We start from the raw sequence: 123,172 nt of genomic DNA, 5'->3' as shown, positions 1-123,172 counted from the left end.
AGGTGAGTTCAAGCTGTTGCTTACTCTAATTCTTTCCACTGAATGAGAAATCTTGCCTCATTTCCTTTATTCAGTTATGAGTTAGATCGCATTGTATGTGGTATGCAATTCATTCTTATGAGTAGTATGAAATTTTGGAAATGAAGTTTAGCTGCATAGGCTGAGGAAATACATGATATGAGTTCATATTTGTTTCAGAAAACAGTAGTTTTGTTTCAGAAATTTTAAATTTGTGAACATTGCCAAAAATTTTAAGGTGCTGTTTGGTGTATCAAACTTGCTTTTGGTGGTTTGGTAGCAAATTTCCTGTAATTTTGATTCCTACCAGTAGTGTAAGACAGAGTGACAGCAAAGAGGATGCTGTCACTGATGGGAAGGGAGATGGCAGGGAGGCATGTTTATAAAAGAACTGGTAATGTTTCCTTAGGAAAACATGGGCTGTGGAGGGCACAAGGACTGGTCAGTGACTTCTCTTTGTAGTTGACCTACAACGTTGGGTAGAAAAAGAAACCACCTAAGTTCCTGGGGTTTTTTGTGTGGCATGTTTACTGGCTGTGTCTGCTGTCTAACATATTTCCCATGGTTCCTGCTCATCATTTCTCTTGCTCCAGTGTGAGACTCTGTCTCTTCCCAGCCTTGTTTCTTCCCATCATCTGTGTCTCAGCTGTTGGTACTTGCAAGGAAAGAAGTTAAATTCCTTTCTCCACCTTGGCCCTTAGCATATGGCTCCACTGCTCATGTGCCAGCCACACTTGCTAAACCACTAATTTGGAATAAAGCCAGCATGTGAACTAATTTCTTGTTCAGTCTTTGGGACTGTGATCGCTGCCACCCATGCTTTCTTGGGCCAGAAATCATGCTGTTTCTTCAACTCAGGATTTTCAGAAAGTTTAGTATAGAAATGATGAATTTAGTCATTAAAATTACACAGTTTCTGACAAAAGAATAGAATGAGGTATGGGAAACCCAGAAAAAAACATTTTTCCATCACAAAAACATTTTATGATAATTTGCAAGGCATCATAGCTGTTCTCTGAGGTACAGGTTTAATTTAATGTACTTGTATAAAGACTCTTAGATAGAAAATTTCTGTTGGTCTGAACGACTTGTGTTTGAGAACTTCTAAGTAAATACCATTGCAGGAGAAATGCTGCAAAAAACCGTATGGGTTACAGAAGTTTATATAGTTTTTCTTTTAATGTTTTCCTCATAAGCAAAATGCTTAAGAGAAATAATACAGCAAAAATGTTGTTAGTGGTGCTGCCAACTGTTCTATCTATTATTAAAAGCTAACAAATATTTCCCAAAATGTGCATAAAAGCAATGTGAAATCTTTCTATAGAAATAAAGATAGAATAAAATATTTTTGCACCTCACATAATAAGCAACATATATTTCAAAGCAGCAGGCAGAAAGAAATTATACTACCTGCTGTTAGGGCAACCTGCTGTTAGGTCAATTATGGAAAGTTCCCTCTTTCCCAGCTATGAATAACCTAATACAACCATGCTGCAATATTACTTGACAATTTTGTTAATTGATTGCTGTAAAAAGTGGCACCTTTTGAAACACAACTGATACATGACACAAAATCAAAAAGAAATCTGAATAATTCAGAAACTTTATGAAACACACTGTAAGAGACTATATTTTCTCATAGGAATTGATTTTCTGTTTTCTATTACATGTTTCTCAACTGTGATTGAGAAGCAAAATAGCTTCACTGTAAAACAGCACTGAACAAAGTTTGTTCTGGCTGAAACTTCTGCTATGTGAATCACTGAATCCACAGTCTACTTCTTGTCCAACCAAGCTGCACAGCTATTCTGGACAGCTATAGCATGAGATAATGACATATGGGACATGACACATCAGTGTCCTGTTTGTGCTCAAGGTTTTTCCTGTGTGACATCTTGGTTTGTTTACTGAGGTTTGAGGTTAAACTGAAGAAAACTGTGATTTCCTCCTTGTCTCTGATAATCCATTTATTTTTTAACTGCTCAAGGTCCTTTTTGAACTACTGTCAACTTGTACTCATTACTTTGAATGCAAATGAAGTCTCCCATGTGTGTTGGTGTTTATACAACCACAGAGGCTTGACTGAGCTGAGGAACTGTAGTGATGCCCTAATGGCCAAGTAGAGAAAATAAAGAATGGCATAATTGCTTCTTCAGATATTAATTCTGAATGGTTTCACATATAGCTACTTATGGGTTTGGCCAGCTCAGACCAGGGGCACAAAGATTGTGTGGGGCCTGGGATGACCACCAGTGGCACTGCAACTTCCAATAACCTGGTCTTGGTCATCCTGAAGCCTGTAGAGAGTGCACACAGGGCTTCAGGAAGCTCTTATGTAGCAGAAAACTTGCTTCAGAGTGAAAAAGGGTATGACTGCCATCAGTGACACCTCCTGTCCTGGATTGCCAGTAGCTAAACAGCTTGACAAATAGCGATCCACATGGTTTTCAGAGGTGATTGCTGGAAGTAGAAACAGAGTAGAGCTCGTGTAAGGCTGGCAAATACATACCGATGATACATTTTTGTTGTTTTTTAGTAAGAGACTCCAAAATGTAAGGAAACACTGTCATTCCATATAGGTGTGAGATTTTGGACCAAAAGCAAAGGAAGACTCTGACGTCACATGGAAAAATTAAATCCCTTTATGCTTACCTACTTTAATCTCTTCACAAACAAGAGATTTTAAATTTTTTTCTTGTTTAACAGAGCAAACCCAAGACCTCAGAGGAGATTAACTGCTCTTTCCATCTGCATTCCTAGGAGTGATAGTAGTGATGAACAGCAGAGAAAGGAAAAAAGAAAAAGAGTCATTTATAATATAGAAAAATGTTAACACCAAATAATAATAATGATACATAAATTTGCTAGCTGTAGATTCCAGTTGGAAATCAGAAGACAGATTCTCACCAGAAGGCTTCTGGAACAGCTATTCTATGAAAATTGCAAGGGATGAACAAAAATACTTTTAAGTAAAGAGCTTGGTCAGCTTCTGAATCAGCCTGAACTACACAGTTACCCACGACAGCACAGAACTGCCTCAATGACTCACTTGGCCCTGTCTTCTTTGCCTCAGTGAATAAGGATTTAGTAAAAAAATAAAAAAAGAAATTTTTACTTTAGGAAGGTAATGCATGACCTGTTTGATTGAGACAGTGATTAAAGATTAACACCTCAGATTTAACAGAAATTAACACCTCAAGTCCTTGCCAACCAGTATCTTGAGAAATTTCCCTTGGTTTACTGCAATTTAAATAAAAAGCATCTGTGTGATCAGGATTTGTAGGAGCACTGCTGGTGCTGCCATTGCATCAGTTCTAGGTCACGCTCTGCTTTGGTTGCTTGTGAATCATATTCCTGAACATGTGGATAGGAAAACCGTATTCCCTGCTTGCTTCACTTCCAGCTGTGCTTGTGAGGTTGGGAAGAATGACAAGAGATGTCATGCTGGGCCAGAAAATGTCTGTACAAAGTGCTTTTGACTAGCTAGAAGGAAAAGGGCATGGATAGAGTTGGTCAGAAAAAGCTTAATAAAACTTAGCTGGGTTTTGGTGTTTTTTTGCTGTTGGCTTTTTTAATTTTTTTTTTTTTTAAATGAATTAGTCAGATCCACGGAATTGAATAATTTTGCAGAGTATTTGCTTTCAGTGGTGTCCCAACACAGCCGTGTCAGCCAGACAATTTTCAGAACAAGGTTAGATGCCAACACATCATCTCCAAGACTTTTTCTTCAAGGCTTCTCCCCAGCTGACAAACAACCTGAACTCACTGAATCCTGGCTGACAGCCATACTGCTCCATGGCCTGCTGAGGTGACAAAATCCAGAGCTGGAGCAGCTTGCAGCCATGAACTTGATGCCAGATTTTGCACACTTGAGTGTGTGTCTTAATAACCAATCTGCTACTTGTTTTGCTGTTTTTCTGTCTAATGGGTCCCCACACCTGAAAGATGGCTCTGACCTGGTACAGAATGTGAGAGGTTTTGAAGTCCTAAAAATTCCCTGAAGGCAGGAAATTTTTTCCAGTGCAGTATTTCTGACATGACTCTCCCCTTCAGCACATCCAAAACTCATGCTGTTGTCCTTGCTTGCTTTGCCAAAATACTATTCCAACTCCTCATAAGAAAAAGATACATGAATTTTTGTTGGAACATACACAGAGAGTGGGCAAGGCAGCCTGGCTAAAAGGAGAACAGGCACATAGTGGAGGATGTAGTCTGCTCAGAAACTTTCATGTCAGAGAAGCTGCCTTGCAGGTCATTTCTATTTATATCTACTGAGAGCAGAAGGGAGAGAATTGTAGGAGCCCAAAGGCAATTATGGGTATTAAATTTCCTAGACGTGAGATATGACGACTGAGTGACTATAAGATGACTATATAATAGCTTAGTCCCTACACCTTTTGTTATTTTGAATGCAGGATGCAGCAGTTCATCACTGTTCATTGGAATCATTATTTCATTAGTGACAGAAAACTACTTTACTGTTATCCTAAGATGCTTGACCTGCCTATTTTATCATTTGCAGAGTTCCAGAGTAGCTGAAAAAATATTCTACCTTTCTGTCCACCTTTCATTTATCTAGGGGATACACAATGCATGATAAACACCAGTTGCTGATATATAACCTCAGAAAAAAGATCAGAGGGAAAATTTTTATATGTTTTAGCTGATGCATGAGGTATACTGCTAGGATGGGGTTTTGGATTTTTATACCGTAAAGGGGAAGAATGAGCAGATTTACTGCCCTGTAGCTTTTAACATTAAAAATGTTGCTCCACATTCTTTTCCACCCAAGGAAACCACCCAAGGATTCAGTGTTTATGTAGTTCATAGGCTACAATAAACTCTCACTTGTCTCTGTTCCTCATATAAAACTTGTAAAAAGATTGATGTGGCATGTACTTTGAGACTTTAAGCTGACATACAGAAAGAAGTACAGTAATATATTCCTTGCTTCCTCAAAATTCATTCTATTAATATGTATCTTCCAATAATTAGTGAGGAATCTGAAAAATAAAAATACTTGCTAACATATAGGCTTTTGTAAGCAAAGTACATGTTGGATGGAGTACAAGGGCAACAGCACCGCTGGGGCTGACCATCAATGGTTGGGATTCATCCCACCTTATTACCTGGTGTCACCTGATTACAGTAATTTCATGACCATAAAGCACACCGGACTATAAGGCGCACCCCCCGGGAGTCGGCAAAATTCGTGACTTTGTAGATCAGATAAGGCGCACCAGACTATAGGGTGCACGTTTTTTTTTGCAGCGAGGCTCCGCCCCCAGCTCCCCCATGCGGTTGCTGGCCGAGGCCCCGCCTCAACCTGGCAGCCATTGGCCCCCAGGCCCGCCTGTAACCGGGGGGGGCAGTGCCATGGGCCCCTGGGCCCACCTCCACCCGGCTGCCACGGCACTACCCGTTTCCTCCACGGCTCACACTTCCAGGGTGGCAAATGTCGCAACTTTGTACATCATATAAGGCGCACCGGACCATAAGGCGCACTTCCGGGTTCGGGGGAAAATTTTAGTCAAAAGGGTGCGCCTTGTAGTTGTGAAATTACTGTAGTTCTTTTCTGAAACTGATGGTTGTGATAAGAGACCAGGTCACAGTGGGAGTCCCAGGTTTTGTTTCTGTGTGAGTCAGTCTCCTTATCAGGCTGGTCTTACTGATTAATCTCAGGCTGTTGAGTTGGATTTCCTCCTGAGAGCTGTGGGGCTCCTGTACTATACATTGCGCTAGTAAAGAGGGCTGTAATAAAAGCCTGAGGAAATCCCTCTGTGAGGTATCAGGCAAAAAAATATGGCTTGTTGTCTACATGGAGAAATTGTCTGTGTTGTTCCTGTGGAAAAGTTAATCTGTATTTACTGAATCCTCTTAGACACTCCCATTGCTCTCTAAGAATGCCAGGAAGAACATGGAGCTATGCCCGCAGCTTTTCTGTTGCACAATTGTACATGATCTGAAAGCCCATGGGGCATGGTGGATTGCTAAACCAGAAGAATATGGGCAATGACTTCTGACTCTCAATTAAAGCACATCATTATTTCATCTTAAGGAACTGGTTGCCCTATCCCTCTTCTCCTTGGAGAGCAATGAAAAATATACTCTTGATCTCTTTCTAAATAGGCAAAATTAAAGCCAGATTTTGAAGTTCAAAACATAAGTTCTCATCTAGCTCTTTGTTGAGCAATTCTAACTGTGTTCTAGGGCATCATTATGAACCAACTTGCTGCCAGTGAATGTGACCATGTTATCAACACTAGACATTTCTGATGGGGTAACCAACAGAGAAATGCCTTAGCACAAATGCTGGGCCATGTTCAAAATGCCAACACTCATCACTGTCCCTGTGATTCCTCTGAAAACTATTCTACAGTTCCAAAGATAAGAGTAACTGTCAGGGTAACGAAGTTCAACAGCCCCACGGTTAGTTAGCACCCTGAAAGAGTTACAGAAAGATACCTTCCAAAGACAAGTGATTCTTCAGAGACAAACTGATTTACCAACAACTTGAAAACTATGTTTTTAACATATCTGGTATGTAGAGCTCTTGGAACTTTCCATGAAAAAGGAACCCCAGACAAAAACAAACATTAACTAAAAAAACACCATGTTTCTTTCTGGGGTGAGGATGAAATGACTTTTAGACACCACTAACATCCTGATAGAGTCAATTCAACCTCCCTAAAGTCAAATACATAGTTTGGTTTGGTTGAGCATATTAATTTTTAAACACTGACAGTCTTAAGCAACCCTACATAATCTTATGATAAAATCAGTTTGGTTTTTTTTTTCATATCTTCTTAAAAAACATGAAGAGAAAACTTAATGTAAAAATTTGCTATCAAGCTTTGCTATGGAGGAGTTGTTCATCAGGTAAATCTTATACATCTGCCTTTTGAGATATTTTGCTTTTTTCCAGTTTCTAAGTCCTAGCAGGAAGAACTCATATGAGAAAGCAACACTATGTCTGCATCACCTATAGTGCATATCCTACAGTGAGTGATGCTTTGCTAAGATTTGTTCTCTCATAAGTGATGGACTACTAAGAAACTGGGGACAAACAAGTTTCACCAAGGGAAGCAAATATGGAATGAGCAATTCCTTCTCTGACATCTCAAGATAATGTGGCTGTGGCATGTCCACATAGGGGAATTACTGATTTAGTTTAATGTAGACAGCTGCAAAAAAAAATTTGTTAGCACACTTGACATAAATTATTTGCAAGTTTTATAAAGGATGCTTAACTCTAGTCCTCAGAAGATTCATTTGCAAATTAAGGTGAAACAAAGAGTGAATTAGTAGTGAATGGGCTCAAGAGCTTACTGCCTGAAATAGTTAGTGCTGTTTTCAGGTCAGCAGAGGGTTGGCTGCTGTGTATATTAATGACCTGGTTTTTGTTATTCTGCCTCCTGAGTAGATGCAGGACTTTTGCCTTCCACTTCTCTTATGGGCTACAGGAAGGTATGAAAGGAGAATAGTAGAGACTGGAAGGTGTATGTTTTTAGTATTCCTTTATAGTAGTTGTGGCATCAGTATTGACTATGTGACCCTTCAGGACTGGTTTTGCACAGGTTCCCTAGATGGGGTCTGTCAGCCTCACCTGTAGATTTCAGTTCTCTTTGTTTTCTATTGTGACTCTTAAAAAGACAGGCTCAAATTCTGCTATTTCCCTTGATGGGCTTGTTGCCTGGGATGTGTCTCAGAAAACAGTTTCATTTTGACTCTGGAGCAGCTTTACCAAAAACAATTTTTCATCCTTTTGTGCTTTTATAAGTATTTCTAGTATCTGCTTTTGTAAACACAGTGGGGGAGGCAAACAATGGAGCCCAAAATAATAATACTAAAATATTCTCCCAGAATTTCCCTGGGTATTTTTTTTGTCATGGGACCCCAAGAGGAAGCAGCACAGGTTAGCTGGGTGACAAAGCAGAGTTGAAGACTCTAGGTTTGAGGGTGTACTGTGAACTCAGGTGCTGGTCACACCCACTCATACTGGACAAGGGAACGTGAATATTTCCTATCACAAGACCATGTTCACCTACTTGGTGGATTTTTCTGCATGTGCATGAAGAAGCAGCACCGAAGCAGAATGGGTGAGCAAGAGGTGTGCACCAGCGAGCAGCTCAGGCATAGACTGACTTGGAAGTCCAAGGGCAAGCATTTATTTCTGACAGCTAACAACATCTAAGACTTGAATGTTAGATAATTCCATTGAAAAAGTAGTCTCCCTGAGAAAACATGTGTCTAGTCAGCTTTCTCAGAGGTTATTATCTCTAAAATTCATGTTTTATTTAAAGTTTATTTACAGATGTTGTTCTTAAACAGTGCTTAAGCTTTCAAAAGTGTTTGCGCAGAGACCTCTCAGGATTGCAAAACCAGCTGTCCAGTAAAGGCTGTGATGGTCAAATCTTCAGAAACATGGAGTATTTATTGCTGTCACAGTTCTGAAAAACAGAAATAACAAAACTATTCAAAACTATTCAAAACTTGGAAGCTTTATGGATGTCCTTTTTATGGAAAGGAAATTTGATCAAAGCAACAAATTTTTTCATTAGGTGTTTTGTTCTATTGAATTGGATCATCTGTTAAACTTAAAATGCTTGCACACAAGGCACTAAAATTTCAGATCGATGAGAAATAGCATCTACACCACTAAAAAACAAAGATAAAACTTCCCCCTTCACATCCAGGTACCCTCTGACCGTCCACTCTTCTCTCCTTCTTTGAGATCTTTGAGTTTTATCTTTTGAGTTTTTCAGTTGGCCTTAACATTATGCTTTTCAAGTGTTAATAATATTAATGATTAATGTTTATTTTAATAATGTTAAATTCCCATCTGATACTTTTTTTTTAATATGAACACATGTTTTTTCTCTTATTATCCCTGCATGTAGTATTTTAATTTGTGTATTGAGTAATATTGTATTTTCAAATACCAGATGTTTCCTTAAACATGCAACAAGTTCCTGGATCATTCGGGTTTTGAAGCACCGGAAGAAACAACTTGCATTGTGAAAATAACAAAATTTTTTTCCATGCTAATTCAGTGCAGCCTGACCTAAAGTATCTTTCCAGGTATTTTTTTAGAAGTAAAGCTTTCTTCCAGAATCTTGTTTTGATGACATTTTAGTAGGTCTGTATGAAATAAGTTCTGTTCCAGCAGTGAAATACAAACTTGGCATTCCATGCACTTGTTTCCAGTAAAAAGGTAGTGAATGCCAATACCTGTAAGTTGATGAAAAGGATACACGCAGCATCTGAATGGTAAAGCTACTTTACAGGACATAGAATCTCATCAAACCACATTGACCTACATATTGCACATGGTGTCAACTATATATTAAAATTTAAGGAGGTATTTGTTCACTAAAAGTTAGAATGCAAAATTTTGTACTACAGGATGGGGTAGATCCTAAAAAGTGGTTCAAAAAGTGGTTAGACATGATTAAAAATTATCTTGAACAGTGTTTAGCAGGAGACCTTCGCTCTGGCTCAAAAATCTCAGCTGAAGGTCTTTGACGACTCTATCCTAATTTAATAGAGCAGTTGTACTTCTAGGGATGAAATAAAAGTGGATTGTTGTCAGCAATCTAACAAATTTTGTGTTGAGTTATTAAATTTCCAATAATAAATGCCAAACCAAGACTAAAAGGAAGAAAATTATGCAATTTTTCAATTATACAGGAAATATTAGATTATCAGTTCATTATCTATAGATTTTTTTTTGAGACCAGTTTTACAACCAAAAAGTGGGTAATCATCTGCAAAAACCAATTTTCTCTCTGTACTTGTTAAAAGGGGCGTGTTAGAGAGTAAAATGAACAGATTTTGAAGCAAGTAATTATAAAGTTATAATTAATTTTTCCTGACAAAGAGGTATCTTGATGCTAAGCTCAGAACCTGAGACTTGCAACGTGTGCACTGAAACTTTACCTTGCCCTCGTGTCTTGGACCTTTGCTCAGTTATGTACTGTCCCTTGATGCAAACTGTTCAGTCCACACAGTCTGATATGCACATAAATGCCATGGGATTTCTGACTTCATCTTAGGCATTACTCCCGGACATAATAAAACAGTTTTGAGATACACCTCCAGTTTCATTTGTTCCTTTCATTAAGGACTCTTGCATTTTTGCAAAGTTTCAGGCACGTTTTGAATGCTAAATAAAACTACCCATAAGGTTATTTCAGAAACTACCATAATTGCTGTTTTTCCAGTGATTTCTAGACTGGTTTACAATGCAACACTCACAGAACAATTTCAGAGAAGTTCTTGTAGCAGGAGCTGAGAAACAGCTTCATTTAGCTCCCATAAGGTAGAACCCAGTGTTACACTGAGCAGCGATGGTCTTCAACAAGCAGCTTCAGACTTTCCTAGGGCTCCTGGTCTTTTTCATGGTTACAGGGATTTTGCTGTGGAGTAGAGGCAATGCAACAGGAAATACTTCCCACAAGCACCAGCCACTGGTTTCTGTTGCAATGTAAGGGCCAAGATCAGGCAGCCCGGAGCTGGTTATCACTGGCAACTTCACAAGATGATGCTCCTCTGCCTGCAAGCTCAGTCTGTTCCCCTGCTGTGAGAGCAGCAAGGGCCTCCTAACTCTGGCTGCTGCAAGTGGATGGGCCAATCATGCAATATGGTGCAAATTAAAACCCCTGTCTCTAACCACGGCTCCTAAGTGGGCCACGGCCACCTCACACACAGGGGCAGTGGAGAGCACTTGGTGTTTGCTCAGGTCTTTCCAAAAACAGACGTTTGGTGGAGATTTTGTCAAAGTGAAGGAGAAGACATCACAAGCTGTGACATGCAGCACCATGGAAAACTTCCTGTGTTTCCCTTTTTCTCCTACTACATAATTTATGTTTTTTCATCTTTGATGCAGCCACTAAAAATAGAACAGCAAAATAAAATTTATAATCTCTGATCAGATTTATAAGGCCTGCAAACCTGAAGCTGGTGTTACTGCTATTCTCCCATGACATTTGGTTGGGCAACTTGATTTAATTACTGCTGGAGCTAGCAACTGTGCTGGCAGCAGCCCTGTCTTCCTCAAAAGCTTCCTCGGTCTCTGTTGAAATGGCTGCAGCCAATTTTTGGAATTTGGATTTGCTTCAGTAATCTCTGTGATTAATTTGTTGCACAATGATGCCTTTTGTCACAGATTTGTTAAAATGGTATTGACTGCTATTTGTCAACCTCACCCCAAAGAGACCAAGCAGATGTGGATTTTTGAAGGGTTAATATTTGGAATGTTTTGCCTCTTCCCCCAGTATACAATAGATTTATTCAGATACATTTAACATATTCAGCATCAAAACTTAGTCCTTTTTGGTTTTCCAGACTCTCTTGTCTAGAGCATTTTGACACCCTGTCAATCAGCTGAAATGAGCTTACTTCTCACTGTTAAGTTAATTATTTTCCATGCTGGTTAATTATTTTCCACGCAGAGGCTGAAGTGCCTTAACTATTTGTATTGTCACATAAAGAAATTACAAAATTGATGCTGTTCCATGAATATTTATACACAGAAGAGTAAGCTGCAGAATATCCTTTCTTTGGAAAAAAAGGATACCTCTGTCTGTAATGTAGTTATACACAATTGTCATTGAATCATCATTATACAATATGTGCTATTCAAGTTTTTGAGTGGGTGACACTTAGGACAAGAAAGGTTTCTATTTGACTTAAAATTAATTTAATACGTCTTCTACAAACAAAAACAAGAAAATAAAATTTTATTTGTTAAAAACTCCTGTAAACTTTAAATTTCTCCTTTTTGTTTTTTTTGGGTTTTTTTTTTTTTTTTTGTTTGAGAGAAAGCATTTACTTTCTTGCTAGTGTGACTGGAAATGGAAAATGAAAAGATTTGAACTTAAACACATGATTGCAGTATCTTTTCATTTTATGAAAAAAAAAAGGAAAAAAGTGAGGGCCCTACTGCCACTTGTGCTAATTATTAAAGCCACATTCACTGAAAAAAAAAATTGAAACCAAAACAATTTGATAATGTCAGTTTTTATGAGCGTTTTAAAATGATTGGGCAACCAGTATTCAATTTGCAACTTTCACATGCCAAAATTCTTGGATGTACAATAAGTAGTCTACTCAGCTGGACAGCTGCTTGAAATGCCACATTAATGGAATAAAGGAGATTTTTAATGTAGGCTCTAGGGCTTCGTTCTCACAGTTTCTGTTGCTTTTCTCTTTCCTCTGTGACCAAGAGAAATATTAGTGTAGAAATTCTCAAGCCTGCACTGATGGAACCTCATCAGATGACAACAGGCACGTGGAAGGAGCCTTGCAATGACCCTCAGCATGCTGTGAACTGCAGCAGTACTACAGACCAGCAGTAATGTACATGCTGTATCTTTGCAATTATTGCTAATGGGAAGTTGTACTGACAGCTCGTTCTTGTAACTCCACTGAAACAGAAAGCAGAGCAACAACATTTCAATAGGGATCAAGATCATTTCCGAAGCTATTCTGTAGCTATTTTTTGGAAAATACAGATTTTTGTCAGAAACTGTGCAAGGACCACTCCTTTCCGAGTACACTGGCAGTTAAAATAAATCTGACATAGACTGCTGAAGTGCTAGGAAATCAAGCCCACCATCCCATTAGAACTGAAAGACTAATCCTAATGTCAACATACATAACTATATATAGTATAAAAACTTAACAAATTATGGAAAATTAGATACTTTTACTAATTTTAAGCTTAGACATACTTTTCAACTCTTGATGCTTCTCAACACTCACAGACCTATTACAGAAAGGAGGAATGACCCACATCTGGAACCCTGCGGCCAGTACTGTACCTACACACATGGTGTGAACTGCCTTTCCCCATGGACAGTCAGGGTGTGTACAAACACCTCTGGCCAAACAAGCAGGGCTGAATTTAGTGGGAATGAGTGGGCAGTGACACCTTGGAGCTAGATGCTGCCAGTCCAAACAAAAAGCCCTGAAGGGCACCAAACATGGATTTCACCCCAACCAACAACGCCAGCCCTCTGAGCAGGGTCTGGCTTGGGGGCAGTGAGCCCAAAGTCCAGAATCAGATAATATGCTGAATTGGAAGAGACCCCCAAGGATTATCAAGCCCAACTCCTGGCATTACCAAATCCAACTCCTGACCCAGCACAGGACCATCCCAAACAGTCACACCATGTGCCTAAGGGCATTGTCCAAGTGCTTCTTGAGCTCTGTCAGGCTTGGTGCTGTGACCACCTGGGGAGCCTGTTCCAGTGCCCAACCACCCTCTGGGTGAAGAACCTTTGCCTGACACAACTCCACTGAGACAACTTCAGGCCACCCTTTCGTTCTGTCACTGGTCACCAGAGTGAAGAGATCAGTGCCTGCCTCTCCTCTTCCCTTCACGAGGAAGTTGTAAACTTGTAAAGTTGTAAACTGGGATGAGGTCTCCCCTCAGTCCCCTGTTCTCCCGGCGGAACAGACCGAGTCACCCCGAAGGAGTGGCAGAGTCCCCTGGGCGGGAGCTGCGCTGCACCCCCGGTGTGCGGGCACTCGGCTGGGGGGCTTCCGTCAGCATCTCTCAGACACTGCTGGAAGGAAGGGGAATACCTCCTCGGGAAGGGGCGAGGAACTGCTGACAGGACGGAGGGAAGCACCTTGAGAAGGAGACCAGCAGCCGGCAGCGCTCGGGGTGCAAACGCGCACCGGGGGCTGGCAGCGTGCCTCTGGCAGCACCGGGACTGGGAGCGGGATCGGGATCGGGACCGGGACCCCCGCCCTCGCGCACACCTGTGCCACCGCCGCCGGGCGGCTTCGGGAAAGCCGCGCCACCGCCTCCGCCCAGAGACCGGGCAGCGGAAACTTCCCCCTCGCTCCCGGGTAAACACGGCCCGGCACCCTCCCCCGGCCGCTATTTCGGAGCAGCGCGGTGTCCTCCGGCCCCGCACCGCCCCCTGCCCTGCCCTGCCCGCAGGCCCGCCCTCACCTGCAGGGAGGGCTCGGGAAGCGTGGGGGCGGCCGGGCCGGGCCGGGCCGGGCTGACCGAGAGGGGAGGCAGGGAAGGACGGGAAGATCCGTGTCCCTCCTGCACGCCGCTGTCCGCGGGGGAGCAGGGCCGCCGGTGTCCGCGCTGCGGGCGGGGCGGGGCGGGACCGCACCGCCGGGCTATTAATAGCCGTGTCCGGGCGGGCGGCGGCAGAGCCGCGGGGACCATGCAGGGGAACGGGCAGCAAGCGGGGAAGGGACACGAGGAGCACCTGGCCGGGGTAGGGGCGGCTGATGGCGGGCTGCCGGCGGCGGCTGTGCCCATGCTGCCGGCCATGGAGCTGGCCGAGGAGCCGGAGAAGCCTCCGGGCGGCAGGAGCAAGGATCCCAACACGTACAAAGTGCTGTCCCTGGTAAGGGCGGGCGCGGGGCCGGGCGGGCGGAGCGGGTGCCAGCTCGCCGCGGCAGCGTGGGGCGCGGCGCGGCTGGGGTCGGTGTCCCCAAGCTTCGGGACATGGGACACGAGCCCGTGGCGGGACCTTACAACCCTCTCGGCGCTGTGGCAAAAGGGTGACTGCACTCGGCAGCACGGGCTGCTCGGGATGCCCAGGGCAGCCGTGCTACGGGATCGCTCCGCTTCGGGAGTCAGCCTCGGGCAGGAGCGTGGCACTGCCTCACAGAGGGATTCCTAACTCTTGATTTGTTTTACTCTTTTGACGGTCCTCAGCGTAGAATCTTTTAAAACTTTTTGGTGGTGTCAATGGTTGCGTCGTCTTCCACCGTGTGGAAGCTGTTTGCTGTAGGGAGGGACACCAGGGAAGATAAACCAGGTCAAAACAGGAAAACATAGCTGGAAAAGATAAAGAGTTCAAGAGCCAAAAGGCCAGAGGAAGTGTGAAAACTTGCCTTTCTCTGAATTTGAGCTACCATGGGTTGAAAGTTTGTCTCCAAGTACTGCTGGGAGGCACTTTTGGCTCTTGTTCAGAAGCCCCATCAGCCAAAGCCATTGTTAGCAGGTAGGTCACTTTCCAGTTTTAGCCACATCGCTGTATTGTAATTATCCTCCCCATAGAGATGTGCAAATAAGATCTTCCAAACTGCCTGAAGTAATCATTATGAGGCTAAAATCATTGTCAAGGTGAAGGAATTGTGGTGTTCTTGGAAGGAGGCTTTAGTGGAACTGCAGCAGACTTCACTACTTCTCAGTGGAGAACTACATATGTAGTATTCTTTCAATACATTGAAGCCTAAGGGTCAAGGTGTCTACTTGAATTTACTAATGCCTTTGTAATCTGGTTACTGTTTCAAAGGAATCATGCACCCATACCACTGTGACTACAGGTTGGCCATACTTTCTGACATAGCAGGTAGTAAATTATGTTTCTAAGTTTGCTGGATGCTGTAAGAAAAATATGGAAATTCATGCAAAGATCTATGGTAGTTTCCATGCAGAAGCTTTTTTGGCAACTTTTCTGTTATGTCCCCTTAAATAAAGGTTGTGGTTAGTAGCTTATTTCTTTACTTTGTTGTCTTCTGGGGAGTTTAAGGTTGTGCCCTAAGAGCCACTGCAGTTGGATGGTGAAAACAGCTCAGCTCCTTTCAGGCTCAGAAATTAGATACTAGTAGTGGGAAACAGTCCTATCCTATTCAAAACCTAATGTTGTTGCCCTGAGCTTTTTAGGCTCTAATACAACAAAATTATTAGAGATACACAGCCACTTAGAGACCAGAGTTAGAGTTTGCAGATTCTTATTCTTCTGAATTAAGTTCTTAGTTCTCAATGAACAGCATTTGGAAAATGACACAAGTTTCCTCCTGTGCTGATTAAAGTGTCAGAGTGAAATATGTCATCTACACAGAAATAATTTGTCAATTCTAAATATTTATGGCCATGCATTATTTTTTTGAATGACTGCAAATATTGAGAAAATGTAGTACATTCACTGAGAACTTAGAAAAATTTCTAAATACTGCAGGTGATGCTGGATTGAGTGAAACAATGTAATTAACCTAAACATGTTAGAAAGTGGCAAACTGGATTTGGAAATGCAAGTTTGTTCTTTCTCAGAAGCCATTGTATTCATAAACTATTGATGATATCCAAATGTCTAAAGAAGTGACTAGACTTATCTGCTTGATGTTTGTAATTTTATGTGAAACTATTGGAGTGTCCAGATGTAGGTAAATCTCATCAGCTGCATTTATCCTAGCTGTATGTGCTCTTGCTTCCTTTATTTATGTAGATAAAAAAAACCCACAAACAACTTCTGGCAAGTGAGCTTTTGTTGAAATTTTCTAAAAGCTCATGAATGCATTTCTGCTGATTAGGGAATACAGTAATTTCATGATTATAAGCCGCACCATTTTGACTAAAATTTTGGTCTGAACCCGGAAGTGTGGCTTATAATCAGGTGCGACCAATATATGGATGAGGTTCAGAAATTTGCCAACCCGGAAGTGCGAGCCCGCACGGCCCTGAGCTGAACCCAAGCCCACATGGCCCCGGCGGGGGAAAAGCGGGGCCAATCCGAGCCTGCACGTCCCCAAGCCGAGCAAGTAAACTCTGCAATCCCGTGATTCTGTTACTAATCGGCAACTTTGTGAAAGTTGTGCAAGCATCCTCGCTGCGAACGAAAGTGCGGCTTATAATCAGGTGCGGCTTATATATGGACGAAGACCTAAACGTTGCCGACACCCGGACGTGCAGCTTATAACCGTGAAATTACTGTACTTGAATCACTCTTCTTATTTTTCTGGAAAGCTCAGACTGGACTGCATTCTCCTCTTCCTTCACATGTGCCTGCCACCTGCAGATGTTTGTACAGTTTATGAACACAACCTCAACATTCCTAGCTTTTATCCATGAGTCAATCTTACCCTATTACAGAGCAGCTGTTGCTGCTGCACAGGGAAGATCCTGCAAATGGTAGGACAGGCCCAGAGGTATTTACTAACCCATTGTGCTTCCCTAAGCACCTAAAGCACACCTTTGCATTTGCTAGTTTTCTCAGCTCAAACTTCTCTCCCTCAAAGCCCAGTGAACTCTGTCTGTCTGTAGTCTCCCCATGCTGTCGTGTGAGCGAGCAGTATGCTGCTGCCCAAGAGCAGCATAACCTTTGCTTATGTTTGAGATTTTTCTATCCCCACTTGCCAGGAACTTGGGCATTGCGTTTTGGTCTGATTCATTCATTCCATTAAATTAAATTTTTCCATGCCAGTCTAACAGCCAGTCTAACATTAAGAGAAATAAAAGTAATAATGTAAGAGAATGTTTCTTTTCAACAACTTCAGACTTTTTGTCGAAACTGGAAAACTCATTTAAACTGACAGTTTTGTTAGAAAAATTCTTAAGAAATTCTTGCAGCTTGAGAATTTCCAAGTAGAAAAAAATTACCAAAGCATTCCAGGTGTGGTCCTGACTGAGACATTGAAAGTGTATTAGTCTCATCTAAAGAGTAACTAAAGCATTTCAGAGTGCATAAATATAATGAACTGTGAAAACACTTAGAAAAAATGCTCTGGAATACACGTAATACTTCTGTAGTCTGTAAGTTCCATGCCCCCTTTTTTTTTTTTTATTTTCCATTAAGGCTGTCCAGTCTTTTTTATTTGTTTGGGGTTTTTTTTAAAGGCACATCCCAAAAACAAACCAACTGTCAACTTTGGGCAAGAGTTTGATTGCAAATCTCTTCAGGTCTCTTCTATCCTTATCATATCATAGAATGAATTTGGTCTGAAGAGATCTTTAAAGATCAGCCAGTTTCAACCTCTCTGTCATGGGCAGGGACATCTTCACTAGACCAAATTTCTTAAAGCCCATCTGATGTGGCCTGGGACACTTGTAGGGATGGGGTATCCACAGAGTCTCTGGGCAATCTTTTCAAGTGTCTTGCCACCCTTCAATAAATAATTTATTCTTAATATCAAATATAAATGTATAATCTTTCAGTTTAAAGAATCTCCCCTTGTCCTATCACTACAGACTCTGTAACAAGTGTATCTCCAGCTTTTTCATTGGTCCCTTCGGGAACTGGAAGGTGCTGTAAGATCTTCTCAGTGCTTTCTCCAGGTTGAATAGCCCCAGATCTCCACCTATCTTCACTGAAGAGGCGGTCTACGTCCCTTCTTATCTTTGCAGCCCTCCTCTGGACCTGCTTCAAGAAGTCTTAAGAGACTCAGCCTTCTCATGCTGAGGGCCACCAGAGTTGGATGCAGCACTCTAGCTGGAATCTCAGAAGGGCACAGTAGAGGAGCAGAATCCTCTCCCTTGACCTGCTGGTCACACTGCTTTAATACAGCCCAGGCTGCAGCTGGCACATTGACAGCCTGTGCCCAGCTTTTCATCTCCCAGCATGTCCTTCTCTGCAGGGCTGTTCTTAATGAGTCCTTCTCCCAGTCTGCACTCACCTTAGCAATTGCCCTTACCCAGGTGTAGCACCTTGCACTTGTTGAACTACATGAGGTTCTTGTGGTCCCACTTCTCAAACTTGTCCAGGTCCCTCTGGATGGCATCCCATTCTTCTCTTATGTCGATTCACTGCTCAGCTTTTGTCATCTGCAGACCAGCTGAGGGTGCTGGGTCACACTGAGCTTCTCATCCACTAACAGCCCCGAGTCTTTCACCTCAGGGCTGCTCTCAAGCCGTTCTTGCCCTGCCTGTGCTGGTACTGGGTTTTTCATGCAGGACCACACACTTGGCCTTTGCACAATCCCACCTCTCAAGCTTGCCCAGGCCCCTCTGGATGCCATCCCTTCCCTCCAGCCTGTTGACTGCACCACACAGTTTGGTGTCATTGGCAAACTTGCTGGGGGTGCCTTGATCCTGCTGCCTGTGTCACTGACAAAATGTCCAACAGTGCTGGTCCCTGTGCTGACCCTGAGGAAGGGCACTCCTCACTGCTTTCCACTGAGATGTTGAGCCCCTGAGCATAGTTCATGAGTGTGACTATCCAGCCCCATTCCATGTCTGCTGAGTGGTCCCTCTGTCAAATCCATGTCTCTCCAGTGTAACCAGGATGCCATGCAGAACATACCAAATGCTTTGCACAAGTCCATGATAGTTCCAGTTTCCATAGATGATTTCAGTTTCTATTCCCTCCTCCACCACCACTGTAATCCCATTTTAGAAGGCCACCAACTTTGTCAAATACAATTGGCCCTTAGTGAAGCCACATTAGCTACCACCTATCACCTTCTTATTTTCCATGTGCCTTAGCACAGTTTTCAGGAGCATCTGCTCCATGATTATATAAATCTGGTGTCAGTCATCCATTGGTTGCTATGTTAAGCTTTTATGAATCATAAACCCCCATTTATAATAAAGAAATGAGACTGTCTCTGCCCAAGGGAAAGTTTCTGTTGCCAGTTCATATCTGCCATTGTTGCAGTGAGCAGAGTCTAACTATAGAAAAAAAGATCTATTAAATGTCAAGATATTCTGTGAGTCCTGAAAGGCTTTTACCACTTCATTTGGAAATAACCCATAGCTGCTGACTTTGTGCTCAGGCAAGCCTGGGTGACGTGTTCAGTCTTTAATCTTTTTTTTTAACCCTCAGCAAACTATTTCAGCCTTTTTTTGGTTTTATTTTGCTTTATGTGCCTTGTAACATTTTCTTTATTTTTCAGTAGGAAAAAGTGTTCCTTGGTGAAATTACTTGCTCCTGTGACAGTGCTGGACTGAGTTTAGATGGGACTTCTGAGATCCTAGAATCCTCACACAGCCCTACAGTAATATTAGAGTGACTATTGCGTGATTTAATTTTTTTTTGGCGTTAAACATCCTTCGGTGAAATATTTAATAAAGAATGATGGTGACAGGATTGCCATATTTTTAATAGACTTTGAAGCACTTTCAGTTTAGAAATATTAAAAGAGGTCTTGGCCAATTTCCAGTGTCTTAATAATTTGTAGGAAAATTGCTTTCAATGTTGGGAAACAAGGATGTTTTACAGCTGTCTTCTGCCAATGTTACAGCTCTCCAGCTTCCATGGTGACTTGATTTTAAGTCTAAACACATGGTGTTTGACAAAACATTTTTTTTAAAATTGTGCTTGCTGTTGATATTGCTTAAATGCATTTATTAGAATAAAATTGTAACTATACATACAAAAAAAATAAAGACATTGTTTTCCAATTTAAGCTATCAAAAGAAAGTTTGGGGTTTGATGAATTTAAAAATCATTATAGCTAAATGTTTCTCTTTAGTCTGCTCATATTTTAGGGAACACTTTACAAATAATTCTCATCATATGCAGGGAAATGTAAAAATTTTTTTAGTGTCCTTTAGATGGGGATTTTCATGCTGGATATAGATGACAAAATTCATAATCTTGCTCTTTTACAATTAAAAAAAATAAATATATATTTTGACTCTGAAGGGTTTCCAGGCTTAATTTGTATTCTTGCTTTATTTACACTTCTTTATTTACTTTAACTAGCTACATGGAGCTAGTTGGCATATCCTATCCTAAAAGGCAGAGGCTGAGATGAAGAAAAAAATATTGTCTGAAGAAGCACTTGCAGGAATTGAGTCTTTCCATCTGGTTGGTGATTTTTAAGTATAGAGAAAAAAACCCCAAATTAAACAACAGTGAACACAGACAAACAAAACCTAACACTAGCTGAACAACAGCAAAACCAAAACCATCTTCATAAAAAACTCTACTCAGAACTCAGTTTAAATTTTGTTGCCCAACTAGGTTGAATTCAGTTAAACAATCAAAGGGCTGATTGTGAATTGGCTAAGCAAACTTCAGCTCACTTTCAGGTGGGTAATTTAGATATAGCTTTTAGCATCAGTAAAACAGTATGGAGTTTAGGCTACCAAATGCTCTCTTCTGTAGCTGAACTGGAGGATTTAAGCCATCCAGGAGGTTTCAGTCACCCCTTGGAGTGCAGTATGCATGGATGCTGCTGGCTCCAGCTCGAGTGCAAATCTTCGGACGGGCTGAAGCACATCCAGCTGTGTCACTGGTGCATCTGTCAGTGCTGCTGGCTGGTTGCCTGCCTGAAAACAGCCACTTTGGCCTAGGAATGGGAGTGTAGAATATCTGCTGCTAGATTAGGCTACACTGTGCTTGGATCAGCCCTTTGGTCCATCCAGGCAAAATGAGCAAATGGGGTCGTGATTGGTGTTGTGTGCTCAGACTTACTGCTCCAGCATCCAGAGTCCCAACTGTCTGTGCCTTAGGGTTTCCACCACATTTCTTTAATTTTGCAGTAAGTATTTGTCCACCTGTCAGGTACCAGGTGAAGGCAGGTCAGGCTGAAAGAGAGGGTTGAACTATATTCAGTTGTGGCAACAAGGCAGACATGGGAAGTGCCCTCATTGGAAGGGGACAGTCTCACTGTATGTGAGCAAGGTGAGCACAGTGCGTTTGGGGCACCCACCAGGTCCAGCCAATAGTCTAAATTGCCAGGTGAGTATATAATGGTAAGAGAGGTCCAAGGTAAGGGAAAGCAGGCCTGTGAGTTTGGGTTAACAGAATAAATGGCCAAGATGGACTCGTCTGCAGTGCAGCTGTTTCACATTCCAGACAGGGCACAGAGGCAAGGCTGGGTAAAACAAGGGGAGAGTGACTCTTCTGAGGCTTTCTCTAGGTTTTTATTGAAGAGCTGTCTTCAAGACTGGTCAACATCTCCCAAACAGTGCAATCAATAACTGTACCAATGCTGGAGCACAGGCAGCCAAACTCCTGGAAGGAGGGAGGGTGCTTTTTTTCATTTAGTTCTGCAAATCTCCCAGGTACTAAATAATGAACACATTAAGTGGATAAGCTTTCTGTAGTAATAATTTTATCTTGAATTCAGAACAACTTAGTTACTGTGCTAAAACTTGGATTTCAGGCAAGGCCAAAGATACAAAAACTGTGCAAGGCTTCCTTCCAACTCCTGCTCTTCAAATATTTTCCTTTGCATTTTTTTACTGGTATCACTGGAATTATACAGAGTGAATTGCTCTGATTTGACTTGCAGTAGAAACTATGTTGTTGTTGCTTCTGGCTGAAAGGAGGAGCAGAGTAAATTAAGGCTTTGAAAACATGAAAGATATGAAGAGTTTCTCACCTTGGAGGTGATACTAGGAATGAATATATTGGCAAGTATCACCATGATCACATATATGATATGTCATATGGCTATGATAGAATTTGTCTATGTACTGCATCATGACAGTATCCCATTTGAATGAAACAGTAGATATGATTTGAAGAGAATAATGTTCCAGATTGGAATGATATTTTTACGTTTTTTTAAATGTAATTCCTGACCTCTTTTCAAAAAAACACTTTCTGCAGTAAAAAGCAAAAAGTACTTTTCTGCACAGGCATTGCACAAGTCACCTGTTTAAAAAATTTCGTGTAAGTGTGTTTGTTTATAGAGCTGCAGTGGATTTCATTGTAATTGGGATGTGGTGGAGGACAAAGAGATGTAGTATAAGTAAGGATTTTTCACAAATGAAATAATGTTTAATTGTTTGACACAATAAGTTAGCTAAAGAGAAAAGGAAATAATGAAAAATGAAGTATTTGCATTTCTGAAGAAACTCAGCATAGCCTTGTCCCAGTTCTGCTGTGTAATGGCATATAGGCAAATCAACCTATATAAATGCTTTCTAATGTGGTAGTACATGGATGCAAGTTTGTGTTAAACACTGGTTGCTTTTGGTCCTAGAATAACTCAAGTGTGGTGTTGTAGCTACTTCAAGAAAAATCAATAATCCAACCTGGCCTCTGCATTTCATTTTGCTGTTTAACTCTGCTAAATGGGCCAATTCTTGAACCTTCTTCTGGCTCAGACATGTTTTCGTGTCAGTATACTTAGTAAAGAGCTATAATAAATAACTGAAATTGATTTGATCTTAAAGGTCTTTGCCAGCCTAAATGATTCTATGGAACCTGATTTGCCCTACCTTCTTCTCATACTGCTTGCGGTTCTGCAATTTTTTGACACTCCTTATAATCTTGGTGTTTTGCAGGATTTCTTCACTTATTCTTTAAAGTCATTTTGTCTTCCTGTGGAAGTTAATATTGCTGTTATGGTGGCAGTAATAACAGTATGTGCCAAAGAAAAATGGATGTGAATATAGGTTTACTTGGTATATTTGGTGGTATAATCAGCAGCCTGTAGAAGCCAACCCCTCTGTACCCTGCTTTTGTCACAACTCTCATGACAGTTACCTAATCTGGAACAACTTTGGCATTATTCTTGAAAAAGGACTTCTGGAATAGAAAGGGCATGAAGATGGCTCAAGGCCATATTTTCAGATTCAATTTTGCGTTTATTTCTGAGTCAAGTGCAACTTGTTTGGAAAACAATTTTTAGTTGGCATTATTACTGATAGTTTCTTTCCTTTCTATGCAGCTGTGCAATCCTATGTGGTTGCCACTAAAGCAGATGACGTGCGGTGGGCTTTGTTCTGTGTTCTTAGTCTGCTGTGTTGAAGAGAAGAATTATATTTGAAAGTACAATATTTACTTTTTTTCTCATAACGTGAGTTTTCAGTCCTGTTTTCCTTAGTTTTTTTACAAAAATCTGTATGCTGATTAAATAGCAAAGTCAGCTGCTATCTGCTTTTTAAATAAAGCTAGAAGTTTTATTTCCCCTTCTTTTTGGCTAGCATATTGTTGCACTTTAATTTCTCTCTAAATTTTCCCATGATTTTGAGTGCAGTGAAAAAGGTAACAGCTGGGGTAAATCTTTGATACGAGCAGCTCGAGTGCTAATGACTGCCAGGAGAGTATGTACCTACACAATTGGGCAAGCAACAAATAAGAAAAATATTTTAGATTCCAGCTGACTAGCTGACAGATACTAAATCTTCTGTCTTTTGGTATTTTTTAAAAGATATCTTTAACAGATACAGTTATCTGTTAAAAAACAGACGCTTGAATAATTTTGGAAGGTATTTAGAGAGCTATAGTATGATGATGTCTTCTGCTGATAATTCTCTCCTGAGTGAAGAGTGAGCTCTGTGAAGGCTTTCATAATACCTTACAGTGGCTCAATCTACCTTTAAAACATTCTTGTCCTTTGAATGACCTTTGGTTGCAATAGCACATATTAACAGTCTTGAGAGCATTCAATAGAAAGAACAACAGTAGACCTCCTGTGTACCTCTTTGAGAAGAAAAACAGTAAGACCTATGCATTTTTATGGTAAATGTTTTTAACTCTGGAAAAGTTTTGGGTGTTATCTCCAGCATTTTCATCCACTGACTTCAGAATTATTTAATCACTTCCAATGTTTTACAACAGCCAGGACCTGAGAGCCTCAGCGTCTCTCCTCCTGCTGGCCTCTATGAGTGGAATGTAGATCAACAGAAGCAAGTCTTTGAAGACCATAAAAATATTTACAGATGTGGAAAGAAGAGATGACTGGTGCAAGAAGGAGGTGGTGCACTTGATCCAGCACTGATTAACCTTTTTTTCAGGTGGTTTACCAAAGTGTTACTTAAGTAGCTATGCTGGTGTGAGTGAAATATCTACCTCCTTTCAGTTTATTAAAATTTATTAAGTAATCCCTGCTTTTGAATAAAACTGAACTGTTGCCAAGGGGATTATACTGGTTTAAAAATAATTTTTACAAGCATGAGTAAGTGTTCCACTGCCCCTGGCAAGTGTAGATAAGTGTAGTTTTTTTTTTTTTTCTTTATACAGTATACTGTCTGCATTTTTAACATTGCCCTTTCAGAGTCAAAAGGAGACACTATTCTTGTTTGAAATTCATTATTTATTATTGTGTTCTTTACACTTTTGCAGGTGAAATTCTTTCTCAAAGATATTTTAGTGTTAAGATTCGGTAATCATCTATTCTAGGTGCACAAAACAGTGAAAACATAGCATGCCTTTCACAGATCCCAGTGGTTTTGGAAAATTCCGTGGGTTTTCTTAATACTGGCATTACAGACCCTGTCTAGACATGCTCCCTTCATGGGTACATAGGACACAACTGTGAGAACCAATCATGGAGGTTAGAATGGAAAAACATTATTTTGCATGGTTTCCTTGATGATTGCACAGTTGTTAATGGATGTGTCTTAAACCTTGGAGTAACAAGTTTTGTTGGCTATGGAATACCAGGGATGAAGGAAGGGAAATGGAAAGAAACTGGGTACATGGCAGGCAAAGAGTGAGGAAGATGAACACAGAAATAAATGTATTTCAGAATGATGATTCCTTAAAAGAAGTATCAGTGCATTCTTTGCCAAAGAACATACAGAACAGAGGAGGGGAGTGGGAGAGGTGGACAGAGCTAGAGAAGAATGAAGAGAAAGGGACAGCAATATTAACTGTGTAAAGGAGGACTAAAATATGATACAAAGGTGGCAGTAGCTAAAGCCAGTGAGAGATTTCTTTGTGTGTCAGTAAGACCTGTACAGCTGAGGAGTCTCTTTGGGATCAGGTGTGTGCAGCTTGCACACTTGCCAACTCTGGCCCTTCCAGCTGCTCCCTAAAATCACTGCTGAGAAATTCTCTTCAGCTGCAGTTCTAGAGATGAGTGAGGGAAATGATTCTCTTCTCTAACCATGGTATCATATTTCCATTTACCCAGCTCAAAATAAAAGGCTTTTGAAATAAAAGGCTTTTGAATTGTTCTCAGGATTGCAGTTTTCTAGACTTTCAACCACCTATTCCCAACCATTATAACTGTTTACAAAGCAAAGCTTTTATTGCTTCCTCCCACGTAAAGGAAGCAGTGATGGGATAGAGATTCATCCCTAGATGACAATGTTTTTGTGATTCCAAAACAAACTTTCTAAAAATTATTTTTAAACCAAAAAAGGACACTTTCTTCTCCACAGTTGTTACTGTGTTGTTTTAAAAACCTTTTCTCAGATGCTGTATTGGAACTGAATCTGACAGTTTCTGCTATCAGCCTCATGAGATACAGATCATAAAAAGGTAATTTTCTGCTTTTGTGTATTACAAGGCCAGGTTCTTTAATCTTACTTGTCTTCCTACTAAATGTTGGATTCCCATATCCTTTCTTAATGGCACCTTTTTCTCAATTCTTGCTTTCTCTTTGAGTGAATATGGGTGAGAGAGAACAGGTTAGATTTCTCACTACTGTTTAAAAAGGTGGATTAAACCTTCGAGGCAAGCGTTATGTTGACAGTGTTGTAGTAGCTAGAGATTTGAATTTGGTGCTTGCTTCAGGGTGCTAAACAAGGTCCTTGTTAGTAAACAAGAATGCATGCAGCTACTTGTCTTTCTATGGATTTAAAAATATATAATCTTTATGAAGCAGGCTGCAGCATCCCCAACCTGACATACCTGTATGTAAAACAGGTCAGGTAATATTAGTAACCTGCTTGCTGTGGTAAGGTTTCTTACAGAATCACAGAATGGTGTGGGTTGGAAGGGACCTTGAAAATCACCTAGTTCTAACCTCCCTGCCATGGACAGGGACACCTTCCACCAGGTCACTCAAAGCTCTGTCCAGCTTGGTCTGGAACACTTTCCAAGAATGGAGCATCCACAACTTCTCTGGACAACAAAGATATGTTGCAATATAGAAAGAAGAAAAGGAAACTGTTTCATCTTTAGGGTGCAGCAGTGAGATGCAGTGAGTATCTGGATCTTTAAAAATGGTTTGAATATTCTTCATCATCTACAGGGTAGATAATCTTAGGGCCTTTTCCTGACAATAGATCAACTATTGGTGTAACACCTCTTGCTGTGCCTAGTCAGGACTGCTGCTGCTGGCCAGTATTAGCTGTTCCTTATTGTTCCAGTAGAACATTTTGCCATTTGTGTGGATAATATCCATGTGACTGAAGTCATTCAGGCTCAAAATAAAGCTTCAATTCAAAGCCTTAAACACTAAGCTGCAATTGCATGGGGTTCCACTGGGTTAGATTTGGCTGTCCCAGAATATTGTCAAATGCTTAATGTGTAAACTTACTGTTTTTGTATAACTTCGTTATTAAGTGTTAAAGAAGGAAAGTCAGAAAGAGGGAAATAAAAAGGAGGGGGAAGCTTTAGTGCTTTGCAGTAAAATATTTTTAAGACAAAAATTTAAGCTAGTGGAGCTAAGGTTAAGGAAACAAGGGATTTAGTGTAGTGAGTCAAGAGTTTCACGATCTTAATTTACAATTGCATTTAGTATTGCATTTTGTAGTATATTGTACCCAAAAGAGTACTCATATGCCTCAGTGAACATAATCCTTTTGTTTTTGCTTATTGGAATTATGTTCATAGAAGCATAAAACTGACAACCTGGAGTACAATACAAAACTCTGATTCTGTTACATTTGGTGCCAAAATCACAGAAATTATTTGTGAGAATTTTAGCTTTTACCAGCTTTATTTTAGCTTTTTACCAGCCTTATCAGTTGAGAAATATTATTATAATGCTGTCACTTTAGAGTGGGTTTTATGTAGAGGGGTTTTTTTTCATTAATTTGGTGTCATGATTAAATTCCTGCATTACCTACACTGAACCTCCATAAGGAAATATTAACAGTCCATTTAGTGGCACTGCAGTGTGTTTTCTGTACAAGGATGCCTTAGGTGGTGTAAGTCCCATAGGTCATAGGTCTAGGAAGCTATTTGAAGATATGAGAATAAAGCTGTTGCAAATAGAGTAGCTGTGGGTTTTGATTGTTGTTTACATCTCAGAGCACATTCTACTCCTTGATCTTAGTAGCAGGGCCTGGTGGGAACAGAGAAGCAATAAATCTTCACCCTGAAATAAAATGTTCTCAACCTGGCATTTAAAAAAATAAATCAATCCATTTGTAACTTCATAATAACAATAACAGTAATAATAATGTTGAAAGGACAATAACAGGTCTTGCCCTCTCCATGGATTTTGCTGGGCTTTGACGTCTTGCATTTGAAGTGTCACCTGCGTCCCTGTCTTATCTAGGTGATATTTTATATGAGAGATTTCAAAGGTCTAGAGCAATTTGCATTCAAGATAACATTGTTGGTACTGACGTAACAAAGTTGCATGTGTTATTATTCGGATTTACAAACAAAAAACAAACAAACAAGAAACCCAAGCTAAACAAAAGTACACAGCTCTGTACTTGTATTCATTCTTGATAGCTGAGTTTGATGGAGACTTGCATCTATCTGTAAATTTTCTCATGTCCAGGGGAAGAGATTATGCTGGATTTTCCTCCCTTCAGTCTTTTATTATTTTCCTTTTTTCCCTGTCAATTCAAAGACTGAAATTGAACTGGAAAAGTGCTTGTTTATTTGCTATACATGATGTTGAATAAGATTCCAGTGACTTGCCTGGTTCAGAATTCTAAGCCACAGCTGCATCAGGTCCGGTCTATTGTTCAATTTTTAAATTAATTAGTCTATACATATATATATATATACACACACTATATATAATATTTTTTATTGATTAATTTGGTTTTTGATAGTTTTTAGTTCAAAAATTCTGAGTACTATCTGAATTCCAATGCTGCATATTCCAGAAACTGCTTTCTTACTATCTTTATTAACTGCTCCATGGAAAAAATTGCATAGTAAACTATAGAGTTGTTAAAAACAACACAAATAGTTTTTAGTTACAGAAGTCCTCACAGTATTTAAGAAAAATAAATTTGAGAAATAACTACGTGCATTTTAAAATGGAAGGACTGTTTGCTACATCACAATACGATTCAGGCTTCCTACTCAAGGCTGACTCAGCAGATTTTGCTGATGGGAAAAGATAAAAAAGTGGACAGAATTGTGTAGCCATGTATGTGAAGTTTCTGAAATATTGCTTCAATGTGATTTTCTCACAGAAAACAGTGGCTGAAAAGCTGGCATGTGCATCTTTTCCCTACCCAGTTCTTCCCAAATTCTTTTGTATAAGAAAGTCTGCATTATTGCAGTATCTTCTGTTTCAGGACTGCTGGCAAAGTTCCTTATTAAATTCTACACTTAAATAGAATAGCTGTTGTAACCACGTTGTTGGCTTCTCTTGAATTACTGTATAAGCACTGATAGTATGCATACTTCTTCAAAGAATTTATGGAATAAATCCAGTACTTGATAAGGTTAAAAGAAATCTGTGTCTGCATTTGAGCAGGCATTAAATCCTGCCATAGCATGTTGGACAAGGGTAATACAGTGCTAGTTCAATAATTTCAGTGCATCCAGAATCCATAATGAGCACAGCCATAGTTTCCAGTCAGGGCAGGACACTGTATGTCTTAATGTGACATCCCACAGTTGCTTACCATGGTGTGAACTCAGATCTGGTATGAACTGGATGCTAGGAAGTGGGAAAAGATTTTCCTGCCTAAGAAAATTATAGGTATTGCTTAAGGGCTATGCCTTCTTTTTGTAGTTTGTGGTTAATGGCAAAACTTCTTCTTAGAACAGTATAAGGGGAAGGAAGGAAAGAGTGGAATAAAAAGTTTTCTATAGAATATGTAAGAAATAGAAATATATCATCATGAAAGAATGATACAAAGGAAATAAGGACATGTTGATGTATGTCTATGTTAAGGACTTGAGAAGACACGATATGCATAGACCCAGTTGTGACAAGTATGTTCGTACACTGCTAATTAATTGCAAACAACATAACTAATTGTGGTAGTGAAAACTACTGGTGAAAACAGTGAAATTAGCCTCCAAATCAGCATGTTTGTGAGTTTCAGGACAATTGTATAGCATTACAGAGAAAATGAGTGCTTTGAAAACCATTCAATGGTAATTTAATATTACTTAATTTTCCTTTTTGTCCCACAGGTACTCTGTGTCTGCATGTTAACGACAATCCTAGGATGTATATTTGGCCTGAAGCCTAGCTGTTCAAAAGATGGTAAATAATGTGTCTTTTATTTAGTAATATTACTAAACAATTCCTTTTTTTTTTGTGAATTAATTTTGATATTATCAGAATGCCACTCTTCTTACTGCAGGAGGAGGATTGCTTGCAGCAGTATCAGTAAAGGGGAATGAAAATAACAGAAAATAAACCTCAGGTGTACTCAATAATTGTGTGTACTCACTTGAGAGGTAAACTGATCCTGGTACTCAGTGTCTGATCTGGCAGCTTCCATGTATCCCAGCTGTCACTGTGGTGATGTCACATGGCTGGCTTTTTTCAGTTCACCATTAAAAAAAGCAAAATGAAACAACAAAACACAACAACTTCAATTTCATGTTGTCCTGGAACATTTGTTTTTTCATCTTTTCCAGTCAATTATGGAGGGAAAAAAAAGATTATTTTTTTGCTGGTTAGAATCATAGCCTGAAAACATTCCTGGTGGAATTCCTCTGTCTGTTTTCTGTCCTGAAAAAATACGTGTTTTTTTCAATGGTGAAGTTTCTTCAGGTAGAAGATTACGAAAGATTTTCTTTTTTTTAAAAGAAATTTGGAAGTTTTTTTATGTTTTAAAGGTTTTTTTTAAATTTTTTTTTTAAATGGTTATTCCTCTGCCCTCAGCAAGCCCAATCTAATGGAAGAATGCTATGCCTTTTTTTCATATTTAAATTGAACAAAAAATAAACCAGTGAGCAGTATACTCAAGTTTGTATCTCTTGTGTCTGCTTTGGAACAACCCTCTTTATGTCTTGAGATCCTAGATATTCTGAGTGACTGTACTCACATCTTCCTGTGACACAGAAAGGCAAGGACAGTCACAACTAGCTTTTATTTTATTGGTTCCTGCCAATACTGAAACACCACGTCCCTGCTAAAAGAGAACAGAACCCTTTGATCAATATGATGAAAAAGTATTTTTGTTCAGTAATAGGAAACAAGCATTTGATTGGATCAAGACATTCCTTTGGCTGTCACTGTTTTTGCAGCCGTCCTGTAAGTTGTGGACTGGCCAACTGTGTCATTTCACACTCTGACTGTATTAGTTTATTTTTATCTAGGATGTTGACTGATTTGGGCTCAGCCACTGACATCTAACACTATCCAATATTACAGTGAAAACCTGCAAAGGTCGTTGCTTTGAAAGGACCTTTGGAAGCTGCCGTTGTGATAAAGATTGTGTCAAGCTTGGAAACTGCTGCTTAGATTACCAGGAAACATGTATACAACCAGGTAAGGATGGAAAAAAGCTGAGGGAGCAATCTCTCCTGTTCTTTGGCAAGGGACAGCTCAGTGTATGTGAGTCAGGACTTATTTCAGATGGGCTGTGAGCACAAAGCAGGGCTGCTGAACAGCACAGCGGTTCTGATGCCACTCATCTCCCCCTTTTTGTGCTCTCTGTGTCGCATTCCTGGATGGAGTTGCGGTAGTGCTGGTGATGCTGGGAACTCCCGTGGAAACATCAGGGCTCTGGTACAGCTGGTGTTTGACACAAACAAAGCTTGTATTTCACCCAGCTATGTCAGCACTTCAGAGCTGACATAGCCAGTAGGCTGGCTTTCCCATAGCTCTCCTGTGAGGAGAGGCTGCAACAGACTGTGCTGCTGCCCTCCCCCTTGGAAGGAGGAGGAACAATGGCAACTTGAGGTCTTAGCCAGCTTTTTGTTTGCTGCTGGTGAAACAACAGTGACCCTCATTTTCCCTGGCGTCAGGGATAACTCCTACATTCTTGGGCAAGCCTGGAATAGAAGCACATTCTGCATATTGCATTTGTCTGTCATCGCCTCAGTGAAAAAGGGGAAGGACAGAGCAGCTCTGTGGAAGCTGCCATCTCTCCTTACCCAGCTGCCCAGGCCCTCGACCTTGCTACTCCCCAGCCTGAGTGTGAAGCAAGGGTCATGGGCATGAATCAAGGCAGGATGACAAAACAGATTGCTCTGGTGAAGGATTGCGAAATGAGAAGCAGCTGCCATGATTTGCCAGAAGGCAAAGGTCAAATAGACAAACGTGTGAAAAAATGTGAAAAATACCTAGGAGAAATTTTACAGGGAAAGATATTAGTGTGTGTAGAACACCAAGGACAGCACTTAACTATTTTCTCTATTTTAGTTTAGCCTTTATGCTTCAAAAGCAGCATTCCTTTCTTTTCTTCTTTTTTCTTCTTACTCCTCTTTACATACATTTGATTAATTTCTGGGTGAGACCACTCTGATACATTTGAAATTCCAAAGTGGACTTTGAAAACCAAATAATTAAACTGAGCTCAGATCCCTGCTTCAATTGACTGCTATTGAAAGGTCAAGTTACACATATATAGTTGATATATCCAGGTATATAGTCACATGGGTTTTACTCTGTTTTATTACATCACTCCCCCTGAGTATAAGGGCTCTTTAAAAACAAACTGGAGAGTCTGTCTAAGCATTAGGAATGTGAATGAACTCCTTGGTGTGGCTTTTGTTTTTTAAATTTTTTTTTAAATTAGCCCTAACATCAATGGAGAATCAAATTGTAATTTCCCAGTAGTATAATTAACTAGAACCATAATAGATTCTTCTCTCTCTCATGGAAGAAAAGATCTATTTGATATTGGTGGAATTACTGAAGTATGGCCACCTGAAAGTGAGATTAACCTCCTGACAATGCTTTTAGGGACTTCTAATTCTAGTCATGTATGAAAATCATTGAGTGTCCTCTGCTCAAACATTTAGATTTGCCTTCCATGTCTCTGTTAAGATCTTCACTTAAGTATTCACTCAGCTGGTAAATTCACTGGTGTTTATCCTCACTGAATGTAAAGGATCTATTTGTGCTTATGACTGATAACAAATCATAGAATCACAGAATATGCTGAGTTGGAAGGGAACCATCAGGATCATTGAGTCCAACTCCTGGCCCTGCACAGGACACCCCTAAAGTCACACACCATGTGCCTGAGAGCATTGTCCAAATGCTTCTTGAACTTTGTCAGGCTTGGTGCTGTCATCACTTCTGTGGGGAGCCTGTTGCAGTGCCCAAGCATCCTCTGAGTGAAAAATTTTTTCCTGATACTTAAGCTAAAGCTCACCAGACTCAGCTTCATGCTCTTTCATGGAGCCCTGTCACTGGTCATGACAGAGAAGAGATCAGTACCTGCCCCTATCTTTCCTCTCATGAGGATGATGAAGTCTGTAATGGGGCTTTTCCTCAGTCTCCTCCAGGCTGAACAACCCAAGTGACCTCAGTTGCTCATTGTAAGGTTTCTCCTCCAGACCTTTCACCATCCTCATGGCCCTCCTTTGTGCACTCTCTGATAGTTTAATGCCTTTCTTATATTGTGGCACCCAAAATTACCCTCAGCACTGGAGGTGAGGCTGCCTCAGCTCAGAGCAGAGCAGGACAATCCCCTCCCTTGCCTGGCTGTGATGCTGTCCCTGATGTCTCCCAGGACAGGGCTGGCCCTTCTGGCTACCAGGGCACTGCTGAGTCACGTTCAGCCAGGACATCCAGGTCTTCAAATGATGCAGTGTACTGGAATATGCCATTCAGAGAAACCAACACTTTTCTCTAATAAAATCAGCATTGGAGCTGAAGTCAGTAGGTCTTCCTGTGAGCTTATGTATAGAGTCTTAAATAGTGGCAGTGATTCCTATGCTTAAAAGGTGCTGAAAGAGACTGGAGTGCCTGATGATGACTGGTAAAATCCACTGTGACTTCAAATGCCAGTCGGAATAAATTAATGTTTTCTAGGGATTCCAAATTCAGACTCAATTTTTTTTTCTGTGTGAAATTTTTGGGAACTTTTTAATAGTATGAGCTTACCAGATTAAACCCACATAAATTACCATATTTCAGGAGAGCTGTAAAACAGATTCCTTCTGATCTGTGGCATTTATACCCATATGCTGCATAACTGTATTCAGATGACTACGCTCTTGGATATTTAGTCATGGGTGTTTCTATTTCCTGAAGTGTCAAAGTTTGCCATACTATGCGTGTATGAGATAGATGATTATCTCTATTACCTGAGGACTATTTCTCAGTGAGTAGAGATATGAGGCTGAACTTAACACTTGCTTTACTAGTTCTGGATTTACAGCAGTATTAACCATTGTGCTGTCCTTCTCTCTCACCTGTTTTTTAGCCCACATATGGACCTGCAATAAATTCAGGTGTGGAGAAAAGAGGCGACCAGAATATCGTTGTTCCTGCTCAGATGATTGTGTGGAAAACAAAGATTGCTGTGTCAATTATCAAGCTGTTTGTAAAGGTAAATATAATCAACAAATTACTACCATCTTTCATATGTAGCCATATTTGTATAAAAGCGGCAAGAGCATAATATGACTTTAAAAGCATCTGGTAAAATGAAAAAAACTTTGCCTCTGTCAGTGAGAATGTACTGTCTTAAACACAAATTGCACTCATTTGTTTTAAGGAGAGGCAAGCTGGGTTGAAGAAGAGTGTGAGAACATTACTGAACCTCAGTGTCCAAAAGGGTGAGCAAATTTTATATTTGCATAGCTCTGCTCTTTGCTTGCATTTCATTTTTGAGATTGTTTTTCCTGCTGTGCCTCCTCTTACACACACAGTGAAAACAGCTGCCAGAGACAAGCACCTTTTCAGCCAGCATTTGGTGGTGCTTGCTAACACATCAGGTTGCTCTATCTCAGCACTTGCTTGACTTGCAAGATGTGCGTGTTCCTCAACGCTGCTTTGTCTCACTGTGTGTGCCCTGGGTAGCTCTGCCTGGTTGCCAGCCATGTTATTGACTTACATGTGCTACAATACCCACCATTCCAAATATTTTGGGACCACCTAGCAATCTTAGACTCCTAAGACTGTCTCTTTCCCTTGTCTCTTTAAAAGACCTTTCCAATCACTTGCATTTTCCAGCTTTAGGACTGCAAATTGTGGGTAGATCTCTGTTCTAACTCCACCAGAAGTGGGACAACACTATTTGCAAGCTGTCTGAATTACTTGCTTTTAGAGGTGTAAAGTGCCATGGGATCCTGGTATTGTCTGGCTCAGCTCCACATTGGACTTGCTCCTGCAAGTTATGTATACACTGTGTGAGGAATGACTCATGTGGTTTATGGCATCAACACTCAGGTTTGAATAGTACAGCAAAGCTCCCAGCCAGGAAAAAAAGCTTGTATCACTTGATCTGTTTTTGCTGTGGGATCTTCTGACTAACTTTATACTTAGTTAACTATAAACTATGATTGTATGTCAAAGCTATCAATAGAATTGACTTAAATTCTTGATTGATTTATGTTCCAGTAGGAAATACTTGCTAGACATATTATGAGACATACTCTATGTTCCATAACTATGTAACTATATTCTTGTCTGTCAAGTATGAAAAATTACAAACCTATTTTATTTTGATTTTGAAATTATAGTTTGATGGGATATTTCTAGTAAAGCAAAACCATTGTTTTTTTCTTATGTCATGACTTTTTTGACTTAGGATATTTAAATCATGATAAATTTATTCATTGGAGTTATAATAGTGTCAAACAAAATATCCTTTTGAAATATTTTGTACCAATTGAATGCCCTTCACTCTGATTCAGAGCACTAACAGATGCTGACATGTCAGAACCTACATCAGGACAGAAACTGGAGCTTCTGTCCACCTTGTAGTCCAAGTGCCCAGTAATTCCATATGTAGGAAGGTGATAGCCAGACCGTTCTTGAAGTTTTTGTTGTTAACTTTTGTTCTGATTTCAGGAGCCATTTGGGATCCTGTGCTAGGAACTAAGTCTAGGGTGCTGATTTGTCTAACACAAGGTTAGGAGGTGTTGCCCCCAAGAGACTGGTAAACAAGTAAGAGTCTTGTGCAGATCCACAGTCAAAAGTTACTGACGCAAGTGCCCTAGGGCAACTCCTGCTGATCTACTTGTTTTTGGGGTTTTTTGTTTGTTTTTTTTTTCTGTTCAGTTCATGAAAGGGATACATAGTTACTCCTCTAAAATTGTTTTAATCCTGGTAAACCCCAAAATGTTGCAATAAAACCCAGCCCAGGAAAGGGTGATGTGTGGTCAAAGTTGAATCAAACAGTGTTGACTGAAGGCTCATGTTGAACTACTAGCACACAAGCCTCTCCCAGAAGTAACAACTCTGTAAATGATCCCCTTTTTCCTGTGCCATGTGGTAGGCAGGAGTGCAGGTGAATTTAGTTGAAGTGTTCATTTTGAGACTTCAGGATATCAGTTCTGGTTCTATTAATACAACATATTTTGCGGGTTCAGATTGATGGTTTTATTCTGTCTTACTTTTAGCTGGGTTTTAGCTGTTCCTGTGGTGCAGAATAGACAAAAGATGACACACCACTCAATTAGGTGCCTAATCTGAGAAATCCCACTCATTTCTGTGAGACTGATCAACTGCTTAAAATTAAGTACACACCTAAGTCTTTCCAAAATTGGGTTCTATGTTGTTTAATAGGGTTACAAAGTTAATAGGTTTAATAGGTTATAAAATTAAAGTTAAGATCTCAGGAGTGATCTAGTCCTTTCCACTGTTCTAGGAGTGAAATTATACTCAGACAATTCAAACTTACTTAAGCAGTTTATCCTAGTACTTACACAGATGGCTTTGCTCATGACTTTTTCTGTACTTTCAGCCTATTACTTTTTGTTCATCTTCATTGAGCTGTGAGAACATCCTCTTTCAACATAACTTTCCTCTGCTGATCTCTCTTTATATCTGGAGATTGCTTTTCTGCCTCCTGTTGAGGCTTTCTGTACATTTAGTGAAAAAGAGATTTTCTTCCCATGCTTTATGGCTGTATGTAGGCAGGAGCGTATGAGTGTGTGTGGGATAGGAATTCTCTGTGTACTACATAAAGCCTTTCAAGGGAGCTTTCTTTTCCTTCCTATTTAGTTTTTTGGTTTTTTTTCTCTTTCTTCTAATTATGGTCTAACCTGCCTGCAGTGAGGGAGGTCAGCTTGGCAAAGTGTTTCACGGTTCTTTCCTCTCAGATCGTCCAGACTGGCGAACCTACTAGACCACAGCAAGCCTGTGTTACCTGCATAATGTTTCCACGGAAGCCAGTTTATAGGAGGGGATAGTTGCTACTGCATTTCCTTCAGTTTGGAGTCAGGATGAGACTGTGGCACACCTATTTATCCAAGAGCTGTGAAACACACTTGTCTTACTGTTTGGACACAGCCAGCATGAATCACCAAAAGGACCAAAAGTTGAGCCTCCCAGGCTTGCTTGCTCATGACAGCCCATTCATGAAGCAGCAAGTGCAGTCTTGGCTACTGACAGGAAAAATGTGTGGAAGTGGCTGATCACTCAGAATGGAGCTTGGGCCAGTGTGTCTGGGGATTTTACTGGAGCTGTTCCAAAGAGAATGCATTTTAACATGGTCTGTCATGCTTTGCTTTCCTGAGCACCAGGGCAGATCACTAAACATGAGTTTTGGCATGTGTAGAGTATACAAGATGTAAAATGAGCAATTACCCTCATTTTGGCAAAGGCCTATTTTGCCAAGTTTAATTTTACATGTGCAAAGGGGTCAGTAGCTAGATTTGCAGACAACCAAAACATGTATTTAACAGTTGGTTTGCTTGTAAATGCCAAACCAGAAACAGTTGCGTAAAGTCCCTTTCTAAGTGTTTTTTTTAAATTTGGTGGGGTTTTCTGGTTTTGGTTTGGTGGGTTTTTTTTTTTTGGTTTTTTTTTTTTAAGTTAGACTTTTTGGTAAGTAATATTGAACAGCCTTTGCCTCAAAGTTCACGTTTTGTTGCACAGAACCTTTCAAAGAAGATTTTTGGATCTCTGCATTGAAGTGAATCAGTTTAGTGAGAAGGGGCATGGAGAAGGTATTTGCAAAACTTGTAGAGATCAGAATCTGTGGTGCAAAAAAATACTTGTAATATGGGCAAAGGTAGTGCATGAAGTTTCCTTACGCTGTTCTGCCATACAGCTTTAGTTTTGACCTGAAAATCATTCATTTCTTGTTCCCACCTGTGCCATATAAAGCAGACTACAAACATACATCTTAGAAATGCATCTAAAAGTTTTATTCTATCTGGGGTATATGGTAGGCTCTGTAATAATTCTGACTAATGAAATCCTTTTGACTGAACTGTTGTTCAAACTGTTGATTAAGATTTTCTTAGGATAGGCATGTTTTGGTTGCCTGACTATTCCTTAGTTTAATATAGTCATGTTTGACTGACACATAGTTTATAAATGTTTCATTTGTAAATGACTCTTCAAATTTTTTTCGTGGGGTACATTGCTAAAGAAATTGTCAACATTTTATAAATAATATTTTTTTTCTATCCTCACTGTTTTATTTTTGGAAACTAAAGTACAACGAAGTTTTTTAAAAATGCAAATATAAAAAGGGAAAATGAACTTGCAATAAAACAATATTTCAATGCTATAATATTATAATATATGAATATTAAATTGTTTTATGAAATTCCATGTTTTCAATAGTTATTGCTGCACAGCAGTGATTTTTTTTTTCAGTCTCACATGCCCTCATGTCTATAGGCCAAACACAGGGTATGTTTTCTTTAAGGAAGAAGTTACTGATGTTACAGAAGTTACTATTCCTGTCCCTGATGCAATGTTTTAAGTACTTACAGTTGGAGAGAAATTCTTTGAACAAGGCTGAATCTGGGAACAAGTCAAGACTGGAAAACATAGGTCCTGTGGAGATTGGAAGGGGAGACTTTATTTTTGTTACTTCCAATGAAATCAGTTTCTGGCTTTATCTGTCAAATTCCTGGCACAGATACTGTTACAGTGTTTCCAGTCACAGGGCCACATTTCTGAGTTTGGAGATGGTTACTTCTGGAGAAGTAAGCAAGTTCTTTTTGGTTGGATAATCTTTGTAAGATGTAAGGAAAAGTATGTGTTTTATTTGCTGTTTAACATATCCTGTACATTAGACTTGCTTACAGTTCTGTGCACTATGTGTATATATATATAAATCGTTCTTTTTAATCTAGGTTACATTTTGTTCAGGAGTAAAGTGAATAAAGAAAAGTTTGGCTTTGCATTGCCTTATTTCTTTCCCTGCTCTTAGCTTGGGGTGGGGGAATGGGGTTGGAGAGGCTGAGTGTTGCTTCAGTGGGACTGATTTCAAGATAAAGAATACCAAACCCACCAGATGGATCACCTGAGCGTCTTGGCTTGTTCATCTTGTAGCTGTGTTTGAAATCAGCCCTTGTCATGACTTTTCTGCGCATGTCCTACTGCAAACCTCAGCCTCTCTGGGTGTGGATTGCTCTGCCAGCCCTCAAGCAGAGGGACCAGACAGCTGGTTGCTCACCACCGTGCCACCAAAATTTCCTGCTGAGGAGGATTTCTTGGCATGGCTCATGGCCCCATAAGGAACATTCCCACTGTCTGGGGGAAACTTGCTTGGAATTAGTGATTGGAAACTGTTTCTCAGAGTCTGTCTTTTAACATTCAATTTCTGTTTGTTCAGATTTACCAAGTCTCCAGTGTTACTATTTTCATTGGATGGCTTCAGAGCAGAATATTTGCAGACTTGGGGTGGACTTCTACCTGTTATTAGCAAATTACGTGAGTAGTTTCTTTGTCTAAGAAATATTATGACGTCTTACTGAAAAAAACCACAGTTGCAACTTTGCTCACTCTTTAAAATCCTCACTCTTCTGCCTTGAATACAGAAGTTGTTATTGCCCTAAAGAACACCCATGCACAAAGGACTTAAGGTGTTGGAGAGTGGTAGGGCAAGAGAGAGAGAGGGCTTGAGGAAAGGGCCCTTTCAATTTTCAGTGAAATCTCAGTAAAATCTTCATCTGTTATATTTAGGTGGTGAATATTTTTGCTGTGAGGTTATTTTATTTCTTCAAAATAGAAGTAATTCCTTTTCACTCTATAATGCATATCATCTCATATTTAGGTGGAATGGCTTTGGAAAAAGAAAAGCAAGATAGAAAGCATTTGATTATATTTGGAAAAAGAAGACAGAGGAGGAAGAGATTAAGAAGAGATGATATAGAAAGGCGGATAGAAATGTAATGAATCAAAAAAAATCTTAATTTAACAAACATTTCCAGGGGAAATATTCCCAAGCTTTTTTAGTGTCTTACTTGATTTGGTAGTGCCTAAATAATTTTAGTTACTTTTCCTGTTTCTGTTTTGGCTGTGGTCTGTAGAGAACTGATGGTATTTCTTGTCTGAAAAATATGCCAATCTTCTTGACACTCATAAATTACTACCTGGGGTGCCTGGTTTCAGTTTGACTAAAATAAATCAGTAAAAATACTTGCTTTTTTACACAGTGGTTGTTACAACTTGAAGTGTTCCAGAGGATAACAATTCGCAGATGTATTTGAGGTTTTGGGTTCTTTTTAGCTTTGTTCCATGCCAGAATGAGACATTTGCAAAGTTTTCATTAGATGTTATGAAAAATTCAAACTGGAAAAAAGTTCTGGGACATTTCTAGGAGAGGCTGAAAGTACGAATTATTCCAGCTCTGCCTGAGATACAAGAGAGAAGTGTCACAAAGCATTTGTAGGGCTCCCAGTCTGTGATATCCATGTACACATGTACAATTTCTTCATTCTTTGGTCTGGACAAACTACAGTGGGACTTCTCTCATTGACTTCTGTAATTAATTTGTACTTCTCTTTGCACTGAACCCATGACAAATTCTGACTACTAAGAAATACAAGTATCTTTGTATATTCATCAAAGTAATTTCACTTCTTCACAGGTTTTTGATGGTCAAAATATGTATTTTCAAAGGATTCTAATTCCAGAATGCCTAATAATACATGTTTTATATCCAACTAAATACTTGCCCCAGTCTGGTGCAAGTCTTAATTCTGCATTATGTTTATGGTTCTAAAGTACTCTGGATCATTTTTTGGTACTATGCTAGAAGGCTTTTACTATACAATGTGCTACAGGATCTTCAGTTTTCTTTTTTCTCCTCATAGTAAAAAGAGGTGAAATGCTCAGATAAAGCAAATTTTCTTTAGTAAGAGAAAAATATTCTCATTAATGAAAATTGGTGTCACTGAGGTGTATATCCTGTAACACTCTGAGGGACTGTGGCTTCAAATCTCTATGTGCTTTATGTCCCATGTGTCCAAAAACGGTGTAAACAGTCATATCGTAAAAATAAACTTCTATATGAGTGAGTAAAAACTCCTGCAGGATTTTACTGTTCAGAAAAGGGTAATGAAATCATAACAATAGTGGAAAAATTGCTTGACTATTGCTGAAAATTTGTATTAAATAATTTCAGAGTTTGTAACTGTCCATTTATATAGGACTATTAGATTTTCAAAAAGAGACAGTTTAAGAATGACAGCATTTACAAAGCAATGAACAGCTACTCACATCTTATTGGACTGCCTGGTTCTGTGTTAAATTAGGACAGTGCTGTATGCCTGGATTTTCATCTTTAAAGCATTTGATGACAAGTGCAGAATTCCGATAGATAAAAATATTACCATTATTTGGTTCTGTTAATTCAACCATGCTTGCAATGATATTCTGGTGTCTCCTTGGAGAAATCTGTCAGAGTAGATGCCTGTAAGCCCATCATAATTTCACTTTTATTGTGTTTTGATATAAATTTGCTCTCCCTGCTATTTGAAAGATGGACAATTCAGCATGGAGCTGAGGGATTTTAGTGAACCTGGGCATGGTCTTGCTGTGCACATGTGGTGTCCAGAGAAGACATTTTTAAATACAATTATGCTGTGATATTTTAAGCTTTAGATAAATGATCCTTTTGTTTTAAGTCACCTTTAGGTAAGGCAACGAGCCAAAAAGAATAAGATAACTTTTACAGAAAGTCCTAGCAAAAACCCCCTAGGATTTTTGGCAAAACTTTTGAAGTGTGTTTTTCTATCACTTTAAAAAGCAAAGCAAAACAGAACAAAAAAACACCCCAACAACTTCCCCAGCCACCCACACCAAAAAACAGTCCCAACAACAGATTTGGAAGTAGTTGAAATGTGCTAGGTGTTTTCCAGTAATAAAAAAAGATACAAGTGATCATTTGTTACTACAGAACAAGTGTGGGCGGGGATCCCTATGTGACTTGAGAGAATTTGTTTATCTGGCCTGGCTTCTTTTATCTTGATTAGCTCAAATTGATTATTTCAACTGAAATCTAATTGAAGCCCCAATCCAATGAGTTCAAAGTACCTTGATGCAGCACTTCCTATGTTATGAAGCCTTCAATTTCTATTCTATTTATATTATATATGATTACCCAGAGTCATAGTGAAGATGATCCAGAGATGTTCTTCCTATAGGGTCATTAGTTTTGTTTCTGTAGCACCTGTTGAAGCAGTTTTGGTATTTTTTAAGTTGTTACAAAGGCAATTTTTTTTTTTTTTTTCTGAAAATTAGGGCCCACATATTTGCTGGTGGAATTTAGGCACCTTAAATAAGGTCTGCCCAGTTGTTTTGGCCTTGCTAATGCCTCTTCACACTAGCAAATACTGTACACTAATCTCCCTAAAGCCATATGACTTATATATTGAGATAAAGAAAACTTTGATATTCATCCTAGAACAAGAGCTTATTTTTGAACAAGAGCTTATTTTTGTATTTTAAAAGCCCTACAAACAAGGAAGGAAGACTGCAAAATAAGCAATGGTTTGACAGATGACTTAGAGAGCCAGGCACCACTATGTCAGTGGCCACTTCACCTCTGGGAGCACCAGGGTCAAGTGTCTGGTTGGTCTCAAGCTGCAGACTGCACTTATTGCATACCAGGGCAACTTTTGAGGGTGTGATTTCTTTAATTTTTCATTGTTATCTGTACATACCTTTCACAAAGGCTGTAGGTTTTGCTCATGTGGCCATTGCAGTCAGCCATTAGGCATATATAAGCTTTGTGTTAATAGGCATTTAGTCAACTTGTAAATGAATATAAGAAGAAAACTTAATTGTTAGGTCCACAATTTTGAAGAGTGAAAACTTTCTGGAAATATATTGGTTTGAGGTTTTCTATTGTTTTTTTTTTTGGTTTTTGTTGGGTTTTTTTGTTTTTTTTATTTTTTTTGTTTTTATTTATGTTTTTTTAATCTCAATATCTGTACATCTTCATGAGACAAATTTGCAAGATTTTTATTTTGGTAATTTTGCTGACTTCCTTTGTTATTTCCTCTAGAGAAATGTGGAACATCCACTTCCAGTATGAGACCAGTGTATCCTTCAAAAACCTTTCCCAACCATTACTCCATTGTCACAGTAAGAATTATTGTATATGTTTGCATTACTGTTCATTATCAAGTTTTCTCCAAAGGAATAGTATATTTATCAAAATATAATTATTAAAATGAATTGATTTCCCTTCAGAATAGTTAAAATTATGTATTATATCTATGTAATTTAGGTTAACAGCTATTATATAACACTACAGCTAAGTGACCATATCTAATGTAAGTAAATCTAGTCCTTCTAAGAGTAGCTGTGGAAAATCCCATCTAGCCAAAAGTTCACATCACTTTACAACTCCTCATTTGTGTAAATATTTCTAGTAAATTGCAGTTTCCTCTCTTGGAGTGGGACTGTTTTAAGTTGCCAACCTTATTCCACTTCATTAGGGCAACCTGGCATGATGAAAAGAACAGTATGAAATGGGAGGAAAGATTTGAGCATCCTGCTGATATTGGCTCTGTGTGATGGACTGTACCCAAGCCTGCATAGAAATGTCACAAAGCTGATCTTGTAAATTTGACAGTTCTTGAATGTAGGAGGAAAAAAATAAAAGAGGTTTTCAGCACAAATGCAGGGTTGGAGCCCAGGACATCCTTTTTAATTTCATCATACCACAACTAAAATTCAATCAAATGCTACGATCTGCGCTTTCTTATCTCTCCAGTTTGTCAAGACCTTTGGTGGGAGTACAAATTGAAGGATGAGATGCTTAATAGTGCAATCCTCACAAATCTCCATGACTGAATATGCAACTAAAAGGCATTAATCATGCCCAGCAGCCATGTGAAGTGTTCAGTACAGAGCTTTATCTCAATTCCTCATTCTTATGAAAGGTAGCAAGATCCTAATGGTGGTGGTATTTTATCTCTTATAAATTTAAAAATTAACTAGTCTACTTAAAGACAGAGCACAAAGTCTGATAAAACTACCCAAGACCTGGTGTCTGCACTTCTTTGACTGCTCGTGTAATGGTTTTCTAGAGCTAGAGCTTTTGCTCATGTGATGGAGGTCTAGCATAGGTAATTGCTTTATCTTTGGTACTAAAGTACTAAAGATACAACAAATGCGTGAACTCAGTGTCTTTCAGTTTGATCCCAAAGGACAGTGCCTAATTTTTTTTTAAAATCTCACTGGGAACCAAATCAGGGTTGGAAGTAGGGCTTGGAAGCAATGAAAGAGGATACTGCTGAATTTGGGTTCTGAGCCCCTGGTGGAGTAGAAATCACCAGCAGAGTGACTGTTCAATGGATGTGTTTGTCTAAGGGACATGTTTGAGTGGCTGGAAGGTTCTTTTTGTTTAGACCATTGCAAAAAGGCATCTTCTCAATTACAGGGACTGTATCCTGAATCTCACGGTATAATTGATAACAAGATGTATGACCCCAAAAGAAATGCATCCTTCACCCTTAGAAGTGAGGAGAAGTTTAATCCGCAGTGGTACCAAGGCCAGCCTGTAAGTATTAATACCCTTCTGAGAATGTACATCACCCTGTTGTGTTACTTAATATCGCTTGGATGATGTTGAAAGAGTACACAGGGTAATTCTAAGTCAGCCAGGAAGCGTTACTCAGCACTGCTAGGAATTGCCGTGCAAAGCTGCAAAATAACAAATGAAACAAAATGTAACAGGCTTTGTTGAACTTAAACAGAATTTTCCCTAGGGAGAATGCGGGCTTAAAATAGCTAATATAGATACCAGATTTTGGTCTGTTTTTAACATGAGTGGGCTTGTAGTTAACTTCTGTGAGAAAATCAACAGACCAGTAAGTCTGAGTAACAAGAAGCACTAATAAAGGCTTATGATCTGTTTAAATTACTTGTGAGTCTAAAGGTGTGGTTTTAAAAGAAATTGTCTCAGCTCAATCATACACTTATGGCAAAACTGATGAGATTCCCATGAAAATGACCTGGCATGGAGAAGTTTGATGAGTGCTAGCCTGAAGAGTAGCAAGGGACCAGAGGTAACTATTTAGTATGGGGAAGACTGGGCTTTTTTTTCCTATTTGTTTTGTGGGATTTTTTAAAATGTTTATTTGGTTTTGTTTGGTTGTTTTTTTTTTCCTTGAGGAAAGAACACACAGGTATAGAACTTGCAGGCCACTGAGAATAGAGTGATGTATGAGTTAGTCAGGAAACATGCAGAAGGCATAAATCTGTAAACCATGACAGCAGCAGTAAAATCAAAAGAACTAACCAAAACACTGTTTCCATATGTCAAGAGTGTGTGGGACAAAGGTCCTTGGAATATTCTCACCCCTTCTTGTGTCACTGTTTTTGAGAGATTTCCCCTTTCCTGGTATTCAGCATGGTTCTACCATTGCATTTCTACTAACAGCTTCTACCTCTATCCTGGCTCTCCGTGGCATTGCAGCAGCAGGGGTGTGAGTGTTTGCCACAAGGAATCAGCCCACAGGGCTGCAGATAGCGACGACAGGCAAGATTGACTGGAGTGCCCATGAAGCTGCTGGTTTCTGATCTTGCTGTGGGGTGCAGAGCTGGTGGGGTGGCCGTGGGCCCGGAGTCTCTCAGCTGGTTCGGTGACGGGCACTAACGATGGCGAATGTTCTCCGGCAGATTTGGCTCACGGCCATGTACCAAGGGCTGAGAGCAGGGACGTTCTTCTGGCCTGGCTCTGATGTGGCAGTGAATGGAACCTTCCCAAACCTGTATGAGATATACAATAGGTATGTGAATGCCTGTGTCTTGGCGGAATATCTGTCTGTAATGGTTGCAGTGGGACGGATGCCAGAGTAAGCGTAATTTTTTTCCCTACTTTTGTAAATAATTTTGTACAATAGGGAAAAAAGGCTGGGATACAATTAACTTTGTTTCAGTATAATGTAGAGCCTTTATTTAATTATCTTTTCATTCCTCAAGAAATGTTGTAATGATGTGATGTGTAAAAATCAGCTTTAAGCATAACCAGTTTTGAGGCTCTAGTGCTTTACTCTTTCTTTATAAATACCTTTTGTGGCTGGTGTAGAATATTTCAATCCAAACTTCTCATGTAATGAATGGATCAGACTTTGATGTAATATTGTCCATGAAAACTAAAGTTTTACTGTTGACTGTGGTAAACTGTTCTGATTTAAAATTATTTTCATTGCAGATTTTGAAAATGCACTCATATTTTAGTCAGTGATTGTTCTTCACTGCAATTAAACATTTTCTTCTTAATGAAAATGTTTATCACTGTTTATTTAATAATCACAAATCTTGCCCAAGAAATCAGACTTCTCATTTCTATCTTAGGATAATTTTCTCTTCTTACACCCTTCATATAGGATGTAATTTTTGATTCTTGATTTGCTACCTATATTTTCTTCACTAGGAACTGATGATGCACTGTTACTTGAACTTGTGTTAAATGTTGAATACTTTGGGTGCCTCATGTTGTTAAAGGTCCACATGCTTATTGTTGGTCTACTTCAGTAATTGATGGAGAGATCTAATTTGTAACCTAGTATGAGAAACTCTTATTCAACCTATTTAAATTTAAAATGCCCAACCCCACTCCTAAACCAGGACTTTTTCAAAACATAATATTGGAATAAAAGCCTGCATGTGACTTTGCACCTTGAGGCCAATTATTTACTTTGTATAATAAGCATAAGAACTCCTGTGAGTATTATTCTAATCATATTGGGAATGATATTCAAGGGAGGTTTAGATCAGGCCTTAAACTCCTGTAGAGTCACAGGCAATTAGCATAGACAGATTTGTGTCCTGCTAAAACGCCTGTAACGATTTTTTTTTTCCTGCTAAAGTATAGTGATTTTTGGTAATTTTTGGCTAAAAGATTTAGCTCTTGGAAATACATGGTTAATTGAAATGGTATTATTTTGATGCAGCTCAATCCCTTTTGAAGAAAGAGTGGTGACTGTCCTTCGCTGGTTGCAGCTACCTGAAGATGAAAGGTAGGTATGCATTTATGACTGTGAGCTCCTGTTTGAGTGTATTACAATGAATTACTTTGTAAACACAATTTTTTTAAACACTATCTTATGCTTTATTCTAACAATGTTAAAATATTATTTAGTGCACACCTGTTTCTGTGACTGAAAACTTCTTAAATTAAGTTGCATCTCTCCATTTAATGTATTTTCCCACTGAATGACAGTGTTTCCAATATCTGATCTCCATTGTTGAAATACAATCGCTTCAATCTGTCTCAACATGTATGTAAAATATTACATTTTTGGTACTGTTTGATATAGACCACACTTTTACACTCTGTATTTAGAAGAACCAGATTCCTCGGGCCATAAGTTTGGACCAGTAAGCAGTGGAGTAAGTAATTTTGTAGATTTTTAATTTATTTTTTTTTAATTTGAAGCTTTGCTCTGTTACTTCTGTAATTCATGTTAGATTAACTGAGATTGTGTGAAGTATACTTTGTAGGAAGAATAAATATGAATAGACAATCCATCCATGATTAACATTGATATAAAGCATATAATAGCCTATTAAATTTTAATTTTCTTTATTTCAATAACTTTTGCAGGGGAGGAGGATGGGGACAGAAAATTTGTATAATTTCAATTTAGCAAGAACAGAATTCTGCATAACAATGTCCAAGTCATGGTGATAAAATATTCATGTTGCAATTGTCATTCATTTTCCCCTAGTCTCTGTGCTAAGGATAGGTCGCTTTTGGCTTTATCTCCCTGCAGTTATAATTTATGCCTTCTCAGAAAGAGACAGATAAAAGGAACTTTGGCCCCATCACAGTCTGTGATTTAGTATATAAGTAAGAAATCATTGGGGCTGCTACTGTCTTAAAATGTACTGAATAGCTTCACTGGAGCTAAAAGTTTCACCAAAGTGAAAAATGCAAAGGAAAAAGTTGTTGAAAATTCAGGACCTTTGTAAAATTCTCCCATCTTGAACAGTCAGGGAGTTTAGGCATAATAAGTAGGTATTTAGCTTCAGTGGTGACAAGAGTGAAAAATCTCTTGCCAATTCCTCTTGAGCTGTGAGTAGCTGCTATTCATGTAAGAAAGTAGCAGACATAATTGGAACTGCAGTATGGGAAGCATGATTAAATTGACTATCTTTTCCTTTGTTTAATAAGTGGATCTAAAGTTCTGTATGTCAGGAATGCTCTGGAGAGAAAGACCCTGAAGATTTGTAGTCATAGTCTCTGCAGGAGCATCTCTTCTTCGTTGACACAAAGCAAGACAGCTTGTGCTAGTAGTTCAGTGAGGTGGCAGAATTACTTCATTGGAAAACATGTTTATTTAAACCTATCAAGTATTCAAAAGTAGCTCCCGTGCTGTACCTCTGCAAGTGAGCTTGGGCACCAGACCCCTGATCGCAAGCAGTGCTAAACTGGTAGATCATTGTTTGGCTTTTTCAGTCTCTTTAAAGTTGTTTGGCTGGATATTAGTCTCAGAGCACAATTTCAAGGACATTTTGCTCCAATTCCCAACAGGCATTTTGAGGAGAGGAATTGCAGGCTTGGCTTCCTCTGTTCTATCCAGCACATCAGTATCTGCATCCTTTGTCATTCCCTGCCGTCCTTGGTTGTACCCAAGCATAATGCAACAAGCATCCTCAACTTCATACTTTAAAACCACCCTCACTGTTATAATCTGTGAGGTGGTTTTTCGTTTGATGCCTTCGCTTTGGGTTTTTTTCCCTTCTTTTCTAAGCATCTGCAAGTGAAATAACACATAAAAATACCTAGCTGTGTCATGGTGCAGTGTGCAGAAAAAAAATTGGGCTAGAGGCTGTATAGTGTAGATATGGCCAGTCTTCTGTAGGTGGAGGTAACTCTGAGCAGTGCAGGTGATATGCAGTTGTCAGGCTCTCACTTTTATTTATATATTTAACAGTATTTTTAATACTTACTTTACATTCCCATTTCTGTCCTGCAGGTCATTACGGCATTACAGAGAGTGGACCAAATAGTAGGGATGCTGATGGATGGTCTAAAGCAAATGAACTTGCATAAATGCCTGAACATTATTTTTATATCAGATCATGGTAAATTGATTTTACAAAATGTATCAGAACTTTGAAGAACTGTCTTTATAAAGTAATATTCTGAATTCATACTTGTATGTTTCTGGCAAGGTTAAAAGAGCAAGTAATACCTATAAAATAGGTTTTATATTATCAAGATGATATGAAAGATAATTAGTGTGAGAGAGACTCAGACTATTTTAAGAGAAGGTAGAGAAGTGGAGAATATAGGGAGGAATTAAGCAATTTTAATTTTTTTTTTCTAATTCCTTTTGTGTCCATTACTAGATGATAAAAGAAATAGAATGAAAAACTGCACTGCACAGCAACAGTTTGCAAACTGCTGAGGAAGTGAAAATACAAACTATATCTTCCTTTCCATTATCAGTTCCCATATATGTTATTAGAAGGCTCTGAATATGAAACTTCTATTTATTTTTCTAGCTTTTTTATATATCTGGAATTATTTCTGTAAGTTATGTATTTAACTATTTTTTTCTACTTCTTTTCTTGACTAATGAAATATAAGCACATTTTCATGCAGCACAAAATTGACTTGCAAAACTCATTGCCACAGGGAATGATGCAAGCCAAATATGTTTATAGGCCTAAAAAAATTACGACATCAGTGGAGGGTAAACCTGCCAGGAATTATTTAAAGTAAGAGTTCAAATGCAATAAACAACTCGAAGTCCCTTTGGCTTCCAAAAACTGATAAAAAGCACTAGGAGAAAGATTAGTCAATAATACTGTGCTTATTGGGTATTTCTTTAGATATGTACTGAACATTATTAAATAGGATACTGGGCTAAATTAATGTTTGTCCTGACCATTACTACCATTCTTAGGCTCATAAGAGTTCTTTTCACTTTAGAGAAGAAAGTTTGTGTATTTACTAGATTGGAGAGTGTTTCTCAGCTGAGGAAATGGCTGATAGTGCTTATCTGTGCTTGATTTTTTATCTTCTATTCATGAGTATTGTGGTTTTCTTGGGTCAGATGCCTTGGGATTGCTGATAAAAAGACCAGAGAAATTCCATTTCAGACTTCTACAACTAAAGTTACATGTCTCCTTACAAGGTGACTCTATACTGATATTCCCACTTTAAAAGAAAATGTATTTCCTTTTTCAGGGATGGAAGTAGGGAGCTGCAGAAAAACAGCATATCTGAACAACTATCTCGACAGCGTTCAAGATTTCATAGTTGTACCTGGTCCTGCAGCTCGCCTGAGACCTAATAACGTTCCAGATGAGTATTTCTCTTGTATGTAGTTGCTAAAATAACCTTTGTTATTTGGTTATATGTTTTTGTACTTTACAAATACAAACTTGGCATCCACATATTCCATTAGTAAACTTGAGTGATTTCCAAGTAGGGACAACCTGGACAATGATGAAGTTGAAATACTGAGTAGTGTGTGCATTTGTGTTTTTAAAGACCATTTGATTTTCCAAGTCTGGAAGCATATTTGAATCTCACATTCAAGTACACAAAAACATTTTATGGGCTGCCTCAGAGTTACCAACTGCAAATATCTCCTGCCTTGTGAATGGCATTCCTTTAAATAAGATCAAAGGGCACAAGACAGCCCAAAAATCCTCCCTTCAGGCCTCACTTCATTTCCTAATTTATTAAGTTTTGTATAAATTTGCAATATTTCCATCCTAAAGTAATGCTAAATTGTTACTATCATTTATATATTATTTTGAGTATTATGTTTCCTGGTTATAAAGGATTGGCCTAATGGCCTGACAGTAATTCAGTAAACTACAGGTAAATAATAAAATGGACTAAAAAATCACTGAATACTTACAAATTTTAAACTCTAATTTGTTAAGCAGTCTTATTTTAGGTGAACATTTAATTCCTGCAATTTTTGGTACTATTTAATGTTGAGTGCAGGAGCTTTCTTCATGTTTCACAGTATTTTTCGGGTGGGTTCGGCTTTTTTTCTCTCGAGATTATTATTCTCTGTGCCCTTTAAAACTTGTAGACCTCAGCCCCAGTGATTTTAAGCCCTGTTTACTTCACTGCTTGATGCTATTCTAAACTGTTTAAATGTTTACTTGGAGAACATGCGAGTCAAATGCAGCTTCAGGCTCTCCCTGGAGAAGCTCAGGAGGAATAGTGCATGCTCTTCTTTGGACGTGTGCACTGTTATAATGAAGTAGCATAGCTGTCTTTGTTGCACTGCATGTGTCTGTGCAGGAATTATGAATGGTTCTCTTGCCAGGGTAATCCTTTAGGTACTTGAGTCAAGTGTTGGATATGAGAGTCAGGACAGAGTAACTGTGAAATGTAGTGGGGCTGTGTTACACGAAATGTCAAACCACATGATGTAATGGTCCCTTTTAGCTTGAGCCTAAGCATTTGAAACTTAGCCAGCTGGTGCTTGGCTTTCTTTCTAAGGATATTTGCTAGACAAAACTGCTGTCCTGGTAGTTGCATTTGTGTCTTTTTCTTTATAAGCATATTAGCAGAGAAAAGTTCACCTTGATTAACACAGCATCTAGTTGCTTCTTTTCTGAAAACTTACTTCTTGGATTATTTTTCTAACTGTGGCTAATGTAGTTAAACATGTAAGTATGGTTAACTTCTAACTTATAAAATTAATTGAAGTTTAACTAATGTAGTTTCAATTTAAAGCTGTAAATAAGTAATCTGGGGGAAGAGAGACTGAACTAAAATTTTATAAAAGCAATAGCTTGACAGTTTAGGGATTATCTTGCTCTATATGGTTTTTAATCTTTTCAAAAAGAATACTCTATTCTTTCTACTTCAAGAAAAATAATTTCTTATGCCCAGAAATTCATTGAAACTTATCATTTATATTACATGATGGGAATGCTTTCATTTTAATCTGGTCTTTTTTAACTTAGGTGACTAATACTTATATGATTCTTCCAGTTAATTATGAAGGCATTGTCAGAAACCTCACGGTAAGTGTTGTCTTATCTGTTGCTCTAGCTCAATTTCTGCTGACATTTAAATGTATTTCATAGCAATAGCTATTTGCTGGGCAACTTACATACTTGAGTTCAGTGACAAGATAAGGGGACATAATCTTGTACTGCACCAGGGGAGGTTTAGGTTGGACATCTGGAAGCATTTTTTCTAATTGACAAGGTGATGTTCAGTCATAGTTGTACTTGATGATCTCAGAGGTCTTTTCCAGCCTAGTTGATTCTGTGTGTGACCTTTGGTTAACAGCAGCAACAAAAGTGGTTCCACACAGGGGAAGGTGAAAATTGAATAAGGTGACACAGAGCTAATAGGTTGTGCATTAACTAAGGCTTTGTGTTCATTTCACTGTATTGTGTTGGTCTTCTAGCTGGAGAACTTGTGTATCTGGACCACACTAGATGAGAGCCATGTCAGTGTAAAGCTCAGCTCTATTGCCTGCACACACACAGGATTTTCTTGCTCACACCTTTTTGATAAACAGCTTTCAGAGAGAGAATATTGACTTTTTTTTCTTTTTTGAAGGGGTGTCAATTGCAGTTAAATGAATTTGCTTTTTTGCTCTGTCCCTGGCTTCTGTTCTCATCCCTGCACCATAATCTGTTTGCCTCTTATTTTTGCAAACACTGCTGTTGGTGAGAACAGTGCTGTTTGTATAGATGACTTCAGTATTCAAAAATTCCAATATTACAGTAGAGATTTTGTTTGGTGGGTGGTTTTTTTTCCTTTCTAAAATCTAAATTGGTTAATAAAAAAGTTTATTTGTCCCTGAATGATCAGTCTAAAAACCCTAAATGTCTGTTACCTTCTCTATTACAGAGCTGTAGACTTTTTGCACTGTACAGTTTCTTATCACTTGTGAAAGTATCATGATGTTGATGTCTTAGTGTAATTAATTATTAATTCTATGCAGTACCATTTGCTTCTGTACAATTGTAGACTGTAAGAAAAAAAAAAAAAAGGCAAGTTTTGTCCATAATGCAGTATTAAATTTATCTTTTAAGAACTATTGAGTATAAAACCAGTCAGTATTTGTGGTTTAAATGTTCATTCATATGTATCATATGAGTCCAAACCTGGTGGAGTTACATTGTTCCTAGTGGAAGTTATTGCAGACCATTTGCAATTGATGTGCATTGTAAGAACTGTGCATTACATAAAATACACATTTCACCAAAATTTCCTTATGTTTAAATTTGACCATTTCAGTGCCTAAAACCAAGCCAGCCTTTCAAAGCTTACATGAAACAGCTGCTCCCCAAGCGTTTCCATTATTCTTATAATGACCGGATCGAACCGCTACACTTTTATTTAGACTCCCAATGGCAACTTGCTCGGTAAGTTACAGTCACAAACAATTTCTTGTTTTCTCTTCCAAGTGCTTAGAGGTCAGTGACATCTGTTAGAGTGTGATATTCTTGTCTGTCATAGCAAAGGGACATTGCAAAGGAACAATGGGTGCTTTTTTCTGCAGGTTTTGCTGGCCTGGGGAGGCTTAATTCTAAACTGGCAGCTATTGATATTCTCCCTGCTGGTATGGAGGTAGTGGCAGGTTAGAAACTAAGGTCCTCACTCTCATAAACTTGAGCACATCTTGCCATGCTGTAGGAATTTCTAAAGTGATCCATGAAAGCAGAGCATAAATAAATAAATAATTTCTAGGTTAAATCACTCTTGTCAATCATTGACCTTACTGAGTAGTTAATTACCTCATGTGTTTTGATGAACAAATTTGCAAGTCGCAGATCAGTGGTATCTGTTGTAATGGTATTAATTTTGAGCAGCTCTGTGATGCTTCAGGGCTTTCATCATGGAAGAGTTTTTCAGTGTACCTCTTCAGTAAGTCCTGTTGTGTAACACTGTAAACATGTGCAAATTGTGCAAATCAGGTTTGGGTTAATAGACCTATGTGTTTACATTGTGTATATGGACCTAGCATAGGATGGATGTTTGTTTTTATTGGACTGTAAAATTCATGTCTGAATGGTCTAAATTAGATTCATGTTTTTATTAAAAAAATATTGAGAATGTACTTACATATGGTACTGTAAAGTTGTTTCCCAAGTGACAGTGAACTGAAAATCTGTTATCCTGAAATGAAATTATTTTTCATATGTCATGTGCTTTGACTTTAAATAGCTCTGATTGACACATGAGAATTCCAAAGAGATAACATTTGCAGAGAAAATTACTATCCTGATTTTAAAGGCATTCTCTTCCCAAGCACTTAAATCTTCTCATTCCCTATGGACTATCTCTAAGTATCATTAAACAGAGAAGTAAATACGTCATCATTGAAGTACTTTATGCCAATATGATTTGAAAAGTGTGAGTTATATAAACTGTGTATTTTTAATAGAAAACCACTTGAGATTAAAAACTGCAAAGGTGGATTCCATGGCTCAGACAATCGCTTCCCCAATATGCAGGTGAGGTTTAAGCTTATGTTAGCTCTTATTTTTAGCTCCTTCTAATTCAAAATGCTGTATTTGCTGGTGTTGAGTTTTGGGTGGGTTTTTTTTGTTTGTTTGTTTTTGTTTTTTTTTTTTTAAAGATCTGTGATATTATTCCATCTGCAGTTAAATCTAACATTTATAGGATTGATACTGTCATGTGCTGGATAACCCATACAAATAAGGAGTCTTGAACTTCTCTCCAATGAGACATGGGAAGAGATCATAAGGAAACATGAAATGGGATCCTTAGTTTCGACTAATTGGGGGAAGTCATTTGACCTATCTGCCTTAGTTTCTACTATCAATAAAATGAAAGCCAATATTCTCAATTTCAAAAAGCTCTTTTCAGGATTAAAATCCACAAACCATTCTGAGTTATTTGGAACTATTACCGTAAATATCAGTGTGTTATGTGGGCTTTGTAGGTCTTCTCATGAAACTTGTTTTCAATAATTTTCTTTCTTAAAAGCCTTTTTTTCCCCATGTGTTGTAGAATTATATAGTGTTGACATCAAACTGTTTTTTTTAAAAAGTCTTAATCTTGTATCAATTTACCCTTCCAGGCTTGTACTTCTTCCCTGATTTGACAGTGGAAAACCTGTTGATAGTGTTTCTAGTAATGGGCTGCAATCAGCATGCCATGTGATGCCAAATGTATTCCATCTCTCTCTGCTGCAGTTTGACTGTGCAAATTTTTTTTCAGTAGATAGACTCTATTCAAACGTTTTTGCCACACTTGAGATCGTCAGTTCATAGTACCCCTAACAAGTCTTAAAACAGATATAATTCATCCTTTCTGTGGCTAACATTATAGCAGCATAACAACGTTTCATACTCTGTAATTACCAAACACAACAGAAAGGAGATAGCGTGTCCCTGCCTCATCTGGTTCAAATTAGACTGGTTGAGTACATTATTAGCCTGCAGATTCTAGTATCAACAGTTGCGAAATAATGCCCTGTGTTATGCTTTAATCTCAAAAAAAGGAGTTAAGAGTCGAGTTTTAGCCTGTTTTTGCCACCCAGCTATGAAATCTGAGACAATTGCATTGTTCGCAAAGAGCTTGGAGATCTTACCGAGGGACATACTATACAGTGTAAAACATCCATCACTCATTCAGTACCTTGATCCCACAGATGTGTGCAATCTGTTTCTGTTCATTAAAAATAAGCTGAGTAACTGAGGATAAGTTTTAAATCAATTTTTTTGGCAGCAGTTGAGCTTAAGCATTTGTTGCCCTTGCCTCTTTGTTCATGCAGCAAACCCTGCAGTATGCTGGTGTAGGATTTGTGTGGCTGCAGTGTCAAGTAGGTTGGGGAATTGAACGAGAAGGAAAAGAGCCAGCAGAGAAATAAAAAACTGGAAAGGTTTTTGAGCTGGCAGCATTCCTGGATCAGATCCAATACAGCTCGGGAAGTGGTGCAAGAAGAAAGAACAGCTGCAAACCAGGCGTGGAAGCCTACGGTCCTACCATTGCTTAAACCACTTAAAGCATTGCTACCAACAGATGTTTTTATAGCCCCAAGTTAAAAGCTTCCAAATTGTTTACAGGATGTGATATGTGATGGCTACTTTGGATCAACATTTCCATTAAATCTTTTAGAATATTTAAGAAAATGCTTTTTAATTTCTTCAAAAGCAGAGAAGAGCAAGGGATGTCATAAATGGCTAAAGGCAAGAATGAGACAGAATTTGTTTTCCTAATACTCTTCTACTGCTTTTAAAAATTATTCTTATACTTCTACTGGTTTTTTAAGGAAAAACACATGCTTTTGACTTTATACATACTGTGTTGGTAAAGTAAAGATAAATTTATTGGAAGAAAATGCCCTCTGAGTATGACGATAATTTTCATTTCAACTTGTCTTAAACAGAATTCCATTATACTTTTCTCTGTAAATCCTAGGCTATCTTTATTGGTTTTGGACCAGGATTCAAGTTTGGTACTCAAGTTGATCCATTTGAAAACATTGAAGTATATAATTTAATGTGTGGTAAGTACAGTGAATGGGGGTCAATTTTGTTCAGTAAAAGACAGTATCTTTTGGGCATTGTAAATCTTCTAATAACAGACTGTAAAGTGTCCTCAGAAACTCATCCTTAAGAGTTGTTGGTAATTTTCACAAATCAGCCGTTCGTTTTTCTGAGAAAGGGCCATCTCTAAATGACTAACAGCATTTTAGGATCTGCTGGTCAGGCTATCTTGTACATCTCTTTTCCACTTGTCACACTGTGTATTTCTCTGGCTTTTCCAGAGCTGGTGTTTTGACTCACCGCTACTAAAAATGGCTACTTCCCAATCTCTACCATTATGAAGGGAAGCCTCCTTTCCCCACCTCTTTCAAACACAATGCTACTGTGACTCCTTATTCCTGTGTCCTTCATTCTGTATTTCATAGTTTCTCCAAAAGTCTGTCACTAGATCAACCACTTTCTGTTCATTTATTCCCCTTGAGGTCCTCACCTGTTTTCCATTATTTCCTGCCTACTTCCCTCTTTTGTTAGAACCTATACTGCTTCTGTGAGAAGTATTACCAAAGAATTTGATCCACAAAATTCTTAAGAGTATTGCAAATGCTTGAGATCGGTGTCTGTATTCAAGCGACTTGCTCAACCTTACAAGAAGAGTAGTACCACACTGAACCCTAGCTAAGAACGTGTGTGACCCCTTTTAAAGAGGTTGCATTGCTTTTCTTTTTGGGTGTTATGAGCAGCAAGCAGTGAACCTTTGACTCATCCATACCTGTAAGCACAATATAATCAGCTGTGTACTACAATCTTTCTCCTCCTGTTAATATCACTTGAATTCTTTCATAGATTTGCTTGGTTTGAAACCAGCCCCAAACAATGGAACTCATGGACGCCTAAACCATCTATTAAAGCACCCTGTTTACACCCCCCACCATCCCAAAGAAACAAGTCATCCTTCTGAGTGTTCTGTGGTGGGAGAAAGAGCCTTTTCAGTGAGCCCTGGCTGCTCCTGCAGGACAGGGGTAAGCACTGAAATGGTTAAAGTTGTGGAGGCAGAAGTCTGTGCTGTATTCAAAGAGTGAAACTTTGCATTCTCCAGATAGTTTTACAGTCTCTTACTACTGGTTTCAAAATCAACTCTTGCTTTGGTTTAATGAGTGCTAGCCTGTATTTGTGTATTAATGTTTTGCAGATTAAGTCACATTAATCTCTGAAGAGCCTGGAAAGCTTGATGCAGAAAGCTTTCAGTTCTTGCTTGCTTCCCCTAATTATGTTGAAAGTTCTGTTCTGTGAATATTGTGTTTGGGCTGTGGTTTTCAAGCCTGTAGATTTGCTTGTGACAAAAGTGATTTGTTTCTGCCGATTCCCTGTAGCTCCTCTCCAGTACATGTCAGTGAGTTCTGTGTATGTATAACTTGCAAGACAGAAGTTACATTTAAATGTGGTACCGACTCATAATGTGCTTTGTAGAATCTCACTGCTTTTCACTGCTTTTCCTTTATAATTATAGGACTTGCCAATAAGGGATTTTCATCAGCGTTTAAATCTTACTCAAATAGAAGGTAAGAATTTCAGATAATAATATAAAATGTAAAAGCTAACAACAAAAAAATATTAACCATCAAACATTTTAGGTTTTTAAACTTCTGAGCAACTCTCAAGTAAGGGATGTGAAAATTCTTTGAAATACTTTCTGGACCTATAGTCCTGCCTGGATAATTTGTGGATGCCTCACCCCTGGAAGTGTTAAAGGCCAGTTTGGATGGGACTTTGAATAACCTGGTCTAGTGGAAGATGTCCCTGCTCTTGACAGGGTGGTTGAAACCACATGATCTTTTTGGTCTCTTACAGCCCATACCATTCTATGATTCTCATGTTTTTGAATATGGTCCTCCTGAACCATTTGTTCTCAGGTAAATGTGCATCCTTATACATGTGTCTTTATGGCATATGTGTTATCTGTTACTTTTGACTTTTCTAGTACTGAAGTAATGAGCATTCCCAAATGGGAAGCAAGAGTGTTGTATGGAGGCACCTGATAACAAATCGATGCAAATAGTGCTATCCATAAAGGCAACATACTTTTAATGAGGCATAAGGAGTATTTTACATGTTTGTTATGTGGTACTGAGCTGTTACTTCTTTTACTTATGCTTTATTTCCATTCATTGGATGTACACGTCACATTTAAGCTGAAGCTTGAAAGGCTGTAGATGTGCTTATGAGTCATAAAACAAAATAAACTATTTTGAGCATGAAAATAGGTAAAACAGCAAGTAAATAATCAAAACTGTAAGTCAAAATGGAATCTAGTCCCAGGTGCTTATGCCTTAATAGATGACATCAAGAAGATTTGGCTGTCAGAAATAGGCTGATAGAGATCTTGCTCTGTGTGTGTGTGTGTGTGTTCATGAAACCTTGAGAGTTTTATGCAAATAAACTGTATCTGGCAACACCCTGCCATAGCTCAGTATTATTAAGAACTGGACATAAATGTCAGGCAGATTGTTTGCTGATTATCCAGAGCTAATTCAAGGCTTCTGCGGATTTGTGTAGTTTGTCCTGAAACAAAGAGAGGATAGAACTTTCTTGAATCTTTTCCACTAATGACAGATCGTCATTTTAAAATGTGTCCCAGAAACCTTTTAAATTAAGTCTTTCAGTATTGTAATGCTCATGAGAGCAACAAAATCAAATCCAGTTACAATGATACGATGTGTTTTCCCTAAAGTGTGCAAAGGGTTTTGCTGAAACAGACTCTAAGGATCTCTGAGGGCTTTGCTTAACCTGGCTTTGAAGAGAATTGACAAGGCCAGGCACAATAACATATTTCAGTTCTCTTTCGTAGAAATAGGAACTTAAGGCTCTAAACGTACATTTTTGAAGCAGTAGAATTTTGTCTTGAATTATCAGTGAGACCTGGTATAGCACTGTCTTTACAGCAGTAATTTCATTATGAATTTTACTAAGAACTAACTAGATATAAAAAGCATTTCACAGATGAAAGATGAATTCTAGAAACCAGCCTAGAAACTCCTTAAGAGTATTTGAGTTTCATTTGTTACTTCAGTTTGCGTGTTCTCTCATTGATTGTCATAACTTGACAGTCTGTAAGGACAAAAAATTATAACCGCATTTTTACTTTAATGAAAAAAATATGAATTGTTTTTCCCTCATGGGTGGAGAAGTAACTGTCATAATCTTCACTTTTATTCTTTTTTTTGTGCTGTGGAATTACTGTGGAAAAAACCCTGCACATTCCTTGCTCAAATTCTTTCCCCATGTAATATATTTGCCTTAAAATTGTGTACTAATTTGTGAATGGTAGGGACCTATTTAATGGAAGATACTTTGACACCTTCTTTATCAGTTTAGTAATGTAATTTCAATGTAATGATTGAAAACACTTGAATTTTCAAAGGTAAAGTAGTGTTTCCTTGCACAGTCGAAAATCCAGTCCAATACTTCACAGTATTGTTTGTTTAGATCTCTGTATTTCCTAGTCTTTTAAATGCATTTTTACATACAACTATGTGGTTTCTACTGAAATGGTAATTTCAAATCACCAGAATTGGTTTGTCTCCCAGCTAAATGTTACATGAAAGCAGATCCCACATTTTTAAATTGAAATACAAAGTAAACAAAGACTTTAGGTTTGCAACTTGAGTTTATCTCCTGTTTTTAATGGCAAAAGGTTTTGGTTCAAATATAAGTTTAATTTGTGCAGTATAAGTTTAAATGACTTCTATATACTGACTTCATCACTGATTTATTGTCTTAGCATAGAAACTATGCCTTTGATATAATAATGAAAATTTTTGTCCCATTTCTGTGACTTCTGTTTGCTTGGCAATTGAAAATTAAAGCAGCCTTAGGTATATAAAAGAGGAGGGTGCTTAACAACCAGTATTAATTGAAAAGCAATAAGCACTATTTATTTTGCAGTTGAGAAGACAGAGGAACTTAATTTGCCCTATGGACGGCCCAGGGTTCTGCAGAAAAAACACAATTACTGCCTCCTTTACCATTACCGCTACATCAGTGGGTACAGCAGGGACTACAGGATGTCTCTGTGGAGCACGTACACTATTGGCAAAGATGTAAGTATAAGAAGAATGATTAGAAGCAACCTTGAAAAATAAAAATCTGGAGTCAGTTTTTCCTGAAGGCTTCTCATATCTGCTCATGATACGAGAGTCACCATGGTGGTGGAGTCACCATCCACAGAGATGTTCATGAAGGGACTGGATTTGGCACAAAGTGCCATAGTCTAGTTGACAAAGTGATGATCAAAGACTGGACTCAATTATCTTTGAGGTCTTTTTCCTGCTGGAATTGGTCTGTGATATTATTGCCCAGGGCAACTAAGTTGAACCACATAAGATATAAATTGGAAATTTGTGTGAGGTTTGCTATGCTAATGATGATTTGCTTGGACTCAGGGTGAAACAGTTTTGCCTCCAGATTGAGCAGATCCAAGCAAGGAATCCATTGCCATTGATGTAGAACCCCTAGGAATCTGCACTGGTAGCATAGCTCTGCTTTTTCTGCAGTCTATCAGTGATGTCCTCAAAAACTGGGCTCAGTGTGGGTTTCATAGTCTTAAAGCAGCTTGTAATGTGGCAAGATCCTTTCGAAAAAGTAATCTCAGGACCATCCTGAGCTGTTCATGCCCTGGTATGATCCTTCTCTCAGAATATAATCCTGATTGGAGAAAAAAAAGAGGTCAGTGAAAATAAAGCAGGTCTTTGTGGTCCTGAACCCTATGCTTAAGATATGCCTTTGGTTGTAGAGCACTGATCTGAAGAATGAGAGATTTTTCAAGTTGGCCTTTACCATTCAGAGAAAATTTAGAAGCCAGATCATGCTTGAAAGGAATTGAGATAGTAGAGAATGATTTTTAATTTGATTATCTGGGAATCATAGGTTTTAAATAATGACTGTTATAGTTAAATTTAGCTAAACTCTGGTAAGATTTACTTGATCCTAAATACTTTCAGTATAGTGGCATGAAACTACCAGTTACTGCAACAAGTGGCCCACTCATCTATCTGTCAGTTATGTGACTCTGTCTATCTGTCAGTAAATCATATTGTCTTTAATGGGAACCTCTAGATTCTCTTTTAGAAGATGTTCTAAATGACTAAAATGCTGCAGTTCTGTTCACTTTCTTTCCAAGTTATATGAAGTGGATGGGAGGGCGTGTTTTCCATTGACATAAGAGGAACAATTCTTGCATCTTTCTTAAGCCCTTCACACTCTTAAAGGCAACTGCAGCTAAATATTTAGAGTTCTGCAGTCCCTCATACTGAGACAATTATTGTAAGTCACCTTTCACAATTATAGTTTCTTCTTGTTCAATAGGATAAATGGATTTCTTCTACAGGAGATGCCTCCAGCTGTTTACACAAAGATGTTCGTATTTCACAGAATCATAACCAGACCTGTTTGTTTTACAACAATCATCCTCGCTTAACTTATGGATTTCTTGCTCCTCCAAGTAAGTACTTTGTCTTCACTGTATATATCACATCTGATTTATATGATTTGTAATGTAGCAGGTGTAATTTTTTGTAGTTCTTGATACCTAATCAGAATACAAAGCAGTAGTTGCTGAATTGTTGCAATTCAGCACATGAGAAAGGAAAACATTTTAGATGCTTTAGCAGTGGGTGAGTTATCCAAGGTCACTTTGTACTTCCCAGAAGTTTTGACACTTACCATGTTTCTGAAGTGGCATTTCACAGAAGAAACAGGGAGTAGACATTGAAGTCCAGCAAGCTGGTAAATTGAAAATTCACTTTGTATACATGGATAAATTATTTGTGAACTGTTGCTGATCTGATATGGAAGTATTTTTATTGACTCTACTGCACTGAATACCAAGTAGCAGATTATTTAACCATCCACATCAAAAGTAGTTGGCAAAGTTTCAGAATCCTATCTTTAAGCCTAGATTCTGCAGTCAGGGAAAGTTGGCCTGACACTCATGAATTTCATTTCTGTCCCCACAATTCAGAAACCTGTTTTGATATTTTTAAATCTCATGAAATTTGCCAACTGTATGTCTGACAAGTGTAATTGCTGCAGCTACTAAGTTTATTTATTCTAGATGGAGTCTGGCAGGTGCTGAAGTCAGCACTTACGCCCACATCAGTTTTGGAAAATGAAGTTAGCTCAGCCTCATCTCAAGGTTATTACACTGATCACTAAAAGCACAAAAATACAAGTTTAAAGTAACAAACCCATGTAATTAATCACCCTTTTTTTTCAGATTTTATGACAGATGCAAGGAAACCTCACTATGATGCCTTACTTACCAGTAACATTGTGCCAATGTATCCTGCATTTAAAGGTATTTCATTTGTATGCCTATTTTATGTCCATGGTTAAATATAAGACTTGCAGGTATTGTGCTTGCTTCCAAACCATGCAAATGACCCCTGGTTCCTGGGAGAGGGAACATGAGATGGTTGACTGAGAGAAAATAGGCATATTCCTTGTGAAAAAGAAGGATAACTGCGGTGCGTCTCCTGTGGAAAAAAAAAAAAAAAGAGCTGCCTTGTTTTGTAATGGAATACTGTTCAATTCCTAATCGTAATTTTAAATATTGTATAGATTAGATACGTCAGGACATGGTACAGTGAATGCTGCTGCCCAGTTGGATGCAACCTTTAACAACAGCAAACACCTGTAGAATTTGTTCTTTTCTGAGCTTACCATGTCTGTCTATACTCCGTCAACTACTCCACAAAGTTGTATTAGCAGCTGCTATTGTGAAGATTGTATCCTGATTCCATTGCTGTGTTTCAGTGTTATGGAACTACTTCCACCAACACCTGCTACCAGAATATGCTGCAGCCAGGAATGGTGTCAATGTAGTCAGTGGTCCTGTGTTTGATTATGACTCTGATGGCCTCTATGATACCCCAGAAAAGTTGAAAAGGTGAGAACCTTTCACATTGTAATCTTTGTTTCTTTCCTCCAATACTGGTCTGTTAGTAGTTGTTATCCTTCTTCAGAAAGACATGCAAAAGCTCCTAAGCAGAAAAGTAAGCTCAGAAAGAAACAACAAGCATGAAGAGAAAAATGCACCTTCAAAATGGGTCACCCTAAACCTGAAGGTGGAGTATAAGAGAAGCTGTTGCATGTGGGATGATGTCTGCCAGCTTGAAAACTTAGGACATTGCCTTTGCCTCTAGGAGAGGACAAGGCAAGGGCTTACCCCTCGTGGCATGGTTAATACTTCCTGAGCTGGCAATGTTTTACTGCAAGTTGTGGGTTATTCTAGTGAGCAAAATTGGTTCAAGCTAGCAGGCAGAGAGGTTCGTGGACTCAGGCTGAGCTCTTCATCTCCTCTGGAGTTTCACACATTTTTATGGCAAATCAATTTGTCATACCTCATCAAACTTGTTACTTAAATCAACCTACAAGCCAAACTTGATTTTCAAAAATAGTAATCTGGAATTTTCCTTCCAGACCTAAGCTTTCTTTGGACAAAACAGGTGAATTGATAAAATTTAATATTGTCATTTGATCCTTGTGCAAGTATGATTTGGTGAATTTGCAGAAAGATCTTTTGTATTTCAGATACCCTGGTAATTCAGAAGTTCCAGTTCCAACTCACTTCTTCATTGTGCTGACTAGTTGTAAAAATACTTCTGAAACTCCCCTGGAGTGTGAAGGGTCACTAGATGCCTTGTCTTTCATTGTACCTCACAGAGAAGACAACAGTGAAAGCTGTGCAGTAAGTAGTCTGTTTGGCCCCCATAAACATCTCAAGTCAGGCTGGAGCTTGTTTTGTTGAATATCAGTGATTAACTGGTTAAAGCTTGTGAAAATGGTGCAATCTGCAACAATATTTTTCCAAACGGAATTATTTCAAAATCTGTAAATATGATCAAATGGGAAAATAGGTCTGTTCAAAGAGCAAAACTTGGAGCTAGAAGAGTGGAGTCAGAGTATGCAGAGAACATCAGTATGATGCATACACAGACTTCTGTAATGCAACTATTCAGTCAACAGCTGAGAAGGATGAAGAGCTTCTAAGAGGAGTCACCCACAACAAAAGGTCAGTGCTAAGGCCAAATGCATTCCCAGGAGGAGAAAACACAGATCTTCCTGAAGAGCACTGGTTACTTCTAGTTGAGGTACCTTGGTGGTGTGGTGAGAACACGTATAACTGCATTCCATATACACCAGGAAAAAAGTGTAGACCAATCCTGCAGCAAGGAATTAGAGTCAGACACAGGTCTCAGAAATATTTTTATCATACTGATGGTAGATAGATTCTGGACCTTACTTGCCATTCCCCATTATCACCAACTGGTGCAACTACAGGTTTAGTATACATGAGGAGGTAACAGCAAGAACTAAATTCAGAAAAGCTTCTAACTCTGTAAAATCCTGCACACTCCATTTGTTAGCTGCTTGCTAACAGTTATTGATTTCTGTCTTTGTAAAGCATCAAAATGTCTTTTTTTAGTAGATTAAATGCATCTCAGGAGAAGAAAAAGGTTTTAAAACCCCTTTTTTGTTCCTCTCCTCTGTTCCAATAGGATGGCAAGACTGAGTCCATGTGGGTTGAAGAGAGAATGAAGTTTCATACAGCTCGGATCAGAGATATAGAATTACTTACTGGACTCAACTTCTATCAAGACAGAAAACAGCCAATATCTGACATTTTACAGTTAAAAACATATTTACCAACTTTTGAGACAGTCTAATTTTTCCTATGGAATGTTGTTATTCATGTCACAACTGATTTGTAAATAGACTTTTTTTAATTAATGAAACCTTTTTTTAAAAAAATAAGCTGGAACTTTTATTGAGAACTCTTGACCAAAATGCCAGTAGAGAGGAGAGTGGGTGCCATATTTGTATCTCAGGGACTCCTGATGGGCTATGCTTGTGACACAGGATGGCAGCGCCTGTCATTCCCACTTGGATGTGGTAGAACCATGTCCATTATAATGTTAACATCATTTGGTCATCATAGTCTGAGACACGAGCACAAATGTTGTGTTTGATATGCACTGGAGAGGGAGAATTTTATAAAGCATGGTTTATGATCAGTATTCTACTTTAAAAATGCAGACAATTTGTAAATACAGTTCTGGGAATGAGCTACATTCTTGGTGATCAATGAAATCTAAACAACAGCACTCTGCTCACTCCAGTTTTCCTTGAAGTGTGAATTGCACTCTGAGCTTTGGGTGTCAAAAAACAATGCAGTGTTATGGTGCAAGAAGCTATACTGGGGTCAGTAGCTAAACTGGTAGCTAAACCTTCCCCCACATGGAAGAGATGCCTGGCTGCAGGGGTTTTGTGGGCTGGGAAGCCTTGGCATGTTGCTGCCCTCTGATGGCTCCAACACTGATGGAGAACTCGATGCACAGTTTCTATGTTGTACTTGCATCCTCTGAACGAGTGAGTGTAGGATGCATCAAGCCACCTGTAAATGAGAAGTTGTGTCAGGAATATGTCTGAGCTTCCAGAAGTAATTATCTTACTTCAAGTTAAACTTAGATTTGATCAAAATATTTTGCTTTATTGAAGTAAAGATGTGTTTGTCTGTTTGGTACATGTTTTTGTCAGCTGTGGTTTTCAAATCCCATTTTTGAATGCAGATGCTGTCAGAGATGCAAATTCTGAAGAAGCACGTAATGACCTTTCTTGGAAGCTTTCAGGCTACATAAACAGCTGCTACAGACACTCAGGAGTGTAGGAACTCCCTCCTTTTCCAGTACACATATTATCACCTTTGTAATTCTCCCACTCTCTAAAGCTGATGACCCAAAATTGGCTCTGTTATGTATAAAATTTGGCATAGCCTATTTAACATTTATGGTCTTCTCATTTAAAAAGGAGAAAATACATCACGCACAAGTATGTCAGAAGAATGAAGAGCCTCTAACTGAGCAGAGAGGCATTTGACCTTATAGCTTGGCCAGGGCATGTTGAAGGCTGGATTCAGAGCCTGCTGAAGTCAGAGGAAGCTTTTCCATTAACTTCAGTTTGAGTGGGCTGAAGTTCTGGGACCATTTTTTCTTTTAACTAAGTGTATTTTCTTGATCTTATGTTACGAGCATGAATTTTTTTTTCTCATGTAGTTTCACTGTGTGAAATCTAAGTGTGTTGTAGCAACTTCACATTACAATAGGACTGTGACAGCATTATTCAGTGTAACTGCTTTGTCATGTTGCCTGTGACCAATAAACCCCTCAGAAGAACTATGCTGTTTGTGACCCTTTTTTTATGAAATGCTGCCAACTGGTGCAGTTATAGATCACAATTTCACTTTTTTCAGGGAGGGATGGGAGTTGCTTCAGTCTTTGCTCCATGAATTGAAGATAATTTCTCCAACTGTAAGATTAGTTGCATTTATTATTAGGAGAGAAATTTAGGAAGAAAGATGGTCAAGGCATTAAGGTTTTTGGGATTTTTGGTTGTTTTTTTTTTTTTCACAACTTGTTCTGTCTCCTGAATACAAATAGATATGTTGACATCTGAAGGTGATGCCAGTTTCCATTAAGAGGGAGGGCCAGCCTAGCTACTGGATAAAAATGGAACCAGACTGTCTTCAAGCATGTGACTTCTGGTTTGACCTTTGATTTTGGAATGGAGAGCAGTTGGGAAAGCTATTATGGTCATCAAGACAGGGTAGGAGCTAAGTGGAGTTTGGATTGTCTTTGTTAGAAATTGACAAGTCAAACTGACAATGAAGATAGTAATTCTCGTTTAATGTCAGTGTAACTGTTTCTTCTGATTTAATTTCTTCTGTGATTTTTAAAGACATTTGTAATGGTGGTGTCAGAGCACATGAATAGATGCTGGTGCTGGTCCTGGTGTCCAGTGGTTGGTGATATCCCAGGATGACAGATACTAGATTGTCTTTTTGAAGCCTGATGGGACCCAAGGAACATCCTACAGTCACCATTGAAGTCCATTCAGAAAAACTCAACAGCTTCAGCCATCTGGATGCAAAATGTTTTCATTTTCAGCTGATGTATGGTATCAGAGCTTGTCCTGGTTCCATCCAGGACAGGGTTAATTTTTGCAGTAGCCAGGAGAGGCATGGCCAGGACCATTCCACAGCACCTCACACCACACACGGGGCAGGAGGGAGGTTGGGTTCCTTCTTGCTGGCTGGTGGTGGGGAGCCCTTACCTGCCAATCACTCACCTGTCTTGTGCAGTCTCTTACAGTGTTGTTGTTACTGCTTGTTTTCTTATCTTGTTGTTTCCAGTAAATTGTTCTTATCTCAACCTGCAATCTTTACCTTTTGTGCCTCTAATTCTCCTCTCCATCCTGCTGCAGGGATGAGGGGAGGGAGGAGGGATTGGGGGAATAAGCCATCAGGATGTGGTTTGGAGTGTTTCAGTGGGAACGCTAAATTGGGGAATACCATTCCTAAACCTTTACAGAGTTCCACTAAACATTCTCAGTAAGTAAAGCTGAAAGGTGAAATGTTGACATGAGTGCCATAACTGCTTCTGTGCTGTGTAGTGTGGCCTGCTTTGAAGTGAAAAGGCAGAAGAAGAGTAGACTTCAGCTCATGGGTCTGGATGTGCCTAGAAGTGAAACGTGTCACAAGACAAGTAGAGTTGCGCCTTCAGAGGTCTTCAGGTAGGACAGACATATCACTGGTTGCTACAGTCAGTAATTGAGAGGTAATTTGCTTGACTAATATGTTGGGGTTTCTTACTCTTGTTTACCTCATGTTTAAAAAAATTAGACAGCTGTCTGTATTTCAGACAGGCACGTCCTTGTAAATCTCTTCTCAGCACATCCCAAACACACTAAACCACTGTGTCCAGCCCAGTGCACGACAGCTGTCTGCTAAAAGCACCTGCCAGAGGCTACCCTGTGTCATCCGGCGAGTGGGTGGCCTGGGCTTCTGCCTTTCCTTAGTCTGAGCAGATTCAAAGTACAAAATTATCCCTTTAAATACAAGGTTAAAAACTATACTCAGCAAGCTGGGAGGAGCTACCCATCAACTGCATGGGAGCGCACCCACTTTTCCAGGAAAATGAGATTCATGGGGACCAGCCGTCAGAAAGAAGTATAAAAGGAAACCTCAATCTGTGACTCTGTGGTTAGGACGCTAATCTAAGAGGCAAAGATCTCATTTCTGAGCTCCCTTCTTTCAAAGTCTGCTGCAAAGCTCAAACTTGTTGCTGAGGAGGTACCTGTGCCAGAACAGTTGCCCAATGTACCACTCCAGAGTGGATGCTGAGGAATAAGAGCACCGTGAGGAACTTCTAGTGCTGCAGGGTCACAAGGCAGCTGCTGTAACACTCTGTGCCCACAGCAGCACCACTAATGAGCTCGGGAAACCAGCCCAGAGCTCATGGTGAGCTCTATATTCAGCACTTTTACTGCTGGGCTGTGGTGAACTGTTTTTCTTCTGCTGAGGAGTTCAGGGGCAGAGTCAGTAAAAGTCCAGCAGCTTAGTAAAGCATAAGTTTCCAAATATTTGTGTGTGTTTGCCAGCAGCAGCAATATCTCCTACTTACCCTCGCATACCTTGCGGCAGTGTCTGGGAGGTGTTGGAGCACCATGCTGGGGTGGCTTGTGTACCATGAGTGGTACATCTACCATAGCTCAGGAACCTCTATATTACAGGAAACCAGTCCAGGTTTGGCATCCTGTGACTCCGACTCCCTGGAAAGGAGCTGAGCCTCTGCTGAACCACTGTGAGTCACCACACCAGGCTTGAGCCTCAGGAAAGGCTGCTATGGAGACCATGGGCAAACTTGGAATAATTATGGAAGCCTGGAAACAGATTTTAGAGAATACCATTGCAAATTATTGTATTCCTCCTCAGCCACAACATGTGTCAAATTTATGTTGCCATTTATTGCATGTTTAGTTCTGTCTATTTTTAATTTATTGAAATAAAACAAATACAGTGAGATGCAAGAGTTTTGAGTTGCCCCAAAACTCTAGACTGATCTCCTGATCAGAAGACAGCAGAATTACCTTTTGGTCATGTCCATAAGGCACATAGGCCTGGCTGACAGTCATAGAATCAGGATCATTCTGGTTGGATAAGACTTCTAAGATCATCGAGTCCAGCCATCAACCCAGCACTGCTAAAACTACCATGAAAATACGTCACTAAGTGCCACATCCACACATCTCCTAAATTCTTCCAAGGACAGCCTATTCTGATGTTTCACAAACCTTTTGGTGAGGAAATTTTTCTAATACCGAAAGTAAAACTCCCCTGGTGCAACTTCATGCTGTTTTCCTCTCATCCTTTCACTTGTTACCCTGGGGGAAAAGGCTGATCCGCACCTGGCTACAGCCTACTTTCAGGCAGTCGTAGAGAGTGAAAAGCTGCCTCTAGACCCTCTTTTTCTCCAGGTTAAACAACTCCAGCTCCCTCAGCCACTCCTCACAGGACTTGTGTCCCAGACCCTTCACCAGCTTCATCGCTCTTTTCTAAATTCACTCTTGCAGCTCAACGCCTTTCTTGTAGTGAGTGGCCCAGAACTCAACACAGGATTCAAGTCATGGCCTCACCAGTTCTGAGCACAGAGGAGATGATTCCTGCCCTGGTCCTTCTGGCCACTCTATTGCTGATCCAGGCCAGGATGCCATTGGCCTTCCTGGCCACCTGGCTGGCTCATGTTCAGCTGCTGTTGACCAACACTCCCAGGTCCTTTCCATCAAGCATCTTTCCAGGCACCCTGCCCTATACCTGAAGGGTTACATGGGATTGTTGTGACCCAGGTACCAGACTTAGCACTTCACTATGTTGTAATTGACCTTGGCCCATCAATCCAGGCTGTTTAGATCCCTGTGCACAGCCTCCCTGCCCTACAGCAGATCAACATTCCCACCTAACTTGGTCTTGTCTGTGAACTGACTGAGGGTGCCTTGATCCCTTCATGCAAGTTATCAGTGGAGATGTTAAACAGGATGGTCCCGGTTCTGAGTCTTGGGGAACACCATTCATGGCCAGCCACCAGCTGGATGTGAATCCATTCACCACTATGTGGAGACCCAGTGGCTTAGACCCAGTGACCTTAGCCAAGGTCATCCCAAGGCAGTGGAGAACCTCATCCTAAGTTCAGAGACATTGTTTCAATTTATGAGACTTACAGTTACATTTACAGTTCCCTTGCAAAGGATCACAGAGTTTATCATGTTAATATGGGTGACACATATGTCTGTTATCGGTTTCTAGAATGTTCCTTACTAGTCTACATAAGTTATAGTCCCCCATGGTAATAAAGGGCCCTGGGATCTCACCAAAGAGCCATCACCTGCTCTTCATTTCCACAGCTGACCAGGAGCATTAGCGCCCGTCCTCGCGGGCAGCGGGCAGCGCCGTGTGACACCACTGCTCTCGGACTCAGCCATCCACACACTTTTTACCCAGAAAACTGTGCACCCACCCAAGCCATGAGCAGCCAGTCTTTCTGGGAGAATGCTGTTGGAAATGGTGTCACAGGCTTTATGAAAGTCTAGGTAAACAACTTCCACAGCCTTTCATAAAATGAGGTTGGTCAAGCAGGATCTGCCTTTTTGAAGCCCATGCTGGTTGGTGATGCCTTGGTTCTCCTGTACATGTCATGTGTTTGCATTCAAGCTGATCTGCTCCATGACCTTCCCTGGAACCAAGGTCAGGCTGATAGGCATGTAGTTCCCCAGATCTCCTTCCAGCCCTTCTTGTAGATGGGTGTCACGTTTTTTAACTTCCCATCTAGTTGTTATGAGTCCCTGCATTTGTGGCACTCTGGCAAAGCCATGCTTTAGCACCACCCTCAGTCTGAAGCTTGACAGAGAATTTCTTTATGTCTTTTCAAATGTCTCTGCTGGAGGTCTTACCTTTGCCATCCTGCATCTGTGCCAGAGCCTTGAATTCCTCTGTGACAGAAAGCATGCTGCTTGAAGGTGATGAATTAATTTTTACGTTTTGTGGCTTGGCTTCTAAGTCTTCTCTGGCTGCAGAAGATGGCACAGTCAATATAAAAAATCTTGCTTTGTCACAGTCCTGTAACTAGGTCAACAGCTATATTTAGTCTCTTTCCATGGAGAAGGAAATGAAGTACACTTGATTCTAGTGTTCAAAATAAGTTGTTCATGGACGTATAGATACATTATACTTTGAATGAATAGATACATTATACTTTGAATGAATAGTGAACACAGATGCATTTGCTGGTGATATCTGGCCCTCTTCTGGCCTGTTTTGGAATAACTGGGAAATGATCTGTTATGCTCAGTGTATTTTCTAAGGAAACACAGTCTCAGGACAATAGAAATCCAGGCAAACTACCTGGAAAGAATGGACTTTCCTAGGCTTCTTATGAGGTATTTTCCATTTTTGTAATTAGCTAACACACCTAGTAGAATTTTTAGAGATGAGAGCATGGGGAAGCCTGAATTTCTGAGGAACAAAGAAATAAAATTCTGCAGAAGAAGGTTATGCTATCATTTCCCACCACCGAGGAAGTTTTTACTTTCATATAAATTGCTGTATATCCTGTTTATGAAACATGCCAGTGGAACTTTCTTGTACAAGTGAGCTAAAATAGCTTAAAATGTGCCATCTCCCACTTCAACAGGGCAGAAGTGTGTTGTGACTCTGTATCAACCATTTAATTACTCAATCTCAGTTGTTCTCGTAATGTCTTGCAGAAGGGGATGTCATCTTGGATTGATGTATTATAAACCAGGTTAATCACAGCTTTTCCTCAAAAAAATCCCCAAAAAACAACCAAGCAAAAAAACCCAAACAACAACAAAACAAAACAAAAACCAGAAAACCCAAGAAGAGTAAAGCATGACCTCAGACTCCCAGCCTCTATATTTTCTGCAAGCTTATAACATATTGATGTCTTTTCAGATTCAGCCCTAGATTTTATGTAGCTCCTTGACACGTAGCTTCCTTAAATACAGAAAGTATGGAGATTCCCACAGCCACAATGACTCCTTCACAATGATAATTTGCCAAAAAATAATTCATACCAAAATACAACTTCTGAAAGATGAATAATTTTGTTATGAAAAACATGATGGTGAACCTGAAGTATTACAAGAAAAAGCTCTACATGCAAAAAAAAAAAGCCATGTGAAATTTAGTGTCAGAGTCCACAAAAATTACAGAGCTGTAGTTATTTCAGCAAGAGTGCAAATGCTCCATTACTGAAAGGGCATCATAAAAGGGCAGTGCTTTGGGTATTGGAGGGAATAGGTCTATCAACGACAACAGCACACAGTTTCCTTAAAGAGAAAATGCAATAACAAAAGGCTGTTTTGGCCCAAAGGACTTGGATAAACATGTGACAAAGAAACAATTTCCACCGTTAATAAGAGAAATTTTGAATTGGTTGAAGGCAAACACTTTCCTAAGGTCTCACCTTTAGAAACAAAACATGCATTGATTTTAGCCCTCTCCTTGGAAGTTTTTTTTCAGATACATAATATATAGCACATTTTGATGGTATAAAAGGTGACAGTTCATGTACATAAGGATTTTGTTGGAGTGTGTGTATGATAAGAATTTCAAAGCCTGTTCTTAGACCCGATTGGCTGAGCCACTACCTGTTAAGTAAAAAAAGAAGCAGAAAGATTCTGTGTAAAGCAAACTGTGTAAGCAAATGTTTGCCCAACCTGCGTTCTCAAACCAGGAGCATGAGAGCGGTACTTGTGCACAGGTAGTTACGGGATGTAACTCTTGATGGCGATTTAGAAGTTGAAGAAATTGGTCAGTTAGGAGCAGGCTGATAGTGAGCACAAAGCTGGGCTATCCTCAAGACTGCCTCCTTTCCAAGGATGGATGTGGTACTAGGAGCCTGAACAGATTTTTCTGAAACATCTGCCTGACTGTGTGGTACTGATATCTCAAGGCCTCTGGGTCCTAGTTAGTTAAAAAAAGCACTGACAAAGGTCTGAAGAAGACCCCTTGTTAAAATTTGTTCACCTTGGGAAGGTGATCTGAGGATATGAGTCTCTAAAAACGTTTTTTTTTGCTCATGCAGATGAGATGCAGAGTGCTATTAAGGACCAGAGTAAGGATAAAGGACAGATCTCAGGTGAATCTGACTCTGAGTGACTAAGAATGGCCAGTCCATCATTGCTACTATTGAATAAAGTTGTTATTAAAATAGTTGTAGAAAACATATTAGCTTCTGAAGGAAGATTATGGACCTTACAAAGATACAGCATTTCTTACCACTTTTTTGAGTCCCAGTAGTGTAGCAGTCCATGTACCAGACCCTGCTCCACAATTTTGTTGGGCAGTTGACAGTTGCAGCAGACACAATCCAGAGAAAATGGCACAGCAGCCCGCTGGCCCATTTGTATGTCCAAATCCCTTTCACACTAATGGGTCTCGAGTAGGGAGCTGGATCAGGGTTCTTTTACAGTAGGTTTGGGTTAGATCCAGAGCATCAGAGTCAAAAAGACCTATTTAACAGACCAAATCTACACAAAATGGATGTGACTCACTGTCTATGCACGTTGAAGAAGTCAGGAGGGAATTTGTCTCTTTCAAAAATTTAACTGAAAACCTTATTGTAACCTAATTAGTCTTCTGGAAAAAAGGGGATGCAATTATATAAGATAAGTTTATGTATCTCTGACAGATCCTCAAAGCCTCTAAGTGAATCAGTATCCACCTGAGGAGGAGAAGCAAGTTCTGCTCATCCTTAAAGTTGAATCTTGGAGGGTTGATTAGTTCTTAAGAAGCATGCAAGATAAAAGGCAAGACAAAACGTACTTAAATACTGTCTTTAATGAATAAACCTCTCTTTCTGTGTATTTTTCCAGGTACCTGCTGGTGAAAACTATTGTGATGTACTGTAGCATGTTATAGCTATTTGTTTCTCCAGGGTGGGTGCCAAGCACTTTGGGGTTTCATTTTCTATATCTTCAATATAGATAACGATGATGCAATGATACCTAAGTAAAGCGTGGTGCTCAGGCAGAACTGTGTAGCTGTTGCTTTAATTCACTTCGAGAAAATAAAAAATATTTCCTTTATTTAAAACAAGTCTACGCTTACATGTTGTCACATCATCCCTCGTAACAAAACAGCGCGAATTGTTTCAAGTGAGTGATCACATTCCTTCCACCAAAAACAGCACGGGCTTGTTTAGCCTCGTTCGTGAGGAAGCCAAGTTGGTACCCGGAGCAAGAGGCGGCTGCGGAGCTGCCACGCGGTGTCAGTGTGATGCAGAGAAAGAGCCCGGTATCGTTCCTGGGGTCCGGCATGAGGTCTGGCAGAGCAGTGGGACCTGACAGGGTCTTTGGAGTAATTTGGTTTTCAGGAGCTGATAGCCTGATAAGCGTTCACGTGAGGTATTAAGCGCTAGCTAGAATAAATACGGACTATATGGCTGCACTTCCTACACTATCTATAAACAGTAACATCTGTAAGAAATTATATATTTCAAATTTGCCTCATCAGTGAAGCCACTTTTGTCTAAATGAACTTACGAAATAAAATGACAGACCAACTTTTGCCTCCTCCTTGCTTTGGAAAAGCAGACAGACAAAATATAGGTGCCAGTGTTTCTTTATTTTCTGTCTAAAGCACAGGATGCTTTTGTGCAACCCTACTAGCCCAAAACTTGGCCTGGTGTGGATGTACAGAGCAAAAAAATATTCAAAGACTGGTTTAATGATGTCTAATAAATAATCTTAGAGAGATTTTAGGCATAACTGTAAACTATTTGGAAGATCTTGCTGCCTGTCACAACCAGCAGTAACTGCATAGCACAAAGAGATTTTATCAGCCAGTTGCTTGTTTGTCGCTGATTTGTGTTGAGATGGCCATTGTATTTGCCTGTGTGTGGTTGTTAACAAATATACATATTGTTTCTAAATTGTTTTATGATAAGGTCTGTGGAGAATGCCAGGCAGAAGCCAAAGAAAACATTACATAAATAGTCTCCAATTTGCTTTTAAACTGTAAGAAATTAAAGCACTCTTAAGGACAAAAGAATCTTGCTTTATTTCTGCATGTAGAAAGTCCACTATTTCTTTATACGAAACTCAAGTTTTTACCCAAATTATCGTTGCACTCTTAATGCTGGCTGTACTTCCAAGATTTGCTATGCTCATTATATTCTTGCTGAAGTCAGAAAAGCCAGAACTAAAAATCCCCATTGCATACAGTTATCCAAAGCGTAACGAGCATACTCACATCTGTAGAGTAGAATATTGCATAAGATGACACATTTATATTATAATTTCATCTTCATGAGAATAGCTAGATAATGCAGTGAGCTACAGTGGGGATGTCTGTGTGTGTAAGTGCTTGCGTGTGTGTAAGGTTAAGCCTCACAAAATATCCTTATTTGAGATGTTTTCCATGTTGACTAGCTCTAAGGCACCCTCTTGTGAAGTGGGATAGTGTTGCCAATTCTTCTCCAACAGCATTTCCTGGTGTCTGTAATCAAATGACTATAAAATAAAACTGAACTTCTAAAGTGCTCTTTAGTACTCCTGTGGATCATAAGGATAAGCAGCAATGCAAGCAAGAAAATCTAAATGTTGCTTCCTGAAACAGCACCCTGTGCCTCGCCTGCTTCCCAATTACCTTGCAGAGCTGGCCTGGGATGCTGTTTCATGTAGAACAGGAAGATATTAAAGGCTCTTATCCCAGGGTTGGTATTCTGCTTTATTCTTAGGCTTCCATGTGGTCAGAGCGAGAGATGGGGATAAAAAGAGAGAGAGCCCACACGTGGGCTCAGGGTTTTTCTCTGGGTCAGGAAAGGGGAGGGGTCAGCCTTGGCTTCAGGCCAATCCCATCGCAGGGGTCAGTCCATTGGTCTTGTAGGGGTTACAGGGTTAAAGGGACATACCATTCCCAAAACAGTAGGGTAGTGGGTTACAACAGCTTCCCTTGAAATACTCATCCCGGGTGACTTCTCACAGGCATTAGCCACGCTGGGATCCATTCAAGATCACTGGTTGGGGCATATTCTTATCTATGCAGTTCTTTCCGAAGTGACTACTTATTGGCTATGGAATAATCAATGGAAAGAAAGAAATATTTCATTTCTATGCCATCATATGAAAATCCTTTGAGTCATAGGTGAAGAAAAACCTCAGTTGAGCACATTCCCCCAGATGGGCAACTACAGCTAAGAGGTTGATGGGGAAACCCACTGAGAGACACTCGAGGCAGCTCCCAAGAAAATATGAGCTGGCTTTCTTCATTAACTCCTAACATTAGATTTCAGAATCTTGATCAATTTACTCGTCTTGCACTTTTTAACCTCACAAAAAGCTTAGAATTAGAGCAGCATGTATAAACAGAAAAGGCCAAACACAACTTCTTACTTATTTCCATTGCTCTGTCAATTAGAAAGGCATACTTAACACCATATAACAATATATTAAGATTATATCTAATATCTTCCCACGTTACCTTGTCTAAAGTTTGAATAATATTTCAGATCTATTTTGAATCCTTGTCCTTCTCTTTCATTTATCAGATACACTGGCTTCTCGCTCCCCTAGTAGGTTGTACTAGGTAGTAATTTTAGCTGTTTACAGAATACTGTCTTGTGCAATTTGTGCTTCTGGAAGTGCATATTGCCCAGCAAATGTCATAGGAGCTAGCCTGTGTCCTCCCAGGAGCTCTCCACAGCACACAGTCCCATGCAGCTCCCCTAAAATGTACAGCCTCAGGATTTTGGGTCACAGGTGGTCTAAAGCAGCCTGAATGCAGTAATGTTAGTTAGCTAGGCTGACTGGAGTCCTGAAAACTGGCTGAAAAGCTGGTTCTTAGCATTCAGCTCAGGAGCAGGAAAACATATTTTGTAGCTGCTGAAAGCTGCTAAATACCTGCTTTTAATAGGTCTAATTTAAACCAACAAACATTTATTTGGATTGCGCATTTCTTTCAGTGGCTCAATTAATGGGGCTGAGTAATGAATGGAGGCACCAGTGGATTGTATTAGCACTGCAGTACCCTGTTAGCAACCTTTTGCTCCTGCTCAGAAGGCTGTAAAATTCTTTGTTCCTCACAACATAAACACCATTATGCTACTATCAGGGCTGAATTTGCTTACCATTAAGCAAATGTATAATTGGCACTGCCCCAATAACAGAAGGGGGCTGAGGAGTGCTGCCACAATATGCAGCCAGATGTTTCAGGGTGGGACATTTCAGAATGGGCCCAAATTCACTATGCTGGGGATGTGGGCTTGGACCAGCACTGAGAAGAGCTGAAAAAGCCAGGGCTAGCACTAAGGACTGCAAGAAGCTGTTCTCTGATGCAGCAGCAATGCTGAATCGTGCAGTGGAGATGGGACCTTAGTCATGCTTCTAAACTGTTCAAACACTAAATGTGTTGAAGGCTTTAGTACAGTTTGGGAACAGGTTCCTTGAAGAAATTTCTGGTATTTCCTGGTTCCAGGCAGGCTGAAAAACACTGTGAGAATGTAGTGGCTTTTGGTATGTCCATTTATGGACATGAATCAAAGGAACTGCAGGGAGGAAAAAAAGTGGAAAATGAGAGGAAAAATAAGTTAACTGAACTACTTCCTCTCTCAGATTCTTCTTGGGTTTTGGGCAAAGCCTTACAGTGGTATTTCATCCCAACTTCTCCTTGCTAACTACTTCCATATGTAGGCATAATATAACATCAGTTAAAGCCACATTTAAGCACTGTTTTTAAAGAACTTGGGTTTTTGGTGGTAGGGTACAAAGTCAGAATGGTTGAATTATTATATATTCAGGTAAGAATACTACTGTTTTACATTACATTTAAAGTCCTTTTCAATATAATGAAATGAGAGCTTTCTTGAAGTGCAAGGTCTGAAAAAGCTATGCTACATGAAAAAAACACAAATGATCTAGTAAGAATATGCTATGTCTAGTGATGTCCAAAAGTCAGTTTTCTCAGCTGAGTCCCTGTCTTTGTGAGACAAACAACTGGATACTGTTCAGAGACTTATTTGTTCCTGTGTGGTTGCAGATCATTAAAAGAGGCTCATTCTTGAAGACTTTTTTAACTAGTGTCTTTTGGATGTGCCTTAGCTCTCAGGAATCTGACAAATTTCCATCTGGAGAGTAGAGCCTATTTCATATGAAAGGGCTATAATCCGTGTCTGTTGTTCACATCTGTATTGTGTTAGAAAGCTAAGCTGCAAATCCATGCAAAAGTGTTATGGTACAAAAATCTGAAATACGATGGCTTAGAATTATTTCAAAGTATTTGACACTCTGGTCTCCAGCCACCTTGAATTTCTATTCAATATTTAATTGAATACCTTTTATTGAATTAGTATTGACTTTACAGGGATTCTTTACTAACTGTATTATTAATATAGCTGGAAATCAATTGAAGGAGTTAGTAATTTGAATTAATATACTTTCATATATTAATAAACTATTTTAAAAATACAGCAGCAAACCTGCACAATAACATTTTCTGAGAATGCATGCAACCAAAAGCAGACTTCCAAAACAAGGTATTTTGAAAGGAACGTGAACAAGTGTTCTCTCCCATGTAAGTGACTTTGGACTTTTGAACTCAAGTTTTATTCTTCCATCTATGCATCTTAGGTACAAAGAATGAAATCAGGAAACTTCTCTACGGTTGAAAGGCCCACATTGTAGCCATCATTTAAGATGCCATAAATTCCACACAAGGGCTCCTTTTTCCTGGGATACCTTTGAAAGAAAGCCTTACGAACAGCCTACCTACACCTCTAGGAGAGCTTACAACAAAATATTTAAATTTCTTTACCTTCAGAGATAAAACCTTCAGAGGTTTAACACCTGTGAAATGGTGCAAAACATATGCTTCTGTCAGACGACTACACTTGCTCCTGGAAAAAAAAGTGCAATTCATTTTAATGCATACCTGAGATTTATGGTCCCTGATATGCTCAAGGGAGAGCAACAACTTGCTTAACAGATTTGCATAATGCAGCATACTCCCCCCTTATTTTAATTCACAGTGGCAACAGCAAATCACTATCAAAATATTCTGACAGGCCTCTTGTGTGCTCTGCTGGCCTGTGAAACAGTGCAATAATGTGCCAGATGGCAGGCAAGGCGGTTTCATCATCACATAATCTGGGAAAGGATACATCGTGGTTCTGGGTTGCTTTGGGGAAACCATTTGGGGTGTTCTTCAGACAGCCCTTCCTCAACCAGAGCTCTGCTGTTGCGCTCTGCCCCTCCAGCCTCATTTGCCAGGCACAGCTGGATGACAGCGCCAGGGGAGGTCACAGTGGTGTGTGGCTTAGGTGTTGGAGATGCAGCCCACTCTGCAGAGAGCTGGGAGTAGAACGTGAGTGAATCTCATGGGCCCATGGTCATGAGGCTCATGGCAAATGATGGTGTTAGAAAATGCCATTCATTATAATATCTGATATTAATTGGCAAAAGAGTGCAGGGCAGAGCTGGTCATCAACAGCCTTAAGCAGTGCCATAAGCACCCCATCTCTCACAGGAATTAATCCCAACCTGCCAGGTACATGGCACTTCTTTCAGTTCTGCTGATCCTGAGAGCTTCTATAGCAATAGTTATGAATGAAGTCTACGTACTTTCTGGAACTATGTCCTTTCTGGAACTATAAATGACAGTTTTCTTGTTATTGGGGGTGGAGCCACAGGAGTGGTCAGGCAACCAGTCCTTGGTGTTGTACGAGTGTTTGAAGTGTTTCCAGGGTGAACTGAATGGCTGCATAATATTCATAACCTGAAAAAGAAAATAGAGAAAAAATGCTGGAGAGTTTCAGGGAGCATAAGGGCCAGAGGTTACCCAAAAGTGTTTCATATGGGACATAGAAAGCCACTTCCTCGTGCCAGGAGAATTCCTTTTATTTTTGAGAAGGGAAAATGCTTCTGTGGCTTTGAGCAAAGCCTGGTGAAACCATTGGCAAGAGTCCCATTGACTTCCCATTAGTTTAGGCACTGTTGTTCATCATTAGTCAAAGCTGGTGTTACACTAATTTGCTGCTAATGCTAGCTGAAATCAATGGGATTGGAAGGTGCTCAGGAAGGATGGACATTTTTGCAAGCTAACACTCTTTCAGCACCAGGAAATTCCAGATTGAACTTGTTTGCCTGAAAAGGATTCTTGTTGGAGAGCATGTTTTTTTTCTGAAAACAGGAACTAATTCTTCTAGAGCAAAGGTTAATTTTGATTTCAAAGAATCTCCTTGTCTTAACAAAGGGATAAAAAAGTCTGTTATTAATATGGGAGCCAGCACAGGACTGAAGCTTTTCTTTTAGTTTCAGGGGGATGAGGCAAGCGACTCACAACTGTCCTTACACTAGTTCTTGCTTATCTAAGAAGACTGTTTGGACTATTATCAAAATGTGTAGTTCTTACAATATTTCTCATCCATGGCCTTGCAAGTTTGAACCCATGGACACTTTACACAGAACTGTCACAGACAATAATTTGGTCAGCAAGCAGGAAGATAATCTGCGCAATTGCCACCAGAGTTCAGTGCTTTACCATATCACACTTGGGTGTTAACTCAAGGAAAGCTGTATCTAAATTAGCCCTGCACTGCATGAAGGTAAAATCAGAAGTGCCTTCCAACCTATAGTATTCTGTGATTTCTATGATACAACTCATTAGCTCTTCCCTGAGAATTGTACCAAATTTTGTACTTCTGGATTTGAGTCTAGAGTCAAGAACCACTTCAATGCTTCTAGTAATTAAAATTAATTTTCCTTGCCTTAGTTGAAAACAAATCTTAACCAGTGGAACACCTCAATGAGATTAAGCTTGTTGTGTGGTGTATTACAGCAGTAGTTGTATACCATGGCAACTAGGCTGGCTCCCTTCAAACTACATGTGATGCATGAGGAGACCTGCTGCACAATGCCATACTGGGCTTGGCAAAGCAAGCCTGGCCCTTCCCTCCATTCTAAATACAGTTGGTTCACTAGTAACAGAGTAAGTAAATCATTAGCTTATTCCTAAGCATATGTGCTTCTGGAGAAAGAACCCACCACACATTACTTGATTTTCATCTAGTGCAAAGGCAACACCTTTATAAACATAGAAAGGAAAAGTGGAGAATAGAGGTAAATGAAATACCAAGCCATTTATATAAAAAATATAAATACTTTATTTTCAACTAAAAAGGTGCAAACATGTAACTTTTGGTCACACTTCTCAACAAATAAACTGTCCAAAAAGAGCCATAGTCAAAGGAAGAAACAAATGCTCAAGTGGAAGACTGAGGAGCTACAGAACAGCCATTTCTCTTAAAGCCACTTGTCTTATGAAGTACTAAGTAAACATACTTTGCAAGACAAATGCTTTGTAACATTACAGGCAACTCAACTTTGTCTTGGTCTCAATTCACCATTTGGCCCTATCTGAACAATTTCCACTGGAGTATCTATTTCATGCTTTGAATGCATTGTCAAACAAGCTTTAAATCTTACCTATCTTGTTCCAAAAAAGAAGGCTATCATTGAACTTTCAAAGCATTAAACAAAAGCACAAAACTTTAAATTAATTTAGATAACTGTACAAATATATATACACAACATATTTACAATATTCATAAAAAGTAGCTTGTTACAGGTAAATTAACTGCCACAAGCTGTCCAGTCTAATTGACATGATTCTGATTCTTGTTGGCCAAGCCATCTGAATCAGAATGTCAGAGCTGAAACATTACTGTCCTGACTTACAGAACACCTTCTACTTAGCACTTTGCTGGGTGTTTGCATTCCAGCTGTTGCTGTCTCTAAGCCAGCACCAGCAAACATGCTAATGGTCTCTTCTCAATTGCACTACTAGATGAAGCACACTGTACCACATTAAGGGAACATTTGCTTGAATCTGCTTTTCCTGCCTGTTTCCCTTAACCCCATCACACCACCTCAGAAACAACACGTTCTGAAGCTGTGTCTTGCTGTGGTCCCACTGTCCGTTTTATGTTCTTCTTCAAACCACCATTTGGGGTCAGTAGAAAAATTGTCTTAAGTCACATGGAGCAGTTTGTTGAAATTAAAAAAAAAAAAAACTGATTTAAATACCTTGTGCTATTGAATCATGTTTACAAAATGAGATGCAAATCAGTTCAAGTTGAGAATGTACTTAGCGTCTCCTTCTGGCTTTATGCCATGTCTCCATACATCTTTCTGTAGTACAGAGACTCAAAGATGTCATTGTCTCCAGGGCAGTTGTAGTGGCACGCGCAGGTCTTGATGAACATCATTTTCCTTTTCATGATCTCCCCATCAGGGCACTTGAACTCCACAGGGAGGGTGGCTGTTCTGTGGGGTGTGCAGCAGCGGCCGTCAGTGCAAACACCACAGAACTTAGCTCTGTAGGTCTTCACGCTGGTGCAGCCAGACAGCTCAAACTTCACAGGCTTGGAGATTTTGGGGGTGCGAATGCACTTTTTGCCTTTCTGTTAGGATAGAAGTGAATACAAGATGTTTAGAAGGTAGGCTTTCACAAAGCACACTGGGCTTGCAAGTTAGCGGTGAACAGACATGCTAATCCTTACTGCATTATCATTAGGCAAGATTGTCTTATACAGTGCCATAATACAGCATGAGAGAAAACCAAGGACATTTAACTGTAAATGTCACCACGAGGGTAAAACTCGAATCTCAAACCACTTGAAACTGACTACCTGTCAGCACTGCACTTCTGGTCATTGGATGGAAGCAACCTAGTGCACCATACATAAAGATAATAGTATTTACCTTGATGTTCTCCTCCAGGTCTGCTTCACAAGGTCTGACCATGCAGAGTCTACTCTGTTTCTCCAGTCTGCAGAAGGCATTATCATTGGTGACCCTGGTAGAGATACCCATGCCACAGGTCTTGGAGCAAGCACTCCACTCCGTGGTCTGCACCAGGCAGTTGGCACGCATCATTGTTGGGTCTGGACCATAAGTGTCTTCCAGTCTGTACGCTGTAGGAGACAGAAAACCAAAATGAGACCACTGCCTGACCTCAGCCCTCTAAATGCTCCTTCCTCTTCCTGAGAAATCCAGACAGCTACACTAAATCAGTGGGGTGATTCCACTAACTGCAGCCCTCCAGCCTCTGCCCTGCGTCTACCCAGCCCACTGCCTTCAGCCTCCATGCAGGGTGCCCCCTTCCCCTGGCTGCCATCTGCAGAGAGCCCCCCCCTCACCGGCAAGCGCAGGTCCCACGGCAGTCTGCTCTTTGGCCTCATCGCAGACCCACTCCTCGCAGCACTTTCCAGGGAGCTTCACCCGGCGCGGGTAGGGGCAGTCGGGGCTGGGCAGGCGGACGTCCATGCTGCAGAGGGGCACGCAGCCCACCGCGCCGTCCAGGCAGGTGCACTGGTACTTGCAGCTGCTCTGGAAGGACTCTCCGCTTCGGTACACCATGCCGCTGAACACGCACGGGGCGCCGTCCCGAGCTGCGAGGGGCAGGAGGCAGAGCGTGAGACGGGCGTGCGGGAGTCCCGGAGGTTCCCACTTCCCTCGCTCCCCGTTCCCGTCCCCGCGGAGGGCGGCAGCCCCGGCCCCCACTCACCAGTGCAGACGCCGATCCTGCGGTTGGCAGGGGAGCCGAAATCGCAGAAGAGCCCCTTGTGGTGGTCGCAGGGGTCGCGCTCGGTGCAGAGCTCGCCCAGCTGCTTGGCGCACACGCGGCAGCAGCCGCAGCCGTCGAGCACCAAGGAGACGCCGGCGGGGCAGGTGGGGCTCGGTCCCGTTCCGCACTGGCACTGCCCGCTGCACTCCTGGCCCTGAGCCTCCTGCAAGTGCCGGGGGGCACAGAGAGAGAGAGAGGGGGCGTCAGAGCCGCCGCCGGGACCGCCTGGATGGGGCAGGCGCGGCGGGCGGCGGGCGGCAGCACTTACCGGGCTGAGGAGGGCGAGCAGCAGGGCTACGGCCCACGGGACCAAGGTGCTGGGGACCATCCTGCGGCGGTCAGCGGCTTGTGGGTGGCGAGGCGGCGGCGTCGGGCAGGCAGCGGCGTCGGGCTGCCAGGCGACGAGGGGAACCGAGGTGAGCCGAGAGCTTCCCGCAGGGAGGATCTCCTCGGCGGCGCGGACGGGGCTGCGGCGGGCGCTGTGCCGGAGGGTGGCTGCTGCGCGGCTCCGCTCTCCTCTGCTCCGCTCCGTCCGAGTACGGCGGGAGAGTGGCTGTGTGACTGCCGAGTGCCGGCACGGACGCCCCTTTATAGGCGGCGGCGGCGCGGCCTCGCCAATGGGCTGAATGGGGCCGCGGACAAACAGCGACATTCCGCGCATTCCTGCGCGCCGCGCCGCGCCGCCCGCCCCGCCCCGCGCCGCCGCCGCCGCCCCGGAGCGGCCCTGACCCCTGACTCCCGCATTCCTCCGGCTGCGCCCCCCCAGCGCACACTCTCACCCCCCCAGCACGGGTTTTTATTTTTCGTCCCAATGTGCTTTAAATGTGAGTCCCCGGCGCTCCCGGCCGGCCCCCGGCCCCGGCAGCGCGTTATTTCGAGGCGGGCGGCGGGTCCGGCGGGAAGGGGCGAGGGGGGCGGCGGGGCGGTTGCCAGGGGCGTTCGGGGGAATCCGCTATTTCCCTTCCCCTGTGCTGCCCGCTCGTCCCTCGTCCCTCCCCCGGGCACCGGGGACGCGGGGCGGGTGGATCGGGGGTGGCGCGGGGTACCCGGTGTCCGGCGGCGAACGGTCCCGGCGCTTTGGTACCACCGAAAAAAGGTATAATTACACTACCGGGTATAAATTGACTCTGTGTACCACTGAATCATACTGAATATTTGTAATGTGTTCCTTCCCTAATAGATGCTCTCTATGAATAGAGAGAGTGCCTATTTACTCTGAAATACTTGGCACAGCGAGTGGAGTCTGAAGCATGGAAGAAGTGGCTATTATTTTCCCACTGCCTGTATGCAGCTGTCATTTCTGAGCAACACGTTCCTCGCACATCCCTGCTTCCAACCTTGCTGATGGTCTGTCCCAGGATTGCAACAAGAAGAGAATGGCATGCCACCTCACTCAGCCAAAACCTTAACACTGTGGTTTGTATTTGACTGAACACAGGACCTAAGCATTGTTGCTTGTATTAAGTCATTGCAGATAACGGCTATGATTATTGTTGGGGTTTTTTTTTCTTTCTTTTTTTAACTGGGAGGATGGCTCTTCCCCCGCCTCCTGTGTATGATTTGAATATTCAGTGATGTCATGTTGTTTGACCTCAGCTTTAACGCAAGGAATGCCAATGTTTTGGCTTTTGACCTGTGGAAGTATGTTAGTGTTTAGTAAGGGAGACCAGCTTAATGCAATGCATTAAGTAATCTAAAATCTGGTAGTTACCTTAAGAGATCTCATCTTTTGTGTGCAGGTTTTCCCCTGCTGCCATTCTCCTTCGCTCCCCGCTTCTTTCCATCCCTCCATATCTAGGCATACTTCCATGCTATCATGCAGCAATAAAACAGGATTCATGAGGGGAAAATAAGGTCTTCCATGTAATGCCCCAGTGGGACCATTGTGCTGTAAAACTGCTTCTTATATTCTGCCAGCATTGTACTGTGTCTGGTAAAGTCATTTGGATGTCATTTCTTCTACTTGAAATTCTCCATTAAAAGAAATGAGATTGGCTTTGAAAGAAAAAAATGAATCCCAGAAGAACAGTTATGGTAAATAATATATGTTCCCAAACCCATGAGGTCTCCTAAAATCTGTATTTACTTGAAGGACTCCAGTGGCCTCAGTGCTGGGTAAATAGTATGTGTACCAAACTATGTATGACATGCATACCAAAATGCAAATGTAACCAGGTAAACAGAATGCCTTTTTTAAATGCCTAAATATGGTAGGAGAACATCAGAGAGAGAGAGAGGCTCTAGACATGTTTTATAACTTTCCATGTAAGAGGTTTTTTCAGAGATACAATTTTATTAAACAAAACCTAAGAATCTCACTGACAGAAAAAGTATGTTTAAAAGTAACAAACTACCAGAAAGCCAGGAAATCCAAAATTAAAGGATAAATCTGTCCTAAGTCCTCCCACTGCAGGCCAAGTACAGCAAGCCCCATACACTTGCTGCTCTGAGAAAAACGGCTTGAATAGTTATTTGAATTCAGAACTAATTCTGGTCTTGCACCACTGTGGATTAGGCATTAGCCCACTAAATTACAAGTTGTATCAGCACATGCAGGTAGGTAAGAATCAGAGTCCACAGGAGTGCCTTTTGGTCATCTTGGTTTCCGTGTTGTTAGATGTGCCACAATGGGTACCTCATTGGTGCGTGTGTGTAAGCACAGGGGGAGAGGGAACTTGGAAGCAAAGGCAGTTCTTGCAGACTCCAGCCAGTCTTCAGCTTGTCCTTTCTGATGACAATCACACAATCCTCAAGGCTGGAAGAGACCTTCGCGATCATTTAGTCCAGCCAGATGTGACCCCACCCCTAAATCATAACTCCGGATGCCACATCCAGGTGCCTCTTGAGTATGCCACAGATTGGACAAGTACATGTTGGCATTGATGCATAAAATGGTTAAAATGCACTAATTTTGACTTCCATGCAGGTGTTTATACAGCACATGCTTTTAAGATAGTATATTTTTTCTGCTGAAACTAGGAATTCACTACACCAGCCTTGCAGACTTGTTTACACAGCTATATACGGTATGTGTGTGTCTACATCAACTTCAGTTGGTGAAGTCTTGTAAAATGTACAGGTGTGGATTGCTACATTCCTCTCTTGTGTTTTTCCTTCTTTTTTTTTCCTGCTTCCCCCCAAAAAGTCACTTGATCAGGTATCAGACATAGTGAAAACCTGGCAAGACTACAGGAAAGTGGCTAGACTTGGAGTGTTTGTGTACTTAAAGAAAGAATCTTGCACATTTTCAACTTTCAGTCACAGATATTTTTTTATAAGAGCAATTGGAGGTCTGAGCCAGCCCTCAAAGCGGAAATCAAAAGCTCCCAGAGAAACATACCCGAGGAATGTGAATCTGATCCAACAACCATACGCAATGCACATACAGTACTGTCAGTCTTATAGGAAGTCTTGCCATATATGGACATCTGGACCCTGAGCTGTTTATCATCACGATAGGCTTGTAGCTGGCTTCAGACATTTCTGGCTTGCCTCAGGGTTAGTGTGCCAATTTGTTCCTTTCCCAAAATGCTCACCAGGATATTTCTTTAAAATTGTAATAAATACATCTCAAAATTCTGAGAGGTCTGGTTAAAGTTACGTTAGTAGGCTTTTGCTTAAAATGCAGATTCCAAGAAAGACTTACTCTGCTAGCTCAGAAATAGACACAGAATAAAAATAAAGAGATTTATTCCATCATGAATGTGGTTGCCTGGTATTTCTCTTTCTTAGAATTCATCTGGGAGCTTATTCTACGTATCTGTAGGCATAGAAGAGCTCTGAAATAGACCACTTACTGAACTTTTACTCATCCTTTTCTGGGGAGATGTGTGATCTCATGAATCAACAAAGGCAAAGGCCTAATTTCCCAGGATGTGTCAAGCAACATATTCATGTTGTGCCGTTAGAGTGGTACAAAGCCTTTCACCTGGGAGCCATGACAATTCATGTCAGCTGATCTTACTAATGAGAGCCATTAGCTCTTCTCCAAAGTGAACCAGAATAAAAAGGCAGGGAAGGGCATAGGGCCTATGAAATGTTTGCTGCTGAAATGGTGGACCTAGCCCAAATTCCTCAAGATACTACTTCAGATTCTCTGCTAGCATCAGTTGGGTAGTTCACTAAATGCACTGTTGGCCATCAAAATACTGTGACTTGAAAAGTCCAAGTCCATTGGACTAAAGCAAAATCATCAGATGCAATTCTCATTAGCAGACCTGAGTTTTTTTGTTTTCTGTAATGTCATTCTTTATGTGTTGACATGCAAATATTTTGTTACTTCTAGAGTCCCTGAGAATGCTGCTTTAAGCACTTGGCTTTATTCTTAAAAAGTAGCTGGAGCTTTTGTGAATGTGTATAGTCTTAAACCAGCAAAGTGATTACTGGAAGTAGAATAATCTAAATGGGTATTCAAAGGACATATAAAACTACTTGTGCAAAAGTGATATTATGAGTACTGTGAACCCAAGTGTCCTTTACCAACTGAGCCTCAGATGCAGTTTATCTTATTTTATTCTGAAAATTTTGCCACAGATCTGGTCTTAGAAGGACTGTAGGACCAGCATTCACTACTTCTGTGTGAAGGCTGGCTGTATCCTTGGTTTTTCTGGGGAAGCGTAGAGCCCTTCCATGGCTCGCAAAGGTGAGTAAAGAGGGAGAGGCTTTCAGTTGTTTATTTCTCAGATTTCACTGAGGTTTGCAGCCTCTTGCTATAGTAAGTCAACTAGCATAGGGCTGCAGTGAGTCACTAACCACTCCTTTGACAATTGTCCCATAAATGGTTAACAATTCATAAAAAGTTAGTGTTGCTGGCTGGAGAGGAAATGTGGCCAGGGATTGACTCAGAACATACACCAGAAATCCTTTTGAGATTCTCAGAGGAACCACGTGGAAAACAGCTGGACAAGTTTCTCCTCCCACTCTGTCGTGGATTATGTGGGCAAGAATGAATCAGATCTGCTTAGCCTACAATGCATGTGATATTGTTTTCAGTTTTTCAACCTGCTTCTTTCAGGAACTATCAGTGTAAGTTTTGACGGTTTGTGGTTTTTTTTCCCCCAAGCTGAGACATCAGTATTTAATTAACATTTGACCCAATTAGGGACTTCCCTTAACAAATGCAGTTTGCTTTGCCATAAACAATGGCATTTCTTAATTTATATTGTAGCTGCTGTGGAGTAGAGGCCTGGGGAGAATCCTGTGGGATGTATTTGCCATGTTGTCTGATAGGATAGGATCAATGCTTTTACATGTGTGGGTGACAGAGTGGTTTCTTTGGGGAGAAAAGAGAGAAATGTCTCCCCCATTTTTGATGCAACCTCAGTTCACTGACCTTGCTGTAGTGGGCTTTTCTGTTTACACAGTCCTTCCACAGGAAGTGGAGGAGTTGGCTTATTGTGTAGGTCTGTAATGTCTCTGGAGGACTTCATAAGCACACTGCATCGGCTGACCTGCAAAGGAACACAATGTCCTCAACGCATTGGCACCGGATTTTAGAGATGCTATGATTTTTCAGGAAAAAATCACAGGATTTGATCTATATCCTCCATGGTTCAGCTGCCAGCTCAGCTGTTTTTCCAGCAAGTGATGTGTGGTATGTGACCTGTGTAAATACATCTGTACAAGTGACGCAGACAGAGAAACTAGGATGTAACCTACAACAGCCAAGGTGGCTTCCTTATTGACCCACAGATGTGTGTGAAATTTAGCAACTACTGGGCCAGCTCTGAAAAACATCTTAGACTGCTGATCCCTCTGGTGTTGGTGGGAAATTCTCTGTCAGACCGTTTTTCACATGGAGAAGGGAAAAGCAGATACTCCAGGAAATGTGCATTTTTAGGGAAGTGGGGACATGTTTAAAATATTTTGATTTCCTGCAGGAACTAATTGAGGAAACCTAGTTGTTTTAAACATCAATGGTCCCAGGTCTAGAGTTTACAACCATGTTGCTACAGATGTCTTATTGATGCGTGGCTTTTAAGTAATAAGCATGATGTTGTAAAAGTGGTAGGACTCTCACTAACAGCAAGTGTTTCTGAACATATTACTCCATTTATAACCCTTTTATTAAAGGGTTTTAAATAGAAATCAAGGTTAGGTTTTTACTGTATGGTGTTTGTTTTGACCATTTTGGACAATGGGGTTGTTGTGAAGATTGAGCCTAATAAGTTATTTGTGGTGCATTTCTTGTGAGGAAATTATCTGTGATGGATCTTGTGGAAAAGTCTAACCTTAATAACATGGTAGATCTGTATGATTATTTAAGATTCAATTATGACATGGGATGAAAAGACAGTTCATCAACTGCCTTTTTGTATTGCCTAGGCTTTGCAAGGTATTTGAAAATCTTAAATCTGTCCTAACAGTGTTCCTCTGTGAGTTACAAACTTTGTAATAAAAATTTCTGGTGAGTTTTAAAAATATGTATGAACTAGCCTTTCTCCTTCTGTCACTCACAAGGTACAGAAGGTTGATTTTCAAATTCCCTGGGAACAGTTTTCACATTTTACCTTCTTAAATTCAGTGATACCTCACCTAGTCCTTCACATATCTTTATTTTTCTTGATAAATGGCTTGCAAAGAGTGATGATGGAGTGCATGACTTGGGAACTGCATTTTCTATTTCTTTTTTGCCATCAAGCTGCCACAGGGGGGAGTAGAAGTTTGGAAAGGACTGTGCTGCCCGAAAAGCCACCGAGGCAAGTGCTGTATTTGTGTGTACCCTGGCCAGTCTCTCACGGGGAGAAAAGCAGGACAAAAGAGGAGTGAGTGTTCTAGGAATGAAAAGGTTGATTGGAGAAAGGTGCTGGAGAGTTTCTACAGCTTGAAGAAGCTAAATGTTTCACTGCTTTGCAAAACCACGCTGGTTTTCTTATTCATTCCTACCAACTTTTCTGTCCAGATGTAAGGAGAATGTGACTGAATTGTTTTCCTGCCTCAGGAGGGAAGATGACATGTGGGAGTTGTAAAGTACTTGCAAAATCCCTGCCTGCCTGACAAAAGGCTTTTCCCACATTGGGGCTATTGACTAATGAAGGAAAAATGCTAGGCAGAGGCAAGGCAGAGGGCACAGTGAGGAAAAGTTTTGCTAACTTGGGAGAAAAGGGTTGTTTTTGTGGGACTGTTAGTGTTGGTGAAATCCACCCTGTCTGCTTCAGGGTGAGTAACTGGGCTCTGTGGGTCCCATGCAGGATGCATTCCTCACGCCTTCGCTCTGGTTGCAGGGTTACTCTTGTCCCCAGTGTGACCACAACTTCTCTTGCAAGGCACAGTCTGAAGCAGCAGCATCCAGCTGGTCTGTCAGCCACCATCCTGCCCTGCTGCTGGGTTTGGTACAATTTTGCAGAGGAGCCATGTGGGCAGAGATGGGGTTGTAAGAGCGGGAGGTGAAGGAGTGAGCTCGGGTTTTGAAGTAGTGCAGTATAACAAGAAGTTGGAAAGGGACTTACCCCTCCTGTTAGCTTCCTACTCATGTGCCATATTTGAGCATGTCCCCAGAGAAAACCAGCCAAGGTCCTGAGTGGGAAAGGCTAAATAGGGCTGAAGGGAAAGGTGCACGTATGTGTTTGTGTGGGAAGGGTTGCGGTGGAGTGGGGTGGAACAGAGGAAGTGGAGAAATTGGTGTGTGAGGAGAGTGGTGTAGGTGAACCAGCCAAGGGTGAGGTGGGCTTGGCAGCTTCTTTCCCACTGCCTTCCCAGTAATTCACCACCAAGAAACCGAGCTCAGGCCAGCTCGCCATGGGAAAACTCATTTGCCAGAAGAAGAGAGAGGTGTCTGCAGCGCAGTCTGGGTGCTCCTCTTCTCCACACCTTTGGTAGCCAGTCCCTGCTTTCTCTTGCCCTGCTGCACTCAGCAGCAAGCTGCAGTGGAGACACCACAAGTTTCTCACTTTTTGGTTTTGCGTTAGGGAGCTTTATCACTGGACGAACTAGTCAACAATTTCTGGGAAAGAATGAAATAATTTTCAGGAACTTGTTAATGATCAGGAGAACCACTGAAAGGAGTGAAGCAGGCACGTTTTTTAACTCCTCAGCATCTGAGTGCGCAGATCTGTAACAAGGTAGAGTAAGTGAGAATAAAAGAAGAATTCAAGGAGAAATACATTTATGCTTCCGTAACCTATCATGAGAAATAACATTTGCTAAATGTGTTATTTTAGAATGCAGAGGAGAATATGGCAGATAAGTCTTTGCTTTTGGTTTTAATGGTGAAAATAGGTTGGAAAGGAAATCCACTATTTAAGAAACATTTTTTGGTGCAATTTGTATATCCGTGATTCCTGGATTTTTGAACTATCATCAAAAGGAGCCTGGGCAAAATCCACATTCTTTATGGTTAGCACATTGATAAATTCAGTGCTTGCTCCACAACCTTGTTCTTAACAGAAACAAAAAAGGGAGAATTACTGGTCCAATTTCCAAATAAGACATAAGGAAGTTATTTATGCTTTTGGGAGGTAATATGCCTAAGTTTGAGTGGAACTTTGTTAAGTATAATGAAATTCTCAAGGAATGTAAGGCTGGCTTTGCTCAACAGTAAACATCTAAGGTTAAAAAAATAGATATATGTTTTCCAAACTTGTGCCTAAACCTCAAGTTTCTTGTTTTTAATTAGAGTGGTTGTTGCAAATTCAGGAAGTTAACCAAACATAAAAATACAAACAGAAAACAATACAATTAAATACATTCAGAGCAACTTTTAATTTTTTCCTTAGTTCTAGTAGTGCATGAATTATAGTAGAGGTTAAAGTCAGAAGCATAGTGAAGCTTGTACCACAGTTTACTGCACTCACCTGGACTCTTGCAATAATAAAACCTTGGAGAACACTGATCTGAGTCAGTGTCACAGTTTCACAATACCTAGACCCTGTCAGAGTGCTTCTACAAAGCACAGTGTTAAGATATTAATTCTGGACATGATGTGTATTTTTAACATTTGAAGAATCAATATGTGTACAAAGACAAAACCAATAACAAAACCAGCATTACATGGTTTGTAATTCCAGTTTCTTTGGGGTTTCCATTTTCATAATTCTATTCTTTTCAGGAAAGAGAAGAAAAAGAGTGTAAGTAAGTCTGAGGGAAATTGCAGCAATATTTTAAGTCCAACACTTGTACTTGATGTGTCAGCCCTTCTGTTTTGACTCTTCATTGTGGTTTAGGATGAATGGACAGCATAGTTACTGTAGTGTAATAGAATCATTCCTCTTGTTGAGAAGGTATAGATGTGTGTTTCTGCTGCTAGAGATCACAGATTTGTTCCTACAGAGGCTTGGCTTTACATTGTGTCCAGAACTGATTCCTTGTGCACTTTTGACATTTTATTATATAATTGCATCAAGAAAAACACACATGCTGTATTTCAAGTCAAATTAGTTGAATAGATGAGGTGTCTAATTCTTCTTTCTTGAAGGCCACCAGAGCAAATCTTGCCAAAGTTATGTTTTTACTCAAAATTCCTTAATTTTTCCTGCTTTTACTTCAGGCCAACACAGAACAGTACATTCTCATTATTTAATCATTACAAAAAATAGTATAACAACAACAACAACAACAATAACAACAACAAAAAAAGCACCAAGGTAACAAGAAATTCTCTTCTACAGATGTTTATCGAGAAAGCTAAGCAGGAACATAGTTGCAGGACTTAAAACGTATTTGATAATCCTGGACTAAGTGAACAAATGCATTAGAGTTTTGGGAGAACTAAGATGGGAATACAGTAATTTCACGACTATAAGGCGCACCCCTTTTGACTAAAATTTTCCCTGGAACTCAGAAGTGCGCCTTATAGTCTGGTGCGCCTTGTATGATGGACAAAGTTGCAACATTTGCCATCCCGGAAGTGTGAGCCATGAGCCGTGGGGGGAGCCAGAAGTGCTGCGGCAGCCGAGTGGCGGCGGGGCCTCGGCCAGCAACCACGCAGGAGGAGCTGGGGGCGGAGCCTCACTGCAAAAAAAAAGTGCGCCCTATAGTCCGGTGTGCCTTATCTGATCTACAAAGTTGGGAATTTTGCGGACTCCCGAAGGGTGCACCTTATAGTCCGGTGCGCCTTATGGTCGTGAAATTACTGTAACAGGAAAGCTGGAGGAAAAAAAAACTCACAAGGTTAAGACAGTAAAGTGCCCAGAATATTTGTGAAGAATTGATGCTGGGATACTTCTGATGAAAATAGACCCAGGGTGATCCTCATGCCTAATGACTGCTCTGGCTTGGAAGGAAGTTTTGAATTTGTAAATAATTGTAGGGGATGAGATAATTGTCAGCCATCATACAGTACCCAGCTGGGGATAGCTGCAGCAGATTGACCATGGGGCAGTGGTGACACTCTGCCTGACCAGCTGTAACATGTCATTCCCAGAGCATGAGGGGTAAGACTTTCTTCCTTGCCTGCCTCTGCCCTTTGCACCTTGCAAAGTATTCACTTACTTTTTGCATCGTTTGTGCATCAAATCCCTCTTTATTTTGGAAGCTTTCTCTTTTCCTGACCATCATTTTCCCTGAGTTCCAGTGCCTTTTCACTACCTTTCCTCACTTTGCTTGTGTCTTCACTGAGCTGTATCTTCTCTAGTACAGAGACATGAAGCTGCTGTTGCTCCTCACCACTGCAGCCCACGTTCCCACAAGCAGCCTTTTCTGTCTTCAGAGCAGCACTCTCCTCCTCAGGAGGTGACTCTTTGGTCTGCTTATGAGCATCAGCTGGTAGTTAAGACTATCTTTGCTTGGCTAAGTGAGAAGTTTTTATAAAACAATGTATAGGTGAATGTGGAAGACTTTTGGGAAGGCAGTCGAGGGGTCTTGCAGATTTGTTTAGCCTGTACCATAGCTTGGAGGATGTTTTTGAAACAACTCTGCTTTCTGAGTTGGAAAGGTCACTGCTTCTTTAGAATATTTTTGGAGATGTTTCTGTGGTTTGTCAGATCTAAAAATAAACTGTGATCAACACACTTTAAAATTATGACAGGATTTTTTTTTTAAGAGTATATAAGGCAATTATATATTTGTTTTCCAACTGGGGAACAGTCAGAACTACAGACAAGCTATGAAAATCCCCTTCAGAATTCCAGGACTATTTTTTTGATGTGTCTTCAAAGTCGTGAGCATCTGCTTGCCTATCTGTTCATCTGTCTTATGCAGTTTATAGCGCCAATCATTTTCTCTACTGAGAGACAAAGACACCAGGAACATTTCTAGTCTTTTTTCCTAAATTTCTAGGACAGCTGGGGAGCTTAGATTGAATTTTTTTTTGTTAGAATGAGAAATCCTGATGAAATAGACCCTGTGGATTTCTTGTGTTGATTTTCAGCAAAATGAAGCTGAGAAAAAACTTGGAATTATTTTGTTCTGAAACATGTCAATGATTTGGTTTGATTTTGAAAGTGAGAAATGTTGGAGCAGTTAATTTCGAATCCTCTTTGTGTCAATAACCTACTGATCTTCATTGTCCTCAAAAACACTTAAAAATTTTTCACCTTGAAATGTCTATCGCTGTAAGTAGGGCTGTTTGGAAATTCAGTCTTCTTCAAAGAGAAGAAAAAATGTTTTCTGGCCCACATCAGGGAACCCTTAAAAACATCCAGTGATTTGCTTAGAGTCATGAAAGGCTATTATGTAAAAGAAAATTTGGTAATGCAGTTTTACCATTTACTGTCAGTGTAGTTGTTGCTAAACCAAATTCCATTGTGAGTGTCTGCAGTACAGAGCCTTGGGTTAGGTGGCTCTAGAGGTCAGTGTTGGGTGCAGGCCAGTGAATCCAGCAGGTAGGGATCAATCACTGATGATGTCCTTGGAGACCTTCAGTCACCATTCTGCATTGTCTGTGCTTGAGTGTGCAGTATAGTTGGGAGTGTAGGTGGAAGCTGTGCTACCTGTAAAGAAATGGTAGGTGTTTGTCATCCTTCTTCCCTGCTGGAGTTGCAGGAGGAGTTTCTGAGGCACAGCTGCAGGGATTGAGTCCAGTGAGATCTTCTTTGGAGACCTGAGGGTACCAAACTTTTCTCTGATGGCACTGGCACACAAGGGCCTTATCTCCCTCACAGCTACTTCAGGATCATTTTGTGTTTCTTGAGTTTAATCCAGGTGTTCTAACACCAAACTAGTAGTAGCTGGGTTTGTGCCCTAAGCCCTCAAGCATGTCCCAGAAGGGTGATGTGCCAGAGACATTTACAGAGGGCTCAAGTATGGACTGCACTGCCAGTGCCTGCAGGGCAGAGGGCTGGTGCAGGTTATTCCTTCAGGGCTTTTCCTGCCTTTCACAGCCAAGGGCAGCAGCATTCAGCTCTTGTCAGTGTTACAGCAACTGCCCTTGTGGACTGCCTGCTTTGCAGAGTGGCGTAGGGAAGAGCTGAGGGGAGAGCCTTATCTGCCTGGTCTGCCACCTCTAGACTACACAGGTTAGGAAACTCATCCCTGCATTTAAAGAAAGAAGAAGTAGCATGACCTCTCTCTCTGTGCACTGAGTTAAATCCCATCCTATTTTAAACCCCATTTTTGACAGTGAGTCTTATCTGAAATTGGCAGAAAAACTGAGGATGTTGTTTCTCATCAGGACAGAGCCTGCATTTAGCTTTCTTTCAAGTGGTGCAATAAAATATGGGAATAGACTTCAGCTTCCCATGTTTTAATTCTTGTTTTTTAATCCCTGTTTTTCATTTTTGAAACTATTTGGATCCAAAAAGACACTTTTTTCTCTTTCCACTTCTGGTTCGTTTGTTGGACCACTGCCTGCTCACCCTATTCGGATGTCAAGAGACTCTCTATTTTTCCATTTCTGGAATAGCCATTCACTTCTCAGTGTTTCTTGTGAAAACCCTCAGAATTTACAGTGTGTTTATTGGTCTCTCACCAACTGCAGTTTCTCTCATGTAATATTTTGTTTCAAAGTTTCCCTCAGATACTGTTATATAGATTTGGTTCACAAAATAATTCTGTGGTAAGCCTAGGAGTTTAAGAGACCATCTTCCTAAAAGATCCAGCTAATGAGCTAATTAAAATACAAGGGATTTATATAATTTGTTGAACTGGTAGGTTTGAGACATAATTGATGGGGTAAGACATTTTAAATACTAGACTAATGTGCAAAAGATACCAGTTGTGTGCAGTGATGCAGGAATGCACAGTAAGACACAGCTTCTGTGTGAAGAGGCCATTCTTGGGTCCAGATTTTGCTAATTGTGCTGCACAGATTAAGACCAGGTTTATGCAAAAGAGCTTGTAAAATCTGGTAAAGCAGGAGAGAGCCAATAACCTGTGATGGGTATTTCCCCAGAGTGCAGGTAAGGTGGTTTACTTTAGGGATGTTGCAGTCGAAAGGAAGACGTAGGAAGAAGAGGTACATGGCATTAACTGGAGCAGAAATAGCAAGAAAGTAAAATGCTGAGGGGAGAAGTTCAACAAACTGTAGAGCAGAAAAACATATGGATGAGTTACTGAAAGAGTAGAATGTGGTGGGTTTTGCACCAGGACCCATTGCTGTTCTGCCCAACACCTAATTAGCCTGGTAAAGTGAAACATTAATGAACTTCACCACTGAATTTTTTCATTTTTACAGCTATGTAAGTTGAAGTGTGGAAGGAAGCTATAGAAGCAAATAGCTGGAATGTACTACAAGTGTGTGAGAGGGCCAGGGCCACTGAACAGTGCAATGAGGCAGGAGCAGTGGATGGAAACTGGTATACTCAGTCCATTAAATGAAAAATCTGCCAAATCAGACCTGTCCTATGACTCCATTTCTCATTTAACTTCCTTTCTGACTCTCATTAAAATGTACCACTCTGGGGTAGGTTGGAACTTTTTGGGGACTGGCTCAGGAAAGGAAAACTGCATATATGTTTTTGGTTTGAGTGCTACTCTTTAAGCCAAATGAACTGGTTCATTAAACTATTATAATAATTGTGTTTTAGAAGTAGCTTAGTTTTAAGCCTGGGCATGAAATAATTATTTTCTAAAAATCAAGATTGTTTGTGAATCTTTCTTTTCCTGCTGTGGTTCTTGCTGAGTTTTGCCCAGGATGTCTCTGGAAATGTGAGTTCCAGATCTATCACAAGACAGCATGTGTTGTGTGGCAGCTGTATATTTAAGAAGAAAATGCTGGAGGAGATGGCTAAATGTGCATGAAGACTTCTGGGTGTTCATCAGCCCTGATTCCAAACATCCTGCTCGGTTTCTGATCACTGATTAGCAGCACAAACAAGACAGATACCTTTAACCACTAAAAATTATCCCTCTTCCGCTCTCACGGTCTCTCTAGACTGGAATTTTGTAAGCTGCCAGATGCAGTTTTGTTTCCAGGGATCTCACAATCCAAATTTTGGTCCCAACTATAGTAATTTAAAGCCTGTTTAGACTCTTCTGAAAGATAGATTTATAAGGAAAATGTTGACAGTTCCTGGCCTCTTGTATCACTGGTCAGAGCCACAATAATATTGATTTCCTCTAGTTGTCTTCCATCAAATACTCAAAACAGCATTTTTTCCTTTGGTGCAAACATAAAAAATGTGGACAGTTTTGTTTTCCTAAACTTGGATAACATCTGTGAACATACCATTTTCTGTGGGAATGCAGCACACCCTTTCCCAATTTTATTACAAACCACCTTTTTGGATAGTGTGCCTTTGTACGCACTTTCACTCTGTCTCATATGTCTTATTCTAGGAAATTGAGTCTTCTTTTTTCATTCCTCCAGGACTTTCTTTATGTGAAGAGTATAGATGAGAACTGGGTTTTTTCTCTCAGAATACCTTCAAGTTTTGTCTTCCTAACCTAGACATCTGAAGTGTTTCCAAGTAGTTAAAGACTCTCAGTAATAGTAAGGTTTTACTGATATTTATGTTGCTTGTTGACCCAAACCAAAATCAGTGATGATTATAGGGACCTCTCTCATCTGGAAAAAGTTATGCTGGAGCCTGGTGCAGTTTAGTTCTTTACCTTTTGGGACAAGCCTTTTGCATTTGATCTGGGTTGGAAATCTCAAAATCAGAGTTGGATTTGCATGTGGAAAGAAGGATATAAGATAAAATGAAGAAAATGCAAAAGGATCTGATATTTCCATTGCTGTATTTTTTAATTCTGCCCAGCTGAAAGGAAGGCACCCATCTAATGTCAGTGTAAAGGCTTGCCAGTGCAAGGTAAAAGTTGCATATTAAAATGTGTATCCATGTTCTGTGAGCAGTTTTTCATAAAGCAGTCTTCAGTGCCTGACAGGAAGACTGGGGAAGGATATGAGCTGGCTCATCAGATCCCAGGCAGAGCAATAAAGTGCTTTCCAAAGAAGGAACTAGTCTTTTCTGAGCCAGAGAAGGGTAAAACTTGCAATCCTCTCAAAGTTTTACTTAAGAGTTTGTGAAAGGGCTTGGCCTTGCCTACATGCCTCTCATCACAAATGGGAACAGGCAGCCCATCCGAGGGAGTGGCCTTATGTACATGGAAGCTGTTTTACGCAAGAAGAGAAGGCTAGTCCAGCAAAGGTGTGGTTTTATTTACATCTATGCTCTTCCCTTGTGATTGGAGTGTGTCTGGAAGGTGTGGTCTCGTTTACACCCCGCCTCAACTGCCTTTGGCTTCTCTGGATTCAGCCCTTTCCTGTGGCTGGAAAAGGAACTCCTGCAAGCAGAATAAAACGGCTGTGTGAAAAACATGTTTTTTCTTCCTCTGTTTCTTCAGTGTATGCATTCATACTGGTATGTACCTGAAAAGGTTCCTGGGGAGAGAGTTTTGGGTCTGCATAGGTATGTGTATGTATGTACATGTGTGTGTATGTGCTTGAAATACCAGGATGAACATACCAGGTTTTGTGCTAGCCTGAGTGTTGGAGGGTGCTAGAGCTGTTTCTGAAGAAAGGTAAGAAAAATAAGTTTTTCAACGTGACTTTATTTATTTATTAATTTTTAAAATTTTTTAAGGTACATATATAACTTTTCGAAGATGCTGCTGACAGCTCTGGAAGAAGGCCTGTCTTTGGGGTGTGCATGTGTGTGTGTGTGACATTTCATGTAGTCCCTTGCATCAAAGTGAAGCCAACACAAACATGGTGGCAAGCATCTCACATAACCTCTGAACCAGGATAGCCGGCTGCAGCTAAGGAATGCGGGGCAGTCGGGCCCTGGCTGCTCTGCATGCGGTTGCCATTCAGTACAACATGTATATGGTGTATATTCAACTGTAGAGGCCACGTTGCCTCATGTCATGAAGTAATCCAGCTGCTACTGGCCTCTGTCTGTGTTAACTTTGGGATGCAGATACATTTGTAGCAGAAAGTGGACTGGAGGAACTCTTGCACGTGGGTTGTGGAGCATCCAGAAAGGCCTTCAAGTTGCTGTTGACTTGGTTGGATTGAATTTACTGGGATTGCTCTAGTCCTTCCTTATTTTTCTTCTTCCATCCATGTCTTATCATATCCTCTTTGTTAATTCCAGGCAATAAGAAAGGCAGAGGGTATAAGAGGTAATCTGCTGATTTTTCTCTTCCTTTGTTTTCTAAAACAGAAATTAAAGTCTCTTGAATTTACAACACCCTGAAAATTGGTCCAGATGCACATACATTTCGTGTTATTTTCACTGAGAATAGAGCTGTGGTGTTCCTTACATGTTGCTTGTGAGTGGAAAGGGGACAGAAAATCCCTTCAATGTGAAGCCCTGATGTGTGACTGTGTCCAAAAGCACTAATGCTGAAGGATCTGTAACCAACACACTGGGACTGGCTGCCCTTGCCATGTCTAGGATTCCTTTTCTGTGACATGCTGTTGCTCAGGACAAAACCAAGACACTTCAAAGAAGCCTGATGTGGGAATATGCAGGTCACAATCCCTTTCTCTAACACTGCTGCCTCTGCTACATCTGATTATACTCCTGTAACTCACGGGAAACATCTAGGCATGACAGCCTCAAATGTACTAACATCAGCTTTAGATACCTCTGAATTCATTTATAAACACCTGTCAATGACACATTTCTCCTTTGCTTACAGAAACTTGGTGGGTGAAACTGGAAGTCTAGCTATCTGCCATACTTTGGTTTAGGAGATGAAAGTTAATAAAATATTTCCTCTTTTTTTTAACCAAGACAACTGAGGTCCACAAAAATAATTGCATGCTGGTCCACTGCAGGAGGAGAAGTCTCTGGCATTGTGTCTTTGGATTGCAGACAGGCAGGAGAGACAGAATGTTTGTCGTCAGGATCCCTTGCGTGTACTCTGGAGCCACAGCTGAAATTTTTAAGTTACACACACGCATTGCACCACTGTGAAGACATATCCTCCAGATGATGTAAACCAAGTGAGTGATGCATGCTGAGGACACTGCTGTACAGAGACCTTTATACACCCGAGGCACTGACTGGTCTAAACTGCCATGGCAGAGCTGTGTAAGTTAGCCTGGACTGTGTGCTATGCTGTTCTGCTGCTCTGGAGCCAAACTAGGATGTTTAAATAAGGCTTCTGAATCTCTACACTGCCTTGCATTCATGGCTTAAGACTGCACTAAAAGACATATACCTACCTCATTTTTAAAATTGGCATAGATTCCAACACACAAGGGTGCTTTATAAGACTTTCTGGCTTCTTGATCTTCCTCTCCTCCTTGAACGTTCTTCCTCAGACTTAGCTTCCCTCCTTCGTCCCCAGCATTACTCCTGAGCAAACACACTGGTTACATCTGTGTGGGCAAGGGAAGGTGTCTGCCCCCAGTGTCAGCTCTCTGGTGAACGTCCAGCAGCTGTTCCCTGTGTCCTGACTGACGTGACAGCCCTTTAGCTGATGTGCATACACCAAAATAGATTGTTTCTCCTGTCAGAGGAAAAGATGGCAAGCGTATAACTTAAGGAAAAGTGATCCAATGGGAGATAAGAGTGTAGGAGACATTACTGCAGTTCTATATTTGGAATCGGTTACGTACGTGTGTGGTAACCCAAATGATGGGTGGACTGTACTTTCTCATTACCATAATTACATTTCCTTTCATAGCTAGGGTTGGGGATGCATCCAGACGTTGCAGAACACATCAGTAGATTTAGTGTGGCTTACTCAGTCTCCATTTATCAGACTGTGTCCCAATTATGTTACATTTAGGAAACAGAATAATTTTCTGGTTATAGCACATGAAATTTGTGGCATTCTAATCCTAGTCATCCTGCTGCATGACCTTGAACAAGTTGTTTTACTACTCTTTGATGGTAAAAAATTAACTCGCCCCATGGATTTTAATACCATGCCAAGTTTAAAAAAAATCTGAAGCTAAAGTTAGCCTTCTCAATCCATATTTAGGGGCTAAATGGGATGACTTGTTTCCACAATCCTGAGCACCCAGCAACTGTCTCCTGCTGAGACCAGCTGAGATTTTGGGTGTTCAGCAGTCGGAAACATGGAGCAAAACGAGAGTGAAAGCAGCTGTGGAGCAAAAGAAGAGTGAAAGCAGCTGCTTGTGTGCACATAAAGAGGAACTCACTTGATGTGGTGAAACAGGATCAGCAGTCTGTCTTTCCTGAGTGATTGTCACAGTCACAGTAGTGGGGAGATGTAGGTGGGATTAAGCTCACAAATTTTGTTGTCTAAAAGTGGAATGTCTGCCTTGAACAGCCTGCTGGTTGTTCAAGATCTGTTTAGTAGATCCCTTAGTTCAGTGAATTCAGAACAGGTCTCAGGACAGATGAGCATCCCCTGATGTGCCATCCTGCCCACCTCTCTGGATGTGGGATGAGTTATACTCTGCTCAGCCCTGTCCATGAAGTTAAGCACTTCATAAATATTTAGATGGCTTGCTTGGGCTCTGTTGACTGTAAATTCAATGGATGATTTGTGGTGCATTAGGTGTGTCAGAACTGCCCATAGCAGCAGAGAATGGTGAAATGCTCTTACAGGCCTGAGGAGTTTGGTTGTGAAAGTTAGGAACAAGTGAAAGCAGGGAGAAATAGTTGAGCCTTGTAAGGAAAAGGAATTATAAACTTGACTGTAGCCATTGAAAACCTATTCCACATTGATGGCATGGTTTGTTTCCACTGGAGAGCTTTGTTCGGTGTTTGAGGTGGAAGATTAATTTTCCCACGGGAGAAATAAGCTTTGAATAAGTCAGCTAAAATGGATTGTTCTTACGTGCACCACACATCTATAGGAGAAACAGAAGACGTTTACATGCTCCCTGAGGAGGAACTATGACAAGCAGACAATTAAGCAATTCCCCCGGATCCCCAGATTTAAAGAACCACGTAATGGCTTAATTGAGTTGAGTTGCTGAGAGTGCAGCGCTGCACTGAGATTCGTGCTGAGAAGTGCGTGATTCCCAGAGGCATCCATCAGGTTTTAAAGAATTGACTTTCCGTGCTAATTGACCCAGATGTGCTTGGTTTTACCTCACAATCTCCATTTCATTCAATTAGTATTAAAGAGAAGGGAATGAGAAAAAAGGAGACTCCATTTGTCTCATTTACTATATTAAAAGGGAGCTTTCTCAAAGCAGCATTTTGTGGTGTTGAACAAATCGTTCAACTTCAAATGGAGCAGCATTTATTTCCCCTTTGTTTTTTCAATTTCCCAAATGACTGAGCATGTATTTTGCAGGGAGTAGAGGATATTAGTTAAGCTGCTCTGCTTGGTAAAGGAAGAGTAAGCATCATCACCAGAAGTGAGGGCAGTACACATGGAAGGACAGTGTCTCATCTGTGTGACCAGGCAGGGCTGAGCAGTACAGGATGAGGGTTGAGGACTGTCATGCCTTGGTGCAGTGCTGGTCCACCCAAACAATGAATAAATTAATTTAAAAAGTAATGTTTTATCTATTTATATCTGCTAGAAGGCAAGGAGACAAGTTTGAGAAACAGTTTGCAATGTGAATCAGCAGCTGAGCTCTTCCACATACCAGGCCAGTAGACACCTCATTTTGGCAAGATATGGTCAACTTTTATGTGTATGTAAATGATCCTGGAGGACACAGAGCAATTAGGGTAAGACTGATGTTCCCAGTGTGTTCTGTATCCATGCAGAACCTGGGTTTTGTTTCTCGTCAATTTACAAGGCTTAATTCATTTGCAAATCAAGTACATCTGTGTGGTAGGGAATGAGTCTACCTCTGTAGCTACATTCCTGGAATACCACAGGAGGCTTTCTTCTGTAAGGATGCTGCTCTCTACTTGGATAATGACTTCAAGCTTTTCTCAAAGAGCACCAGCAAGAGGCATGTTGAGGAACTTCTGTACATTCATATTTAAACAGGCTGTTTATCACTGAAATTAGTGAAGTTCATCCGAGTTTACTCAGTTGTTAGGGGAGCAGAATTTAGTCCATATTTTGTACCATCCAGTCAAGTTACGAAGCCCTGTTGTGAAGGTGTTCAAGAACTTTGCTTCCTTGTTAGGAATTGTATGCCATATATAGTCAGCTGTGGCTTTTTTTGCTGCTGTTTTTTTGGGTTTTTTTAACTTAAGAGGGCTTGCCTCCAAACTGCTGAATCATATTTCAGCCATAGACCTGGTGATTTTTCAGAATTTGAATCATAGTTGGGTTCCCTGGATATCAAGCTGCGAAGCCACACATGGGCTCAACAGTTTGGCAGCCACAGAGCACAGCTTTGGCAATACTATATTCACAGTCCAGATGCTGGATGGTTCAGCCACAGCATACAGCATGTTAGAAGGGAGCAACAGCATGACTCAAAATTGCTGTTTACTTAATTTAAATACCATGGTTTGTACTGTTCCTGATGATTAGCCTGGGTATTAGGAACCAGACGGCTTTAGATCTGTATCCCATCCCAGAAGAAAGTCTCATGTAACAACCCCACGTGAAGTGAGAAACCTTTTTTTTTTCGGATATGTTAGTGTTGCATTCTTCCTGCCAAGGTCTTCTGTGAGAAGCTGTCCAGTTAGGGTCACTTCTGAAGTCAGATATAGATATTTCAGGATTACCAAAAAGCACCAAGGTCCTGTGAAACTGGAAATAAGAAAGTCAGGGTGGTACCTGAGATTTGTGAATGTAATATGATCATGTTTTGACTTAATGTTCTGCTTTTACCTTACAAGCTGCAGTGATTAATTGCTTAGCAATAATTAGGAAAGATAGAGGCAGTCTCCATTAAAGCAGGTTTCTTCTCCAAAACTGCAGACTTAGTCAGTTGAGCTCCTTTTGCATGTGCCTAATTTTAAATAATGTTCTGTATTTAAATGGTGACTTTTGAATTTACTAAGGTTTTGTGCACATGATACAAAAAGCTGAGGAGAGTCTTGGTAATTTGATTCCTTTATCAATATTTCTTAAGGAGTAGAGAATTTAGTCTGTGAAAACAGCTACTGTTGTTTTTCAAGGCATTTAAAACAAAGAGCTTTATTTTTTCACAGTGAGAACTACATCTGGAAGGGAACCAACAGTGATTCACCTAGTCCAAATTACTTTCTTATGTCTGCAGAGAACATGCTGACAAAAGTTTAAGTGTTTTTTATTTTGTGTTTTTGACAGTGACTGTGAGACACATGGTAGAAAACTCTTCATTAATTGGATCTGCTTTATTTCAGTGAAATCCTAAACTTGAAAACTAGACAGACATGAAAATGGGGAAATGTTTAAAAAACATGCTTGCAAAATGCAAGGAAGTTTCAGTAAAATTGTGACTACTGGAGGTTCATCCTTCAGGCAGGACTGGTGATTCCTCTGTGCCTGTTGTGCTGAAATGGAGCCCTGAAGGTAAAATACCTGGTAATATACCAGGGATTTTTTCTGGCCAAAGAGTTAAATATAGCATTTTTGGTGGGAAGAAACTACTGGAGCTTATTAAGACTTGTGCTAGAGCAGGAGACACCACAGAGGTGAGCAGAATGCAACTTTTGTGAGCCATTCTCAGTGATGAGCAGATAGACAGGAGGCTCAAGGAGATACTGTATCAAAAGAAAGAAGGGATTTAGGGACAAGGGAAAGGGGCTTTGGAAGAGAAAGGGCTTCTTGGGGTCTGTGACATCAAGAGAGTAGTTCAGTTGTTTTGGTATGGAGGAAGAGTCTTGAAGAGTAAATTCGGAGGATGGGATGAAAATATGAAGGGACGAGGACAACTTTTTGGTTTTCTTGATTTGTTTTTCAGCAGCTGTGGTAAAACTGAGCTTCTCAGAGGAGAATATTAATGGAGCAAATAAGCACAGTCCCTTGAAACAGAACAAAAAGGCTGGAAGGAGAGAAGGTAAATAATATCAGAGAGTTCAATGACAGCAAATTGAACTGGCCAAAGAACCTGAAATTTTACAACATTTTTTTCAAGTAATATGTATAATATTTATCCAATAGAATGTAGAAAGTAAGCTTTTGCACTGTTCTATGTAATTTGTGTTTTCCACTACAGTCAGCTACCTGAATGCTCATTTATTAAGGAGAACAGAAAGGTTTTGAATAGAGCTTTCCACAAACACTTTATTATAAGAGCTGAGATCTATGGGAGGAATTAAGAAAATTTGAACCAATGAAGGCCTTGCTTCATGGATTCATGAAGATTCTTCAGTCTACAGGTGGGAAAAAGCAGGCTCAGATAAGATATGTAAGTTCAAGTCAGAAAACTTCACCCTCAGTTGGTCTGTCAAAGCAGTTAAAGCATCTCTTGTGATGGGTGTTGATTATTATTTATTATCCAGGAGTCCAGTAATGAGTTAATGAAATACCTGAAGATCCAGAGTTTTACATTACTGTGTTCCCATTTATGACAGCAGAAGGTCAAGTCAGAAATTATGTTGACAGTTTGTGTTAGTACTGTGATTTAGAAATATTTTCCTTTGCAAAAGCAAAAATAATGATCCCAGAAATAAGTTGCAGAAAAATGTATGTGATATTTTTATTCAAATGAAATATATTAAACAATTTTTATTAATAGAATTGAAAAGGAACTAGAGGAAACTTTAAAAGCCAGAGTGCTTTGTTTCCTAGGAACCAGAACAACCATAATGAAAGCAGATGCTTACCTGGCATACGAGATTCATCACTTAAAACATCCAAGCAGCAAAAGACTTGCTGTGTTCCTGGAATTAAGAGAGACACATCAAATGCTTAAATTAGTCAAAGACTTAGTCATACTTGGTTCAAAGAAATCTGTGTGCATGTGCATTCACATTTGCCTAGATTCTGAGCTGTTAAATGACTTAGATACTCTTAATCCTATTCTGCATTTTATTTTTAGAGCATAATATTCCCATATACAGTTATCAAATATCTTGCCTCAAATGTTTCATAATACGCAATTCCAGGGATTTTATGTGTGTTCTTACAGAGAGATGCCATCAGTTTTAATCATATGGGAAGGGGAAGTGCTACTCTTGTTAAACCCTGTGCCGTCTTATAGCAGGTTAGAAAGACATTGTCAAAATGTGTAATCCCCAGGAATATTCTCACTTTCCTTCAGCACAGTGATGGAAAGCATTGCACCAGGTGCGCCACTAGATTTATGAAGAAGCTATTCTCTAAGTAATAATTTCTAGTCAGATACCTTAATTTAAATACCTTTTAAATGGGAAAGCAAATCCTACAATAATTTCTTATCTTTACTACAAATTCCAAACTCTGCAGTATATTTGGAAGGAAACCAGATATAGGTAAGGGACTGAGAATTACAAAGAAGCCCAGAAGCTCTAGTCTTCTCCACCTGAATTAATAAACAAATTAACAAATTGGTTTTGCTACCTCAAGACAAGAAATATGCAATGTGTACTGGGAATGCTCAGCTGCAGAGTGGAATTGAAATGCCACAGGGGTTTTCCTCCTGGCAGGGAAGAGAATAAGTACAAAGTTGGGAGGGTACAATTAAAACTCTTCAGTCTGTTGTGTAATAGGTAACCTAGGAAATATTTCTTAGGGAATATAAAATACCAGTGGTTACTATATATACCTGCATATCACTGTAGAATTGTTTGGGTTGGAAGACACCCTAAAGATCATCTCATCCCAACCTTTATGCCATGGGCAGGGTAACCTTGTACTAGACCAGGTTGCTTATCCAGCCTGGCCTTGAACACTTTCAGGAGCAGGGCAACCACAACTTCTCTGGGCAACCATTTCCAGTGCCTCACCACTTTCACTGTAAAGGATTTCTTCCTGATAGCTAAGCTATCCTGCCCTCTCCCAGTTTAGTCATTAGCCTTGTCCTGTCACTACATGCCCCTTCTGAAACCTCTCTCTCAAGTTCTCTTGGAAGACTCCTTTGTACTGTAAGGTCTCTCTGGGGCTTTCTAGAAAATTCTTCACAATAAACAGCCTCAATTCTCTCAGCCTGTCTTCACAGGAGATTTGCTCCAGCCCTCTGATCATCTTTGTGGCCCTTCTCTGGACTTACTCCAAGAAGTCCACATCCTTCTTATGTTGGGGGCAGTGCTGGATGCAGCATTCCAGCTGGGATCTCACAAGGGCACAATAGAGAGGCAGAATCCCATCCCTTGACCTGCTGGCCACTCTGCTTTTAATACAGCCCGGGATGCAGTTGGCACATTGACAGCCTGTGCCCAGCTTTTCATATCCCAGCACCCCCACCTCCTTCTCTACAGGGCTGCTGTCAAACAATTCTCTACCCAGTCTATATTTGTTACTTGGAATTGTCCTGACCCTCCTGCAGGACCACACACTTGGCCTTTGCACAATCCCACCTCTCAAGCTTGCCCAGGCCCCTCTGGATGCCATCCCTTCCCTCCAGCCTGTTGACTGCACCACACAGTTTGGTGTCATTGGCAAACTTGCTGGCGGTGCCTTGATCCTGCTGCCCGTGTCACTGACAAAATGTCCAACAGTGCTGGTCCCTGTGCTGACCCTGAGGAAGGGCACTCCTCACTGGCTTCCACTGGGACATTGAACCATTGGCCACAACTCTCATAGTGTGACTATGCAGATAATTTCTTATCCATCAACTGGTTCCTATGTCTTTCCAGTTGAGAATCAAGGATGCTGTTCAGGACAGCGTCAAATGTCTGAGTAGATTATGTCAGCTGCTGTTCCCTACATACATACTTTAAAATAAAATAGTGGTTTTCTCACTGTTAAAATATAGTACAGAAGAATTATTCACCTATTTACCTCGGTATAACTGGTATGTTATTAATTTTTTTACTTCATTTTTGCTTTGTAAGTGCAAAATCTGAAGTAGTCTGTGTGGGTTGCTTTCTGAGACCTCCAATTTAACTGAATTCTCTATTCCATTGCCAGAACAATAAAAAGTATCTTTTTTCTTACTTGTCTCAACCTCTCACAATCACAGAGCAAGTTCTTATCAAGCACACTGGTTTTGTTTTCCTGGGTGTTTGGTCTCATTAGAAGAAGGTTTTGAATGCATTTCTTTAAGAATGCTATATGGATAAAGAAATTTGCGTTCAGTGCAGTCAGAGTTAGTTTAGGACACTGGGGGAAAATGGTTGGTAGGAAGCTAAGGAGAGGATCAAGGCAAGTTGAAAGAGTTGTGTGAGACAGGCATTAATGTTTCTAATCCACTGAGAATTGTAAGTATATTTCCTGGATCTGTGTTCCTCCACCCCTATAGCCAGAAAATAAACTTCACAGACCAATTTCTAGGAGCATGGGATTCTTTCCAAAGAACATTATTATCTGGAAAACACATTCTCTTTTCCAAAGTGCACCTTCTGGCTATACTTGGCCTAAAGAACTCGTCTGGTGAGAACATGACTTTCTTTCACATTGGCATTGAAAGAATTAGTTCAACTCCTTTTTTTCTATACCAATTCTGTTTCTGTGAGCCTTGCAGGAACATAGTTGTTGACTGGTTCCCAGTTTATTAATGGCAATATAGCCTTTTCAAGAAATTGAAAACAAGAGCTTTTTTCTTACTCCTTGCTAGGATACTTGTCCAAAAAGGATACAACTTAAAAAGAAAATTAAATTCCTGGTTGAAAATAAATAATGAAATCACAGATAAAACTGAAGATGCTATAGCTTTTTTGCTTAGCCTCTTCATCTTCCTGAAAAAACAGTAGTTTTGTCTACATTGTGATTTCTCAGGGAAAAACAATAGAAATTGTATTTTCTATTCTAGTTTGGTATCAGCTGGTAATCACCTTAAGGACAGCATTCGTAAATTATTCTGTGTACTTGAGAGCAGCAATTCTTTTTTCCATGCAAAATATACTATACTGTATGTTGCAGTGCTGAATTGCCTGGACTTGTGAAAAGTTCTGAGCCGTAAGTACAAATGAATCAAGCAACACCACACGGAAGGGTAATAGCATAAAATCATTAATTTCTACTCAGAGAAGTAATTTATCCAGTGCTGGCTGTATCATTGTTGTGCATGTGTGGTGTGCAGTGAGTGAGTATCCCCATTGTGCATGGATGAGTGTCCCCATCACACTTTCTAGACATGGATTTACTCAAGGGTCAGGAGCTTGTTGCCCATTTCCCCTCCCTTGTCCCTGTAGCACTACCACAGGAACACTTGCTGCTCAGATCATGTGAGGCTTGCACTGTTCTCCCACCTAATACTGCTTGCAGCTGCGTGCAGCCTTTCATGTTTATTTCAGCTTGGAGTTGTGGGTCTGCTGGGAAGGAAATCCAGCCACGAGACATTTTAAGTAGTGGTTTGATCTTTGTCAATGAGATCGACTCAATTTAGACACGTTCCCTTGAGAGGTCAAAACTGGACTGGAATATATTAAGGGCTGTCAGAACGCTGTGAGCAGGAAAGGCAGACATTGCAGCCACCAAGGGTTTGATTCCAGCAGAGAGTCTTGTAAATGGGGATGTTTAATAGACCGTGGAGAAGTTAAAAGGAAGGATTAGACAACTGGTAGGGTCAAGTACACTTAAGTAATCATAAATGCATAGGGTGGTGCTGTAATTAAAAATGCTCCTGGACTCACTCAGTTGGCCTAGTACAGACAGAGCTTCGGTTCCAAGGGGCTTCTGTAATTGTCCAAATCATATGAAAGCTTTAAAACTTATACTTAATCTTAAACTTTTAAAAAAATAGGGGTGGGAGAAAATACACTAACAATTCAGACTCTCAAATAAACAATTTAACCACACTGTACTCTGAAGTGAAAGTATTCGTGATAGCTGTTTGGAAAGCAAATGTTTGCACAAAAAAAATTAAATTCTCATTCTAGCATATTAAAAGAAAACTATTCTCTATGAGTATTTTTGTTAAATATGTTACCCAAAGAGCCTTGATAAATGTTTATTAGATGTACTTTGATACTAAATGTCTGTAAAAAGCATAAGCAACTAATTTTTTTTAAATAAAAGGGCATTTTTCATTGAAAAATGTTTCTTGACCATTTTTGCTATCTTTAGCAAACACACAAAAGTTGTGCAACTCCATTAAATGCTTAGAATAATATTTCCTATGCACACTTTGCTTGTTAAGTTCAAAGAGTGTTTTCTTAACACACCAGGCCAGAATCACATGATGAAATTTAAACTGATTGCTTTAGGCTTTCATTCTCTTTGATTACTTATTTGGGTCAGACGTTTAGAAAGAAGATAAATATCATATAAAAAATATTGACCTTCTCCTTGAAAACACATTTTTAAACAACTTTGAGAGCTGCTGCTCTGTGCTTTGTGATGTGCTTCTTAGTAAGTTCAATTTTAGATTTAGTTATATTTTTTGAGCAACAGGAAGTTGATAAATGCCCTTCTCATAGCATTGATGGAAATGTATGAGCCTGAGGTCTGTAACTGCTGGCAAGAAAGATGAGGTAGGAAAGGGCAGCCTGCTAATAAAAGGATTATTCAGAATATGATACTTATGTGACCCAAAATAGCACTTCTGTTTCTCTCATATTATATTTCTTGAAGTTGGCATATGAAAATTCAGCTGTGACCCTGGCTTCTTAAAAACACTTTTTGCATGAAAAGGATTTCCTTAAATGTCCTGGCCACCCTTGGTCCTTATGCCAACTTCAGCATTGTGGAAAGGAAGAAACTAGCTTATCCTACCACTTTAGCTAAGGTTTTCAGGAAACTGAAGCAAGGACAGAGTCTGGAGTTTATGTGAAAACTGATGGAGCTGCACTGGAACCAGTTTAGCAACAATTAAAGTGGTGAAGATTAGCTAAATTCTACTACTAAAAGTCTTTTATACACTTTTGAAAGAGAACTTTTTATACCATAGGCAAAAGTAAAAATGGGTAATATGAGATTGCCTTGGAATACCAGTGAATTTCCTCAGAGGAGCAACAGGGTCTGAGGAGCATTTCAGAGGGAGGTGTTGGAGTTGCCCTCCCAGAGTCTTTTTAAGCAGCATCCTCAGGTGTTCTGGACAAGCAGCCTGTCAGGCCATCAGTCTGGAGAGAGAGTTTTGATAACCTTTGACAACTCTTCTGCCACATATCGATAATGACATTTCAGCTTTTCTAACACAAAGCTCTCAGGTGATTTGTGAAAATCCAGAATCCTGCCTTTCTTTGTGAATAAAGAAGACCTGTATTTTTTGCCAGTATAATGAGCGGAAAGTGTTTATTCCTTTATTCTGTCTCTGAAGGGGATACATTGTCTTAGTGCCGTACATTTTGAGATTGGGCAAAGCATGAAAGCAAAATCATGAGGAGCTGTATTTCTGCCTGGTTCTTAGTAAGATAATAGGGAGTCTCACAGGGGATAAATGTAAGCTGCTTTGTTACTTATTTTCTTAACATTGTTTTTTGTGTTTTGCCCATTCTGAAGGGTGCAGGCAGGCAAACAGAAAACTGCCTTTCCTCTCCCGTTATTTTACATGAAAGGAGGCACATTCCCCTGTGCCTTCCCAGTGCTACACAGATATTCTGAATTTGTACAGGACAGCAAGGGCTTGCTCCAAGATGATAATTTCAGGCAACTCATTCACATCAGTGATTTTTTGTGCAGAAATGGATCCATTCCCTGCCAGTGATGCCCTGCTAGGAGGAGGCAGCTGCAGGGTTGCTCTTTGCCCAGTGGCCATGGAGGGGGTGAGCCACTGCAGGGACAGGGTGGAACCTGGGGCTGAGCCCTTCTCACAGACTCACAATACCTAAGGCACCTGGTCTGGGCAGTGGGGAAGGCTGGAACTGCCATCCTCTCCAGCAGGGCCAAACTCTTTCCTGACAAGGAACAAAGCTGCTGCTTCACCCCTGGTGCTGCTGGAGCCTGAGTGACCAAGCCTGATCCCATTGCTGTGTGATGCAGGCTGCAAGCACTGGCAGCTGCAGCAGCTTGCTGAGGAAACACTATGCATCATGAGGCCTCAAGGCAAGTATTCAAGCAAGGGTTAAACTGGCTGGACAGCTTGCCCACTAGAAAACAGGGTCTTTTTCCATAGTCACTTCTCAGTCTTGGATATACAGTCTCTAGTTACTGGAGGGATTCGGAGCTGGCACAGGCAGCCTCTCTAAGTATTAGGCTGCCCCTGTGTGCTTGGCAGCAAATTCAGACAATTTTGAGAACATTTCAGATCTTCTGGAGACTGGGGTTTTTTTTTGTTTTGTTTTGTTTTGATTTAGATTTGTTTTGTTTTGGATCTTTTTTGTATTTTTTTTATTCCCTCCATAAGAAAGCAGTTCTATTTTTAGGACTTGGCCCAAACTGTTGAACCCAGTGGTTTTACTGTTGTTGTTTTTCCTCTCTTCAATCAAACTGAAGTGGTTCTGGCTGATCTGACTTGCAAAGCTGCTGTGTCTCTTAAAGTTACACTCGAGGAGATTTTGTGATTGCACGGGTGCGTGTGTTTGCATGGAAAGTTTCTCTCAATTTCCTGGAATAAAAGGAGTCCTGACTTCTTCCAAATCTATACTCCATGCTTGTAAATGTCTCTGTTAAGACTGGTTTTGTGTAACATTGTGAAGGGATGCTGGCCTAAAACATGATATGTTACTAAATTTAATTTTATATTGAAGTTTTTCTGACCAGTCATTTCTGTTCTTTCTTGCTACAGCTTTTTCAATGTATAAAGTTTGTCTTCAACCTGCAGAGATACCAGAATATCCCATTTTTATCACCTGTGGAAAATCAGACATCGTTAACAAACTGATGACCAGAGCAGTGACTGAAGCAGTGATAAGTATCCCCATCACCTCTCTCTGACTACAGCCCATACATAGACCCTGGTCATCCAAGGTAGCTTTTGGATGAAAGGGAATATTGCTTCCTCTGCATGGTGCTATGCTTCAACTAATCAGATTTTCCATCTGTGCTGGTTTCAGGGCAGGGCCCGGGGGATTAAGGGTAATGTGAAAAGCTACCCCTTTTCTTCTTCTGTGCATAGTGTTTAAGTTGCCACTTGCACTCACTTTGTCTGAGAGCATCTGTCCTGCTGCACAGGATGTCTGAGCAGGCAGGAGGGCACATGCCTGGTACTGGCTGGGTGGGGAGCTTTCCAATAAAACAGAATTTCTCCCAGTTTTGAAGGACCACAGTGAGTAGCAGTCAGCCACTTCCCATGGAACCACAGATGTCAACTAGGCCACTGCAGACTGTCCTGAGGTCATTTTTCCAACTCATGGCTGGACACTTCTGCTTCGTGTTGTAATTTAGGCAGTTTTCCTGCAGACGGAGACTTCGTTCTGGAGAGGGGAAGGCACCTTCCGATAACTCAGAATACTACACATGGTGCCTTGAGGGTGGAGTTAAAAATCTGAGCCTGTCCTCAGGGTTTCCCTGTTTGCTGCTGAAGAGTTCTCTGCTCAGAGTCATTCCCAGCAGTGCACAGAGTGGATTCCCTGTAGCTGTCTCCTGCACAGTGCCTGGAAGAGACTCAGCATCACCAGGCTGGGTGCTGTTGTTCCAAACACATTCCTGCATCCCACCTTTGGATTGCTTTCTGAACTTTCTTCTGCTTATACTAATAATGAGTATAGACTTCAGATCTTCCTTGCAAAACTTAAAAGCATTCAAAAGATCCAAGGCTATTTTTTAAAAGACTTGTGAGCTGCCATCAAGAGCATAATAAATTGCCAAACCATTTCCAACAGTTTCTAAATGTAAGTGTAACTCCAGGTCTTCAATCCAATGGGGAAAAAAAAGGCATTTATATGAAGTTTAGCATTTCCTGCGTCTGAAATACCCCTGATTCTTTCTGCCTCTGGCCCTGGCTTCTAGATGTGTGAAGCTCAAAACTATCCATACTTACCCTTGATTTCCATTTTGCTTTCCTTAGGCAGTTATGTTTTTTTTTTTCTTATATCAGATTAAAATTGATGAACATTCAAGCACCATTTACTCTGTTGTACTTATTTTTTCACTTTTTTTGCCAGCACTCTAACAATGCAATATTCACCTAGTAAAGAGACTTAGATCATTAATTGCTAAAAAGCACATTTCTCAAAGGAGCGGAGGCATTTGCTTCAGTTTCCTAGGCAAATTCTCACACAAGTAATTACATTCTGCCTACTGCATTCCTCTGCCACTTCAATTGGATATGGTGTTCCACCTTAGTTTGTTCCCTACACTTTTGCATAGCATTATCAACTACTGTTAAAAATTTGCTGTCCACCCAGCAGTGACTTCACTATAAAGGCAGTGTTTGAAGTAAGCCAGCAGATAAATAAAATTAGGACCATGTTCTTGTGGAATTTACCATCCAAAACATTTGTTAGTCCAAATCTTCCAGATGAAAGTGTTTTTAGCCATGACTAGATAGTACCATAACTTATGACATTAATCAGCAACATAATTAGCTGTGGTTGCTTTGAAAGGAGAAATATTTGATGGTGACTTTGGTGCAGGAGTGTAAGAGGGTCACTGTGGGCCATGTATACTGGTACCTTCAAACTGTGACCACTGTTTTACAACAGAGGTTACATCGGTGGGTGAATTTAAGCATGTTTGCTGTAAGTAGAGGAAGAGAATGATCAGCACTATCCCACAAGCAAAATCTGGAGAAGGAGAGACAAGGACTCTTCTCTTGGTATGTTCACAGTAGGTATAAGTTCAGATATCAATTGAAAAAGCCTGATACACGTTCACTAGATAATTCCAGGGAACTTCCCACTCATAATCAGAGAATTTCAGAGCTTCCTGACAGAAGTAAGTCTTTTTTCCCCTCACATTTCAGTACATTTTTCAGTAATGGCAGAATTGGGACCTGTGAAGCTGGTATTAGAATGCTAATTTTAGCTTTTCTTTGATTCCCCCATGGAACAGAAAAAATTATCCCTTAATTTGCACGGTCCTTTTCCTTGCAGCTCTTGGACTTTAACATATTCAGTGTAGTGAACCAAACCTACTGCTACTTGTTTCCCCTGAAATTATACCAGTTTATTCTGTGTCACCCTGGACATACTCTGTATGTCACTGGGAGGGAGCAGACCCAGTGATCAAGTAGATGTTTTTGGGTCAAGGCTGGGGCTGTGCTGCATTCCATACCCACCTGGAATGGCTGACTGCACAGGGGCTGAGGTCAGGCTGGACCTGGGGAAAGCCACCCTCCACAATCTGAAGTGACAAAACTTGGTGGCCAAGCCACACCAAAGTCTTTGAGAAGGAGGAGAGTTTTTGTGGGAAGAGAAGGAAAGCAAGGCAAGGCAAGGCAGGAATAATTTCTTTTGGGAACTGTCATTATGCAGGAACTGCTAAATATGTCAAGAATCTACAGCACAGATGCAGAAAATTCAGCTGAGCAAATCTAAATGTGACCTGACATGGCTACTGGAAAACTAAAATAATGAAGTATCTGTCCTTATTCTGTGTGTTTCCTATAGTGGAATTTTCTTTGATAGCTTTGAAATGCAGCGGTGTGTTGTCATTTGGTTGAGCAGTAATAGCACAAGTGGGAAACAGTGGAAAAACTCTCATTGAGGTGAGAACTGTAGCCTTTGGTCCTATCTTTATTCCCCTATCAATCTTTAGGTTTGTTTCATATCTAGCTTGTTTTCTTGATATGTGATGCCATTGTGCTCCCAGATTTATGTTTCATTGATGTAAATGGTTATTGTTCATCCATGCCAGGAAAGAAACATTGGGGCAGCCATTGGCTTGCACTTCCGTAACAGTCAGCCACGGGAGGGAGGTGAGGGTTCCTTTGGGGTAGAGAAAGGAAGGGACTCCAAGTCTGAACCTTCCATATTTTAAAAGGAAACAAAATTCTAATTTAATTGCCTCTGAATCTTAAAGTCTGCTTGTTACCAGCCAACAGATGGTGGATACTTGCAGATCCTCCAGCCCTTCTGGTCGTTTTCCTTTCTTTTTTTCATTTTTCGTGAAGGAGATGCCAGAACTTATGTTACTTCAATACAGTAAGAACTTTAGAAACCAACTCAAGCAAGTTTTTTAACATAGAACTGTAAGACAGCATATTTTTGTGAAGTGCATATTGAGTTCAGAATTGTTTATGGCTTGATTTACTTAATCTCTTCAATTTACATATATATATTCTGCTACTTTGAACTGAGCAGAGCAAATATCCTGCTTCTTGGAACGTTTTGGTGTACTTAGATGATGAGGAAAAACAAGTAAAAATATCATGAAGAAATTTTTTTTGGTTTTTTGGAAGGTACCATAACTCTACACAGCAAACATTCTAAGTTTGTAAAGTTTAGAAGCTTGCTGGACTTCCTATGCATGTTCCCAGTGTTTTAACATTCCTTGTAAGATGTTTGCCATAATGGATTTCACAGATACATTGCTTTACAATTGCTTCATGTATCATGTATCAAATGTCTTCTGAATTTTTCTGGATTATAGAAATATCCCATAATTACCATTGTCTCTTGCTTGACAAACACCTCGAAAGCAATACTATTTGTTTCATGACATAAGGTTGTTTTGATCAAGAAACCAAGGACAAATCTCATTTTTTGTTATTGTTTTTTGGATTTAGTGCTCCTGAAAAAAGCACTCGCTTTTTTGGGCACCAAAAGTGTGCATATTTTTTGTACCTTTTCAATGTTTATTTTTTCCTGGACTTGCTCTGTTGTTGGTTTGGTTGTGTTTTTACATACATCGAGACAGAGGCTGGTAATCTTTCATAAAATTTGAAATCTCGCAGGAGTGAGTGCTGTACTCTGCAAGTGTTTTTGTTTCCTTTCTAGAAGAAATCTCTAACAGTATTAAATACAGAGGTATTTAAACCTTCACCACACCCCTAAGGCTGTGAAGCCCATAGGTACTGCCCATTGCAACAAATGAGAAGGTTCCTCATTCTCTTGATGGTGCACTGGGAGTGGAAATGTCAACAAGGGTATGTTTAGAACAGAACATGATATCTGAAATCTGAAATCTGTAAAGACCCCATTCCTACAAGGCAACAGTGATGGTGTGATCAGCAGTGTGATTATCAGAAAGAAGCACAAAGCTGCTGGCAATGACACCATACAAGCCCAAAGTGGCAGGTCAGCAGGCATGAAGCTTGTGTCACAGCAGATGTGGGTGAGGATAATGAGTTGTTAAGTGCTGGGAACATCCACAGCTCAGTTGCAGCTGTCAGACCTCATGAGAGGAAATAGGAAAGTTGGAGAGTGAGAGGAGATGCTGAGGCAGGACCTCCAGGGATAGCTGGTCAACCTCACTAGATGTCCACCACATACGTTCTTCTGATAGTGCTACAACATGTGGGCAAAGGGAAACAAAAATGTAGCTGCTTTACCAGCAAAGACTGAGAATCACTGGACTGGAACTTGAGAGGGGAAAGAAAGAGGTATCTTAAAAAGTGACATCTGTAAATATTTTGCCTGTCAGTATAACATTTCTTCTTTTGAGACAGAAAAGCCAAACCCACAGGTTTCAGGAGTAAGAGAAAAGGCTACTCAGGTTTCCAGGTCAGGCTTGGGACTCCTATGCTGCATGTTCTCTCTGCTTGGTCTCCAGATCCTCTGCTGGGAGCCAGGAAGGGCAGAGCATGGCGAGCAGGCCAGGTTCTTCTGATCACAGCTGTCCCTCTGTGTGCTTGCCTGGTGTGTGGCCCTTGTTAATGCCGGCTGAAATGTTCTGCTTGTTTTTACAGAATTGTCAAATAGTTTGGGTTGGAAGGGACCTTTAAAGGTTGTCTAGTTCCAAACCTCCTACCATAAGCAGAGACAATTTCAGCTAGATTATATCGCTCAGAGCCCCATCCAACCTGACCTTGAATGTTTTCAGGGATGGGGCAACCACCACCTCACTAGGAAATCTGTGGGTTCCAGTGTTTTACCACCTTCATCATAAGATAATTTCTTGCCTGTGTCTACTCTGAATCCACCCTCTTTTAATTTAAAATCATTACCCATTGTTCTATCACCCTAGGCATACTAAAAATCTGCTCCCACATTTCTTGTTAGACCCCCTTTAGGGACTGGAAAGCTACAAAGAGGTGTCCCCAGAGCCTTCTCTTCTTCAGGCTGAACAGCCTCAACTCTCTTCATAGGAGAGGCGCTCCAGCTCTCTGATCATTTTTATGGGCTTGGTTCAATGTCTTTCCTGTGCTGAAGACTTTGGAGCTGGATGCAGTACTCCAGGTGGAGTCTCACCAGAATGGAGCAGAGGGGCAGAGTCGCCTCTCTTGACCTGCTGGCATGCTGACATTTAAATTTTTTTTTAGCAATGAGCAGTTCCCCTTTGTGCAAATAGGGGCCACACAGATAGCTTGGTCATTCTTCTGGCTTTAGTGGGGTTCTGCAGGGGTCTGGACCACGAATATGCTTTACATGATATATAAGAGCTGCTGTTCCACTGTCAACTCCTGGGTGCATGTGAATGTTTCAGGGACAGCCATCTGTCTGTCTGTGTGCACACCTGTCAAACTGGGTGCAGCTATGTGGCCATCAGCTGAAGGTCTGCGAAACTGCGCTTGCATTTGGCTCAGCTTTCAAGAGCTTATTTGAATGCCAGGTGTCCTGGTATGGTGGATGCAAGGCCAACCCACTCAGGGAGGGTGACGTGGGAAGTGCCCAGCACCATTACTAAATGGATTTTCTCAAGGCAAGAGAGGTCTTCTAGCCCAACAAACCTCCTATGGGATTTTACTCCAATCTCATTGTACAAAGTTGATCTTCTATGGCAGTCCATAGTACCCTTGCTGCAGTCTGAGCTTTTCAGTCCACAGGAACAATGAGTTCCTTTCCGGATCCCCTTTAACAAACATGTAGAGATGTATCTTGTATCTTGTAGTGGATCCATTTTCCCAAGAGATCGTTCTCCTAAATACGCCACAATACAATCTAAAAATCCAGGTGGGCCAAGGTTTTGTTAGAAGTACTGGCTATCAGATCTGAGAAAGTGAATTGACTTGATAATTGAATGAAAATCTTGGTGTTTTTTTAAAAAATCAGTTTGCAAAATGGAGACCATGGAGCAGGGAGGGAGGGGAGAATTAAGTTTAGAACTTAATTCCTCCACACTCAACAGGCTCATTTACAGGAAGAATACAACAAATCTCTTGTTTTTGCAGCACAAGGCCTTTATACAGGTAAACATGTTGAGAATGTTGCCTGTAGTGTTTGCCCAGCTAGACCATAAAGAATTCCTGGTAGCAGAGGGTATCTAGTGCCACTGCCCAGCCCCAGCAACCTCTGCTTTCCTTCTGCTTCTATCTGCCCTACTGCCAGGGAGGGAGACTGCCAGAGTCATCCTAATCCTCTAAAACTGTCCAGCAGGTTTATTCTGAGTACAGACGGAATGGTCTTCCATTTTGCACCTACAGAAACAAGAATATCCTGTCGAGCTTTCTCGCTTTCCTCCCTTCCCCACTGCCACCGCTTGGTATGGCTGTAGGGAATATAAATGGAACAGGAAATTTGACCGCATCCAGGATCAATGTCATTAAAGACACATCTTGGTTTAAAATCTAATTTTATATAACTGCTGTGTTATATAATATGCTTTTGTTTGTCGTCTTGATTTTTATCGAGGTAGTGTACATTCCCCTGGACCTTTTCATGAAGGAATGTTTATACCTGTGGGCAGGCACTAATGGCAGTGAAAGGCTTGCATTCATGGGAACAGCATTTAGCAATTCATGGTTGCCAAGGTAAGCAACAAAGGCATGCCCTCTGCCACTCCACTGCCTCTAAAAGAAACAGTCTCTAAGGTAACAGGCTAGCACCCCTTGAGGCCAAAAATCTTTAGCTTTTTGGACAGAAAAACGCATTAAATAATACCAAGAAAAGCATTTTTTTTTTGTCCAGGAATTTTTTTCTTCACAACAGAGAAGGGGCTCAAAGTGTTCTATTTTTGGTTCTGCGCAGGAATTTAATTCAGCTGCTGCCCAGTCTTTGTGCACTCAACACCCCTTTGACAGTTTAGTTTCGGGGGCACATAGGACTAATGAGCCAAGGCATGACTGCAGTTGGAGACTGGCGCCTCCCAGGCCTGTGGCTGTTGTTCAAGTGAATAGGCAATTTCTCTGATTAGCTTGGAATTTGCAGCATTATCCGGATGGTTATTTGGCATGAGCCCTTTTTCCAGGATCACAGTCAATTTGAGAGATTGAGTCACCTGAAGAAAAGGTCTGCAGAGGCAGCAGTTGCTAGATGCTGCTTATGATAGGATGGGAGAATGGGCTTCTCCTCCACTTCATCTTGCTCTGCAGCTGCTTGCCAACCTCTTTTATCTTACTGTAGCAAAAGGGAAGAAGTAGATGAGTCATCACATCTTCCTAGTACGAGACTTTAATTGGGAGAAAAAATAAAGAGTGGAGGGCTTTTTTAAAAACTGAAGTTTAACAAAAACTGAAATGCAACAGCCAGATCACCTTTCTGTTAATGTTTGTGGTTCAGAGACTCATTGCATGCTGAAGACAACTTGTCTTTGCAGGACATTCATATGACTCTAACATTGGTACAGTTTGCTGTATGTGGGGAAAAGAAGCATTTTCTAAAATATAGTTCTTTCTGCATGACTCAAGTTATTGAAATTGCTTGACAATTATGAAGTGGCAATTCATGGACTGTAACAGAGTAATACAGAACCTGATGGATGTAATATGTTTTTTATACTTGATGCAGTTCCTGTAGTTCCTAGAGTCATAACAAAGGTCTTAGAGCTGTTTACGGGAGGAGAGATGTGTCCTAGAACCCTTTTGCAGCTAGTTCAAAAGACTTGATGGTGATATGAATAAGCTTTTACTCAGAACAGAGGCAGACCGATGATCAGACCTAGTTGTATCTTCAGGTATTCAACACATGCTCCATATTTCAGTCAGTCTCTGTGAATAAAATTGAAGTTGTTGAGCTAATTTACAGCAGTGCAAGGGAAAGATGATTTGCCTGCTTTCTACTCAGTCTGACAGATAGGTTGCTACCCTCACTGTGTTCAAAGAAAGTACACAGCACTGACAATTCACTTTGCTTACTTTCGTCTCGTGTTCTATGAAGTAATTATGGTATAACTTAGACTTTCCAAGATTTAAAGCAAAATAGCACAAAGAAGATTAAGAAAGAAAGTGAATTAGTAATATCATCCACCCCAGAAACACCAACAATGTGACAGTTTGCTATTATGCAAAAGATGCAAAGTTGACAGGAAGTATTCAGACACTCCTTTTAAGTTCAGCACCTTGTCATGCTCACATTTTGATGCAGCCCACATTCACATGCTGTCATGCAACAGAGGAGGTCCTGTTCCATTTTGAGGCACAGATTGACTGGTGCTCACTAAAGAAAATTTGTTTATTTGTTTATTGCACATCTTTATTCACATCTCAGATGTACAAAAGGAATTAAATGTCATCTAAGGTAGAATGAAGACATGTTGCTGTCTGAGCAATCTGTGCCTGTCTTCTGAGAAAGCAGTATTTTAAGCAATAGCTCAGTATGCTTAGCATATGCCCACAGCACTGAGCTGGGCAGTCACAGTCACTTCCAGCTAGAACATGACCAAGTTGTGAAATAAGCCTGGTCAGAAAAACAAAGCACTGATTTTCTATTTTCTTTCGCATTCCCAGGAATATCCCTATAGATTTGGATGAAACATTTCAGAAACCTTTATTGCAAGGAAGATATCCCATATAGAAAACTTCAACTTCGCATAATTTTAACTAACAAAATATAAGTTCTTGAAAGCTGATGTTTGAAAAACAACAGCAGTAATAGGGAGCTATATTAGACTTATCATGAAATAGCAAATAATAATTAAAAATTGATTTATAAAAACCAGTTTTTCAAAATTCTGGCTTCAGTTAATTTCCTTGAACTTAGTGTTGGTATTTTTGTTGACTTCACAAAGTAAGTTAACATAGAAACGGCATTCTGTATCTATAATTATAAAGTACTGTTTCATGTCTGAGTTATCATTATTAGCTGAACAGTCTAAGACCTTTTCCTTCTCCGCTTCCCACCCAAACAACCATTATAATGTTACTGTGAAAAGACAGAATTTTGGGAAAATTAAAGTAAAAACTGATTGCTCATACTTTGACAGTGTTGTTTATAAAGATTGTTTTCCAACAACTATAAAATACTTGCATTTCCCTGTCAGAAAGATGAAAATATGTAACCACTTTTTGCTTAGCAGCTCATAACTGCAGCTGGAAAATAT

General features: G+C 40.3%; 2 protein-coding genes and 1 long non-coding RNA gene across 4 annotated transcripts; 2 read left to right on the top strand and 1 right to left on the bottom strand.

Moving 5' to 3' along the window:
* The first annotated feature begins 14,178 nt into the window (after nt 1–14,178).
* On the top strand, nt 14,179–66,521 carry ENPP1 (ectonucleotide pyrophosphatase/phosphodiesterase 1). 2 transcript variants are annotated; one of them, XM_033054730.2, is made up of 25 exons: nt 14,179–14,396; nt 29,688–29,760; nt 30,880–30,996; nt 33,887–34,012; nt 34,181–34,241; nt 39,206–39,303; nt 42,884–42,963; nt 44,267–44,386; nt 45,508–45,617; nt 46,785–46,850; nt 47,151–47,223; nt 48,813–48,921; nt 50,033–50,164; nt 51,809–51,840; nt 53,072–53,199; nt 54,222–54,291; nt 56,225–56,312; nt 57,136–57,311; nt 57,800–57,851; nt 60,235–60,389; nt 61,654–61,789; nt 62,564–62,644; nt 63,103–63,235; nt 63,880–64,036; nt 64,848–66,521. In XM_033054730.2, exons 1-25 carry the CDS (start codon nt 14,211–14,213, stop codon nt 65,013–65,015), a joined length of 2,727 nt encoding a protein of 908 aa, XP_032910621.1. In that variant the 5' UTR covers nt 14,179–14,210; the 3' UTR covers nt 65,016–66,521. The 2 variants fall into 2 exon arrangements, with proteins under 2 accessions (XP_032910621.1, XP_032910623.1); XM_033054732.2 differs by lacking the exon at nt 30,880–30,996.
* Nucleotides 66,522–81,335: 14,814 nt separating this feature from the next.
* Nucleotides 81,336–84,496, bottom strand: CCN2 (cellular communication network factor 2). The gene is made up of 5 exons (XM_033056028.1): nt 84,093–84,496; nt 83,765–83,987; nt 83,397–83,648; nt 82,960–83,171; nt 81,336–82,658 (listed from the first exon to the last, which is right to left on the bottom strand). The coding sequence occupies exons 1-5, from the start codon at nt 84,483–84,485 to the stop codon at nt 82,362–82,364; spliced, it is 1,377 nt and encodes a 458-aa protein (XP_032911919.1). The 5' UTR covers nt 84,486–84,496; the 3' UTR covers nt 81,336–82,361.
* Nucleotides 84,497–84,525: 29 nt separating this feature from the next.
* Nucleotides 84,526–85,284, top strand: LOC116994369. Its single transcript, XR_004417466.1, has 2 exons — nt 84,526–84,648; nt 85,005–85,284. It is a non-coding gene; the product is annotated as an uncharacterized LOC116994369 (long non-coding RNA).
* Nucleotides 85,285–123,172: the final 37,888 nt, after the last annotated feature.

Source organism: Catharus ustulatus, chromosome 3, assembly GCF_009819885.2.
Source record: "Catharus ustulatus isolate bCatUst1 chromosome 3, bCatUst1.pri.v2, whole genome shotgun sequence".
Taxonomy (NCBI): Eukaryota; Metazoa; Chordata; class Aves; order Passeriformes; family Turdidae; genus Catharus; species Catharus ustulatus.
Note: the sequence above shows the minus strand (reverse complement) of the source record. Positions and strands in the feature narration are given on the sequence as shown.

Coding starts and splice junctions, on each gene's coding strand:
- ENPP1 (XM_033054730.2), top strand. CDS start 14,211: ATGCAGGGGAACGGGCAGCAAGCGGGGAAGGGACACGAGGAGCACCTG. Junction 29,761..30,879: donor GCCTAGCTGTTCAAAAGATG/GTAAATAATGTG, acceptor CCAATATTACAG/TGAAAACCTGCAAAGGTCGT. Junction 51,841..53,071: donor GCATTGTCAGAAACCTCACG/GTAAGTGTTGTC, acceptor TGACCATTTCAG/TGCCTAAAACCAAGCCAGCC.
- CCN2 (XM_033056028.1), bottom strand. CDS start 84,485: ATGCGCGGAATGTCGCTGTTTGTCCGCGGCCCCATTCAGCCCATTGGC. Junction 83,649..83,764: donor CAGGATCGGCGTCTGCACTG/GTGAGTGGGGGC, acceptor TGCCCCTCGCAG/CTCGGGACGGCGCCCCGTGC. Junction 82,659..82,959: donor ACCTGGAGGAGAACATCAAG/GTAAATACTATT, acceptor CTATCCTAACAG/AAAGGCAAAAAGTGCATTCG.